This window comes from Oncorhynchus nerka, linkage group LG14 (assembly GCF_034236695.1).
Source record: "Oncorhynchus nerka isolate Pitt River linkage group LG14, Oner_Uvic_2.0, whole genome shotgun sequence".
Classification (NCBI taxonomy): domain Eukaryota; kingdom Metazoa; phylum Chordata; class Actinopteri; order Salmoniformes; family Salmonidae; genus Oncorhynchus; species Oncorhynchus nerka.
In genome coordinates, this window is record NC_088409.1 from 24,347,093 (window position 1) to 24,491,271 (window position 144,179).

Sequence of the window (144,179 nt, forward strand, 5' to 3'; positions counted from 1 at the left end):
TGTCCTACAGCAGTGTCTAGTGTTCATCATGTGTACTACACCACTTGTCCTACAGCAGTGTCTAGTGTTCATCATGTGTACTACACCACTTGTCCTACAGCAGTGTCCAGTGTTCATCATGTGTACTACACCACTTGTCCTACAGCAGTGTCTAGTGTTCATCATGTGTACTACACCACTTGTCCTACAGCAGTGTCTAGTGTTCATCATGTGTACTACACCACTGTGTCCTACAGCAGTGTCTAGTGTTCATCATGTGTACTACACCACTCGTCCTACAGCAGCAGTGTCTCATGTGTTCATCATGTCTAGTGTTCACTACACCACTCGTCCTACAGCAGTGTCTAGTGTTCATCATGTGTACTACACCACTTGTCCTACAGCAGTGTCTAGTGTTCATCATGTGTACTAGACCACTCGTCCTACAGCAGTGTCTAGTGTTCATCATGTGTACTACACCACTCGTCCTACAGCAGTGTCTAGTGTTCATCATGTGTACTACACCACCTGTCCTACAGCAGTGTCTAGTGTTCATCATGTGTACTACACCACTCGTCCTACAGCAGTGTCTAGTGTTCATCATGTGTACTACACCACTCGTCCTACAGCAGTGTCTAGTGTTCATCATGTGTACTACACCACTCGTCCTACAGCAGTGTCTAGTGTTCATCATGTGTACTACACCACTCGTCCTAAGCAGTGTCTAGTGTTCATCATCTACACCAGTCTGTTGACCCAAGCAACATTTTCAACTGTTATTTTGATGCTTTACAGCTGAATTCAGACAAGCAACACCCGCCCCCCCCACACACACAAACACACACACACACACACACACACACACACACACACACACACACACACACACACACACACACACACACACACACACACACACACACACACACACACACACACAGGCCTTCCACTGGCAAGGAATGTGCAGGACTGATTTCATAATCACATTGTTCGGACTATACAGTCTTCAATTACAAATTGTGTGACATGTTCATGGAGGTCTCTGATATGTCTCAGACTGGGGGGGGGACAGGATCTTCTTTTTTTCCTGGTTCAGTGGTCGTGTTGAGGGCCACGTCCTGTTTCAGCTCCTTCCCTGGCTCCATAGTCCTACATGTCAGAGGGCACAGGCAGTCCGACTCATCAATGGAAGTACATGGCATAAAAGCTCATTGATCCTGCTGTATGTCATACTCCCCCTGTTTGCACTGTATTTTGTAGAAGTTTACTCAACCATCCAGCAGAGTGATACACTAAATAACTTCATGGATTTGTTCTTGTTGGGAAACATCCCAATGGTAGGTCTATGTGTAAATGAACCAAATGACAGCAATGGACTGACAGAAAGACAGACTGACAAAGACAGACAGACTAACAGACAGACTGACTGACTGACTTACTGAAAGACTGACTGACTGACTTACTGACTGACTGACTTACTGACTGACTGACTGACTTACTAAAATACTGACTGACTGACAGACTGACAGACTAAAAATAAAATGAAGAAAAGCCAACAAATGAAATAAAGCCATAATCTACTATAATAATAATTCATAGGCTTCCAAGTACAGTAAAAGTCCAAGTAAACAACAAGCGAGGAGTAATGCCTGGTGAATGTTTTGGAGGGAATGATGGAGTGAACGGATCAATGACTCAACAGAGGAGTGCGACGTAGAAACCCACTGGGCACAGACGACGTTCCACGTCGACAAGGAAACAACATTGATTCAACCAGTGTCTCCTGACCCCTCCTGTCTCAGTCTCCAGTATTTATGCTGCAGTAGTTTATGTGTCGGGGGGCTAGGGTCAGTCTGTTATATCTGGAGGACTTCTCCTGTCTTATCCGGTGTCCTGTGTGAATTTAAGTATGCTCTCTCTAATTCTCTCTTTCTTTCTCTCGGAGGAGGACCTGAGCCCTAGGACCATGCCTCAGGACTACCTGGCATGATGACTCCTTGCTGTCCCCAGTCCACTTGGCCGTGCTGCTGCTCCAGTTTCAACTATTCTGCCTGCGGCTATGGAACCCTGACCTGTTCACCGGACGTGCTACCTGTCCCAGACCTCCTGTTTTCAACTCTCTAGAGAAAGCAGGAGTGGTAGAGATACTCTTAATGACAGTTGGCTATGAAAAGCCAACTGACATTTACTCCTGAGGTGCTGACTTATTTCACCCTCGACAACTACTGTGATTATTATTATTTGACCATGCTGGTCATTTATGAACATTTGAACATCTTGGCCATGTTCTGTTATAATCTCCACCCGGCACAGCCAGAAGAGGACTGGCCACCCATCATAGCCTGGTTCCTCTCTAGGTTTCTTCCTAGGTTTTGGCCTTTATAGGGAGTTTTTCCTAGCCACCATGCTTCTACACCTGCATTGCTTGCTGTTTAGGGTTTTAGGCTGGGTTTCTGTACAGCACTTTGAGACATCAGCTGATGTAAGAAGGGCTTTATAAATACATTTGATTTGATTTGAACCTGTGTGTGCCCAGTAGGAAGTTACAGCATTAAAAAGCTATTGAGAGGGAGAAAATGTGCTATATTAGTACAGCACTGGATTTAAAGACACAACAATCTACTTTAAACAAATGAGTTGTGAAATTTCCTAGAATAACAGGATTACAGGAATGGATTAGGATTCTTTAGGATAACACGTGATGTTGGAATTTCTAGAGTCCCAGTCCAAAAAACAACTCCTAGACCACCTTGGTGTTTGCAGATCTTAAGGAATTAGATTGGTAAGTAAAATGGCTAAAAGTAAAACGAGCTCAATTGAGCCCGATTTTAACAATACATCTACACGCTTTCTTCAGATCTGGAGGCTACACACCAACGTTTAGGGGTGCTAGGAGTTATCTCTAGCCAGGGACAGAAGGCAGATGATGGGGAGTAGAATCAGGGATTTGGGTTAAAGGGGTGAAGGTCAAAGGTCATAATCTGATTGGTGACCTGGGCACGGGGGCGGGCCGGACACTGGGCAGGACGTCCCAGCTAGAGGTGGAGCTGTTGTGATGAAAACACAGTGTCATGTGACCAGGAAACACAAACGATCACATCACAGACAGACACAATCATGTTAAAAGGGCAACAATCATGCCCCGAACCGACCCTTTATCATTTTCCTCTGCACGTTTTCTAGATGTGAAATAATGAGATAGTTATTGGCAGTATGGTGTGGGCTGGGTGAACCTTTGCCATATTCCTTACACCTAGCCAATCATCTCAGCTCTTTAGTCTCATTCCTAACCATGTGTCTTTAGCATTAAGCCTGGCAAGCGAGGCTGTTGGTTCTACATCTAAAGTGCATAATGTAGGGACAAAGGGTCGATTAAGAAGTGGGCAATTATCACACAGTCAGAGCAACAATCAGACGGTAGAGGATGATGTTGCCACTGATCTAAGGTCAGTTTTTTTTATTTTACCTCCTGATGGTTACGGTTAGGATTGGAGTAACAAACCTAGACCTGAGCAAATAGGCCAAGTAATCTACCAATCACTGGTGGTTAACATAGTAATGTTATTTTTGATCAGGGTTGGAATTACACATTGACTCTAGGAGGTACACTGATGGGGGTGCCCACGTTGATGTTTTCTTTTTTTACAATTGAAGGGGTGCCAAAACACTTTTGGGGAGAAACTTTTAGTATAGGCGTGGCTAGCATCTCCAGACATCCCTGTAATTAGAACCCTGTCACAGAGAACACTGGCAGTAGTATTCATTTGGTTTATGAACATGTAGTATTGGACATGGACGCAGTAGGTATCAGGTATTATGGAGGATTCCACCTGTCTACCAAGACCCTTTCATTATGCAGGTGTTTGAAAAATCTGCCAAGAGAAATGTGAAGATTGAGACACCAAGAACAAAAAGAAACCCAGGACATTTTGGATCAAAGCACACCAGTTTCATATGATAAACACAGGTAACCAGGTAACCAGCACAACAACAATCTGGTTGACGGTACTGTTTTCTACTTCAGATAACTCTGTAGTTGGTTTAATCAGAAACAGAATAGCGCACAGGCAGACTAGTAAGCTAAGAAACCCCATTTAACAGCTCAGTGCCTTACCGTATAGTCTTCACTATGAAGCGAATGATGACAGCCACACCAACACAGCCACACAGAGCTCCTATTACTATCGCTGTGATCTCTCCTGAGACAGACAGAGAAATATTCCAACTAGTACATCAAACATGAAAAGATAGCCATTGACCAGAGGCCTACTCTAATAATGAATCAGCTATGAAGGTCCACATCTTACCGGCAGTGTACACCTTCACTGATTCTGTGGGAAAAGGAACATGTTATTTAGAGATTGTCTTATTACCTGTACGTCTGTCATAAGGCCTACATAATAACAGGCTTGACATGATCATAACGGTTTGACATGATCGTGATGTCATGACAGAGGGTTCATGTAAAAATACTGCTACTTTGTTTATGCAGTCGATAATTCAGTTGGAATTCATGTTCAATCAACATCTAGTAGAACTACAGGTAAATGATCATACGTCTACAGTGTGTTCTGTAGTCTTTGGAATGAGTGTTGTCTACCAGTAGAACTACAGGTAAATGATCATACGTCTACAGTGTGTTCTGTAGTCTTTGGAATGAGTGTTGTCTACCAGTAGAACTACAGGTAAATGATCATACGTCTACAGTGTGTTCTGTAGTCTTTGGAATGAGTGTTGTCTACCAGTAGAACTACAGGTAAATGATCATACGTCTACAGTGTGTTCTGTAGTCTTTGGAATGAGTGTTGTCTACCAGTAGAACTACAGGGAAATGATCATACGTCTACAGTGTGTTCTGTAGTCTTTGGAATGAGTGTTGTCCACGGGAGGCTGGTGGTACCTAAATTGGGGAGGACGGGCAGAATGGAATTATATCAAACACACAGTTTTCATGAGTTTGATACCATTCCATTCACACCAACCCAGCCATTATTATGAGCCGTCCTCCTCTCACCAGCCTCCTATGGTGTTGTCATAGGCCACCCTATCAGTTTTTCACAAATTCTTTCTCCTTTGTCTGTGTTCCACTCTCTCTCTCTTGCTCTCCCTTTTGCCTTCTCTCGCTCTCCCTTTCTCTCTCTCTGTCTCTCTTCCTCTCTCTCTCACCCCCCTCTCTCTCCATTTCTCCCTTTCGTTCTCTGTCTCTCTCTTCCTCTCTCTCTCACTCCCTCTCTCTCTCTTCCTCTCTTGTCATGTGACAACAACAGTGTCAGTGTTTAGAGACGAGATTTAGCAAAAACGAATCAGCCATCTCGTAAACAGACCGCCCCCTCATTTACAGCTCCTCTTTCTCTTCCCCACTACCCCTCTCTCTCTATCTCTCTCTTTCTCTCTATCACTCCCTCAATCCCCCACTCTCTCTCTTTTCCTCTGTCCCGCCTCCTCTATCCCCCTCTCTATCTCTTTTCCTCTGTCCCGCCCCCTCTATCCCCGTCTCTATCTCTTTTCCTCTGTCCCGCCCCCTCTATCCCCCTCTCTATCTCTTTTCCTCTGCCCCGCCCCCTCTATCCCCCTCTCTCTCTCTTTTCCTCTGACCCGCCCCCTCTATCCCCCTCTCTATCTCTTTCACAGCCAGTAACCCTTGACATTCCCACAGTTCTCACCACATTCCTCTCTTTAGTGTTTAACGCTAGCCTTCCTCCACATGTCCAACTCGAGAGCCCCTCACCGTGTCCACTAATACTGTTTGGTGAAATGTTATTAGTGGTCACGGTACGAGGCTAGCCCGCCCCATGCCCTTCCTGCTGATGCTGCTGTTAGCTACGAGGCTAGCCTGCCTCATGCCCTTCCTGCTGATGCTGAAGTTAGCTACGAGGCTAGCTCGCCCCATGCCCTTCCTGCTGATGCTGCTGTTAGGTACGAGGCTAGCCCGCCCCATGCCCTTCCTGCTGATGCTGCTGTCAGCTACGAGGCTAGCCCGCCCCATGCCCTTCCTGCTGATGCTGCTGTTAGCTACGAGGCTAGCCCGCCCCATGCCCTTCCTGCTGATGCTGCTGTTAGGTACGAGGCTAGCCCGCCCCATGCCCTTCCTGCTGATGCTACTGTTAGGTACGAGGCTTGCCCGCACCATGCCCTTCCTGCTGATGCTGCTGTTAGCTACGAGGCTAGCTCGCCCCATGCCCTTCCTGCTGATGCTGCTGTTAGCTACGAGGCTAGCCCGCCCCATGCCCTTTCTGCTGATGCTACTGTTAGGTACGAGGCTAGCCCGCCCCATGCCCTTCCTGCTGATGCTGCTGTTAGCTACGAGGCTAGCCTGCCTCATGCCCTTCCTGCGATTGCTGAAGTTAGCTACGAGGCTAGCTCGCCCCATGCCCTTCCTGCTGATGCTGCTGTTAGATACGAGGCTAGCCCGCCCCATGCCCTTCCTGCTGATGCTACTGTTAGGTACGAGGCTAGCCCGCCCCATGCCCTTCCTGCTGATGCTGCTGTTAGCTACGAGGCTAGCCTGCCTCATGCCCTTCCTGCTGATGCTGCTGTTAGGTAAGAGGCTAGCCCGACCCATGCCCTTCCTGCTGATGCTGCTGTTAGCTACGAGGCTAGCTCGCCCCATGCCCTTCCTGCTGATGCTGCTGTTAGCTACGAGGCTAGCCCGCCCCATGCCCTTCCTGCTGATGCTGCTGTTAGCTACGAGGCTAGCCCGCCCCATGCCCTTCCTGCTGATGCTGCTGTTAGGTACGAGGCTAGCCCGCCCCATGCCCTTCCTGCTGATGCTACTGTTAGGTACGAGGCTTGCCCGCCCCATGCCCTTCCTGCTGATGCTGCTGTTAGCTACGAGGCTAGCTCGCCCCATGCCCTTCCTGCTGATGCTGCTGTTAGCTACGAGGCTAGCCCGCCCCATGCCCTTCCTGCTGATGCTACTGTTAGGTACGAGGCTAGCCCGCCCCATGCCCTTCCTGCTGATGCTGCTGTTAGGTAAGAGGCTAGCCCGCCCCATGCCCTTCCTGCTGATGCTGCTGTTAGCTACGAGGCTAGCTCGCCCCATGCCCTTCCTGCTGATGCTGCTGTTAGGTACGAGGCTTGCCCGCCCCATGCCCTTCCTGCTGATGCTACTGTTAGGTACGAGGCTAGCTCGCCCCATGCCCTTCCTGCTGATGCTGAAGTTAGCTACGAGGCTAGCCCGCCCCTTGCCCTTCCTGCTGATGCTGCTGTTAGGTACGAGGCTAGCCCTTCATGCCCTTCCTGCTGATGCTACTGTTAGGTACGAGGCTAGCCCGCCCCATGCCCTTCCTGCTGATGCTGCTGTTAGCTACGAGGCTAGCTCGCCCCATGCCCTTCCTGCTGATGCTGCTGTTAGGTGCGAGGCTAGCCCGCCCCATGCCCTTCCTGCTGATGCTGCTGTTAGCTACGAGGCTAGCCCGCCCCATGCCCTTCCTGCTGATGCTACTGTTAGCTACGAGGCTAGCCCGCCCCATGCCCTTCCTGCTGATGCTACTGTTAGGTACAAGGCTAGCCCGCCCCATGCCCTTCCTGCTGATGCTACTGTTAGGTACAAGGCTAGCCCGCCCCATGCCCTTCCTGCTGATGCTACTGTTAGGTACGAGGCTAGCCCGCCCCATGCCCTTCCTGCTGATGCTGCTGTTAGCTACGAGGCTAGCCCGCCCCATGCCCTTCCTGCTGATGCTACTGTTAGGGTACAAGGCTAGCCCGCCCCATGCCCTTCCTGCTGATGCTACTGTTAGGTACAAGGCTAGCCCGCCCCATGCCCTTCCTGCTGATGCTGCTGTTAGGTGCGAGGCTTGCCCGCCCCATGCCCTTCCTGCTGATGCTACTGTTAGGTACGAGGCTAGCTCGCCCCATGCCCTTCCTGCTGATGCTGCTGTTAGGTACGAGGCTAGCCCGCCCCATGCCCTTCCTGCTGATGCTGCTGTTAGGTAAGAGGCTAGCCCGCCCCATGCCCTTCCTGCTGATGCTGAAGTTAGCTACGAGGCTAGCTCGCCCCATGCCCTTCCTGCTGATGCTGAAGTTAGCTACGAGGCTAGCTCGCCCCATGCCCTTCCTGCTGATGCTGCTGTTAGGTACGAGGCTAGCCCTTCATGCCCTTCCTGCTGATGCTACTGTTAGGTACGAGGCTTGCCCGCCCCATGCCCTTCCTGCTGATGCTACTGTTAGGTACGAGGCTAGCCCGCCCCATGCCCTTCCTGCTGATGCTACTGTTAGGTAAGAGGCTTGCCCGCTCCATGCCCTTCCTGCTGATGCTGCTGTTAGCTACGAGGCTAGCCCGCCCTATGCCCTTCCTGCTGATGCTACTGTTAGGTACGAGGCTAGCCCGCCCCATGCCCTTCCTGCTGATGCTGCTGTTAGGTACGAGGCTAGCCCTTCATGCCCTTCCTGCTGATGCTACTGTTAGGTACGAGGCTAGCCCGCCCCATGCCCTTCCTGCTGATGCTGCTGTTAGCTACGAGGCTAGCCCGCCCCATGCCCTTCCTGCTGATGCTGCTGTTAGCTACGAGGCTAGCCCGCCCCATGCCCTTCCTGCTGATGCTGCTGTTAGGTACGAGGCTAGCCCGCCCCATGCCCTTCCTGCTGATGCTACTGTTAGGTACGAGGCTTGCCCGCCCCATGCCCTTCCTGCTGATGCTGCTGTTAGCTACGAGGCTAGCTCGCCCCATGCCCTTCCTGCTGATGCTGCTGTTAGCTACGAGGCTAGCCCGCCCCATGCCCTTCCTGCTGATGCTACTGTTAGGTCGAGGCTAGCCCGCCCCATGCCCTTCCTGCTGATGCTGCTGTTAGGTAAGAGGCTAGCCCGCCCCATGCCCTTCCTGCTGATGCTGCTGTTAGCTACGAGGCTAGCTCGCCCCATGCCCTTCCTGCTGATGCTGCTGTTAGGTACGAGGCTTGCCCGCCCCATGCCCTTCCTGCTGATGCTACTGTTAGGTACGAGGCTAGCTCGCCCCATGCCCTTCCTGCTGATGCTGAAGTTAGCTACGAGGCTAGCCCGCCCCTTGCCCTTCCTGCTGATGCTGCTGTTAGGTACGAGGCTAGCCCTTCATGCCCTTCCTGCTGATGCTACTGTTAGGTACGAGGCTAGCCCGCCCCATGCCCTTCCTGCTGATGCTGCTGTTAGCTACGAGGCTAGCTCGCCCCATGCCCTTCCTGCTGATGCTGCTGTTAGGTACGAGGCTAGCCCGCCCCATGCCCTTCCTGCTGATGCTGCTGTTAGCTACGAGGCTAGCCCGCCCCATGCCCTTCCTGCTGATGCTACTGTTAGCTACGAGGCTAGCCCGCCCCATGCCCTTCCTGCTGATGCTACTGTTAGGTACAAGGCTAGCCCGCCCCATGCCCTTCCTGCTGATGCTACTGTTAGGTACAAGGCTAGCCCGCCCCATGCCCTTCCTGCTGATGCTACTGTTAGGTACGAGGCTAGCCCGCCCCATGCCCTTCCTGCTGATGCTGCTGTTAGCTACGAGGCTAGCCCGCCCCATGCCCTTCCTGCTGATGCTACTGTTAGGTACAAGGCTAGCCCGCCCCATGCCCTTCCTGCTGATGCTACTGTTAGGTACAAGGCTAGCCCGCCCCATGCCCTTCCTGCTGATGCTGCTGTTAGGTACGAGGCTTGCCCGCCCCATGCCCTTCCTGCTGATGCTACTGTTAGGTACGAGGCTAGCTCGCCCCATGCCCTTCCTGCTGATGCTGCTGTTAGGTACGAGGCTAGCCCGCCCCATGCCCTTCCTGCTGATGCTGCTGTTAGGTAAGAGGCTAGCCCGCCCCATGCCCTTCCTGCTGATGCTGAAGTTAGCTACGAGGCTAGCTCGCCCCATGCCCTTCCTGCTGATGCTGAAGTTAGCTACGAGGCTAGCTCGCCCCATGCCCTTCCTGCTGATGCTGCTGTTAGGTACGAGGCTAGCCCTTCATGCCCTTCCTGCTGATGCTACTGTTAGGTACGAGGCTTGCCCGCCCCATGCCCTTCCTGCTGATGCTACTGTTAGGTACGAGGCTTGCCCGCCCCATGCCCTTCCTGCTGATGCTGCTGTTAGCTACGAGGCTAGCTCGCCCCATGCCCTTCCTGCTGATGCTGCTGTTAGCTACGAGGCTAGCCCGCCCCATGCCCTTCCTGCTGATGCTACTGTTAGGTACGAGGCTAGCCCGCCCCATGCCCTTCCTGCTGATGCTGCTGTTAGGTAAGAGGCTAGCCCGCCCCATGCCCTTCCTGCTGATGCTGCTGTTAGCTACGAGGCTAGCTCGCCCCATGCCCTTCCTGCTGATGCTGCTGTTAGGTACGAGGCTTGCCCGCCCCATGCCCTTCCTGCTGATGCTACTGTTAGGTACGAGGCTAGCTCGCCCCATGCCCTTCCTGCTGATGCTGAAGTTAGCTACGAGGCTAGCCCGCCCCTTGCCCTTCCTGCTGATGCTGCTGTTAGGTACGAGGCTAGCCCTTCATGCCCTTCCTGCTGATGCTACTGTTAGGTACGAGGCTAGCCCGCCCCATGCCCTTCCTGCTGATGCTGCTGTTAGCTACGAGGCTAGCTCGCCCCATGCCCTTCCTGCTGATGCTGCTGTTAGGTACGAGGCTAGCCCGCCCCATGCCCTTCCTGCTGATGCTGCTGTTAGCTACGAGGCTAGCCCGCCCCATGCCCTTCCTGCTGATGCTACTGTTAGCTACGAGGCTAGCCCGCCCCATGCCCTTCCTGCTGATGCTACTGTTAGGTACAAGGCTAGCCCGCCCCATGCCCTTCCTGCTGATGCTACTGTTAGGTACAAGGCTAGCCCGCCCCATGCCCTTCCTGCTGATGCTACTGTTAGGTACGAGGCTAGCCCGCCCCATGCCCTTCCTGCTGATGCTGCTGTTAGCTACGAGGCTAGCCCGCCCCATGCCCTTCCTGCTGATGCTACTGTTAGGTACAAGGCTAGCCCGCCCCATGCCCTTCCTGCTGATGCTACTGTTAGGTACAAGGCTAGCCCGCCCCATGCCCTTCCTGCTGATGCTGCTGTTAGGTACGAGGCTTGCCCGCCCCATGCCCTTCCTGCTGATGCTACTGTTAGGTACGAGGCTAGCTCGCCCCATGCCCTTCCTGCTGATGCTGCTGTTAGGTACGAGGCTAGCCCGCCCCATGCCCTTCCTGCTGATGCTGCTGTTAGGTAAGAGGCTAGCCCGCCCCATGCCCTTCCTGCTGATGCTGAAGTTAGCTACGAGGCTAGCTCGCCCCATGCCCTTCCTGCTGATGCTGAAGTTAGCTACGAGGCTAGCTCGCCCCATGCCCTTCCTGCTGATGCTGCTGTTAGGTACGAGGCTAGCCCTTCATGCCCTTCCTGCTGATGCTACTGTTAGGTACGAGGCTTGCCCGCCCCATGCCCTTCCTGCTGATGCTACTGTTAGGTACGAGGCTAGCCCGCCCCATGCCCTTCCTGCTGATGCTACTGTTAGGTACGAGGCTTGCCCGCCCCATGCCCTTCCTGCTGATGCTGCTGTTAGCTACGAGGCTAGCCCGCCCTATGCCCTTCCTGCTGATGCTACTGTTAGGTACGAGGCTAGCCCGCCCCATGCCCTTCCTGCTGATGCTGCTGTTAGGTACGAGGCTAGCCCGCCCCATGCCCTTCCTGCTGATGCTGCTGTTAGCTACGAGGCTAGCCCGCCCCATGCCCTTCCTGCTGATGCTACTGTTAGGTACAAGGCTAGCCCGCCCCATGCCCTTCCTGCTGATGCTACTGTTAGGTACAAGGCTAGCCCGCCCCATGCCCTTCCTGCTGATGCTGCTGTTAGGTACGAGGCTAGCCCGCCCCATGCCCTTCCTGCTGATGCTGCTGTTAGCTACGAGGCTAGCTCGCCCCATGCCCTTCCTGCTGATGCTGCTGTTAGGTACGAGGCTTGCCCGCCCCATGCCCTTCCTGCTGATGCTACTGTTAGGTACGAGGCTAGCTCGCCCCATGCCCTTCCTGCTGATGCTGAAGTTAGCTACGAGGCTAGCCCGCCCCTTGCCCTTCCTGCTGATGCTGCTGTTAGGTACGAGGCTAGCCCTTCATGCCCTTCCTGCTGATGCTACTGTTAGGTACGAGGCTAGCCCGCCCCATGCCCTTCCTGCTGATGCTGCTGTTAGGTACGAGGCTAGCCCTTCATGCCCTTCCTGCTGATGCTACTGTTAGGTACGAGGCTTGCCCGCCCCATGCCCTTCCTGCTGATGCTACTGTTAGGTACGAGGCTAGCCCGCCCCATGCCCTTCCTGCTGATGCTACTGTTAGGTACGAGGCTTGCCCGCCCCATGCCCTTCCTGCTGATGCTGCTGTTAGCTACGAGGCTAGCCCGCCCTATGCCCTTCCTGCTGATGCTACTGTTAGGTACGAGGCTAGCCCGCCCCATGCCCTTCCTGCTGATGCTGCTGTTAGGTACGAGGCTAGCCCTTCATGCCCTTCCTGCTGATGCTACTGTTAGGTACGAGGCTAGCCCGCCCCATGCCCTTCCTGCTGATGCTGCTGTTAGCTACGAGGCTAGCTCGCCCCATGCCCTTCCTGCTGATGCTGCTGTTAGGTACGAGGCTAGCCCGCCCCATGCCCTACCTGCTGATGCTGCTGTTAGCTACGAGGCTAGCCCGCCCCATGCCCTTCCTGCTGATGCTACTGTTAGGTACGAGGCTAGCCCGCCCCATGCCCTTCCTGCTGATGCTGCTGTTAGCTACGAGGCTAGCCCGCCCCATGCCCTTCCTGCTGATGCTACTGTTAGGTACAAGGCTAGCCCGCCCCATGCCCTTCCTGCTGATGCTACTGTTAGCTACGAGGCTAGCCCGCCCCATGCCCTTCCTGCTGATGCTACTGTTAGGTACGAGGCTAGCCCTTCATGCCCTTCCTGCTGGTGCTGCTGTTAGCTACGAGGCTGTTGGTTGTGTTAGAGAACCCCCCGACCTAATGGGAAGGATGAGAGGATGGTCCGGTCGTTAAGTGGTTGGGGTGTACGGTAGTTGTCCTGCATGACGACGCGGTCAGCGTCCTCCTTACTGGCATACAGCACTGTCTTCAGCTTCATCAGCTGAGGAAGAAGGGAGGACAGAGAGGAAGAGAAGAGGAAAGAGAGAAGTAAAGAGGGGAGGAAGAGAGGAAAGATGGTGAAGAGGAGGAAGACAAGAGGGAAGAGGGGGAGAAAAGAAGAGGAGGACATAGTGATGCTTTGAATTCAAGCATAAGTATATCACCATCACACACACACCTTCCCTCACCTGTGTGTGTGAGATTTTGACGGTCTCTGTGAAGAGGGTCCAGAGGACACTCTGGAAGCAGGGAGGAGTGGTGAGAGAGCCATTGTATCGGTAGTACCGCCCCAGGTCAGAGGGCAGGAGGGACTGGACATCAAAGGCTGGGATGGACACACTCTGACCTGACCACGGAGGGAGGAATGGAGGGGTGGATGGACAGATGAAAGTTAAAGGAGATGTACAGTGTTTGACTCCTGGAGTGGTGCTGTTTGGCACTTGCATAAGAAATCAGAGAATCCCCATAAACTACTGTAGTCGTGGTAACATTGCTAGAAGGTAGCTGTAGTAATAATGCTGATTGGTTAAGGTGTACTTTGATTAAGCTACCTGGGGCGGCAGGTAGCCTAGTGGTTAGAGTGTTGGACTAGTAACCAAACGGTTGCAAGATCGAATCCCCGAGCTGACAAGGTAAATATCTGTCATTCTGCCTCTGAACAAGGCAGTTAACCCACTGTTCTTAGGCTGTCATTGAAAATAAGAATTTGTTCTTAACTGACTTGCCTAGTTAAATAAAGGTAAATAATAATTACCAGCTGTCTCACCTGCATGTCTGATGCGACCCAGGTAGTTGAGAATGTTCCAAAAGGCCTGGTTAGCCTCCTCACCTGTCTGACAGATCACACATCTTCCCTTTAGGTCAAGTGTGCAGGCTTTACTATACATTCACAAAGCCTTTCTTACTAATCTGGTGATGTGTACATTTTACAACTGAAGAAATAAAATGTAAATAAAGGGAATTTGTAACCTATTGTAAAAATACAACTCTTTTGAAGTATGTAATGTATCCAGTGGTTGATGTGATTGTCAGTTAGTTAAGATGTAACAGTCCTACCTCTATGAGGACTCCCAGGACTGCCAGTCCATCCTGCTGGGTCATAGCCACTGACATGTTAGGGTACAGATCTGAGTTGTAGTGCACCACATGCAGCTACACAGAGAGGGAACATGGTTAGTGTGTGTGTGTGTGTGTGTGTGTGTGTGTGTGTGTGTGTGTGTGTGTGTGTGTGTGTGTGTGTGTGTGTGTGTGTGTGTGTGTGTGTGTGTGTGTGTGTGTGTGTGTGTGTGTGTGCATGGCAGTGTCTAATTTTTAGAAAATCCCTCTTGAGTTTGAATGAAAAGTGCTGCTATATTCGTTTACATAAGGGTCAGATGGGAGAAAGAGAGTGAGGGAGAGGGAATGAGAGAGTGATAGAGAAAGGGAGGGGGGATATGCTGGCTCATTGAAACTCTTTGAGAGGGAGGGAGTAGGGGAGGGTGGAGAGATAAACACTAATTGTTTGTCTTTATGTAATAGTGTGTAACCAGAGCACGGAGCCTCTCCTTCATGTTTTCAAATTCTCACTCTCACAAACTCTCACTTTCTCTCTCTCTCTCTCACTGTCCCTCCCTCTCTCTTCCTCTCTCTCTCACTGTCCCTCCCGCTCTCTCTCTCTCTCTCTCTCTCTCTCTCTCTCTCTCTCTCTCTGTGTCCCACCCTTTCGTTCTCTCTCTGTTGGCATACCTGTGCAGTAGCAGATGGACAGGATCTGACTTATTAGTCCAAACTCTCTCTCTCTCTCGCCATCCCTCACTCCATTACCTCTCCACCCATTTTTTGCAGATCTACTGCATGTTCTACATTCCCTTCCCACAGAGAATTGGACAGTGTTTCAAATTCCAAAAGTGTGTGTGTGTGTGTGTGTGTGTGTGTGTGTGTGTGTGTGTGTGTGTGTGTGTGTGTGTGTGTGTGTGTGTGTGTGTGTGTGTGTGTGTGTGTGTGTGTGTGTGTTTTTGGGGTACAGTAAATACACTGCCAACCTGAGAAAGTTGGTTCCCCTTCCTATGTATACTGTAGGTGTTTGAGAGGCTTTTATTTGACATGCTTTCTAATCCTGAAGTCTTTACAACAATTTCAATCAGATTTAATTCCACTCCCCAATTAATTAACATCATTCAAACACTTGTTCTCCAATAACCTTTCTTTTCAAGTTTGTTTTCTCCTACTATGACTAGTGTTAACCATATGAGCTAAGAGTCCAGATTGCTGTTTAGTGTTTCTGTATAATATTTAATGGGATTATAGTATGATTTCTCAACTGAAGTGCTTAATACTGCAATCTACCTGGATATACAGCATGGCACGTACGCATGTCCTTACACATGCAGGCTTCCAGACTCTCACCCACCAACACACCCCACTCCCCACCAACACACCCCACTCCCCTCCAAACACACCCCACTCCCCTCCAAACACACCCCACTCCCCTCCAAACACACCCCACTCCCCTCCAAACACACCCCACTCCCCTCCAAACACACACACACTCCCCTCCAAACACACACACAGTCCCCTCAACAAACACACACACAGTCCCCTCCAAACACACACCCCACTCCCCTCCAAACACACACACACTCCCCTCCAAACACACACACAGTCCCCTCAACAAACACACACACAGTCCCCTCCAAACACACACCCCACTCCCCTCCAAACACACACACACTCCCCTCCAAACACACACACAGTCCCCTCAATAAACACACACACAGTCCCCTCCAAACACACACCCCACTCCCCTCCAAACACACACCCCACTCCCCTCCAAACACACACCCCACTCCCCTCCAAACACACACCCCACTCCCCTCCAAACATACACACAGTCCCTCACTTCTGCAGCGGAGCTCTGACCGTTGATGGTGTGTTCGCTGCCCCCGGCCTCCGGGGCTCCATTGCCCCAGTGCAGGTGCATCTGGACGGCCGTGAACTGCCAGGGCAGCCCCCCTAAACCCATCCAGCCTGGGAGAGGAACCACCACTGTGATGGAGAGAAAGCATGGTTGCTGTAGTTACCTGTATGTATGTTGTTAGTGATGGAGAGAAAGCATGGTTGCTGTAGTTACCTGTATGTATGTTGTTAGTGATGGAGTCAGCATGGTTGCTGTAGTTACCTGTATGTATGTTGTTAGTTATGGAGTCAGCATGGCTGCTGTAGTTACCTGTATGTATGTTGTTAGTGATGGAGTCAGCATGGTTGCTGTAGTTACCTGTATGTATGTTGTTAGTGATGGAGTCAGCATGGTTGCTATAGTTACCTGTATGTATGTTGTTAGTTATGGAGTCAGCATGGTTGCTGTAGTTACCTGTATGTATGTTGTTAGTGATGGAGTCAGCATGGTTGCTGTAGTTACCTGTATGGCTGTTGTTAGTGATGGAGTCAGCATGGTTGTTGTAGTTACCTGTCTGTTGTTAGTGATGGAGTCAGCATGGTTGCTGTAGTTACCTGTATGTATGTTGTTAGTGATGGAGTCAGCATGGTTGCTGTAGTTACCTGTATGTTGTTAGTGATGGAGTCAGCATGGTTGCTGTAGTTACCTGTATGTTGTTAGTGATGGAGTCAGCGTGGTTGCTGTAGTTACCTATATGTTGTTAGTGATGGAGTCAGCATGGTTGCTGTAGTTACCTGTATGTTGTTAGTGATGGAGTCAGCATGGTTGCTGTAGTTACCTGTATGTATGTTGTTAGTGATGGAGTCAGCGTGGTTGCTGTAGTTACCTATATGTTGTTAGTGATTGAGTCAGCATGGTTGCTGTAATTACCTGTATGGCTGTTGTTAGTGATGGATTCAGCATGGTTGCTGTAGTTACCTGTATGTTGTAAGTGATGGAGTCAGCATGGTTTCTGTAGTTACCTGTCTGGTCTGTTGTTAGTGATGGAGTCAGCATGGTTGCTGTAGTTACCTGTATGGCTGTTGTTAGTGATGGAGTCAGCATGGTTGCTGTAGTTACCTGTATGTTGTTAGTGATGGAGTCAGCATGGTTGCTGGAGTTACCTGTATGTTGTTAGTGATGGAGTCAGCATGGTTGCTGTAGTTACCTGTATGTATGTTGTTAGTTATGGAGTCAGCATGGCTGCTGTAGTTACCTGTATGTATGTTGTTAGTGATGGAGTCAGCATGGTTGCTGTAGTTACCTGTATGTATGTTGTTAGTGATGGAGTCAGCATGGTTGCTATAGTTACCTGTATGTATGTTGTTAGTTATGGAGTCAGCATGGTTTCTGTAGTTACCTGTATGTATGTTGTTAGTGATGGAGTCAGCATGGTTGCTGTAGTTACCTGTATGTTGTTAGTGATGGAGTCAGCATGGTTGCTGTAGTTACCTGTATGTATGTTGTTAGTGATGGAGTCAGCATGGTTGCTGTAGTTACCTGTATGGCTGTTGTTAGTGATGGAGTCAGCATGGTTGCTGTAGTTACCTGTATGTATGTTGTTAGTGATGGAGTCAGCATGGTTGCTGTAGTTACCTGTATGGCTGTTGTTAGTGATGGAGTCAGCATGGTTGTTGTAGTTACCTGTCTGTTGTTAGTGATGGAGTCAGCATGGTTGCTGTAGTTACCTGTATGTATGTTGTTAGTGATGGAGTCAGCATGGTTGCTGTAGTTACCTGTATGTTGTTAGTGATGGAGTCAGCATGGTTGCTGTAGTTACCTGTATGTTGTTAGTGATGGAGTCAGCGTGGTTGCTGTAGTTACCTATATGTTGTTAGTGATGGAGTCAGCATGGTTGCTGTAGTTACCTGTATGTTGTTAGTGATGGAGTCAGCATGGTTGCTGTAGTTACCTGTATGTATGTTGTTAGTGATGGAGTCAGCGTGGTTGCTGTAGTTACCTATATGTTGTTAGTGATTGAGTCAGCATGGTTGCTGTAATTACCTGTATGGCTGTTGTTAGTGATGGATTCAGCATGGTTGCTGTAGTTACCTGTATGTTGTAAGTGATGGAGTCAGCATGGTTTCTGTAGTTACCTGTCTGGTCTGTTGTTAGTGATGGAGTCAGCATGGTTGCTGTAGTTACCTGTATGGCTGTTGTTAGTGATGGAGTCAGCATGGTTGCTGTAGTTACCTGTATGTTGTTAGTGATGGAGTCAGCATGGTTGCTGGAGTTACCTGTATGTTGTTAGTGATGGAGTCAGCATGGTTGCTGTAGTTACCTGTATGTATGTTGTTAGTGATGGAGTCAGCATGGTTGCTGTAGTTACCTGTATGTTGTTAGTGATGGAGTCAGCATGGTTGCTGGAGTTACCTGTATGTATGTTGTTAGTGATGGAGTCAGCATGGTTGCTGTAGTTACCTGTATGTTGTTAGTGATGGAGTCAACATGGTTGCTGTAGTTACCTGTATGTATGTTGTTAGTGATGAAGTCAGCATGGTTGCTGTAGTTACCTGTATGTTGTTAGTGATGGAGTCAGCATGGTTGCTGTAGTTACCTGTATGTATGTTGTTAGTGATGGAGTCAGCGTGGTTGCTGTAGTTATCTATATGTTGTTAGTGATGGAGTCAGCATGGTTGCTATAGTTACCTGTATGTATGTTGTTAGTGATGGAGTCAGCATGGTTGCTGTAATTACCTGTATGGCTGTTGTTAGTGATGGAGTCATCATGGTTGCTGTAGTTACCTGTATGTTGTTAGTGATGGAGTCAGCATGGTTTCTGTAGTTACCTGTATGTATGTTGTTAGTGATGGAGTCAGCATGGTTGCTGTAGTTACCTGTATGTATGTTGTTAGTGATGGAGTCAGCATGGTTGCTGTAGTTACCTGTATGTATGTTGTTAGTGATGAAGTCAGCATGGTTGCTGTAGTTACCTGTATGTTGTTAGTGATGGAGTCAGCATGGTTGCTGTACTTACCTGTATGTATGTTGTTAGTGATGGAGTCAGCATGGTTGCTGTAGTTACCTGTATGTATGTTGTTAGTGATGGAGTCAGCGTGGTTGCTGTAGTTACCTATATGTTGTTAGTGATGGAGTCAGCATGGTTGCTATAGTTACCTGTATGTATGTTGTTAGTGATGGAGTCAGCATGGTTGCTGTAATTACCTGTATGGCTGTTGTTAGTGATGGAGTCATCATGGTTGCTGTAGTTACCTGTATGTTGTTAGTGATGGAGTCAGCATGGTTGCTGTAATTACCTGTATGGCTGTTGTTAGTGATGGAGTCATCATGGTTGCTGTAGTTACCTATATGTTGTTAGTGATGGAGTCAGCATGGTTACTGTAGTTACCTGTATGGCTGTTGTTAGTGATGGAGTCAGCGTGGTTGCTGTAGTTACCTGTATGTTGTTAGTGATGGAGTCAGCATGGTTGCTGTAGTTACCTGTATGTATGTTGTTAGTGATGGAGTCAGCATGGTTGCTGTAGTTACCTATATGGCTGTTGTTAGTGATGGAGTCAGCATGGTTGCTGTAGTTACCTGTATGTTGTTAGTGATGGAGTCAGCATGGTTGCTGTAGTTACCTGTATGGCTGTTGTTAGTGATGGAGTCAACATGGTTGCTGTAGTTACCTGTATGGCTGTTGTTAGTGATGGAGTCAGCAAGGTTGCTGTAGTTACCTGTATGTTGTTAGTGATGGAGTCAGCATGGTTGCTGTAGTTACCTGTATGTCCGTTGTTGTAGAGGCTGAAGGGTTTGTTGCCGTGCTGGCTATAACCGAGGGGGGTAAGAGGGCTCAGGCTGGGGTCATACTGGGTCTGGACCGTTGCCATGTCAACCGGAGACTGGGCCTTACCACCACAGTCTGGGAAGTAATCCGCCCACTTGGACTGGCCTACTGAACCTGAGGGGGAGGAGGAGGGAAGAGAGTGACCAAAACATGACACATCTTGTGACACTCTATCAGTGATGTACGACACACATTAAGGATGGCCAGTCAGTCAGCAGGCCTTTTCTTTTGTAATATTTCATATTGACCTCTTGATTTATTCCATGACCATTTTCTGTGGAAAACAGAAGATAAGTTGGGGGTCCATCCTGCTCATCCTCTCTTCACACTCCCCCCCTATACTTGACCTGCTCTAACTAACGACTAATGAGCATCATCACCCTGACTAACACACACCCAGACACACAACACACACACATATACGGTACACACACAAACACACTTACACACACACGCACACACGCACAGACTCACATCATTATCCCAGAAACCCTAGACCCACTCCAATTTGCATACCGCACCAACAGATCCACAGATGATGCAATCTCTATTGCACTCCACACTGCCCTTTCCCACCTGGACAAAAGGAACACCTATGTGAGAATGCTGTTCAACACCATAGTGCCCTCAAAGCTTATCACTAAGCTTAGGACCCTGGGACTAGACACCTACCTCTGTAACTGTATCCCCCTAGACTTACTGACTGGCCGCCCCCAGATGGTAAGGGTAGGTAACAACACATCCGCCACGCTGATACTCAACACTGGGGCCCTTCAGGGTTGCGTGCTCAGTCCCCTCCTGTATTCCCTGTTCACTCATGACTGCACGGCCAGGCACATCTCCAACACCATCATTCAGTTTGCTGATTACACAACAGTGGTAGGCCTGATCACCGACAACGATGAGACAGCCTATCGGGAGGAGGTCACAGATCTGGCATTGTGGTGCCAAGACAACAACCTCTCCTTCAACGTGATCAAGACAAAGGAGATGATTGTGGACTACAGGAAAAAGAGGAACGAGCACGCCCCCATTCTCATCGACGGGGCTGTAGTGGAGCAGGTTGAGAGCTTCAAGTTCCTTGGCGTCCACATCATCAACAAACTAACATGGTCCAAGCACACCAAGACAGTCGTGAAGAGGGAACGACAAAAACTATTCCCCCTCAGGAGACTGAAAAGATTTGCATGGGTCCTCAGATCCTCGAAAGGTTCTACAGCTGCGCCATCGAGAGCATCCTGATGGGTTGCATCACTGCCTGTTATGGCAACTGCTCGGCCTCCAACCAAGGCACTGCAGAGGGTAGTGCGTATGGCCCAGTACATCACAAGGGGCCAAGCTTCCTGCCATCCAGGACCTCTATACTAGGCGGTGTCAGAGGAAGACCCTAGAAATTGTCAAAGACTCCAGCCACCCTAGTCATAGACTGTTCTCTCTGCTACCGCATGGCAGGTGGTACCGGAGTGCCAAGTCTAGGCCCAAGAGGCTTCTAAACAGCTTTTACCCCCAAGCCATAAGACTCCTGAACAGCTAATCAAATGGCTACCCAGACTATTTGCACAGGCAAAATTCTAGAGGAAAATGTATTTTAGTCTGCTTTCCACCAGACACTTGGAGACAATAACCTAGAACACAAGGTCAAATCTACAGAATCCTAGAGGGAAATGTATTTTAGTCTGCTTTCCACCAGACACTGGGAGACAATAACCTAGAACACAAGGTCAAATCTACAGAATCCTAGAGGGAAATGTATTTTAGTCTGCTTTCCACCAGACACTGGGAGACAATAACCTAGAACACAAGGTCAAATCTACAGAATCCTAGAGGGAAATGTATTTTAGTCTGCTTTCCACCAGACACTGGGAGACAATAACCTAGAACACAAGGTCAAATCTACAGAATCCTAGAGGGAAATGTATTTTAGTCTGGTTTCCACCAGACACTGGGAGACAATAACCTAGAACACAAGGTCAAATCTACAGAATCCTAGAGGGAAATGTATTTTAGTCTGCTTTCCACCAGACACTGGGAGACAATAACCTAGAACACAAGGTCAAATCTACAGAATCCTAGAGGGAAATGTATTTTAGTCTGCTTTCCACCAGACACTGGGAGACAATAACCTAGAACACAAGGTCAAATCTACAGAATCCTAGAGGGAAATGTATTTTAGTCTGCTTTCCACCAGACACTGGGAGACAATAACCTAGAACACAAGGTCAAATCTACAGAATCCTAGAGGGAAATGTATTTTAGTCTGGTTTCCACCAGACACTGGGAGACAATAACCTAGAACAAAAGGTCAAATCTACAGAATCCTAGAGGGAAATGTATTTTAGTCTGCTTTCCACCAGACACTGGGAGACAATAACCTAGAACACAAGGTCAAATCTACAGAATCTTAGAGTTGCTTACCAAGAAGACAGTAAATGTTCCTGAGTGGCCTAGATACCATTTTGACTTAAATCTACTTGAAAATCTAAGGCAAGACCTGAGAATGGTTGTCAAGTAATGATCAACAACCAATTTGACAGCTTTAAGAATTTGAAAAGAATAATGGGCAAATGTTGCACAATCCAGGTGTGGAAAGCTCTTAGAGACTTACCCAGAAACACTCACAGCTGTAATGGTTGACAAAGGTGCTTCTACAAAGTATTGCCTCAATACTTATATAAATGAGATATTTCTGTATTTCATTTTCAATAAATGTTCAACAATTTCTAAAAACATGTTTTCACTTTGTCATTATGGGGTATTATTATGTGTAGATGGGTGAGAAAAAAGTGTATTTAATCCATTTTGAATTCAGGCTGTTACACAACAAAATGTGAAATATTTCAAGAGGTATGAATACTTTCTGAAGGTAGCATTGTACTTTTCATGTACTGTAACATACTTTTGTCCAGCTAATAGCCTAACCACCGGTCAAGCAATATTATGGACTGAAAGTTCAAATCTTGTTGCTGCAGGATTACTTTGCTACAACAATACTGGTCAAATTAAGATCCTACATCTGTATGGAGTATCAGAATGTTAGAATACTGGCTGGTGTGTGTGTGTGTGTGTGTGTGTGGGGGGGGGGGGGGGTGAGAGAGAGAGAGAGAGAGAGAGAGAGAGAGAGAGAGAGAGTGTGTGTGTGTGTGTATACAGGAGTGTAAAGTCAGTGGTCAGTCATGCGTGCATGATGAGGTGGTGTATTATATTCACAGTGGTGAGCGCGCACACACACACACACACACACACACATCCTTTCTCATTACTGATTGGAGGGGAGAGAGAAAGTGGAGCAGAGAGAGGGAGACTGATGGGTGCACAGAGAGACATTCTTGGAACAGAGAGAAAGAGAGAGACAGGGGTAGAGGGGATTCAGACTAGAGAGACTGAGGGAAAACAGGAGAATGGGTCGGAGAGGTGGAATAATAAAAGGACATGTAGAGAATGGAACATCTGAAAAAGAGAGTGACAAGCAAGAGGAAGATTTTGAATGTGAGAGTAGTCAGAACAGAGGAGAGGGGTGATGGTAGTAAAGGACAGGGGCATGAGCACAACTTAGACTCAAACCAGCACAATTACAAGCCTTTCAAGACAATCAAAAACAAGTATTCAACAATGCCATGGTATAATTAAGCAATAAGGCCAGAGGGGGCGTGGTATATGACCAATATACCACGGCTAACGGCTGTTCTTAGGCACGGCGCAACTATACCACAAAATCCCGAGGTGCCTTATTGCTATTATAAACTGATTACAAACATAATTAGAACAGTAAAAAAAAATATCATACCCATGGTATAAGGTCTCATATACCACGGATTTACACCAATCAGCATTCTGAGCACGAACCACCCAGTTTATAACAGTTAATAATACCGAATACACAGAGGGTTAATTCAGATCTCAATGTGAGGTCTCCTCCCCAACCCTCAGGGTGCTCTAGCCTGCTACAGAGGTCAGAGCTCTACTCTCCATGCTACTGTTAATCAATGTGAGGTCTCCTCTCCAACCCTCAGGGTGCTCTAGCCTGCTACAGAGGTCAGTGCTCTACTCTCCATGCTACTGTTAATCAATGTGAGGTCTCCTCTCCAACCCTCAGGGTGCTCTAGCCTGCTACAGAGGTCAGTGCTCTACTCTCCATGCTACTGTTAATCAATGTGAGGTCTCCTCTCCAACCCTCAGGGTGCTCTAGCCTGCTACAGAGGTCAGTGCTCTACTCTCCATGCTACTGTTAATCAATGTGAGGTCTCCTCCCCAACCCTCAGGGTGCTCTAGCCTGCTACAGAGGTCAGTGCTCTACTCTCCATGCTACTGTTAATCAATGTGAGGTCTCCTCTCCAACCCTCAGGGTGCTCTAGCCTGCTACAGAGGTCAGAGCTCTACTCTCCATGCTACTGTTAATCAATGTGAGGTCTCCTCCCCAACCCTCAGGGTGCTCTAGCCTGCTATAGAGGTCAGAGCTCTACTCTCCATGCTACTGTTAATCAATGTGAGGTCTCCTCTCCAACCCTCAGGGTGCTCTAGCCTGCTACAGAGGTCAGTGCTCTACTCTCCATGCTACTGTTAATCAATGTGAGGTCTCCTCCCCAACCCTCAGGGTGCTCTAGCCTGCTACAGAGGTCAGTGCTCTACTCTCCATGCTACTGTTAATCAATGTGAGGTCTCCTCCCCAACCCTCAGGGTGCTCTAGCCTGCTACAGAGGTCAGAGCTCTACTCTCCATGCTACTGTTAATCAATGTGAGATCTCCTCTCCAACCCTCAGGGTGCTCTAGCCTGCTATAGAGGTCAGAGCTCTGCTCTCCATGCTACTGTTAATCAATGTGAGGTCTCCTCTCCAGCCCTCAGGGTGCTCTAGCCTGCTACAGAGGTCAGTGCTCTACTCTCCATGCTACTGTTAATCAATGTGAGGTCTCCTCTCCAACCCTCAGGGTGCTCTAGCCTGCTACAGAGGTCAGTGCTCTACTCTCCATGCTACTGTTAATCAATGTGAGGTCTCCTCTCCAACCCTCAGGGTGCTCTAGCCTGCTACAGAGGTCAGTGCTCTACTCTCCATGCTACTGTTAATCAATGTGAGGTCTCCTCTCCAACCCTCAGGGTGCTCTAGCCTGCTACAGAGGTCAGTGCTCTACTCTCCATGCTACTGTTAATCAATGTGAGGTCTCCTCCCCAACCCTCAGGGTGCTCTAGCCTGCTACAGAGGTCAGTGCTCTACTCTCCATGCTACTGTTAATCAATGTGAGGTCTCCTCTCCAACCCTCAGGGTGCTCTAGCCTGCTACAGAGGTCAGAGCTCTACTCTCCATGCTACTGTTAATCAATGTGAGGGGATCCTTTCTACATTAGTTCTATACCTACACACACACTCTGTCTCTCCACTCCACCCTAGTGTTTATCTGCAGTGGGCTCAGGGGGATTTTACTTTCCTAGGGGGATTAGAGAGAGACTTTTTACACCATCACTATCTCCCCAGCTACCACAAAAGAAGTTCTGCAAACCATATTTTTGTTAGAGCTTGGTGAGAGCGTGGTTGTCTTATGGTTATTTTGCGTACAATCTACCCACAACTTTCTGGGAATGGTGCAGGATAGTTGCTTAGCTTTGGATCGTTCTCAGCGTATTTTAGGAACTTCACAAAAAACATTATTTTCTTGGTATTTCATTACTTTAAAGGCACAATCAGCAGTTGCAACATCCCTTTTTGGATGTCTAGTTTTGATTTACATTTGGTTGAGTTGCCAACTAATGTGAATTAAACATGAAATCAACTAAACATTTTCATTGGATTTAGGTTAAAAGTTGGGTAAAAAAAATACAAAATGGCCTTATGTTGATGACTCAACCAGTTTTTGCCCAGTGGGAAGGAACCAGAGTAAAACTTTATCAGAACCTCCCTGCAACATAAAATAAACTTTCCCAGAACAGGCCATTTTTTAACTTACGTTTAAAAAACGTTCAATTTTTCTTGTCAGAAAACATATGGCATCGTTCCCATAACCAATGTCAAACCAAAAACATACGTTCCCACAACTTCCAAGGAACCAAATGTGCTAGCTGGGCCTACACACACACACACACACACACACACACACACACACACACACACACACACACACACACACACTCCCCTCCCCCGGCCTGTACCTCTAAGCCGTCCTCTATCCCCCTCCTTGCCCACCGCCCCCAAAAAAGGAGAAAAACTTGTCCTGCAGCTCCACAGTTGGTTGTCATGGAAGTACCCATGGTTACAACGGAGAGAATATTCCGTCATTCTGACCTGCTCTACCTCTCATAGCGCTGCCACTGTCCCCAATGTGGATGGGAACAATGCCACACACACACACACAGACACACAAAATGCCATACAAAGAGCCGCAGTGCCTGTGAGCGAGCCAGCCACAGAATGCTACAGATCCCCTCACACACACCAACACAACACAACTCCCACATCACCATTTACTTGAACAGTATATCGCGTCCTATAGAACACAGAGAAAAACATCACCATGTGGTGATGCCATCTAGCCCTGGACACAGGCTCTGGTTTGAGGACATACTGTACACTTCTGTACTTTATGTGAATGGAAAAGCTCTGTGTGAACTTAGTGTACACACTACCACTCTGTATGCATTCACTAAGGGCCCTTCAGGTCTACAGAGTCATTGTCCACATGATAGGCAGGCAGTGTATCTCAGCCTGGACAGTACAATTAACACACAGGGTTATTGTGTGGTGTAACAATGCTGCTGAAACACGTCTTTCAAACTCTTCATCCTCCTCGTGCACCTGCCACTTCTCTCGTTTTCCTCCCCCTCTCTAGCTCTCTTTCCCTCTTCTGCACCCCCATTTCCCTCCCTCTCTCCATCCCCCACTCATCGTTTCTGTTTCTCCCATGCAGAGAGAGAGAGAGAGAGAGAGAACGTACAGTAGGGGAGCTGATGTATAAATGACAGACAGACAGAGAGTATACTGTGGTATTTGTGTAGTGTTTAGTGGCAGGGATAATATTCCTACTGTGATGTACACTTACTTTATGAGTTATAATAACATAGTTAGAAATCAACTTGAAGGCCTTTTGGTTTATTGAGAGAGATGTTCTTACCCGTGTACGTCCAGTACGTCACTGAAAGAGGGGAAATAAAATCACGTTTCTTCATTGTCATTCTCACAACAACACATTACAGCAGTTATCAACAATTATATTCAGTATTACAACATTCACCAAAGTATTCAACATATTGTCAGCAAGTGACATTTTCAATATGAACAGGTGTCATTGAAAAGTGAAATGATATCTCTGTAAAAATATATATGCTATATACAGTATATCTGAACTACTATATACAGTATATCTGAACTGCTATATAAAGTATATCTGAACTACTATATACAGTATATCTGAACTACTATATAGAGTATATCTGAACTACTATATACAGTATATCTGAACTGCTATATACAGTATATCTGAACTACTATATACAGTATATCTGAACTACTATATACAGTATATCTGAACTACTATATACAGTATATCTGAACTGCTATATAAAGTATATCTGAACTACTATATACAGTATATCTGAACTACTATATAGAGTATATCTGAACTACTATATACAGTATATCTGAACTGCTATATACAGTATATCTGAACTACTATATACAGTATATCTGAACTACTATATACAGTATATCTGAACTGCTATATAAAGTATATCTGAACTACTATATACAGTATATCTGAACTACTATATAGAGTATATCTGAACTACTATATACAGTATATCTGAACTGCTATATACAGTATATCTGAACTACTATATACAGTATATCTGAACTACTATATACAGTATATCTGAACTACTATATAAAGTATATCTGAACTACTATATACAGTATATCTGAACTACTATATAGAGTATATCTGAACTACTATATACAGTATATCTGAACTGCTATATACAGTATATCTGAACAACTACATCCAGTATATCTGGACTACTATATACAGTATATCTGAACTACTATATATAGTATATCTGAACTGCTGTATACAGTATATCTGAACTACTATATACAGTATATCTGAAATACTATATACAGTATATCTCAACTACTATATACAGTATATCTGAACTACTATATACCATATATCTGAACTACCACTATACTGTTCCTTGTTCAACTACTGATTCTACTGCCACTATTCTACTGTTATTACTACTGCTACTAGTTTCTTCAACCACCACCTGCACCACCGGCACCACCACCGGCACCACCACCATAACCCCCACCACCATCACTACCGCCAACACCACTACCCCCACCGCTGCACTCTAAGAAAAAAAGGTGCTATCTAGAACCCAAAAGGGTTCTTCGGCTGTCCCCATAGGAGAACCCTTTGAATAACACTTTTTGGTTCCACAGAGGAACCCAAAGGGGTTCTATCTGGAACCAAAATGGGTTTTACCTGAATCCAAAAAGGGGACAGCTGAAGAACCCTTTTGGAACCCTTTTTTCCAAGAGTGTACTACTACAACAACAAACAATAACCAAAACAAACCATCTTAAGGCTGATGTAGGTCTTACCGGCGGCGCCTGTGGTAGTTGTCCATTGCCAAAACACAAGTAATAGAGGCAGAGAGAGACCCACCAAGTCCATGTTAGCCCTCCTCTCCCATACACAACCACAGATGAGCGGACAGACAGAGAGATAGAGAGAGAGAGACAGGGGCTCCTGATCCAACCTGCTACAGCTCTCTAAATTAGCTCAGAGTGTGTGCGTTACACACTGGGTCCCCTCTATCATTCAAAGTAGCAGTTTAGGTCTCAGTAAAGTAGAGATGGAGAGGGAAAGAGTGATTGAGTGAGAGAGAGAGCCAAGAGAGAAAGAAAGGAAGAATGCAACGGGTGGACAAGTGAGTGGGCATGAGTCCAGTGTTGGGCACTGAAAAGCTTAGTGACAAAACAGAGAGAGAGAGAGTGAGAAAGAGAGAGAGAGAGAGAGAGAGAGAGAGAGACAGACAGACAGACAGACAGACAGACAGACAGACAGACAGACAGACAGACAGACAGACAGACAGACAGACAGACAGACAGACAGACAGAGAAAGAAAGAGCGAGAGGAGGAGAAAGAGGGAGGGAAAAATGAAAGAGTGAGTGAAGAGGGAGAATTAAAATAATAGTGGAGTATAGAGAATGGGGAGAGTGGAGGGGGTTGGAGAATTTGTGTGAGTGAAAGAGTGCTAGAGAAAGAGAGATAGAAAGAGAGGGAGCATGAGTGAGTGAAAGAGTGAGAGGGGGTAGCCGGACGTGTTGCTAAACTCTGTCTGGGTTTGTTGATGTATGAGCTTGGAACAAAAGTAGACTAATCCATCCATTGGTAATCTAGATAACTCCTGTACATCGGTGAGAAAGTGGGCATGTTGGCGCGTGTGTGTATGTCTTATTTGTTTGTTTTCAGTTTAATGCAACACTAATTTCTCAGAACAAGCTGTCATTAGCGTTTGCATGAAGCACTGGGCAGCAGGACAGATTATGACAGAGTGAGACAGAAGTAGGCAGAGGGAGGGATGGGGAGGAACAGACCTGCTTTAGGACCCAGAAGGATGGGGAGGAACAGACCTGCTTTAGGACCCAGAAGGATGGGGAGGAACAGACCTGCTTTAGGACCCAGAAGGATGGGGAGGAACAGACCTGCTTTAGGACCCAGAAGGATGGGGAGGAACAGACCTGCTTTAGGACCCAGAAGGATGGGGAGGAACAGACCTGCTTTAGGACCCAGAAGGATGGGGAGGAACAGACCTGCTTTAGGACCCAGAAGGATGGGGAGGAACAGACCTGCTTTAGGACCCAGAAGGATGGGGAGGAACAGACCTGTTTTAGATCCCAGAGGAATGGCTACTCTGCTCCGCTGTCTTCAAGTTAAAAAAAAAAAGGTCCTTTAAAGAGTAGAATGAAGTTGCCCATAGGCACTAATCTAAAGTCAGTTCTGAGTTTCCCCCCTAACACTTAGGCTACTTAGGTTAGCATTTGGTGAAGATACACTGATCCTAGATCTGTGCTTAAGGCAACCCCTATCTGGTGCCAGATTGTCTTCTCCATGACCAATATACTAGTGTTTGATAAGAGAGGAATAACCCACATCCAAAGCAACGACTACAGGCCTGAACTGTTACCTTGGGAGCGGTGACACACACACATATAGATTCATGCTACACACACACACTGCTGCTACCAGACTCTTATTTACTGTTACTAATACTGACCCATTTAAACACTTGGCCCCAAATCCCCCTTTCCCTGATGTGTAAATATTGTACTATAAATTGTGCCTTCCTGTATACTTGTGCTAAAAATGTATTATGTTCTACTGAGCCATTTCCTTTGTGTTCGTATTATTATGTTTTATTATTTATTTTTCGTGTTGGATTGTCGAGACGGAACCTGCAAGTAAGCATTTCGATGGACGGTGTATATCGATGTATCGTTAAATAAAGGCTAAATAACAACAAAAAATACATACAACTAATAAAACGTGAAACTTGAAAGTGAGAACAGACCCCTCAAGCGCTGGTAAGTGGCAAGAACAACAGTGTTTCGTCGTGCGCAGCATCAACAGGACATTTGTACAATGTATGCAAATCCTTGACGCATGAAAACAATTGTAGACGCCAGGGGGAGCCCTATTCACACAATATTGTGGATGGAGTTCTATCAACAATAGAATGGTCACTTCGGGTCCTCTCTGTTTTGCCAAGAAATGTACATATTTTAAAACATATCTGCTATTTGCATATTATATTTGGCGGGAGATATTATTTCCACAAAACCACTGAATATGGCTAGCATATTGCTATATATAATGCTGACCACAAGTCTGTTGTTGTGAGATATGCACAATTGGTTTGGGACAAAATATTTGGACGTTTTCTATTATGTCTATGTGTTGTCTTGATAGGCGTAAATTCAACAACTAGGCCTAGAGCTAAAGCCTATAACTTTTCATCTCTCGTATCAACGGTATTTTACTTTTTACAACGCTTATTAAAAATAACCTACATCCTTTCCTCTTCCAATTTGCGCTCAGCACTGTGTAGTTGGCCGTTCAAACGTGCAACCATTGAAAAATGTTATGCAATTGCCATGACCGCTAACAGCTTTCTATTGGCTCGGCAACATCGTAGGGGGCGTGACAAATACCTTTCTCCCTATTCCATTGGTTACACATTATAAAGGGGGCGTGGCCTATTGGCTTCATTCACAAATTTCCGCTTGAGCGCCTCTTGTTCATGAGCGCGAGGAACTTAAAGGACCCGGTACATCTTCAAGGCGACACGTTTCCCGATCAGCAGTGTGTGTTTGCCCTCCATTAGTTTATTCATGCCGTCGTTATCATATCATCAGAACACAGACATGAAATAGATAACATTCCTGTGTGTTCTCTTTTTGCCAAACTGTTGTTATGGAATGTGGTCTCCCACAGCCAAACAATGTGCAGGTGCCAGGTGCAGACCACGTGAGAACACAGCCTGGAGAGAGAGAAGGCTAGTTAGTGTCTGATGTCCCCCTCTAGTCCTCTGGCTTGGCTGTCTAATAGGAGCCTGATACAGCACTGTTAAACTGGGATAGAGAGGGAAGGGGAGGAGATGTGCAGTTTACATAATCCTTCTGTATAGCGTTCCTCCATGAGGTATACTACAAAGCAAATCAACTTGTCTAAATATTCTGAAATAACTTTTACATTTAAAAAGAAAAGATAAACTTGAAATGGGCATGGTCGAATTGACTTAACAACAAATAACACATATCTAAGTTTAGCTTCCTTAAAGAACCATAAAATCAACAGTACTTTCTGGCTATTTATCAAAGTTAGCTGGCTAACTGCTTTGTAGTATCCTTCAGGTTTATCAGTTTACTGGTGTCTGATCTGTCACTACCCTCACTGACCTGGCCTCTAGTCCTACCTACAGACACCCACCACACCTTTACCACACATATCCTTCAGGTTTATCAGTTTACTGGTGTCTGATCTGTCACTACCCTCACTGACCTGGCCTCTAGTCCTACCTACAGACACCCACCACACCTTTACCACACATATCCTTCAGGTTTATCAGTTTACTGGTGTCTGATCTGTCACTACCCTCACTGACCTGGCCTCTAGTCCTACCTACAGACACCCACCACACCTTTACCACACATATCCTTCAGACAGACCTTTTACAACAACAACGGACGTAAACTCATCGCACCCAAAATGTGACACGTACGTGCATCAACGTTCTACAGTCATGGCGTCTCAGCCTTTTCTAACCAAGGAAGTTTTCTAGGTTCCAGTCTTTCTAGTTTACTTCTCAAGCTCTGACCCTCTGGCGTATGTTAGTTCCCATGAGTCACAGTCAGCTTGTATTCCACCCATACCTGTGCTCTTCTCCATTACTTACACCATTAATACACATTGTATAGGGCTACAGAACCCAGAACAGAACAGCTTTACTACACTGGAACTCTCATGTCACAGGGAGAACACCTGTCACTCAACCAGTTGTCCTGTCATCTTTCACCCTGGCCTTTCCCCTCCTGTCAGCCACCCAGTCATCTAGAGTAGAAATAGAAAAAGATGAGATTATATCAAAGATTTTCATATTGACTGATCTGATATCACTGATCACTTTCTGGCATAGCACCCAGCTAAAGAACATTTATCCAGGAAACACTTCTGTAACTCGTCTCTCTACTATGTTATTGAACTTTAACACAATCAGTCATCAGCACCTAGCGAGGCTCCAACTCAAGGTCTGTAGAGCCTATTGGAACTCACTGCCCCCGGTTGAGAATGCCTGAAAACACACAGACCATAGATATGGGGGAACGGTGGAGAGGGGGTGGGTAGAGAGGGGGAAGGGTAGAGAGGGGATGGGTAGAGAGGGGAAGGGTAGAGAGGGGATGGGTAGAGAGGGGGAAGGGTAGAGAGGGGAAGGGTAGAGAGGGGATGGGTAGAGAGGGGATGGTAGAGGGGGAAGGGTAGAGAGGGGGAAGGGTAGAGGGGAAGGGTAGAGAGGGGGAAGGGTAGAGAGGGGGAAGGGTGGAGAGGGGGAAGGGTAGAGAGGGGAAGGGTAGAGAGGGGATGGGTAGAGGGGGAAGGGTAGAGAGGGGGATGGGTAGAGGGGAAGGGTAGAGGGGGAAGGGTAGAGAGGGGGATGGGTAGAGGGGGGAGGGTAGAGAGGGGATGGGTAGAGAGGGGGATGGGTAGAGAGGGGGAAGGGTAGAGAGGGGGATGGGTAGAGGGGGAAGGGTAGAGAGGGGGAAGGGTAGAGGGGGAAGGGTAGAGAGGGGGATGGGTAGAGGGGGAAGGGTAGAGAGGGGGATGGGTAGAGGGGGGGGCATTGTTGGGAATGAGAGAGATATTTTCCTTTTAGTACTTTATTTGCACATCGTTACAACACTGTACATATATTTGAAATGTCTCTATTCCTTTTGAACTTTTGTCAGTGTAAAGTTTACTGTTAATTTTATATTGTTTATTTCACTTTTGTTTATTATCTATTTCACTTGCTTTGGCAATGTAAACATATGTTTCCCATGCCAATAAAGCCCTTTTAATTTAATTGAATTAAGAGAGAAAGAGAGAGATCAGGAGAGGTAGTGGGTGGTCATACTCGTCAGCACCAGTGAACCCTGTGAAGGGGAGGATCACTGAGTTCATTCTGCTTTGGAATGTATGGAGGAGGAAAGCCCTTGTATTGACTTAGGACCTCACGTTAGCCTATATATACACACTCAATAACCCACCATCATAAAGGACCTCACGTTAGCCTATATATACACACCCAATAACTCACCATCATAAAGGACCTCACGTTAGCCTATATATACACACCCAATAACTCACCATCATAAAGGACCTCACGTTAGCCTATATATACACACCCAATAACTCACCATCATAAAGGACCTCACGTTAGCCTATATATACACACTCAATAACTCACCATCATAAAGGACCTCACGTTAGCCTATATATACACACTCAATAACTCACCATCATAAAGGACCTCACGTTAGCCTATATATACACACCCAATAACTCACCATCATAAAGGACCTCACGTTAGCCTATATATACACACTCAATAACTCACCATCATAAAGGACCTCACGTTAGCCTATATATACACACCCAATAACCCACCATCATAAAGGACCTCACGTTAGCCTATATATACACACCCAATAACTCACCATCATAAAGGACCTCACGTTAGCCTATATATACACACCCAATAACTCACCATCATAAAGGACCTCACGTTAGCCTATATATACACACTCAATAACCCACCATCATAAAGGACCTCACGTTAGCCTATATATACACACTCAATAACCCACCATCATAAAGGACCTCACGTTAGCCTATATATACACACCCAATAACTCACCATCATAAAGGACCTCACGTTAGCCTATATATACACACCCAATAACTCACCATCATAAAGGACCTCACGTTAGCCTATATATACACACCCAATAACTCACCATCATAAAGGACCTCACGTTAGCCTATATATACACACTCAATAACTCACCATCATAAAGGACCTCACGTTAGCCTATATATACACACTCAATAACTCACCATCATAAAGGACCTCACGTTAGCCTATATATACACACCCAATAACTCACCATCATAAAGGACCTCACGTTAGCCTATATATACACACTCAATAACTCACCATCATAAAGGACCTCACGTTAGCCTATATATACACACCCAATAACCCACCATCATAAAGGACCTCACGTTAGCCTATATATACACACCCAATAACTCACCATCATAAAGGACCTCACGTTAGCCTATATATACACACCCAATAACTCACCATCATAAAGGACCTCACGTTAGCCTATATATACACACCCAATAACTCACCATCATAAAGGACCTCACGTTAGCCTATATATACACACCCAATAACTCACCATCATAAAGGACCTCACGTTAGCCTATATATACACACCCAATAACTCACCATCATAAAGGACCTCACGTTAGCCTATATATACACACCCAATAACTCACCATCATAAAGGACCTCACGTTAGCCTAAATATACACACCCAATAACTCACCATCATAAAGGACCTCACGTTAGCCTATATATACACACCCAATAACTCACCATCATAAAGGACCTCACGTTAGCCTATATATACACACCCAATAACTCACCATCATAAAGGACCTCACGTTAGCCTATATATACACACCCAATAACTCACCATCATAAAGGACCTCACGTTAGCCTATATATACACACCCAATAACTCACCATCATAAAGGACCTCACGTTAGCCTATATATACACACCCAATAACCCACCATAATAAAGGACCTCACGTTAGCCTATATATACACACCCAATAACCCACCATCATAAAGGACCTCACGTTAGCCTATATATACACACCCAATAACTCACCATCATAAAGGACCTCACGTTAGCCTATATATACACACCCAATAACTCACCATCATAAAGGACCTCACGTTAGCCTATATATACACACCCAATAACCCACCATCATAAAGGACCTCACGTTAGCCTATATATACACACCCAATAACCCACCATCATAAATGACCTCACGTTAGCCTATATATACACACCCAATAACTCACCATCATAAAGGACCTCACGTTAGCCTATATATACACACCCAATAACCCACCATAATAAAGGACCTCACGTTAGCCTATATATACACACCCAATAACCCACCATCATAAAGGACCTCACGTTAGCCTATATATACACACCCAATAACTCACCATCATAAAGGACCTCACGTTAGCCTATATATACACACCCAATAACTCACCATCATAAAGGACCTCACGTTAGCCTATATACACACCCAATAACTCACCATCATAAAGGACCTCACGTTAGCCTATATATACACACTCAATAACTCACCATCATAAAGGACCTCACGTTAGCCTATATATACACACCCAATAACTCACCATCATAAAGGACCTCACGTTAGCCTATATATACACCCAATAACCCACCATCATAAAGGACCTCACGTTAGCCTATATATACACACTCAATAACTCACCATCATAAAGGACCTCACGTTAGCCTATATATACACACCCAATAACTCACCATCATAAAGGACCTTACGTTAGCCTATATATACACACCCAATAACTCACCATCATAAAGGACCTCACGTTAGCCTATATATACACACCCAATAACTCACCATCATAAAGGACCTCACGTTAGCCTATATATACACACCCAATAACTCACCATCATAAAGGACCTCACGTTAGCCTATATATACACACTCAATAACTCACCATCATAAAGGACCTCACGTTAGCCTATATATACACACTCAATAACTCACCATCATAAAGGACCTCACGTTAGCCTATATATACACACCCAATAACTCACCATCATAAAGGACCTCACGTTAGCCTATATATACACACCCAATAACCCACCATCATAAAGGACCTCACGTTAGCCTATATATACACACTCAATAACTCACCATCATAAAGGACCTCACGTTAGCCTATATATACACACCCAATAACTCACCATCATAAAGGACCTCACGTTAGCCTATATATACACACCCAATAACTCACCATCATAAAGGACCTCACGTTAGCCTATATATACACACCCAATAACTCACCATCATAAAGGACCTCACGTTAGCCTATATATACACACCCAATAACTCACCATCATAAAGGACCTCACGTTAGCCTATATATACACACCCAATAACTCACCATCATAAAGGACCTCACGTTAGCCTATATATACACACCCAATAACTCACCATCATAAAGGACCTCACGTTAGCCTATATATACACACCCAATAACTCACCATCATAAAGGACCTCACGTTAGCCTATATATACACACCCAATAACCCACCATCATAAAGGACCTCACGTTAGCCTATATATACACACCCAATAACTCACCATCATAAAGGACCTCACGTTAGCCTATATATACACACCCAATAACCCACCATCATAAAGGACCTCACGTTAGCCTATATATACACACCCAATAACCCACCATCATAAAGGACCTCACGTTAGCCTATATATACACACCCAATAACTCACCATCATAAAGGACCTCACGTTAGCCTATATATACACACCCAATAACCCACCATCATAAAGGACCTCACGTTAGCCTATATATACACACCCAATAACCCACCATCATAAAGGACCTCACGTTAGCCTATATATACACACCCAATAACCCACCATCATAAAGGACCTCACGTTAGCCTATATATACACACCCAATAACTCACCATCATAAAGGACCTCACGTTAGCCTATATATACACACCCAATAACTCACCATCATAAAGGACCTCACGTTAGCCTATTTATACACACCCAATAACTCACCATCATAAAGGACCTCACGTTAGCCTATATATACACACCCAATAACTCACCATCATAAAGGACCTCACGTTAGCCTATATATACACACCCAATAACCCACCATCATAAAGGACCTCACGTTAGCCTATATATACACACCCAATAACTCACCATCATAAAGGACCTCACGTTAGCCTATATATACACACCCAATAACCCACCATCATAAAGGACCTCACGTTAGCCTATATATACACACCCAATAACCCACCATCATAAAGGACCTCACGTTAGCCTATATATACACACCCAATAACTCACCATCATAAAGGACCTCACGTTAGCCTATATATACACACCCAATAACTCACCATCATAAAGAACCTCACGTTAGCCTATATATACACACCCAATAACCCACCATCATAAAGGACCTCACGTTAGCCTATATATACACACCCAATAACCCACCATCATAAAGGACCTCACGTTAGCCTATATATACACACCCAATAACCCACCATAATAAATGCCAAGAGTGTGCAAAGCTGTCATCAAGGCAAAGGTTGTCTACTTTGAAGAATTTCAAATATAAAATATATTTAGATTTGTTTAACACTTTTTTGGTTACTACATGATTCCATATGTGTTATTTCATAGTTGTGATGTCTTCACTATTATTCTACAATGTAGAACATAGTACAAATAAAGAAAAACCCTTGAATGAGTAGGTGTGTCCAAACCTAAGACTGGTACTGTAATGCCCAGAAAAACACCAGCAAATCTGAAAGTGATCCCTGTTTCACATCAAACCAATTAAAGATATTATTAAATAAAAAGTAGCTCATACATTGCTGTACTATTTAAATAGTTAATGTTAAAAACACATTTTTAGAGCGATATGATGACAGTGTAACGATGGCCAGGTTTTCGCCAACAGGGACAGCGAATGGGAAATGGCCAGGTTATGCATGTCACATGTTGAAGAGGAGTGTTGCTGAGTTCATAGTGAGCTGGATGTATGGGGAGAGGAAGTAACCTAACACTACATATACTGTATGCTATACACTGTATACACACCCAGAAAACAGCAAATCTGAAATTAGTTCCTGTTTCACATCAAAGCAATTAACACCTTTATTAAATCAAGAGTATCCTATACATTATTGTTGTGTGTGGGTGTGGGTGTGGGTGTGGGTGTGTGCTATTGTGTGGTCTCTGTGTGTGTTTGTCAAATCAATCAAATCCAAACAAATTGCATTTTACACATGTTCCCGAATATGAGTTAATAAATGCTTGCTTACACGTCTTTCCCAACATTGCAGAGTAAAAAAAAATCTAATAAAAAATCAGGAGGAACAAAATACACAAATACACAAGTGTGTGTGTGCGTGCGAGCGTATGTGTGTTGCATGGTGAAGAGGAGGGTCATTGGGTTAATGTTTAGCTGTATGTATAAGGGGATGGAAAGCTTTAGGTCCCTAAGCACCGTATGCTATATGCCTCTGTGACTGTATTGGCTTTCCAAGCCTAGAAGACCATATCAAATCCTAAAGTGTTTACTATTTGACCATAAAACACACAGTGAGTGAGGAGAATATTTGCATTGTTGGGAAGTTTGTGTTACCTGTCCACACATCTCTGTATTGAAAACACATTTACACATTTCTGACTTATTGAAAACCATTATTGCCTAACATTGACATTATACAGTACAAAACAACACAAACAGCCACAAAAACATACTGGCATGGATTCTACAGGCTGCAGCAGCCCATAATAACTATATCAATGAGATCTTCGTTCTCCTATCTGTTCCTGAGGTAGCCTATTTCACACGTTGATAATGACTTGTGGTTTGTGTGTTTCTCTAGATCAGAACGATGAGAACAGAACTCTTGTTCCAGACCCGGTGTGAGGTGTGACCTTGAATGGTGGCGCGTAATCACGTGCGCACTTCTCATGTCCATGAGAGAACCCTTAGCCCACCAGAGTTATAGGTCTGCCTAAAATAGCATTTAGGACTAGACCATCAGGTACAAATTAGTCAGCATATTGGCCTACGCCTCTATCCTAAATATTTTATACAATATAACTCATTTTTATTCTAGGCATTCATTATAATAACTATACAGGCCTATAAAGACGTGCTCGTGTGCGTGTGTTTACACCGCTCAGCCGTAGTAGACTGAGGCACGAGTAGACTACCCACTCAGCCCTAACCACGAGCCCCACATGCATAGGCGGGGCTTTGAGTGCCCCGCTGACCCACCAATCAGCAGGCAGTAAATAATTCACTGGCTGCATGGATCCACCAATGGAGTTTGTAACTTCAGACGAACAACCAATAGGGCACGAACAAATGTGGGCACGTGTATCCGTGCACATGTTGAAGATCGTAAACCGTGGAGATAGAAAGAACTAGCAAAGAGGCACACCAATGAAGGTCCGGTGATCGCGAGAGGAAGGAGACTGCCGACCTGATGTTCCAACGAGTGTGAGACAAATATCGCCAAGTGGGTTACAGAGATTGACGTTATCAAGGCCGTTTCTGGCAACCGTGGCCGGTTCTACTGCTGTTATTTTGTTGCAATATTTCAGGTGAGAGTTCTCTTTAAAATGTACATTGCTACATTCCTGCGCGGTTTACGGAATTGACTGTGATAGACTATACCAGAGACATGATACAATATTTCCTTAATTACGTTCGTTGTGTTTAGTGTAGGCTACTCCTGATTTGTTACATCGTTGATAGTTGATAATACAGTGTTATAGAGCTGTAGGCTAGCGTTCATTCTAAAAGCATGGAACAATTGCTAGACCTTTGTCAACGTCAGACTTTAACATAATATATTACATTTGTCAGTGTCCGTTATAAGTATAATTATTGTGCTGAGTGTCATTTGTGTCAGTTGTAATGTTTGTGTTTGTCATGATCATGGGCCTCAAACACACACACACACACACACACACACACACACACCACAGTCAAATTCCCCTGCAGCCTACATACCTACACGGGGCCGGGCCAACACACACACACCGAGAGAAAAAAAGCTGAGGAGTGTATAGGTTTTGGCTCATATGATGCAGTGGGTTGATCCATTGGTCCATGTTACGTCTTTGTATTACATAATATTGGCATGCATCCAGACATTCATCTTTACATTCCCACAAAGTCTATCCAAATGATAGGCGTAATTGGGAAAGCACAAGTCCCAGGAAAGAGCCACCATAGTTATAATCAATCTGTTATAATCGATTTTAGGATTGTTACAATTATGTTACCCAAGTGTACTGTGGTCCTTTTCTTGTAAAAATCCCAACTTCTGTGACAGACTATTAAACAGTGAAGTGAATGAATAAGTCTGTCTGTGTGTGTGTCTGTCTGTGTGTGTGTGTGTGGAATCAAAACAAATACAATTTGTAACGTGCCGAATATGATGTGTGTAGACTTTACCGTGAAATGCTTACGAGTCTTTCCCAACAATGCAGAGTTAAAAATATATCATTCAAAATCAAGAGGACTAAAATACACAATTACACAAGTGTGTGTGTGTGTGTGTAGTTATAAAACTCACAACTTCTGTGACAGACTATTAAACAGTGAAGTGAGTTAATAAGACTGTCTGTGTGTGTGTCTGTGTGTGTGTGTGTGTTTGTTTGTGTGTGTACATTGCAGACAGACTATTATCACAGAGGGTTTTCTCTCTAGCAGAATGTGTGTGGCGAGACTTTATCAGTGAGTGTGTGGGGTGTGTTAAATGGTATGTTGTGTGTGTGTACATTTGTGTGCGTGGAGGGTGTATATACGAAAGTGTGTATTTTTGGGTGGTGGGCGTTAGACCCTGTGTGTGTGTGTGTGTGTGTGGAGATACTAGAGTGCTCTTGTTACCCCTCTTAATGTAGTCTGAGGTCACAAACCAACAGGGACTCCCAGATTAGAGAGGGGGAGAGAGGGGGGGGTACTGTCTACAGAGGGGGGGAAAGAGAGGAAGAGGTGGGAGGCAGACAGAAAAACAGAGGAGGGGGGTGGTATAGTGAGTGAATCAGAGTGAGGGGGGATGGAGAGAAAGAGCGAGTAAGAGGAGAGGAGCGAGAGAGAGAGAACCCCGGAGGCCGAGGAGGAGAGAGAGAGACCCAGCCTGCCTTATTGGATTCTACTACTGCTTATTCTACTCACACCCTTCCCCCTCGCGTTTCACTCTCTCTTACCCCATCTCCTCTGCCCTCAATGGGAGCCAGACATGCACTGCCATTGTGTGCCTACTGCATACCCCCAGTCACGCTCCACATCATGTTTAACTAGGCCACTGGTAGACCCACCATTTTGAATTGCTGTTATTATTTTGGGGTTGTAGGATTTAAAAACAATGTCTCCCCTATAGCAATTTCCACAGCAATGTCGCTCCTCCTCTTTCATTCAATTTCAATTTAAGGGATTTATTGGCATGGGAAATATATATTTACATTGCCAAAACAAGTGAAATAGGTAATAAACAAAAGTGAAATGAACAATGAAAAAAAATTAACAGTAAACATTAGTTTACATTACACATTTCAAATGTCATTATGTCATATTAATTGCAAAGGGGAAAATAAATAAACATAAATATGGGTTGGATTTTTCTTTCTCTCCGTTGAATATACAATGTCATTTGGCTGTTGTCATAGAGGACACATTTTGTTACTTGGCAGTTATTCTAAATCTTTTCTCTGTTTACCCCACTCCCCCCTGCTCTCTCGCCTCTCCCCCTTCCCCCCTCTCTCTCCAATCACACAGTGATGCAATCACAGGGCAGCACTTCCTCCCAGCCCTCTGTTGATTCGCTGAGCTCCAGTGACAGCTACCTGTTCAACCACTCTGAGCAGGCGGAGGATGACACTGACGTCTTCCTGTCTGAACGCTCCCCCGCCGTCATCCTCGGCACTGGGGGCATGGTCAGGGGCAACGGGAGTGCCGGGGCAGAGAGTCCCGAGTCCCAGTGGGCGTGTGACGGCTTCACTGACCGCGAGGAGGAGGAGTCACTGGGTTCAGAGGTCACTGGAGGTCACCCCAGGGTCACAGCTGAGAGACAGAGAACAAGAGAGACGGAGAGAGAGAAGACAGAGGGAGACCTGCTCTTTGCCCAGAAGGTGAATGTCAGAGAGAGATGAAGGGATTGGGATGGAAGACAGGGATATATAACTCATCTTCCTACAGATGTTTGAGACTGAACCAACTTCAGAGACCACAGTACTGTACCCCATTAATAATCATCCCTCCTCTCTCTCTCTCTCTCTCTCTCTCTCTCTCTCTCCCCCTCCCTCCCTCCCAGTGTGCTGAGCTGCAGGGATTTGTAAGGCCCCTACTGGAGCTGCTGAATGGACTGAAGGGGGGACGATTTGACCGTGGTAAGCACCATTCTCCTACACTGGTGTGTGATGCTGCAGCCGTATTGATCTAGTCTGCAGCTACTGTGTCTGTAGTTTTCATCTGTAGGCGTATTGGTGTGTGTGTGTCTCGTGTCTGTGTGTGGATGTCTGGTGTGTGTGTGTGTGTGTTGACTGTAGCGTGTCAGACAGTGTTACAGTGAATGCTGACTGGAGGATTGTGTATTTGATTGACAGGTCTGAGTAGTTTCCAGCAGAGTGCAGCCATGGACCGCATCCAGAGGATCGTAGGGGTCTTACGGAGACCCAGCATCGGGTAAGGCCACACACACACACACACATGCACACACACACACACACACACACCTGTTTATGTGCATACTGGACTCAACCCTGCACTACTCAGTTTCAGCATTCTGTCACAACAGCAGAAAAAGAGAGCTTTCATAATAAGTAGTCCAGTTTGAATGTTTAGAGAGAGAAGTGGATTTAGTCTGGATCTGTATTTAGTAGATGAGAACAGGTAAGTTAATGTCCATGCTATTCTTAGAAGGGTTGTTTTCTAAGCCTTATAATCCTCCTCTCTCTATCTCTCCATTCTCTCCCTCTATCTCTCCATTCTCTATCTCTCCATTCTCTCCTCTCTCTCTATCTCTCCATTCTCTTCTCCCTCTTATCTCTCCATTCTCTCCTCTCTATCTCTCCATTCTCTCCTCCCTTTATCTCTCCATTCTCTCCTCCCTTTATCTCTCCATTCTCTCTCCATTCTCTCCATCTCTCCTCTCTCTCTCTCCATTCTCTCCTCCCTCTCTATCTCTCCATTCTCTCCTCCCTCTATCTCTCCTTTCTCTCCTCCCTCTCTCTCAATTCTCTCCTCCCTCTATCTCTCCATTCTCTCATCCCTCTATCTCTTCATTCTCCCTCTATCTCTTCATTCTCTCCTCCCTCTATCTCTCCATTCTATCCTCCCTCTATCTCTCCACTCTCTCCATTCTCTCCTCTCTCTCTATCTCTCCATTCTCTCCTCCCTCTATCTCTCCATTCTCTCCTCCCTCTATCGCTCCATTTTCTCCTCCCTCTATCTCTCCATTCTCTCCTCTCTCCCTCTCTCTCCATTCTCTCCTCCCTCTATCTCTCCATTCTCTCCTCCCTCTATCTCTCCATTCTCTCCTCCCTCCATCTCTCCATTCTCTCCTCCCTCTCTCTCCATTCTCTTCTCTCTATCTCTCCATTCTCTCCTCCCTCTATCTCTCCATTCTCTCCTCCCTCTCTCTCCATTCTCTCCTCCCTCTCTCTCCATCTCTCCATTCTCTCCTCCCTCTATCTCTCCATTCTCTCCTCCCTCTATCGCTCAATTTTCTCCTCCCTCTATCTCTCCATTTTCTCCTCCCTCTATCTCTCCATTCTCTCCTCCCTCTATCTCTCCATTTTATCCTCCCTCTATCTCTCCATTCTCTCCTCCCTCTATCTCTCCAATCTTTCCATCTCTCAATTTTCTCCTCCCTCTATCTCTCCATTTTCTCCTCCCTCTATCTCTCCATTTTCTCCTCCCTCTATCTCTCCATTTTCTCCTCCCTCTATCTGTCCATTCTCTCTATCTCTCCATTCTCTCCTCCCTCTATCTGTCCATTCTCTCCATCTCTCCATTCTCTCCTCCCTCTATCTCCACCTCCATAGGGAAAAGTATATGAACACTCTTCTCCAGGTGGAGACGATGCTGAAGATGTGGTTTCCACAGGTGTCCCCCTTTGCCCCACCTACCGCCCCTACCCTCTTCCCCCCTCACCTCTCCCCCCGGGACAGCCCCAGCAGCACCCCCCCACACAGGCACAGAGACCAGTCGCACATCCCTGTGAAGGTGAGAACAAACACACACACACACACACACACACACACACACACACGATAATATGTTGATAAGTTGTGGCTGACAACATTCTCTCTGTCTCTCTCCAGAAGCGCAGACTGAGTTGGTCAGACACAGACTCTGACACCCCTCCTCCTGTACTCTTTAAGAGGCTCAACGCCGGTGGAGGAGAGGAGAGGAGGAAGGAGGGGGGAGACGTCCCCTCGGCAACTTCAGGGGTACCCCCACACCCCCAGGACCCCACCAGCGACCAAGAGAATGAGAGAAAGGAAGATGAGGACAGCAAAGAGAGAGAGGGAGAATCATCAAGCAACAAAGCGGGGCTCTGTTCTGAGCCCGGTCCCACCTCGGTCCTTGTAGTGCCCATCCTTTCTCCCTGGAAACCAATGGAGGGGAAACAGCTGCTGCCTGTCATGCCACCTCCCACCACCAGGGGCGGTCCAGCCATGCAGGACAGCGTAATCTCTTCCACCACGCCCTTCAACAACCTCCAAAGCCAGCAGCAGCCAATCCGGTGCCAAAGCCAGCCTGTTGCCGGGAAGACTGGGAAAAAGACAGTAAAGACCTGTCAGGGGCGGGTCCAGGCTCATTCAATCACGGCAAAGCCTTTGAAAAGGGGGGAGTGTAAGAGCAGGGTTAACTCCGCCCCTTTATAGACCTGATGCACTGAGCACACTCCTCCGCCCAGCAGGCTAGTGTGACTACGTCAACATGCTAAAGCTGCTGTGATAGGGAGAGTCAGGGGTAGAAATAGGCTGCAGTCCAAACACTTTATGTTTAGCCCCTCAGCCCTCGCACTAGCCACTCTCCCTTGGGGGAATCCCCTTTGAAACCGGATGCAGTTTGATTGCCATCTTAAGTGGAGGTCCAATTCACTAACGTTGCCCCCTCGGCCCTCGATTTAGCTCGAGGGAGCGAGTGAAGAACTTTGATCACTTGCGGGGTTTATATGACCCACAATTCAATGCAAATTGTAGTCATGTATCATACTCCGGTGGCCGCGAATGTCACATTCACTCATCACGGCTGCATTTTCGGCCTGTCAGACAAAATTATGATTCTAGCTTGCTAGCAAGCTATATATATGACATTGATTTTAGCGTTGCCAAATTGGCTTAGTCTCGTAGTGAGGAGCCTATAAAACCTAGCTAGCTTCATAAACATCTTTTTGGAAATTCTGAAATGTATTGCAATAAATGACCAAACTATAAAACTAGCTAGCCAGCTATGGATAACTGTAGCTAGCCAGCTATGGATAACTGTAGCTAGCCAGCTATGGAGAACTGTAGCTAGCCAGCTATGGAGAACTGTAGCTAGCCAGCTATGGATAACTGTTGCTAGCTAGCTACGTTAGCTTGCTAGATACATGAATAGCTGTGGGTTGGTTGTTTTTAAGCTCAACTTCAATATTTCCACTAAGGACGTTGCCTCCGATCATCACACTCTAATTAGAATTTGGACTGCAGCCATGGTTTTAGGTGCTGATGAGTTTCCTTCATGATGGATCTTTTGCAACTCCCTAAACGCAATTAGGACCATTAATGAAAATGATATCTGAGAGACTACAGTTATTACTACATGAGGACAGAATGTGTCCTTGTGAATCATAATCACAGTTCAACAACAATCAGATGTTTTTGCACAAATAGTGGTTGTAGATTGGAAGGTTGGTAAGCACCTCTTAAAGCCCATCGCTTGTTTATAGAATATTGGATCTCTGATTGACCGAATGATATACTCTCTTACTCCACTTAAGAAAAGGTAAATGCCACTATGCAAACTTAATCGAAACACTGTTGGCTTAGGAATATTTGGGTTTCAGGTGGTTGGAGGCAAGGAGGTGACGAGGAGAGGATGGTTAGAAGGACAGGTGGAATAAGATTTGGGGATTAAGGATAGTTATATTCCTGGAATGATATTCCTGGAATCTCCTCAGAGATGATGCTTCCAGTGAATAACAGCAGACAGACAGTTCAATAGACCGAGGCATTACGGATAGAAGTGAGGAATAATCATTAGACTACTGAATGACCTCTAGAACTGAATAACTGCAGACAGACAGTTCAATAGACCGAGGCATTACGGATAGAAGTGAGGAATAATCATTAGACTACTGAATGACCTCTAGAACTGAATAACTGCAGACAGACAGTTCAATAGACCGAGGCATTACGGATAGAAGTGAGGAATAATCATTAGACTACTGAATGACCTCTAGAGCTGAATAACAGCAGACAGACAGTTCAATAGACCGAGGCATTACGGATAGAAGTGAGGAATAATGATTAGACTACTGAATGACCTCTAGAACTGAATAACTGCAGACAGACAGTTCAATAGACCGAGGCATTACGGATAGAAGTGAGGAATAATCATTAGACTACTGAATGACCTCTAGAACTGAATAACTGCAGACAGACAGTTCAATAGACCGAGGCATTACGGATAGAAGTGAGGAATAATCATTAGACTACTGAATGACCTTTAGAGCTGAATAACTGCAGACAGACAGTTCAATAGACCGAGGCATTACGGATAGAAGTGAGGAATAATCATTAGACTACTGAATGACCTCTAGAACTGAATAACTGCAGACAGACAGTTCAATAGACCGAGGCAATACGGATAGAAGTGAGGAATAATCATTAGACTACTGAATGACCTCTAGAACTGAATAACTGCAGACAGACAGTTCAATAGACCGAGGCATTACGGATAGAAGTGAGGAATAATCATTAGACTACTGAATGACCTCTAGAACTGAATAACTGCAGACAGACAGTTCAATAGACTGAGGCATTACGGATAGAAGTGAGGAATTATCATTAGACTACTGAATGACCTCTAGAGCTGAATAACATCTAAGAGGACGTGGCAGGGACCTCTACTGAAGTCTAAAGAGGTTTAGAATCTATTCAATGTCAATCCATCAACATGACACAATCTGTTTGTGAAGACGGATGCAAGGTGTTTTGGGTGAAGATCGATTATGACTGAAACGAATGAACCACAACTGGGTTTTATTCTGTGTGGAGAAATGTGAAGCGGGTTATCCGGTAAACAGTAAATCACATTTCAATGGCCTAGCCGGTAGGGGATAGAATACCAAACAGACCTTAGATCAGCTTCTAGGGACAACTTAATCCTTTAAATGGCTCAGTGGGAGACTCTAAAGACCACCCTGAGAGAAGAGTCCACTCACAGACAGACACAGACAGACAGAAATCCTGTTTATTTATTCACATGTTGACTTGACAATGCTGCATTTATTTATTACCTTTATTTATTAATTGGCAGCTGTGTTTCTCGCTCTTTGAACTTACAATTGGTTGACCGATTGGTTGACTGATGCTCTTGGGAAAGTTGCTGTACAGCGGTTTGTTTGTGGTTTTTACTGTTATGATGGGACAAATTTTGGGGGGATGATTGGACTTTTGTGCCTTTACCAAATAGTATGTGTACAAAAAACAAAGCATTTTATTCTTTCAAAGCATTTTCTACTGCATTTTGATAGTTTGCTTGTCTTTCTTAATAGCACAGTGCACAATCAGTCGAATAGCACAGTACACAACGCCTAATTCCTGCCTTCAATCTCTTATCTGGCTTCCAGGGGTCTGTTGGGCAAAACTAGCTACCTACAGATCCCACAACAGCAAGGCAACCTCTACTCCAACCTGTACAGTGGTCATGTGTACAACACAATAGTATTCTATACATATACATCATAGTCTTCTATGAACTAACGACAGTGGCTAATTTATTTCCGTTTTTAGATTGACAGTTGCCTCTTCTCCGGGGTGTATTTTATAGTTGATTATGTAGGTCTGACTGGAGGATATGATCAGCGCTTGCTATCTCCTGTGTGCTTCTTGGCGCTCGTCAAACTTGAAAAACGTGAGGATCAGAGCTAAAAGGGAGACCGTATGAATATTTATTTTGCACCATCATCGTAAGCTGCTATACATAATAGGACTAAAACATGATTGAAATATTCCTCATAACAAATCATTAATACACATGTATTTACTAATGAAACATATGCCATTCAGCAGACGCTTTTTATCCAAAGCGACTTACTGTCGTTCGTGCATACATTTTTACATATGGGTGGTCCCTGGAATCAAACCCACTGTCCTGACATTGCAAGCACCATGCTCTACCAACTGAGCTCCAGAGGAAATACATGATACAGGGTTTACAAAGAGTTTACTTATACTTAATCAACTGTTTATATGCAGAGCTTCCAGTAAAGCACTGCTAAAACAAGTTCATATGGTTGCATCCATACTCCCTATAGCTTTCTCCAAGGAGAGCCACAACTGAACACACAATCACTGGTAGCCTCCATGTTACCTACCTACTGTCTTTACTTGGGGCTGGGGGATGTTTTTATGCTTGAGGTATAAGTTGCTCTTAACCACAGGTCTATGATCAGATTTTTCCTACCCCCAATCCTAACTTTTACCATTAGGTGTTGAAAACACACCTGACCCCGGGCCTGTGGTTAAGGGCCACTTCTTCCTACTTGTGTTTTTTATACAGCTGTTTTATGACAGAGAAACTGATTGCACAGATTTTTGTGATCTCTTTTCCATGTATGTTTTCTACTGCAGAGACCACCGCTGATTGGTCAGAAATAATATGTCTTGTTTATTTCAACTGCCTTTTTATATCTTAGTAGATGCTGTACTCACCCCCTCTACTCCTCCCTCCCTTCTGCTCCTCTCTATCCTCCTCCCCCTCTCTCTACTCCTCCCTCCAACCCTCTACTCCTCCCTCCCTCCTCCTCTCTATCCTCAGCCCTCCCTCCTCCCCCTCTCTCAACTCCTCCCTCCTTCTCTGCCACATTCTACTACTTTTGCCCTCCTCCCTTTCTCTCATATCTGTTCATCCCTTTCTCTCCCTCTCTTACCTTCTCTCTCACTATTTCTCTGTTTCTCACTCTTACTCTGCTGTCACTCTGTGTTACTCTTCGGAGTACTTTTTACATTGATGATACAAAAATAAAATCTTTTAATAAATGAAACTTTTGAAGATGAATTTTTTGTGTTCTCTGTTATGTGTGTATGCATGGGTGTTGGTATGTTGGGTTAGAGTGTGTTGGGTTAGTGTGTTGGAATGCTGGGTTAGAGTGTGTTGGTATGTTGGGTTAGACTGTGTTGTATGTTGGGTTAGAGTGTTGGAGTGAGTTGGTATGTTGGGTTAGAGTGTGTTGGTTTAGAGTATGTTGGTATATTGGGTTAGAGTGTGCTGGGTTAGAGTGTGTTGGTATGCTGGGTTAGAGTGTGTTGGTATGTTGGGTTAGTGTGTGTTGGTATGTTGGATTAGAGTGTGTTGGTATGCTGGGTTAGAGTGTGTTGGTATGTTGGGTTAGAGTGTGTTGGTATGTTGGGTTAGAGTGTGTTGGGTTGGAGTGTGTTGGTATGTTGGGGTAGAATGTGTTGGTGTGTTGGGTTAGTGTGTGTTGTATGTTGGGTTGTAGTGTGTTGGTATGTTGGGGTAGAGTGTGTTGGTATGTTTGGTTAGTGTGTGTTGGTATGTTGGGATAGAGTGTGTAAGTATGTTGGGTTAGAGTGTGTTGTATGTTGGGTTAGTGTGTGTTGTATGTTGGGTTAGTGTGTGTTATGTTGGGTTAGAGTGTGTTGGTATGTTGGGTTAGTGTGTGTTGTATGTTGGGTTAGTGTGTGTTGTATGTTGGGTTAGTGTGTGTTATGTTGGGTTAGAGTGTGTTGGTATGTTGGTTTAGAGTGTGTTGGGTTAGTGGGTTGTATGTTGGGTTAGAGTGTGTTGGTATGTTGGGTTAGAGTGTTGGTATGTTGGGTTAGAGTGTGTTGGTATGTTGGGATAGAGTGTGTTGGTATGTTGGGTTAGTGTGTGTTGGTATGTTGGGTTAGAGTGTGTTGGTATGTTGGGTTAGAGTGTGTTGGTATGTTGGGTTAGAGTGTGTTGGTATGTTGGATTAGAGTGTGTTGGTATGTTGGGTTAGAGTGTGTTGGTATGTTGGGTTAGAGTGTGTTGGTATGTTGGGTTAGAGTGTGTTGGTATGTTGGGTTAGAGTGTGTTGGTATGTTGGGTTAGTGTGTGTTGGTATGTTGGGTTAGAGTGTGTTGGTATGTTGGGTTAGAGTGTGTTGGTATGTTGGGTTAGAGTGTGTTGGTATGTTGGGTTAGTGTGTGTTGGTATGTTGGGTTAGAGTGTGTTGGTATGTTGGATTAGAGTGTGTTGTTATGTTGGGTTAGAGTGTGTTGGTATGTTGGGTTAGAGTGTGTTGGTATGTTGGGTTAGAGTGTGTTGGTATGTTGGGTTAGAGTGTGTTGGTATGTTGGGTTAGAGTGTGTTGGTATGTTGGGTTAGAGTGTGTTGGTATGTTGGGTTAGAGTGTGTTGGTATGTTGGGTTAGAGTGTGTTGGTATGTTGGGTTAGAGTGTGATGGTATGTTGGGTTAGAGTGTGATGGTATGTTGGGTTAGAGTGTGTTGGTATGTTGGGTTAGAGTGTGTTGGTATGTTGGGATAGAGTGTGTTGGTGTGTTGGGTTAGAGTGTGTTGGTATGTTGGGTTAGAGTGTGTTGGTATGTTGGGTTAGAGTGTGTTGGTGTGTTGGGTTAGAGTGTGTTGGTGTGTTGGGTTATAGTGTGTTGGTATGTTGGGTTAGAGTGTGTTGGTATGTTGGGTTAGAGTGTGTTGGTGTGTTGGGTTATAGTGTGTTGGTATGTTGGGTTAGAGTGTGTTGGCATGTTGGGTTAGAGTGTGTTGGTATGTTGGGTTAGAGTGTGTTGGTATGTTGGGTTAGAGTGTGTTGGTATGTTGGGTTAGAGTGTGTTGGTGTGTTGGGTTATAGTGTGTTGGTATGTTGGGTTAGAGTGTGTTGGTATGTTGGGTTAGAGTGTGTTGGTATGTTGGGTTATAGTGTGTTGGTATGTTGGGTTAGAGTGTGTTGGTATGTTGGGTTAGAGTGTGTTGGTATGTTGGGATAGAGTGTGTTGGTATGTTGGGTTAGAGTGTGTTGGTATGTTGGGGTAGAGTGTGTTGGTATGTTGGGGTAGAGTGTGTTGGTATGTTGGATTAGAGTGTGTTGGTATGTTGGATTAGAGTGTGTTGGTATGTTGGGTTAGAGTGTGTTGGTATGTTGGATAGTCCTAAAGAGTAGTTTACAGCACTGAGGGAGCAGAAGTGACTCGATGGGGTGTGGATTTAGAGTTTGCACATTTCGGAAAGGGGAAGGGAGGAAATAGAGAGAAAGGGGGGTAACAGGGAGTGAGAAATGGGTATGTTATTAGACTGAGCCTCGGTAATCTTAAGGGGGGGTTATCCTCCTCCCAGCTGCTGCCTGGCCTGTTTCCTCTACTACATAATCTATGTACTTGTTTACTACATGACATTAACATGAAATCTACTATGTTCATTGTACAGTTACATAACACTACACTGATGGATCTGCTGGATGCATACATATTTCTACCTAATCTGATTGAGGTGTGTGTGTGTGGGGGGGTCGAAAGAGGCAAGTCAAAAGTGTTAATACTGTACATATACTGTACAAGTTACATCCTAGCAGTCTGGAGGAGGATACTGGATACACACACACACCTAAATCAGATGAGGTACCCCTCCAAATTAAAATATGTCTGCCTAAAGACACAGATATACTATCCCAGATGCTATGAAGAACTGAAAATACACAAACACTCACTGTGGACACATGATCAGAGATAGTCAACTGTGAAACTGATGGAACATGACATGACTTTGGCCATGGCTGCATTACAAACACTTAAAAGACACACCCTCTCCCCTCAGGCTTCAAATTAAGTGGACACTTCTGATGATGAATCATGACGTCTGATGAGTTGACACTTGCAGGGCAAGGGGTGAGGGAGGAATGAATACATTTTAAATGGACCGCCCTTGCCCGGAAATTCATCAGTCCCACGGTTGTGTTGTCAGTCATCATGGAACCACCGGTCGCTGTTGTGTTGTCAGTCATCATGGAACCACCGGTCACTGTTGTGTTGTCAGTCATCATGGAACCACCGGTAGCTGTTGTGTTGTCAGTCATCATGGAACCACCGGTAGCTGTTGTGTTGTCAGTCATCATGGAACCACCGGTAGCTGTTGTGTTGTCAGTCATAATGGAACCACCGTAGCTGTTGTGTTGTCAGTCATCATGAAACCACCGGTAGCTGTTGTGTTGTCAGTCATAATGGAACCACCGGTAGCTGTTGTGTTGTCAGTCATCATGGAACCACCGGTAGCTGTTGTGTTGTCAGTTATCATGGAACCGCCGGTAGCTGTTGTGTTGTCAGTCATAATGGAACCACCGGTAGCTGTTGTGTTGTCAGTCATCATGGAACCACCGGTAGCTGTTGTGTTGTCAGTTATCATGGAACCGCCGGTAGCTGTTGTGTTGTCAGTCATCATGGAACCACCGGTTGTCAGTCATCATGGAACCACCGGTCGCTGTTGTGTTGTCAGTCATCATGGAACCACCGGTAGCTGTTGTGTTGTCAGTCATCATGGAACCACCGGTTGTCAGTCATCATGAAACCACCGGTAGCTGTTGTGTTGTCAGTCATCATGGAACCACCGGTAGCTGTTGTGTTGTCAGTCATCATGGAACCACCGGTAGCTGTTGTGTTGTCAGTCATCATGAAACCACCGTAGCTGTTGTGTTGTCAGTCATAATGGAACCACCGTAGCTGTTGTGTTGTCAGTCATCATGGAACCACCGGTAGCTGTTGTGTTGTCAGTCATCATGGAACCACCGGTCGCTGTTGTGTTGTCAGTCATCATGGAACCACCGGTAGCTGTTGTGTTGTCAGTCATCATGGAACCACCGGTAGCTGTTGTGTTGTCAGTCATAATGGAACCACCGTAGCTGTTGTGTTGTCAGTCATCATGGAACCACCGGTAGCTGTTGTGTTGTCAGTCATCATGGAACCACCGGTCGCTGTTGTGTTGTCAGTCATCATGGAACCACCGGTAGCTGTTGTGTTGTCAGTCATCATGGAACTACCGGTAGCTGTTGTGTTGTCAGTCATCATGGAACCACCGGTTGTCAGTCATCATGGAACCACCGGTCGCTGTTGTGTTGTCAGTCATCATGGAACCGCCGGTAGCTGTTGTATTGTCAGTCATCATGGAACCACCGGTAGCTGTTTTGTTGTCAGTCATCATGGAACCACCGGTAGCTGTTGTGTTGTCAGTCAACATGGAACCACCGGTAGCTGTTGTGTTGTCAGTCATCATGAAACCACCGGTCACTGTTGTGTTGTCAGTCATCATGGAACCACCGGCAGCTGTTGTGTTGTCAGTCATCATGGAACCACCGGTAGCTGTTGTGTTGTCAGTCATAATGGAACCACCATAGCTGTTGTGTTGTCAGTCATCATGGAACCGCCGGTAGCTGTTGTGTTGTCAGTCATAATGGAACCACCGTAGCTGTTGTGTTGTCAGTCATAATGGAACCACCGTAGCTGTTGTGTTGTCAGTCATCATGGAACCACCGGTAGCTGTTGTGTTGTCAGTCATCATGGAACCACCGGTCGCTGTTGTGTTGTCAGTCATCATGGAACCACCGGTAGCTGTTGTGTTGTCAGTCATCATGGAACTACCGGTAGCTGTTGTGTTGTCAGTCATCATGGAACCACCGGTTGTCAGTCATCATGGAACCACCGGTCGCTGTTGTGTTGTCAGTCATCATGGAACCGCCGGTAGCTGTTGTATTGTCAGTCATCATGGAACCACCGGTAGCTGTTTTGTTGTCAGTCATCATGGAACCACCGGTAGCTGTTGTGTTGTCAGTCAACATGGAACCACCGGTAGCTGTTGTGTTGTCAGTCATCATGAAACCACCGGTCACTGTTGTGTTGTCAGTCATCATGGAACCACCGGCAGCTGTTGTGTTGTCAGTCATCATGGAACCACCGGTAGCTGTTGTGTTGTCAGTCATAATGGAACCACCATAGCTGTTGTGTTGTCAGTCATCATGGAACCGCCGGTAGCTGTTGTGTTGTCAGTCATAATGGAACCACCGTAGCTGTTGTGTTGTCAGTCATCATGAAACCACCGGTAGCTGTTGTGTTGTCAGTCATAATGGAACCACCGTAGCTGTTGTGTTGTCAGTCATCATGAAACCACCGGTAGCTGTTGTGTTGTCAGTCATCATGGAACCACCGGTAGCTGTTGTGTTGTCAGTCATCATGGAACCACCGGTAGCTGTTGTGTGTGCTTTATATGCGCTACAGTCAATTATGATTGCATTTCATATCTTGGCTAGAAGACAACACCTCCGCAGACATCGAATACCAGCCATCTGAAGATATCAGGTAAATCGAAAATGATTATATTGTGATGTCAGGGAAAGTTGTATGCGCTAGCTAACGTTTCTAAAAGCTAACCAAACAAAAACATCATTACTTTTACCATACGTGTTTTTGCCGTCATGTGCATTAGTAGCAAAATGTCTAACTTATTTACATTCGTTTTTACTTACACTTGTATGTTGACTTCTCCATATTAATGTTGGTTGTACTTTTTGGCTGACTTTTCTTAGCGAATGTACAATCGTCACAAATTGAATTATGGGGCGTTTCAAGCCCCGGAGTGAACAGAATTGTACACTCGCACACTCAATCGCAAACGATAGCTGAGGGTCTTACGTTGCCAACTTTGCTTACTTGGCTAATTGTTTGGACCGATGGAAAAGATGGCCGGGGGATTCCCCCAAGGGCATAAGGCGAGGGTAAATGGAGGAGGGTGTGTCTTTTACGTGTTTGGAACACAGCCCCTGTGTTTTGGGTAATCATGTCACATGACCTAGATTTGAACCTTTATTTGAAGCCTTTCCCAGAAATTTGAATTACATCAAAAATGTAAGAAATTGTCTGAGGATGATGCTGGACCATCTGACATAAAAAGAAAAGGGGACAGTTTGATGAAAAATCTTTAACTAAAGATCATTGTCCAAAACACAGGGCCCTAGAGATGACACCTTCTATGCTGACATTGTCACAATGGAGACTGAACATTCTGTTTAATTCAAATACACAAACATCCAATTATAAATTAAACTCTATTTATTTTCTTATAACAAACTGAAAACCTACTAAAGTTAATTTTTTTATTAGGTTTTTATGAAATTAATATTGCTATTGAAGTTGTAATTTGACAAAAACACTAACAACCACCCATTGAGTTACTGTGTGCCATGTCTTTAACTCCGTTTTAAATTCAGTGCTTGACTCGTCCATCCCTGCTCCTCCCCAACAGGCAGCGTATCCATGGAGTTGAACTTTGAGTTAGGGAGCAGAAATCTGAGAGGGTGTGGTTCTCCAAGCTCAGACTGACAGGATAGAGCACTGCCATCCCGTCCTCCACCAACCAACACTCACAAACAAAAAAAACTCACACGCACAGAAACACATACAAGTAACAAAACTCAGGTGTGCACACGCACACATCCCCTGACATAGTGACTTGCTGCTTCAGTACCGGGCCAATCTCTTCTGACACACTGACTGATTCTAAGCTACAACAACAAAGACCGCCTCCCCCCTGCTTCCCTCCACAGCCCCCCTTGTATCCATGCAGTTTTTAGCTAGAGAAGCCCCTTCCTCCTCCCTCCCTCCCTCCCTCTCTAGCAAGGGCAGGAGGAAGGGAGGAAGAGGAGGGGCAGAAAGAGGAGTGGATATGTAGAGGGCACAAAGAGGGAACAGGATGACATGACTGCTGAGTGGGGTTTAGGGAAGAAGTAGAATTTTGTGATTATTTTGTGTGTGTTTAGTTTTATTCCTTATTTAGAACATTTGAATGAAAGAAAGTCCAAAGATAACCTCCTCCCCCACCCACCACACAGCCTAGAATGAATGAACTCCAATGTTATGCCAGACAGAGCCTCCCAACACAGATCAGCTCAGCATTGCCTTAAAAATAAAACAGTCAGCAAAGGGTGAATATACAGAACATAGAAAATGGTTATTTCTAAAATGTTTCAGTGTGTACAACACTTTTCAGCCAAACCACTCCCCCCGTAGTAATACTAGAGCTGTGTAGCCTCTGCCAAGTCTCCAACGACCGACCGGATGTTCCGGTTTTCAGGGGAAATGGAAAGAGAGCCTGTGACATGACTTCTGCTTTTGGACGCTAACAAGGCAACACTCTATGTAAACTCCTCCTCCACAGTTACTGGATTGGTTGAACAGTGCAGAAGAGAACCTCCAGACAGTTTTTTTTCCTTCTCGTCAAGACCGGTATGTAGGGCAGTGTTGACCAAACCCGGTCCTGGGTACTCCAAGGGGTAAATGTTTTGGCTTTTGCCCTAGCTGTTATGTGCCATACATAAGCATCTACTTCTGGTACCAAAAGTTACATGTTCAAATCCAGCAATAGAAAGTTATTTTTGTTTTAAGCCTATCCCAAACCTTAACCCTTACCTTAACCATTCTCAGTTAATGCCTCACCTTAAGATTTTGGAGTTAATTCGTAATTAATGCCTAAGCATCTGCCTTTGGTGCCAAAACCATTCAGAGATAATGCCTAACCTTAAGATTTCAGAGTTAATGCCTAACCTAAAAATGTGGAGTTAATGCCTACACTTAACCCTAAACACTTTGAAATTTGACGTTTGGAACAACTTCAAAATTTAACATTTGAGAAACATGGCTGATTTGGAACCCTCCACCCCCTCCACTACTCAATTCAATTCAAGGGGCTTTATTGTCATGGGAAACGTGTTAAAATTGCCAAAGCAAGTGAGGTAGATAATATACAAAAGTGAAATAAACAATCAAAATTAACAGTAAACAATACACATACAGAAGTTTCAAAACAATAAAGACATTACAAATGTCATATTATATATATATATATATATATATATATATATATATATATATATACATATATCTATATGTATACACTGTATACACTCTCTCTCTCTCTCTGTCTCTCTATCTCTCTCTCTCTGTCTCTCTATCCCTCTCTCTGTCTCTCTCTCTCTCTCTGTCTCTCTATCCCTCTCTCTGTCTCTCTATCTCTCTGTCTCTCTATCCCTCTCTCTGTCTCTCTCTCTGTCTCTTTCTCTTGTCTCTCTATCCCTCTCTCTGTCTCTTTCTCTTGTCTCTCTATCCCTCTCTGTCTCTTTCTCTTGTCTCGCTATCCCTCTCTCTGTCTCTTTCTCTTGTCTCTCTATCCCTCTCTCTGTCTCTTTCTCTTGTCTCTCTATCCCTCTCTCTGTCTCTCTCTCTGTCTCTCTATCCCTCTCTTTGTCTCTTTCTCTTGTCTCTCTATCCCTCTCTCTGTCTCTTTCTCTTGTCTCTCTATCCCTCTCTCTGTCTCTCTCTCTTGTCTCTCTTTCCCTCTCTCTGTCTCTCTGTGTCTCTCTCTGCGCCTGCTGTGTTCATTCACTGTGCTCCATTAGAAGTCACGCGAGGCAAGCCAGGCTGTACTCTACTACTGACCGCACACACACACACCCGCACACATACACGCACCCACACACACACAGACAGACAGACACACACACACTTACTTGCACTTGCACTCACCCAAATCCTCCAGGGCTGAATGCTGACTAGTCTCAAAACAACGTTGATCTGTATTAAACATGCACACTGCCAATAGGGGGAATAGAGTTAACCATCACTACACTAGTCCTGCCTATGAACTGCAATACCAAGAGAGGGAATAGAGTTAACCATCACTACACTAGTCCTGCCTATGAACTGCAATACCAAGAGAGGGAATAGAGTTAACCATCACTACACTAGTCCTGCCTATGAACTGCAATACCAAGAGAGGGAATAGAGTTAACCATCACTACACTAGTCCTGCCTATGAACTGCAATACCAAGGGAGGGAATAGAGTTAACCATCACTACACTAGTCCTGCCTATGAACTGCAATACCAAGAGAGGGAATAGAGTTAACCATCACTACACTAGTCCTGCCTATGAACTGCAATACCAAGGAGGGAATAGAGTTAACCATCACTACACTAGTCCTGCCTATGAACTGCAATACCAAGAGAGGGAATAGAGTTAACCATCACTACACTAGTCCTGCCTATGAACTGCAATACCAAGGGGAGGGAATAGAGTTAACCATCACTACACTAGTCCTGCCTATGAACTGCAATACCAAGAGAGGGAATAGAGTTAACCATCACTACACTAGTCCTGCCTATGAACTGCAATACCAAGGGAGGGAATAGAGTTAACCATCACTACACTAGTCCTGCCTATGAACTGCAATACCAAGAGAGGGAATAGAGTTAACCATCACTACACTAGTCCTGCCTATGAACTGCAATACCAAGAGAGGGAATAGAGTTAACCATCACTACACTAGTCCTGCCTATGAACTGCAATACCAAGGGAGGGAATAGAGTTAACCATCACTACACTAGTCCTGCCTATGAACTGCATTACCAAGGGAGGGAATAGAGTTAACCATCACTACACTAGTCCTGCCTATGAACTGCAATACCAAGAGAGGGAATAGACTTAACCATCACTACACTAGTCCTGCCTATGAACTGCAATACCAAGGGAGGGAATAGAGTTAACCATCACTACACTAGTCCTGCCTATGAACTGCAATACCAAGAGAGGGAATAGAGTTAACCATCACTACACTAGTCCTGCCTATGAACTGCAATACCAAGAGAGGGAATAGAGTTAACCATCACTACACTAGTCCTGCCTATGAACTGCAATACCAAGGGAGGGAATAGAGTTAACCATCACTACACTAGTCCTGCCTATGAACTGCATTACCAAGGAGGGAATAGAGTTAACCATCACTACACTAGTCCTGCCTATGAACTGCAATACCAAGAGAGGGAATAGACTTAACCATCACTACACTAGTCCTGCCTATGAACTGCAATACCAAGGGAGGGAATAGAGTTAACCATCACTACACTAGTCCTGCCTATGAACTGCAATACCAAGGGAGGGAATAGAGTTAACCATCACTACACTAGTCCTGCCTATGAACTGCAATACCAAGGGAGGGAATAGAGTTAACCATCACTACACTAGTCCTGCCTATGAACTGCAATACCAAGGAGGGAATAGAGTTAACCATCACTACACTAGTCCTGCCTATGAACTGCAATACCAAGGGAGGGAATAGAGTTAACCATCACTACACTAGTCCTGCCTATGAACTGCAATACCAAGAGAGGGAATAGACTTAACCATCACTACACTAGTCCTGCCTATGAACTGCAATACCAAGGAGGGAATAGAGTTAACCATCACTACACTAGTCCTGCCTATGAACTGCAATACCAAGAGAGGGAATAGACTTAACCATCACTACACTAGTCCTGCCTATGAACTGCAATACCAAGGGAGGGAATAGAGTTAACCATCACTACACTAGTCCTGCCTATGAACTGCAATACCAAGAGAGGGAATAGACTTAACCATCACTACACTAGTCCTGCCTATGAACTGCAATACCAAGGGAGGGAATAGAGTTAACCATCACTACACTAGTCCTGCCTATGAACTGCAATACCAAGGGAGGGAATAGAGTTAACCATCACTACACTAGTCCTGCCTATGAACTGCAATACCAAGAGAGGGAATAGAGTTAACCATCACTACACTAGTCCTGCCTATGAACTGCAATACCAAGAGAGGGAATAGAGTTAACCATCACTACACTAGTCCTGCCTATGAACTGCAATACCAAGAGAGGGAATAGAGTTAACCATCACTACACTAGTCCTGCCTATGAACTGCAATACCAAGAGAGGGAATAGAGTTAACCATCACTACACTAGTCCTGCCTATGAACTGCAATACCAAGAGAGGGAATAGAGTTAACCATCACTACACTAGTCCTGCCTATGAACTGCAATACCAAGAGAGGGAATAGAGTTAACCATCACTACACTAGTCCTGCCTATGAACTGCAATACCAAGAGAGGGAATAGAGTTAACCATCACTACACTAGTCCTGCCTATGAACTGCAATACCAAGAGAGGGAATAGAGTTAACCATCACTACACTAGTCCTGCCTATGAACTGCAATACCAAGAGAGGGAATAGAGTTAACCATCACTACACTAGTCCTGCCTATGAACTGCAATACCAAGAGAGGGAATAGAGTTAACCATCACTACACTAGTCCTGCCTATGAACTGCAATACCAAGGGAGGGAATAGAGTTAACCATCACTACACTAGTCCTGCCTATGAACTGCAATACCAAGAGAGGGAATAGAGTTAACCATCACTACACTAGTCCTGCCTATGAACTGCAATACCAAGAGAGGGAATAGAGTTAACCATCACTACACTAGTCCTGCCTATGAACTGCAATACCAAGGGAGGGAATAGAGTTAACCATCACTACACTAGTCCTGCCTATGAACTGCAATACCAAGGGAGGGAATAGAGTTAACCATCACTACACTAGTCCTGCCTATGAACTGCAATACCAAGGGAGGGAATAGAGTTAACCATCACTACACTAGTCCTGCCTATGAACTGCAATACCAAGAGAGGGAATAGAGTTAACCATCACTACACTAGTCCTGCCTATGAACTGCAATACCAAGGGAGGGAATAGAGTTAACCATCACTACACTAGTCCTGCCTATGAACTGCAATACCAAGAGAGGGAATAGAGTTAACCATCACTACACTAGTCCTGCCTATGAACTGCAATACCAAGAGAGGGAATAGAGTTAACCATCACTACACTAGTCCTGCCTATGAACTGCAATACCAAGAGAGGGAATAGAGTTAACCATCACTACACTAGTCCTGCCTATGAACTGCAATACCAAGAGAGGGAATAGAGTTAACCATCACTACACTAGTCCTGCCTATGAACTGCAATACCAAGGGAGGGAATAGAGTTAACCATCACTACACTAGTCCTGCCTATGAACTGCAATACCAAGGGAGGGAATAGAGTTAACCATCACTACACTAGTCCTGCCTATGAACTGCAATTACCAAGGGAGGGAATAGAGTTAACCATCACTACACTAGTCCTGCCTATGAACTGCAATACCAAGAGAGGGAATAGAGTTAACCATCACTACACTAGTCCTGCCTATGAACTGCAATACCAAGGGAGGGAATAGAGTTAACCATCACTACACTAGTCCTGCCTATGAACTGCAATACCAAGAGAGGGAATAGAGTTAACCATCACTACACTAGTCCTGCCTATGAACTGCAATACCAAGGGAGGGAATAGAGTTAACCATCACTACACTAGTCCTGCCTATGAACTGCAATACCAAGGGAGGGAATAGAGTTAACCATCACTACACTAGTCCTGCCTATGAACTGCAATACCAAGGGAGGGAATAGAGTTAACCATCACTACACTAGTCCTGCCTATGAACTGCAATACCAAGGGAGGGAATAGAGTTAACCATCACTACACTAGTCCTGCCTATGAACTGCAATACCAAGAGAGGGAATAGAGTTAACCATCACTACACTAGTCCTGCCTATGAACTGCAATACCAAGGGAGGGAATAGAGTTAACCATCACTACACTAGTCCTGCCTATGAACTGCAATACCAAGAGAGGGAATAGAGTTAACCATCACTACACTAGTCCTGCCTATGAACTGCAATACCAAGGGAGGGAATAGAGTTAACCATCACTACACTAGTCCTGCCTATGAACTGCAATACCAAGAGAGGGAATAGAGTTAACCATCACTACACTAGTCCTGCCTATGAACTGCAATACCAAGAGAGGGAATAGAGTTAACCATCACTACACTAGTCCTGCCTATGAACTGCAATACCAAGAGAGGGAATAGAGTTAACCATCACTACACTAGTCCTGCCTATGAACTGCAATACCAAGAGAGGGAATAGAGTTAACCATCACTACACTAGTCCTGCCTATGAACTGCAATACCAAGAGAGGGAATAGAGTTAACCATCACTACACTAGTCCTGCCTATGAACTGCAATACCAAGGGAGGGAATAGAGTTAACCATCACTACACTAGTCCTGCCTATGAACTGCAATACCAAGAGAGGGAATAAAGTTAACCATCACTACACTAGTCCTGCCTATGAACTGCAATACCAAGAGAGGGAATAGAGTTAACCATCACTACACTAGTCCTGCCTAATAGAACTGCAATACCAAGAGAGGGAATAGAGTTAACCATCACTACACTAGTCCTGCCTATGAACTGCAATACCAAGAGAGGGAATAGAGTTAACCATCACTACACTAGTCCTGCCTATGAACTGCAATACCAAGAGAGGGAATAGAGTTAACCATCACTACACTAGTCCTGCCTATGAACTGCAATACCAAGAGAGGGAATAGAGTTAACCATCACTACACTAGTCCTGCCTATGAACTGCAATACCAAGAGAGGGAATAGAGTTAACCATCACTACACTAGTCCTGCCTATGAACTGCAATACCAAGAGAGGGAATAGAGTTAACCATCACTACACTAGTCCTGCCTATGAACTGCAATACCAAGAGAGGGAATAGAGTTAACCATCACTACACTAGTCCTGCCTATGAACTGCAATACCAAGGGAGGGAATAGAGTTAACCATCACTACACTAGTCCTGCCTATGAACTGCAATACCAAGGAGGGAATAGAGTTAACCATCACTACACTAGTCCTGCCTATGAACTGCAATACCAAGAGAGGGAATAGAGTTAACCATCACTACACTAGTCCTGCCTATGAACTGCAATACCAAGAGAGGGAATAGAGTTAACCATCACTACACTAGTCCTGCCTATGAACTGCAATACCAAGAGAGGGAATAGAGTTAACCATCACTACACTAGTCCTGCCTATGAACTGCAATACCAAGAGAGGGAATAGAGTTAACCATCACTACACTAGTCCTGCCTATGAACTGCAATACCAAGAGAGGGAATAGAGTTAACCATCACTACACTAGTCCTGCCTATGAACTGCAATACCAAGAGAGGGAATAGACTTAACCATCACTACACTAGTCCTGCCTATGAACTGCAATACCAAGGGAGGGAATTGAGTTAACCATCACTACACTAGTCCTGCCTATGAACTGCAATACCAAGGGAGGGAATAGAGTTAACCATCACTACACTAGTCCTGCCTATGAACTGCAATACCAAGAGAGGGAATAGAGTTAACCATCACTACACTAGTCCTGCCTATGAACTGCAATACCAAGGGAGGGAATTGAGTTAACCATCACTACACTAGTCCTGCCTATGAACTGCAATACCAAGAGAGGGAATAGAGTTAACCATCACTACACTAGTCCTGCCTATGAACTGCAATACCAAGAGAGGGAATAGAGTTAACCATCACTACACTAGTCCTGCCTATGAACTGCAATACCAAGGGAGGGAATAGAGTTAACCATCACTACACTAGTCCTGCCTATGAACTGCAATACCAAGAGAGGGAATAGAGTTAACCTCCACACTACTGAACCTACTGTTTAAGGAATATATAGATAAACATTTTAAAGGATTCAAATATTTAGATAGCAGACATATCACATTTGTCCTTGCTTGGTGGCCATTATGATGTCATCAGCAGGGGGCAGACTAAAATACATGATGTGGACCATATTTTCAAGGACACAGAAGTCTCTCATAACACAATGTGGGGATATTTGGGGAAGAGTCATGCTACGATCCTCATGGTGACACCATCTTACATGGCTTCTCAATTATTGAAGCAGAGTGACTGAATGAGAGACAAAGAGAAAAAGGTGGGATGAGAGAGAGAGAGAGAGAGCGAGAAATGGTGAAAGGGTGAAAGCAGGATGGTGAAAGAGGTATAAACTACCGTGCTTCTGCCGAGTATGTAAATGAGGGTTATTTTGCATGTACCTTGACAACACACATGAACACACACCCTGATGACTGATACACTCTGCCCATCTGTGTGTGTATTAGGGGCTGTGGCTCAGTGCTGTGGCATGCAGCTCAGTTTGGTGTGAAGTGAACACACATACACACACACACAGGGTTTGGAGAAGTATATACAGCAGCGTGACCCAGAGTCCCCTGGTACCGGAACCTTCTAGAATGATTTAGAGCCACTGTCAGACACACAGGACTACAACTGGGTTAGAATGATGAAAGGCCACCTGATCTGCTGGGCTGGGGAATCACATAGTTTGATGCCATTCCATTGTGTATGTGTGCCATTCAGAGGGTGAACAGGCAAAACAAAAGATTTAAGTGCCTTTGAACGGGGTATGGTAGTAGGTGCCAGGCGCACCGGTATGTTTCAAGAACTGCCAAGTTGCTGGGGTTTTCACGCTCAACAGCTTCCCGTGTGTATCAAAAATGGTCCACCACCCAAAGGACATTTAGCCAACTTGAGACAATTGTGGGAAGCATTGTAGTCAACATGGGCCAGCATCCCTGTGCAACTAAATATTAGGTAAATACTACTAATGTTTGGTATACTCAGTTTATGTGCCCTTCAAATGAAAACATTGTAGAATAAAACACAACACTGACAGTAATGTTATTTGATGAATAAGTGTGAAGCTTTTTCTCAAACCAGACCAGAGGATAGAGGTTGCATTCATACACAGCCCCTCCATTCAACCAGCGACCACAATGCATGCACTGCGGGTGCTACTGAGTACTATGAAGACACCATTGAGAGTCTGTGTGTGTGTTTGTTTAGTGGGGGGTCGAGTGTGTATGGTGTATGCGGTGAGGGTATTTGTGATATTGTGTGCGTGAGTGAGTGTGTGGGGAGATGGGTTGAGGGGTCTGTGTGCGGTACAGTCACATTGTGCCATGATGCTGTTATATAATGGGCTGGCTAGTGGGATGTCAGACAGACTTCTCAGACAGAGTTCAGTGTGTCAAATCGGAGGGCCTGTTGTCCGGACCTCTGGCAGTCTCTATGGGGGTGCCACTGGGTTCAATTCTCGGGCCGACTATTTTCTCTGTATACATCAATGATGTCGCTCTTTCTGCTGATGATTCTCTGATCCACTTCTATGCAGACGACACCACTCTGTATACTTCTGGCCCTTCTTTGGACAATGTGTTAACTAACCTCCAGACGAGCTTCAATGCCATACAACTCTCCTTCCGTGGCCTCCCAACTGCTCTTAAATGCAAGTAAAACTAAATGCCTGCTCTTCAACCGATCGCTGCCCGCACCTGCCCGCCCGTCCAGCATTACTACTCTGGACGGTTCTAACTTTGGCGATGTCATTTACAAAATAGCCTCCAACACTCTATTCAGAAAATTGGATGCAGTCTATCACAGTGCCATCAGTTTTGTCACCAAAGCCCATATACTACCCACCACTGCGACCTGTATGCTCTCGTTGGCTGGCCCTCGCTTCATATTTGTTGACAAACCCACTGGCTCCAGGTCATCTATAAGTCTTTGCTTGGTAAAGCCCTGCCTTATCTCAGCTCACTGGTCACCATAGCAGCACCCACCCATAGCACGCGCTCCAGCAGATATATCTCACTGGTCACCCCCAAAGCCAATCCCTCCTTTGGCCGTCTTTCCTTCCAGTTCTCTGCTGCCAATGACTGGAACGAATTGCAAAAATCACTGAAGCTGGAGACCCATATCTCCCTCACTAACTTTAAGCACCAGCTGTCAGAGCAGCTCACAGATCACTGCACCTGTACATAGCCCACCTGTAAATAGCCCATCCAACTACCTCATCCCCATACTGTTATTTCTTTCTTTGCTCCTTTGCACCCCAGTATCTCTACTTGCACATTCATCTTCTGCACATCTATCACTCCAGTGTTTAATTGCTAAATTGTAATTATTTTGTCACTATGACATATTTATTACCTTACCTCCCTTATTTTACCTCATTTGCACACACTGTATGTAGACTTAAAAAAATATATATTGTGTTATTGACTGTATGTTTGTTTATTCCATGTGTAACTCTGTGTTGTTGTTTGTGTCACACTGCTTTGCTTAATCTTGGCAAGGTCGCAGTTGTAAATGAGAACTTGTTCTCAACTAGCCTACCTGGTTAAATAAAGGTGAAATAATTCTTTTTAAAAGCTGTCATTTTTTACCAAACTAATTTTTGCCAGGGCATTCAGTCAGTCCATCACTGCATGTGATGAGGATGAATTGTAAAGATGTGTATGCTTTGTGTGTGAGAGAGCCCTGTCAACGTGAGAGAAATATGGAGATATAAAAAGAGGTGGAATGAGAATGAAAGAAAGAGAGAGTAAATAATAAAAAACAGAATTCCACAGAAAAAGAGTGGTGTTTGTACTATTTGGCTGTACAGCACAGTACAGTTAAAGTAGTAGGCCTAGATCATTATAGAACAGCAGTGCAAGGGTTCTAAAGCACTACTGCAGTAGTAGTACTAGGAACGGGGAGAGGTGGAGAGGGAAGGGAGGGAGGGAGTAGACTAGAGGGTGGAGAGGGGCGGGAGAGCGTTGCATGTAATCTGGCAGACGGGGGGTAGCCCCCGGCTCGCACTGCAGCTCTCGTGCTCAAACTACTACTACTGGACTCAGATGACCTACATCACGCGCCAGGAGGAAAAGGAGAGAAAGAGTAAAAGAGCGCGCGGAAAGGAAATAACCAAATAAACAAGGCGGCATCTTCAACATTAGCCCGTGTTTTCAACCAATTCTATGAATGCATGTCAGTTTGTTTACGCATCACGTAGTGATTGAGAAAACGCATTAATGCAGTTGTATCTATGTCTGAGTGTATATATTTGATTCGAAATTGAAGTTCAATTGACAAGGCCGACCTAGGCTAGGCTGTAGCCTATAACGTTACTCTACTCCCGACTGGTGGCCGACAATCCAAATTGCAATAAAGTAGCATGGCCTACTATTGGGCTGCGTTCAGTACGAAAACAAAGTACAGTAACGTTCAATTAAACGGAAACGGGGATACTGAACGACCAATTAAAATACGGGGAGGGGTTGTGGATGAAAATGCTTGGCTTCTCTTTAAATACGTCACTCATTGCTTTATTAAGCCAAACCCATAAAAACGGAGCAAACGTACCTCAAAGTCTGTTCAATAAAAACGGCCAAAGACCAAAAGACTGCTAAATAGTTAATCAAATAGCTACCCAGACTATCTGCATTGCCCCTTTTTGCACTAACTTATTGTAACGACCCTGGGTATTATTTTGACTTATCACATAGCCAACGCTGCTGCTACTGTTTACTATCTGTCACTTTATTCCTATTATACATTATGTACATATCTACCTCAATGACCGTATATATCCCTGAATATCGACTCGGTACTAATATAGGGGAAGGGCCCGTAAGAAAGAATGTCACTGTTAGTCCACACCTGTTGTTTACGAAGAACCTGACACATTTGATCTGAACGTTTTGGGGGAACGTGTCGTTCAGTACAAATCTATACGAAACGTAGCAAAGGTTCAATCGAACTGAACACACTCTTGTATTCAAGTGACAAACTGCTACAACAAGACAATCATCTGTGTCAATACACGGTGAGTGGTCAAATTGTAGACTACCTCTGGAAAATCTGTATTTTGATGAAGGTACTCTGCCTGCAGCATAGGCACTTTTTGTTATCTTTGGCCTCACCCCCCTAGCTAAGAAACCTATTGCAGTCCTCATCCTCCACGTACAACACGAGTTCTGCCAGTCACATTCTGTTAAAGGTCCCCAAAGCACACACATCCCTGGGTCGCTCCTCTTTTCAGTTCGCTGCAGCTAGCGACTGGAACAAGCTGCACAAAAACCCTCAAACGGGTCCGTTATATCGCCATCTCTTCATTCAAAAACTACATTTTGGACACGCTTACTGACAGTTGTGGCTGCTTCGCGTGATGTATTGTTGTCTCTACCTTCGTGCTGTTGTCTGTGCCCAAAAATGTTTGTACCATGTATTGTGCTGCTACCATGTTGTGTTTTCATGTGTTGCTGCCATACTATGTTGTTGTTTTATGTATCTCTTTGTTTAGTGTTGTGGTGTCTCTCTTGTCGTGATGTGTTTTGTCATATATTTTATTGTACATTTTTAATCCCAGCCCCGTCCCCGCAGGAGGCATTTTGGTAGGCCGTCATTGTCAATTATAATGTGTTCTTAACTGACTTGCCTAGTTAAATAAAAACTATTATTCACGTGTTGATTTTATGATTGATTCACGATAGGCGGAAACAACGAACAAGTACTAACAGTAGAAAGAGGGTACCTCACGTGTTTCCGCTTCCGGGTTCTGAATTCAGAACGTCGTGGGAACGCCGCGCTAACTGAAAGTTTGTTCACAGCGGCTTGGATTTATTATGTATTTCAATCTTTTAATATTAATGTTTTAGAATATAACTGATATAAGAGGATATATTTACCTGTTAAGGACTAAATCGTCTGGTTGGTAAGTTGATCTCACCGCACGGGGGAATCAGACTGTTGTAGCTTGCTAGCTAGCTACAAGAGTTCAATGCTAGCTAATAGTTGAGACATAGCTAGCAAGTTAGCTAGTAGTGGAGCCCTAACTAGTTAGCTAGCCAACACTGGCAAAAATCTGTGTTGACAGGTGAAATGTGAACAGGCAAGGGAAACAAAAACAGCAAGTGTTTGTTAACTTGGCAAGCAAACTAACCATAACTTTTAGTAGCCAACTTAGCTGGGCAGATACACGTGACGTTGGTCTGTTTGTCAACTTTGCTGATCACCTATCCATGCCACTAAGGTTAACGTTAGCTACTTGGCTAGCTAAGAAGTTTGTCTGTTTCAGTTTGTTTGTTTACCGACTACCATTGTGTTGTAGACGATGTCTCTTCCTAAACGGGAGGTGGAGGAGCTACGGCCCTGGGTGGAACGGACCGTGAAGAAGGTGCTGGGGTTCTCTGAGCCTACTGTCGTTACTGCGGCCCTGCACTGTGTAGGCAAGGGCCTGGACAAGAGGAAGACCACAGGTGTGTGAGAGGGGGATTATGAGGGCAGTTGGTGTGTGACATGTTACACTGAAATTGTGGCAGAAAAGCTGTGTTGTACGCTGTCTATCTGTTTTGTTAGCCTATTTTAAAAGCTGTGTTGTACGCTGTCTATCTGTTTTGTTAGCCTATTTTAAAAGCTGTGTTGTACGCTCTCTATCTGTTTTGTTAGCTTATTTTTCCAAAACGTCTGTTTTTTGTGGGTCTGACTCAAATAAATAACTGTTCAGCAGTCTTTAAATGTTGTATTTGACCCTTGACTCCTAACCTTTGACCCATTAGACCAGCTGCGTCCATTCCTGGATGAGTCTGCCGGTGGGTTCGTGGAGAGACTATTTGAGGCCCTGGAGGAGAGCCGTAATTCCCGTGGGAACAAGGGTGCTGGGGAGAGGAACCGCAAGAGAGACCTGAAGGTAGACCTCACCACACACTGCTGCTGTTGTACCACACGTTCCACGTTAACCTGTAGGTTGTAACTAGTAGCTATCTACATGTCTAGACCATGGAGATGGAACACATTAACCTGTAGCCTGTAACCAGTAGCTACCTACATGTTTAGACCATGGAGATGGAACACATTACCCTGTAACCAGTAGCTACCTACATGTTTAGACCATGGAGATGGAACACATTAACCTGTATCCTGTAACCAGTAGCTACCTACATGTCTAGACCATGGAGATGGAACACATTAACCTGTAGCCTGTAACTAGTAGCTACCTACATGTTTAGACCATGGAGATGGAACACATTAACCTGTAGCCTGTAACCAGTAGCTACCTACATGTTTAGACCATGGAGATGGAACACATTACCCTGTAACCAGTAGCTACCTACATGTTTAGACCATGGAGATGGAACACATTAACCTGTAGCCTGTAACTAGTAGCTACCTACATGTTTAGACCATGGAGATGGAACACATTAACCTGTAACCAGTAGCTACCTACATGTTTAGACCATGGAGATGGAACACATTAACCTGTAACCAGTAGCTACCTACATGTTTAGACCATGGACATGGCACAGATATCAGAAGGGATTGAATAGGTGTAAACCATTATCAGAGATTTCAACTCAGTAACTTGGTTATCTACAGAAAGTCATTGTCTCAAGGCTTGATCTTTATTATGTTAGTGTCATACATATCTCCCCTGGGAGCAGGAAACAGTGAATGGATATTCCCCAGGAGGTTGTTTAAAGTACTCATTGCATTGGTTAGATTGCTTGGCTGTGCCTCTGGCTAAGCCTCAGGCCATTGCCACCTACTGATGTTCCCCCAGGATGTGTTTGGTGATGAGGTGGAGGTGGGTGCGAGGCGGGACGTCCCCGAGGCAGGAGATGGTGTGCCGGTGAAGAGGAAACGTGTCCCCCGCTTCGAGGAGGTGGAGGAACCAGAGGTCCTACCTGCACCCCCTACTGAGAGCCCTGGCATGCTCACTAAGACACAGGTAGCCAGACACACACACACACACACACAGAGAGACTCGCATACACACCGTTTCCCATATGAAACACACATGTACCAAGATCCTGCTTCACACACAGACGTGTCACGATCCGTGTGAAATGAATCAGTGTTCATTCCCCCTCTCTCTGTCCTCAGATCAAACAGATGATGGAGGCTGCCACCAGACAGATAGAGGAGAGGAAGAAACAGCTGAGCTTCGTCCCAGTGTCTTCCCAGCAGGTGAGACTAATCTTCCTCCACTCTCTCCCTCTCTTGAAGGATCGGCTGTCTTTTCTCCTCCTTATAAATGAAAAGTGTAGATGTCTGACAGATATTGTGGACTTGTGTTGTTACTGTCTCATCACAATCTCATGTCCCCCTCCAGAGGCTGCCCCTGCCCACTCCCCAGCCAGACCCCCCCTTCGCCTCTCATCTTCTCCCCGCTCCCTCTGCCCCCTCCTCGGGCTCGGCCCAGTCCATCGCTCCCTCCCAGGCAGCTACTTTCATGAACGATGCCATCGAGAAGGCTAGGAAGGCTGCAGAACTGCAGGCCCGCATCCAGTCACAGTTAGCAATGAAGCCTGGTATACTGGGAGCCATTGGGAACACTGGAGGACCTCATAACCTGGTGGCGCTGGCTAACCTACACGCCATGGGGATAGCACCACCGTGAGTATAGCATACACCACAGACCCAACTTTAGACACTTCCACAAATACATGTCATACTACAGGAGGCTTAACACATGTATGTCATCTGAGTTTGTGTGTGTGTTGGGTGTAGGAAGGTGGCGGAGGCCCGTGAGTCAAACAAGCCGGCCCCTCTGATTCTGGATGATATGGGTCGGACTGTGGATGCCAGCGGCAACGAGGTGGAGCTTACACACCGCATGCCCACCCTCAAAGGTACAACACTCTCCTCTACTGTCACAATCAGCATGCTCTATTCCCCGATCTTCAGTCACCTGTCTGACTGTTCATTCATCTCCTCTCCAGCCACAGCTGATATCTGACTATTCATTCATCTCCTCTCCATCCACAGCTGATATCTGACTGTGTTCATTCATCTCCTCTCCATCCACAGCTAATATCCGTGCGGTGAAGAGGGAGCAGTTCCGTCAGCAGTTGAAGGAGAAGCCTGGCGAGGACCTGGAGTCCACTATCTACTTTGACGGGCGGGTTAACATAGCACCCGCCCAGCGAGCCAAGAAGGGCTTCAAGTTCCATGAGCAGGGACGCTTTGAGAAGATCGCCCAGAGGATCAGAACTAAGGTACCAAATCTGACCCCTGACCCGTTACCTTCCACCTCTCACCATAGCCTTTAATTATTTTGAAAGCGTTTCACAACAATTGATCAATACACAGAGGAAAAAACTATTTGTAGAGTGTAACATTAACCTCTCTAGGGTAGGTGGGACGCTAGCGTCCCACCTGGCCAACATCCAGTGAGATTGCAGGGCTCCAAATTCAAATACAGAAATACTCATTATAAAAATTCAGAAAAGATACAATCACTTACCTTTGATGATCTTCTTATGTTTGCACTCAAAGACATTCATTTATTCAATAAATGTTCCTTTTGTTCGATAAAGTCTCTCTTTATATCCGAAAACCTCAGTATTCTTCAGTAATCCACAGGCTCAAACGCAGTCACAACAGGCAGACAAAAATATCCAAATTGTATCCTTAAAGTTCATAGAAACATGTCAAACAATGTTTATATTCAATCCTCAGGTTGTTTTTAGCCTAAATAATTGATAATATTTAAACCGGACAATAACGTCGTCAATATAAAAGGTAAACAAGAAAGGCATTCTCTCGGTCACGCGCATGAAAAAGCTCTGTCCACTCATTCAGACTGCTCTTACTCCCTCATTTTTCAGAATACAAGCCTGAAACAATTTCTAAAGACGTTTGACATCTAGTGGAAGGCATAGGAACTGCAATTTGACTCCTAAGTCAATGGGTACTGTAATGGCATTGAATAGAAAACTACACACAAAAAATCATATTTTCTGAATTTTTCTCCAGTTTTCGCCTGCCAAATCAGTTCTGTTATACTCACAGACATTATTTTAAGATTTGGAAACTTGAGTGCTTTCTATCCAGATCTACTAATTATATGCATATCCTATCTTCTGGGCTTGAGTAGAAGGCAGTTTAATTTGGGCATGCTTTTCATCCAAAATTTCAAATGCTGCCCCCTACCCTAGAGAAGTTAACTGCAAAATGGAAATTAAACAACCAAAACCACCTCTGTCTCCTGTCCAGGCCCAGTTGGAGAAGCTGCAGACAGAGATCGCCCAGGCAGCCAAGAAGACTGGGATCCAGGCCTCCACCAAGCTGGCCCTCTTTGCCCCCAAGAAGATGCTGGGGGATGGGCAGGTGCCCATCATTGAGTGGTGGGACTCGTACATCCTCCCCTCCAACATTGACCTGTGAGGCTTTACACATTTAATCCCCACTTTACTAGCTCAATATAGTCATCTTAACACCTATATCCAAGTTGTATACCTTTTGAAGAATTGTCATAAGTCTTCTCTCTACCATTTTCCAGACTTCTTGTTGTGCTGATCTCTTCTCTCTCAGATCCACAGAGACCAATTTTGTGGCGATGGAGTTGTTTGGAGTCACAAACCTGGTGGAGCACCCTGCTCAGATCAGCCCCCCAGGTAACCACACACATCCCTGCTTTGATGTTACTATTATGTCAAGCTCCTGGATATTAGTCAGTGGGTTAGTTTCATCTCACCCGGCTGCCTGTGTAGGTGTGTTTAGCATGGGCTGAAAGTTGACTGTGTTCTATTTGGAACGGGTGTGACCCGGGGGACCTGTTCAAGCCCACGGCGAAGTCGGCTCAAAACAAAAGTGACCTAATTAAGCGTGTTGAGTTATGACTAGGATTCTGTTTTCACATGACAAAGGGATTGGTTTTGATAGAAACCCTTTATCTGGCTTCCAGGTGAAAACTAGTTTGAAAATTCAAACATATTTTATGAAAAAGAGTTGTATGTTTCTGAACGATGCGCCATGCCGCCTTGTTGCCAACCTGACCGAGAGGCGTAGATTACTGTTGGGTTTGAGAAGGCAGCTCTAAGTGTTGGTCTCCTCTCCAGTGGACACAGACAAGCCAGGAGTGACTCTGGGAGTGTACCTGACTAAGAAGGAACAGAAGAAGCTGAGGAGACAGACTCGCAGGGAGGGACAGAAAGAGCTTCAGGAGAAGGTCCGACTGGGGCTCATGCCCCCCCCAGAACCTAAAGGTAGGATAGAGACCTGGGCTGTTGAAGTAATGCTGCTTTTATTTTCAATTTGAAGTTTTACTGAGTGGTAGTCCTGTTTGAGGCCTGTGTTCCTCCCCGTTTCAGTGCATCTCTGACCTTGAGTGTGTTTGTCTCGTCAGTGCGCATCTCTAACCTGATGAGAGTGCTGGGTACGGAGGCAGTACAGGATCCCACTAAGGTAGAGGCCCACGTCAGAGCACAGATGGCCAAGAGACAGAAGTAAGTCAAACCACTACACATTTCTCTCTGTATTGTCCCCTCTTTCTCTTACCCCTCCCTCATCTATTAACCTTTTTCTCTTACCCCTCCCTCATCTATTAACCTTTTTCTCTTACCCCTCCCTCATCTATTAACCCTTTTCTCTTACCCCTCCCTCATCTATTAACCTTTTTCTCTTACCCCTCCCTCATCTATTAACCCTTTTCTCTTACCCCTCCCTCATCTATTAACCTTTTTCTCTTACCCCTCCCTCATCTATTAACCCTTTTCTCTTACCCCTCCCTCATCTATTAACCTTTTTCTCTTACCCTCCCTCATCTATTAACCCTTTTCTCTTACCCTCCCTCATCTATTAACCTTTTTCTCTTACCCCTCCCTCATCTATTAACCCTTTTCTCTTACCCCTCCCTCATCTATTAACCCTTTTCTCTTACCCCTCCCTCATCTATTAACCTTTTTCTCTTACCCCTCCCTCATCTATTAACCTTTTTCTCTTACCCCTCCCTCATCTATTAACCCTTTTCTCTTACCCCTCCCTCATCTATTAACCTTTTTCTCTTACCCCTCCCTCATCTATTAACCCTTTTCTCTTACCCCTCCCTCATCTATTAACCCTTTTCTCTTACCCCTCCCTCATCTATTAACCCTTTTCTCTTACCCCTCCCTCATCTATTAACCCTTTCTCTTACCCCTCCCTCATCTATTAACCCCTTTCTCTTACCCCTCATCTATTAACCCTTTTCTCTTACCCCTCCCTCATCTATTAACCCTTTTCTCTTACCCCTCCCTCATCTATTAACCCTTTTCTCTTACCCCTCCCTCATCTATTAACCCTTTTCTCTTACCCCTCCCTCATCTATTAACCCTTTTCTCTTACCCCTCCCTCATCTATTAACCCTTTTCTCTTACCCCTCCCTCATCTATTAACCCTTTTCTCTTACCCCTCCCTCATCTATTAACCCTTTTCTCTTACCCCTCCCTCATCTATTAACCCTTTTCTCTTACCCCTCCCTCATCTATTAACCCTTTTCTCTTACCCCTCCCTCATCTATTAACCCTTTTCTCTTACCCCTCCCTCATCTATTAACCCTTTTCTCTTACCCCTCCCTCATCTATTAACCCTTTTCTCTTACCCCTCCCTCATCTATTAACCCTTTTCTCTTACCCTCCCTCATCTATTAACCCTTTCTCTTACCCCTCCCTCATCTATTAACCCTTTTCTCTTACCCCTCCCTCATCTATTAACCCTTTTCTCTTACCCTCCCTCATCTATTAACCCTTTTCTCTTACCCCTCCCTCATCTATTAACCCTTTTCTCTTACCCCTCCCTCATCTATTAACCCTTTTCTCTTACCCCTCCCTCATCTATTAACCCTTTTCTCTTACCCCTCCCTCATCTATTAACCCTTTTCTCTTACCCCTCCATCTATTAACCCTTTTCTCTTACCCCTCCATCTATTAACCCTTTTCTCTTACCCCTCCCTCATCTATTAACCCTCTTCTCTTACCCCTCCCTCATCTATTAACCCTCTTCTCTTACCCCTCCCTCATCTATTAACCCTCTTCTCTTACCCCTCCCTCATCTATTAACCCTCTTCTCTTACCCCTCCCTCATCTATTAACCCTCTTCTCTTACCCCTCCCTCATCTATTAACCCTCTTCTCTTACCCCTCCCTCATCTATTAACCCTCTTCTCTTACCCCTCCCTCATCTATTAACCCTCTTCTCTTACCCCTCCCTCATCTATTAACCCTCTTCTCTTACCCCTCCCTCATCTATTAACCCTCTTCTCTTACCCCTCCCTCATCTATTAACCCTCTTCTCTTACCCCTCCCTCATCTATTAACCCTCTTCTCTTACCCCTCCCTCATCTATTAACCCTCTTCTCTTACCCCTCCCTCATCTATTAACCCTCTTCTCTTACCCCTCCCTCATCTATTAACCCTATTTCACCCACTTCCTGACTCACCATTTCTGTCCTCTCCCACCATATGACATCTCTCACTACATAACCAGCTGTCTGTGTGTTTGTCCTCAGGGCCCATGAGGAGGCCAATGCAGCCCGGAAGCTCACAACCGAGCAGAGAAAAGAGAAGAAGGTGAAGAAGCTGAAAGAGGACCTGAGTCTTGGAGTTCACATCTCGGTCTATAGGTGAGTTAGGGTTTGTCTCTGGATAGCGTAAGGTTTTGTGTGCAGGTAAGTCTCTGTGCACAGGTAACTATTTACGGCTTAGTGTGTCCGTGTGCCTTTCCTACTCATTCGTACTTGCTCGCTCACCCCCTCGCTTTCCCTCAGGATCCGTAACCTCCACAACCCGGCTAAGAAGTTTAAGGTGGAAGCTAACGCCAACCAGCTGTACCTGACGGGCACCGTGGTGCTACACCGAGACGTCAACATGGTGGTGGTGGAGGGAGGTGAGAGAGGGGTGGCTGGAGGGGAGGGGGTGAGAGGAGAGGGACCATATTAGTCTCTTTAAATGGGGTCTACTTTCACTGAGTGAACCATTCAAGTTGCCTTTAATTACCATGAATTACTCATGAAAATCTAACATTTCTTATGACTTGTTGCTGTAAATGGGTTCTTCTTTACCCCAGAGTTAACTACATGAATGAGCATGCATGTACTGTTCTCTCAGGTCCCAAAGCCCAGAAGAAGTTCAAGAGGCTCATGTTGAGCAGAATCAAATGGGAAGAACACAACTCCAAGAGAGATGGTGAGAATGTAATTTATATATACAGTACCAGTCAAAATGTTGGGAACCTCCTCATTCAAGGGTTTTTCTTTTAATTGTATTTTCTACATTGCAATATAATAGTGAAGACGTCACAACTATGAAATAACACATATGGAATAATGTAGTAACCAAAAAAGTGTTAAACAAATCAAAATATATTTTAAGTCTTAGATTCTTCAAAGTAGCCACCCTTTGCCTTGATGACAGCTTTGCACACTATTGGTATTATCTCAACCAGCTTCATGAGGTATGCTTTTCCAACAGTCTTGAAGGAGTTTCCACTGAGCACTTGTTGCCTGCTTTTCCTTCACTCTGCTGTCCAACTCATCCCAAACCATCTCAATTGTGTTGGGGTCGGGTGATTGTGGAGGCCAGGTCATTTGATGCACTCCATCACTCTCGTTGGTCAAGTAGCCCTTACACAGCCTGGAGGTGTGTTTTGGGTCATTGTCCTGTTGAAAAACAAATGATAGTCCTACTAAGCCCAAACCAGATGGGATGACGTATGCCTGTAGAATGCGGTGGTAGCCATGCTGTGCCTTGAATTCTAAATTAATCACCAGCAAAGCACCATCATACCACAATCGCCATGCTTCAAGGTGGGAACCACACATACAGAGATCATCCGTTCACCTACTCTGCGTCTCAAAGACACAGCGGTTGGAACCAAAACACTCAAATTTGGACTCCAGACCAAAAGACATAATGGTTTAATGTCCTTTGCTCATCTTTCACGACCCAAGCAAGTCTCTTCTTATAGGTGTCCTTTAGTAGTGGTTTCTTTGCAGAAATTCGACCATTCGACCAGTCTCCTCTGAACAGCTGATGGTGAGATGTGTCTGTTACTTGAACTCTTTGAAGCATTTATTTGGGCTGTAATTTCTCTAATGAACTTACCCTCTGCAGCAGAGGTAACTCTGTGTCTTCCTTTCCTGTGGCGGTCCTCATGAGAGCCAGTTTCATCATAGAGCTTGATGGTTTTTGGGACTGCACTTGAATTTTTTTTCAAAGTTCTTAATTTCCGTATTGACTGACATTCATGTCTTCAAGTAATGATGGACTGTCGTTTCTCTTTGCTTATTTGAGCTGTTCTTGTCATGACATGGACTTGGTCTTTTACCAAATATGGCTATCTTCTGTATACCCCCATCAACCTTGTCACAACACAACTGATTGGCTCATAAAATACTAAAAACCGCAACAAATCAATGCCAAGTGATTGTAATTTTTGCAAATCTGTTCCAAAGTATTCCGAACATACAAGATGTATACAGTGGCAAAGTATTCCGAACATACAAGATGTATACAGTGGCAAAGTATTCCGAACATACAAGATGTATACAGTGGCAAAGTATTCCGAACATACAAGATGTATACAGTGGCAAAGTATTCCGAACATACAAGATGTATAAAGTGGCAAGAAAGTATTTGAACCCTTTGGAAATACCTGGATTTCTGCATAAATTGGTCATAAAATTGGATCTGATCTTCATCTAGGTCACAACAATAGACAAACACAGCTTAAACGAATAACTCAAACAATGATACGTTTTCATGTCTTTATTGAACACACCGTGTAAACATTCACAGTGCAGGGTGGGAGAAGTATGTGAACCCTTGGATTTAATAACTGTTGACCCTCCTTTGGCAGCAATAACCTCAACCACGTGTTTTCTGTAGTTGCGGATCAGACCTGCACAACGGTCAGGAGGAATTTTGGACCATTCCTCTTTACAAAACTGTTTCAGTTCAGCAATATTCTTGGGATGCTCTCTTGAGGTCATGCCACAGCATCTCAATCGGGTTGAGGTCAGGACTCTGACTGGGCCACTCCAGAAGGCCTATTTTCTTCTGTTGAAGCCATTCTGTTGATTTACTTCTGTGTTTTGGGTCATTGTCCTGTTGCATCAACCAACGTCTGAGCTTCAATTGGCGGACAGATAGCCTAACATTGTCATGCAAATGTATTGATAAACTTGAATTCATTTTTCTGTTGATAATAGCAAGCTGTCCAGGCCCTGAAGCAGCAAAGCAGCCACAAACCATGATGCTCCCTCCACCATACTACAGTTGTGGCTAGGTTTTGATGTTGGTGTACTGTGCCTTTTGTGTTCCTTCCAAACAACTCAACTGTAGTTTCATCTGTCCACAAAATATTTTGCCAGTAGCGCTGTGAAACATCCAGGTGCACTTTTGCAAACTTCAGATGTGCAGCAATGTTTTCTTTGGACAGCAGTCCTCCCATGAACACCATTCGTGTTTAGTGTTTTACATATCGTCAACAGAGATGTTCCAGAGATTTCTGTAAGTCTTTAGCTGAGACTCTAGGATTCTTCTTAGCCTCATTGAGCATGCTGCGCTGTGCTCTTTGCAGAACAGCTACTCGACAAATTTCAAGGCTTTTAGAGATACTTTTGTAATCCTTCAGCTTTGTGCAAGTCAGATCTCTTTTGTTTGAGGCATGGTTCTTGTGAATAGCAAACTCAAATTGTGAGTCTTTTTAAAAAAAATATAGGGCAAGGCAGCTCTAACCAACATCTCTCATCTCATTGATTGGACTCCAGGTTTTTTATTTTACCTTTATTTAACTAGGCAAGTCAGTTAAGAACAAATTCTTATTTTCAATGACGGCCTAGGAACAACTGCCTTGTTCAGGGGCAGATTTGTACCTTGTCCGCTCGGGGATTTGAACTTGCAACCTTTTTTCAATTTATGCAGAAATACAAGTAATTCCAAAGGGTTCACAAACTTTTTCTTGTCACTGTATGTGATCGTATACAAATGTTGTAGTCAAATGTTATATCTGTATGGGCTTCTTGTGGTCAATTTGCAAATGATTTGTAATTATGTTCTGACCATCTGCTCAAGAAAAAATGGGCCCATAGCTGAATCTAGTTGATGATCCACGCTGTATGTCTTACTGTTTATATTACATAATACTTCACTGTGCTTGTTGTGGTTCTGAATCCATTTCCTTTCTCCTCTGTCTGTCAGATCCAGATGCAGACGATGAGACCAAGAAGAACAACAGATGCAGCCTGGTCTGGGAGGTGAGTGGTTAACCATTACATCTTATTTCACTAATGCTCCAGGAGTGTAATGCATGCTTCATATAATAATCATGTTCATCTTGGACAACTGGCTTCTTTAAAATGGATTGATTGTAAACACAGTATAGACTGATCTAACCTTGTCTTTCTTCCCCTGCTGTTTTCTCTCCTGCCTCCATCTGTCCCCTCTCCTCCTCCTCCCAGGGCACGGCTAAGGAGCGTAATTACGGGGAGATGAAGTTTAAGCAGTGTCCTACAGAGAACATGGCTAGAGAACACTTTAAGAAGCACGGAACAGAACACTACTGGGACCTGGCTCTGAGCCAGAGTGTGCTGGAGAGCACTGATGACTGAAGGGAGAGCATCACTAGAAAGCTGAGGAAGCAGAAAGATTCCTTTACCACTGACCCAGGGTCCGATAGTTGTTCATCCTCATAATGGTTGGGAGTTATCTGATCCTGGATCAGTGGTGAAGCACATTGTTACCTTGTGCACCAGAGACATGCAAAGGTCAGGGGTGATTCTACCCCTTTACAGATACATTCACAACCCTAACCCAGCCTTGTATGGCTGACTGCCTGCCTGTTATTATGTGTTGACTTGACTTAAGACTGAGGGAGATGGATTGGGAGTGAATGAATGAAAGGAAGTGCTGGTTAGAGAACGGTTGAGGGCGTAGATTAGGAGGGATATAAGGTGTGTATAGATATCATTGAGAGAGGTGTACACTGTTCTGCAATCACATTTTGTGGAAGAGTTGATAACTGTGAGACCATCTTTCTAGCAGTTAGTGTGTCATTCAGGCTGTCAGTTGCTGTGTGTCAGTGTTTAATACTTTGTCTGACATCTCCACTGTGTGAGTGTTCCATAGCTTGCTATTGGCTACAGTTCCTGAGTAAGCCCAGTTGTGGTCCAAATACAGTTCTGAAATATTACCGCAATGTACTATTCCCAAGCAAATGCCCTGTTTCGAATAAACAAAAACCAACCTATCAGCATAGAAGTAACTAAAGACTTTGAAACGTAATGAGATTGTACATTAGACTACGGTTTTTGTGTCATGTTTTTGGCCTTTTATTTTTAAAGAAAATTGACAATTGTTTTTTGTGGAATGACTACATTTAGTCATTTAGACTACATTGACTGACCCAAAATGTTTTTAATTTCTTTAGAGATGTTTGTTTTGGATAAAATGTCTTCCCCTTATGTTTTGATCCTGTATATGTTGCCAATAAACACATGCAGGACAATACAATACACTTTGTAATGAAAAATGAAAGCTTTTTACCGTTGTGCACTTTAAATTATTTTCAGCTGCTGCATTGGATTTGTAACAGTGAGGTGACATTTTATAATGTTTGCGATTGGATACACCCTTTAGGGTTGTAAATATTGGTCAAACTGTTGAAGTTGCCTGCCCCTCCAACAGTTTTCAGAATCTGACCCTAGATCTGTAGGGGGCGTGTCTCCTCTCGCCTGTCTGTCACACTTTTGCTACCTTCATGACTCATTGCGGTGTCCGTGTCTGCAGTACCAGAGAGGACTGGAAAAATGGCGGCGGGTTCTGGAGCTGTTAGCGGCCATGGTGGCCGCGGCGCTTTGGAAGCCACCCTGGACCGCAGATTCCAAGGAGTATCCAACACTATGGAGTCTATACAGGGACTGTCGACCTGGTGCATTGAAAATAAAAAGTATCACAGCCTTATCGTTCGGTACTGGATGAAGTGGCTCAAGAAATGTGAGTAGCTAACGTTAGCTTGTCATTCGTTAGCTAGCTTTCCCTGCTACTATACACACGTTAGCTAATCAATTATGTTCCTAATGTGTTACCGACTTAATGTTGACTCCATAAAGTTCATGCATAGCTAAAATAAGATGGGTAATAAAACGTGTGCTTTGTATTTATAGTTAGCTGCCTTGCAAGCTAATGTAACTAACTAGTTATAGTAAGGTAGTTGCAGTTCAGCATATCGTTATGTATATTAACGTTAGTTAGCGACGTGTGATCAACTTCGTTTGCTCAAACCCGACCTGTCTCCACATATGGTTCGACATTGCACCTGTTTTGTGCGCATCGCACGCGCTTTGTTTTTGCAGATGAGATAGGAGCCAGGTAATTAGCTAGCTAGCCAAACTATCAAATGTGTTTGAATTTGAGTTAAAATGGGGGTAGTGTTGACAGAGCACAGGTGATACATGTTGCTGGGTAAGCAAGTGGGCTGAAAAAACGGTCTTTAGGAAGAAATCTGGGTTAGGCCTAGGGTCGATTGTAGGGTTGTTTTAACGGGGTGGCAAAGAGGGGGCCAACATCAGTCGTGTGGCCATGGGAAATTAGCACATTTTATAACAAAAAGCTTTAAATTGTCTTAAAATATGACACATTGTATTGCATAACTGTTTCAGCCCCGTCGGCAAACGGGTGGCTAGCTGGTTTAGTTTAATACAAAATATCGACAAAGGCATTCAAAAGAGGGTTTTTTTTTTGTGTGTGTGTGTGGGGGGGGGTATTTTCCTCATGATTCGTCAACTCGCACACAGTTGCTGTCCTGCACATCGGATCACTGCACTTTCCTGCATAGGTCTATTTATTTAGTAAATGTGATCGCACATCATCTGTATGTTTTTATTTTATTAATTTTTTATTTCACCTTCATTTCACCAGGTAGGCAAGTTGAGAACAAGTTCTCATTTACAATTGCGACCTGGCCAAGATAAAGCAAAGCAGTTCGACACATACAACGACACAGAGTTACACATGGAGTAAAACAAACATACAGTAAATAATACAGTATAAACAAGTCTATATACGATGTGAGCAAATGAGGTGAGATAAGGGAGGTAAAGGCAAAAAAAAGGCCATGGTGGCAAAGTAAATATAGCAAGTAAAACACGGTAGATTTGCAATGGAAGAATGTGCAAAGTAGAAATAAAAATAATGGGGTGCAAAGGAGCAAAATAAATAAATGAAATGCAGTAGGGAAAGAGGTAGTTGTTTGGGCTAAATTATAGGTGGGCTATGTACAGGTGCAGTAATCTGTGAGATGCTCTGACAGTTGGTGCTTAAAGCTAGTGAGGGAGATAAGTCTTTCCCGTTTCAGAGATTTTTGTAGTTCGTTCCAGTCATTGGCAGCAGAGAGCTGGAAGGAGAGGCGGCCAAAGAAATAATTGGTTTTGGGGGTGACTAGAGAGATATACCTGCTGGAGCATGTGCTACAGGTGGGAGATGCGATGGTGACCAGCAAGCTGAGATAATGTGAAGAAAAGGAGACGATTTCTCAGTCTGATAATCTGTGGGCTACTAACAACACAGCCTACTATGAGCCCTATCCCCCTGGCCAGGGTAAACTAAGCTGTAACGTTATGTATTTATGGCCCATTTGTTTGCATTAGGAGAAAATGTGATCAAGTTGGATTTGTATTCATACTTGGGCTGGCTAGGCTACCTAGACTTTTTCAATCCAAAGTGATTAACTGGAAGTAATTGGTCAACACAATAGTGATTACATAAGAGTTCGTTTTTATTACCATCTACAGTTGCATAGGTCTACATGATACAAACCTGTATAAAGCAACCTCAGCCCGGAGTTCTATTGTCCATTCATAGTGGTCTCCGGCTGTGGTTTAAAACATCATTCATATGAACAAGTACAAGGTTGCTGCAGTCTGACAGGGTTTTCATCCTCCCCAGGGCCAGGAGTTTTCTGACCTGATTAGAAAACTGGTCCCAGTATAGTCCATATAAAACCTTTTTACAACTGATTATTCACTGTCAAAACGTCTGGTGTTTTACCTGGTTAGGTTATCAGACCAGGAAGAACTCCAGGCCCAGTGGAAAATATGTGCCCTCCCACTCTGAGACTTGTTGCCACCTCTGCTGTTTCAACTGTTAATTTGTATCTGCCCAAATGTATTAAAATAAATACATTTGAAGTGATCCATATTGATCCGTATTCAAGTTAGATACTACCACCATGTCCAGTGGTAACTTCCCCCATCCAATACATTTTTTTAAAGTTTAAGATGTATGTTTCTATACAATTTAAAAGCTCTAAAATGCTATTTGGGGAATGGCAAAAATAACTCCAGCCATTATCACTTTGGCTGCTGTAGCTTCATTCACCTCAGTCAATAAGGGACATGCATAACATTCTAGAACAAACACATGCCATAGTCTACAGCAATAAACAGCTACACTGGGAAACTAGTTTAGTTTGCTGTCAAACAGCAGTTACCTAGCAATTTTCCACCTCTGCACTGCTTTCATCAACTCTGTCGTCCCAAAAAAGCCAGCTAGCCAGCCAATCAAACAGCCTTCCCGCCAGAACAAACCCACTGTCCTTTCTCTCCAATCTGAGCCAGATTGACAGCGCTCTGACCCAATGAGAATGGCGGGACACTAAGGGTGGCCAATCATATTTCAGGGGTGGCACCTCGCAATGCCCCTGGGTAGGCCTAGCTAAGATCTTAACTCCAGTGTTTGGCATAGCTGTCTATATTTGTCAAACACTGGGGTTAAATTCTTAGCTAGCTAGAGTAGGCCTAGACCTAAACTTTGACTGTCATTCATTGTGTTTTTGAGGGGTTATTTAATGAAGTGCGTGGTGTGATATGTCATGGAAATAGATATGCCAGTGTTTTGTTGTTTATGGAAACGGATGTTGTCCACTTTCCTTGCCTCCAGCTATAAAGGTTTAGCTGGTTTTCAATGCTTTCATTTCCCTGAGCAGTTTTTGTTAATTAAAAATGAATTGCACTGCAGTAGACTAAACATTTGCACGGTTGTATGTGTTCCCATCTCTCTCTGTCCCTGTCATTGGCTCAACCACATGTATATCTGTTGTCTATGGTGCTGTGCTTTATGTATGATGTCCTCAAACATTCAAACTAGCTTTTGAACTCAGTCAACCAAAGATAAAGTTGGTGAGTTGTAGGCTTCGTTGTCCAGGTTAAACGTTCAACTGAAATGTTTTCATTTTCCCGGTATGTTGGATGTCTGTGTTAACGGTTCCGTTCCTAGGGTTGTGTTGTAATGCAGTGTTTCCGTTGCACTCATTTAACTGTGGCGCTGCGCCACGGCAAGATCATTGCCGTCACGCCCCAAAAATATGAAACATAAATATTTCTGTCGAGGCACACTTTGGTGCCAGAACAGTCCAGTTCCACATTTACTTTTCCCCTGCAAATAAAATGTAATGACTAGACAAATCAGATAACCGCATAGTAGAATAGTTAATCTATTTCCCTCTTGAGATTCATTCATGTTATGAGTACAGGTTTCCCTCCCTATAGCAATCTGACAAACGGATGCACAACAATTCTTGCGATCGCAGGGAAAAGCAGTTTTAATGGCCTTTGTTAAAAAGAGGGTGTTGTCAGCTTTCCATTTCTACTTGATTTCTTAACTCCTGAATATGTGCGAACTGCACCAGAGGTTTTTAGAAGCATCATGGTTCAGCACATTATCACCGTCATTTGCTGTGAGTGTATAGGGGAGAGTGGGGCTAAATGTAACAGTCCATTGTAAGGTACCTTGGGGTGAAACACCACCCTTCCTCGCTTGTTTTTGGGGGGTGACAAAACAAAATGTGCTGAAACAGATGCTATTTTTAGTTGAGGAAGAGCAGTGGCAACAAGGGAAAGTGTTTGGGGGGGGTGAAGTGGTTTCGGTGAGAAGTAGAGGCAGGGGGGTTGCGTTATACCCCAAGTGGCGGAATAACTAACCGGTAGACAGGGCTACATTATATTCACTATTTATGCAAGTTTTTGGGGACATTTCACTAATAGGATGCTTACTAGTTAAAGATCACATTTGGGATCTAGCTAATGAACAGCCCAATAGGGTCAATGCAGATAAGCAACCCTATGCTTCAGCCTATTTATTTCTAGCCTCTATGCTGCATCCGTTGGGCTACAGGTGATAATGCTAATAGCATACCTGATAATATGGACCATGCATATGCTATATGCATGGTCAAATAGTTAAAATAATTTTTAACATATGTTATTGGGTCTCCCCCCAATGCAAAGAAATATTCCAGAGAAAATACTGTTGTGTGTTGCATGACCAACTGGAAATAACTAACTGTTGGTTAATCTCGGTCACGTGTTTCTGCTATGAGATTGAGAACATATAAGTGTTTATTGTTTACAGTATTAGGGGCCTATGTGATGTTCTGTTTCTGAACACATACCTTTTTTCCACTTGCAAAATGAATCCTACTGTACCTGAGCTGGTGCAGGTAGTGGTACATATTTTACCACTACAACTTGAGTTCATCGCGGTTTGGTTTGGAAGGCTTAAAGCGTGCTAATTAGGTACCCAAAATATCTGGTCCTAGCTGGCTTGTACTAGGTCAGGGAGTTCTGTGTTGGGTCAGGAGGAACCTCTGGTCCCCCTGGTGGTGATACTGAAAATCTTTTATGTGTGTCACGGAACAGAAAAGGTTTCGGAACCAATTTCTGCAAATGGGTTGTCCCTCTCAGAGGTACGCTAAGCCTAATGCTGTTGTAATGCCAGTTGACATGCATCATTTGCCCATGATTGCTATCTGATGGTTCACGTGGCATCGCCGTCTGCCTGGCCAAATTGCCAGGTACCTCACAATACCATATTATCGCCATACTTTGGTGCTGATACTATGTGTATTGTGATTTTGATACTAAGATTTTATTGCGATTTGAAGTTCCAAAGATATTGCTCACCATATGTCCGCTGCAGAGGCACTAGAGGACCATGAGAACGTTTTGATCAGTCATGGAAATAAGTGCTGAAAACAAACACCATCATTTGCAAATAAATTCATAAAAAATCCTACAATGTGATTTTCTGGATGTTTTTTCCTCATTTTGTCTGTCATAGTTGAAGTGTACCTATGATGAAAATTACAGGCCTCTCATCTTTTTAAGTGGGAGAACTTGCACAATTGGTGGCTGACTAAATACTTTTTTGCCCCACTGTATATATCCCCCCCATCACTATGGCTTTGGAGGTTGAAACTTTAAACCCCCAGACGTGGCCCTGAGTGTGTCTGTGTTCGTTGGTCTGTGTCCACCTAAACTACGGTGTCGCCTGTAGTAGAACAGTGATGCTCAGTCACACTCCTGTGTGTGTCTGTGTTCGTTGGTCTGTGTCCACCTAAACTACGGTGTCCGCTGTAGTAGAACAGTGATGCTCAGTCACACTCCTGTGTGTGTCTGTTCGTTGGTCTGTGTCCACCTAAACTACGGTGTCGGCTGTAGTAGAACAGTGATGCTCAGTCACACTCCTGTGTGTGTCTGTGTTCGTTGGTCTGTGTCCACCTAAACTACGGTGTCCGCTGTAGTAGAACAGTGATGCTCAGTCACACTCCTGTGTGTGTCTGTGTTCGTTGGTCTGTGTCCACCTAAACTACGGTGTCGGCTGTAGTAGAACAGTGATGCTCAGTCACACTCCTGTGTGTGTCTGTGTTCGTTGGTCTGTGTCCACCTAAACTACGGTGTCCGCTGTAGTAGAACAGTGATGCTCAGGTACACTCCTGTGTGTGCAACAGGTGTTCCATCCAAGGCCCCACATTTACACCCAATCACATGTCCAAGTCCATAATTATTCTGCAATATTCTCAACTGAAGATTTGGAAGGATCTTTACAATATAGCTTAGCCCAGGGAAGGAAGCTGGGACCCTGTTGCCATTGAAAGCGATTGTTTATTTGATATTTTCCAACTGTTTCCCCTTCCCCACCACTCAGACTTAGTTAGGCCTAGACTTAGTAGGCCTAGACTTAGTAGGCCTAGACTTCAGCAAGTTCTATTTTTTGACTCCAGGATCTTTTCGAAGAAGAGTTGTTTCATGTAATGAACTTAGGATATGAATTAGAACTCATTGTTACATTCATTGGATATCTTGGGGCTCGATTCAATCCACAGTGCTAGGCAAGTCAGTTAACACGTTCTTATTTACAATGACTGCCTACCCCGGCCAAACCCGGACCACGCTGGGCCAATTGTGTGCTGTCCTATGGGACTCCCAATCACGGCCGAATGTGATACAGCCTGGATTGGAACCAGGGACTGTAGTGACGCCTCTTGCACTGAGATGCAGTGCCTTAAACTGCTGCGCCCCTCAGGAGCCCACGCTGTTTGGTTTGCGTACTGTAGACAGCATAGAGCTGGTTGTTTTCTGTGCCTAGTCTTCATCTCTTCCTCACCTGGTTGAATACTTTCCAACTCGTCCTCCCTGAAGGCATCTTCCCATGGGGAGTCAGGGGGGACGTTTCTCTCTCCTTTGACTTGACAACCTTTCCCCACTTGGACTCAACTGAGATGTATGAAAGGCTTCTGTCTTGTTATTTTATGTTACAAAGTGGTAATGCATCTGTTTATTTTGTTACCATTTACTAAGATATAGCCTACTTAGTTGGTTAACACTAGTCATCACAGCTGTCCTGCACAAGATGCTGAGGCTGTAGGGCGTAGGCTAATATCACTTTCAGTTTATCAATAAGGCTTCAATGACCCTAATTGATATTGTGGGACTCGTACATACCGTTTCTAGTCTTGTCTGCATCAGAACCTGATCTGTGTTTGATTTGTGTCTGTTTTCCCTACTCCATCAGCTGTCACTTTGAAATACCTTAACTCTGGGTGTGCAGGCTTCTGAATGTATGGCGTTCTCCAGCTTTGAGTCATTTACATTTTTTAAATTACATGAATATCATGAACGCTTTCTTGTGTCAGAGTGTGACAACGCTGTCTGCTGAAAACAATGTGTCATGAATGAATCGGTGGCGGTGCTGAACATTATTATTGACATTGTGACTACTGTGTTGCATGCTGCATCTTTGAACATGTTCAACTGGATCTTCATATATTCAGGGAGGGAGACGTTAGTCTTTATATTGCTGTTCAAGCTGCGTTTTTCCCCCAACAACCAGGCTTAATTTATGTTGGACTCCATTTACCTGCATGACAAGCCTATTTGGTTTCCATGTCTTAGCCTTGCCTGTAACACAGGGCTTCAGTTGGAGAAGTTGTCAGTTGAAAAAAGTGTGCGCTGCAGTAATGATGTTTTGTCTGTGCGTTAATTATGCATTAGATAGAAAAGTGAATATCAGCTTGTCATGACATCTGTCTGTCACTTAGTAAAAGCACTGCATTGTTTATCATTTCAGTGAAGTTTCCCATCGACACTGGTTGGTTTTTGCTATATTTCCAGAATTGATTAGCAAATGCATGAGCTAATAGGTCTTCCACTGGGCGGTCTAGGTTTAGGCTGGTCATCCACTGGGCGGTCTAGGTTTAGGCTGGTCATCTACTGGGCGGTCTAGGTTTAGGCTGGTCATCCACTGGGCGGTCTAGGTTTAGGCTGGTCATCCACTGGGCGGTCTAGGTTTAGGCTGGTCATCCACTGGGCGAGGGTAGTTTAGGCTGGGCGGTCTAGGTTTAGGCTGGTCATCCACTGGGCGGTCTAGGTTTAGGCTGGGCGGTCTAGGTTTAGGCTGGTCATCCACTGGGCGGTCTAAGTTTAGGCTGGTCATCCACTGGGCGAGGGCGGTCTAGGTTTAGGCTGGTCATCCACTGGGCGAGGGAGGTCTAGGTTTAGGCTGGTCATCCACTGGGCGAGGGAGGTCTAGGTTTAGGCTGGTCATCCACTGGGCGGTCTAGGTTTAGGCTGGTCATCCACTGGGCGAGGGTGGTTTAGGCTGGGCGGTCTAGGTTTAGGCTGGTCATAGGCTGGGCGGTCTAGGTTTAGGCTGGTCATCCACTGGGCGAGGGCGGTCTAGGTTTAGGCTGGTCATCCACTGGGCGAGGGAGGTCTAGGTTTAGGCTGGTCATCCACTGGGCGGTCTAGGTTTAGGCTGGTCATCCACTGGGCGGTCTAGGTTTAGGCTGGTCATCCACTGGGCGGTCTAGGTTTAGGCTGGTCATCCACTGGGCGAGGGTGGTTTAGGCTGGGCGGTCTAGGTTTAGGCTGGTCATCCACTGGGCGGTCTAGGTTTAGGCTGGGCGGTCTAGGTTTAGGCTGGTCATCCACTGGGCGGTCTAAGTTTAGGCTGGTCATCCACTGGGCGAGGGCGGTCTAGGTTTAGGCTGGTCATCCACTGGGCGAGGGCGGTCTAGGTTTAGGCTGGTCATCCACTGGGCGAGGGAGGTCTAGGTTTAGGCTGGTCATCCACTGGGCGGGTCTAGGTTTAGGCTGGTCATCCACTGGGCGGTCTAGGTTTAGGCTGGTCATCCACTGGGCGAGGGTGGTTTAGGCTGGGCGGTCTAGGTTTAGGCTGGTCATCCACTGGGCGGTTTAGGCTGGGCGGTCTAGGTTTAGGCTGGTCATCCACTGGGCGGTCTAAGTTTAGGCTGGTCATCCACTGGGCGGTCTAGGTTTAGGCTGGTCATCCACTGGGCGAGGGAGGTCTAGGTTTAGGCTGGTCATCCACTGGGCGAGGGAGGTCTAGGTTTAGGCTGGTCATCCACTGGGCGGTCTAGGTTTAGGCTGGTCATCCACTGGGCGAGGGTGGTTTAGGCTGGGCGGTCTAGGTTTAGCCTAGTCATCCACTGGGCGAGGGCGGTCTAGGTTTAGGCTGGTCATCCACTGGGCGAGGGTGGTTTAGGCTGGGCGGTCTAGGTTTAGGCTGGTCATCCACTGGGCGGTCTAGGTTTAGGCTGGTCATCCACTGGGCGAGGGTGGTTTAGGCTGGGCGGTCTAGGTTTAGGCTGGTCATCCACTGGGCGGTCTAGGTTTAGGCTGGGCGGTCTAGGTTTAGGCTGGTCATCCACTGGGCGGTCTAAGTTTAGGCTGGTCATCCACTGGGCGGTCTAGGTTTAGGCTGGTCATCCACTGGGCGAGGGAGGTCTAGGTTTAGGCTGGTCATCCACTGGGCGGGTCTAGGTTTAGGCTGGTCATCCACTGGGCGGTCTAGGTTTAGGCTGGTCATCCACTGGGCGAGGGTGGTTTAGGCTGGGCGGTCTAGGTTTAGGCTGGTCATCCACTGGGCGGTTTAGGCTGGGCGGTCTAGGTTTAGGCTGGTCATCCACTGGGCGGTCTAGGTTTAGGCTGGTCATCCACTGGGCGGTCTAAGTTTAGGCTGGTCATCCACTGGGCGGTCTAGGTTTAGGCTGGTCATCCACTGGGCGAGGGAGGTCTAGGTTTAGGCTGGTCATCCACTGGGCGAGGGAGGTCTAGGTTTAGGCTGGTCATCCACTGGGCGGTCTAGGTTTAGGCTGGTCATCCACTGGGCGAGGGTGGTTTAGGCTGGGCGGTCTAGGTTTAGCCTAGTCATCCACTGGGCGGTCTAGGTTTAGGCTGGTCATCCACTGGGCGAGGGTGGTTTAGGCTGGGCGGTCTAGGTTTAGGCTGGTCATCCACTGGGCGGTCTAGGTTTAGGCTGGTCATCCACTGGGCGAGGGTGGTTTAGGCTGGGCGGTCTAGGTTTAGGCTGGTCATCCACTGGGCGGTCTAGGTTTAGGCTGGGCGGTCTAGGTTTAGGCTGGTCATCCACTGGGCGGTCTAAGTTTAGGCTGGTCATCCACTGGGCGAGGGCGGTCTAGGTTTAGGCTGGTCATCCACTGGGCGAGGGTGGTTTAGGCTGGGCGGTCTAGGTTTAGGCTGGTCATCCACTGGGCGGTCTAGGTTTAGGCTGGGCGGTCTAGGTTTAGGCTGGTCATCCACTGGGCGGTCTAGGTTTAGGCTGGTCATCCACTGGGCGAGGGTGGTTTAGGCTGGGCGGTCTAGGTTTAGGCTGGTCATCCACTGGGCGGTTTAGGCTGGGCGGTCTACGTTTAGGCTGGTCATCCACTGGGCGGTCTAAGTTTAGGCTGGTCATCCACTGGGCGGTCTAAGTTTAGGCTGGTCATCCACTGGGCGAGGGCGGTCTACGTTTAGGCTGGTCATCCACTGGGCGAGGGAGGTCTAGGTTTAGGCTGGTCATCCAGTGGGCGGTCTAGGTTTAGGCTGGTCATCCACTGGGCGAGGGTGGTTTAGGCTGGGCGGTCTAGGTTTAGCCTAGTCATCCACTGGGCGAGGGCGGTCTAGGTTTAGGCTGGTCATCCACTGGGCGAGGGAGGTCTAGGTTTAGGCTGGTCATCCACTGGGCGGTCTAGGTTTAGGCTGGTCATCCACTGGGCGGTCTAGGTTTAGGCTGGTCATCCACTGGGCGAGGGTGGTTTAGGCTGGGCGGTCTAGGTTTAGGCTGGTCATCCACTGGGCGGTCTAGGTTTAGGCTGGGCGGTCTAGGTTTAGGCTGGTCATCCACTGGGCGGTCTAAGTTTAGGCTGGTCATCCACTGGGCGGTCTAAGTTTAGGCTGGTCATCCACTGGGCGAGGGCGGTCTAGGTTTAGGCTGGTCATCCACTGGGCGGTCTAGGTTTAGGCTGGTCATCCACTGGGCGGTCTAGGTTTAGGCTGGTCATCCACTGGGCGGTCTAGGTTTAGGCTGGTCATCCACTGGGCGAGGGTGGTTTAGGCTGGGCGGTCTAGGTTTAGGCTGGTCATCCACTGGGCGGTCTAGGTTTAGGCTTGTCATCCACTGGGTGAGGGTGGTCTAGGTTTAGGCAAGTCAAATCAAATCGAATTTTATTTGTCACATACACATGGTTAGCAGATGTTAATGCGAGTGTAGCGAAATGCTTGTGCTTCTAGTTCCGACAATGCAGTAATAACCAACAAGTAATCTAACTAACAATTCCAAAACTACTGTCTTATACACAGTGTAAGGGGATAAAGAATATGTACATAAGGATGTATGAATGAGTGATCGTACAGAGCAGCATAGGCAAGATACAGTAGATGGTATCGAGTACAGTATATACATATGAGATGAGTAGCCTAAGTCTTGCACTGGGCGAGGGTGTTCTAGGTTTAGGCAAGTCTTGCACTGGGCGAGGGTGGTCTAGGTTTAGGCTGTTCATCCACTGGGCGAGGGTGGTCTAGGTTTAGGCAGATCATCCACTGGGGGGTGTAGGTTTAGGCAGGTCATCCACAGGACTAGGGTGGTCTACGCTTAGGCTGGTCAAGGTTTTTGATGTGGTTTAACATCAGGCTTCTGAGGACCCACTAACCCTCTTCCTCCTCCACCTATTCTTCTTCTTCCCTGTCTTCCTCTCCTTCTCTCCATCAGCGGACACCAACCACCGCCTGAATCTGTTCTATCTAGCCAATGATGTAATACAGAACTGCAAGAGAAAGAACGCCATCGTCTACCGCTCAGCCTTCGCTGAGGTGCTCCCCAACGCTGCACTAATGGTCAAGTGAGTGAACTGAGCTGGATTATATGAATATTGTGAGGCACATCCTAACTTCCATTTGAGGCACATTTTAATTGTCAATGGGGAGACTAAGTAAACATCTGATTTAGGTGGAAGTTAGGATGAGCCCTTGTATGATGACATTGACCACCAATCTCTTGCTGACTGAATCTGTGCCATTCTAACCTCTTGCCCTTTGACCTGTTGTCTTGCCAGAGACCCGAAGGTGCGTAAGTCAGTGGAGCGGATCTTCACTATATGGGAGGAGAGAAATGTCTATCCTGAGGAACTCATCACCCAGCTCAAAGCCAACCTGGCCAAGAAGGAGAGAGAGAGGGAGAAAGAGAAGGCTAAAGAGACTCCTCCTCCGCCAGGTCAGTCTCCTATGCTCCTATTTCTTTCTCTCCTCACCATCTTTTCCTTTTTCCGTCTCTCTATTTCTGTAACCTCTGGGTCTGTATGAGTCAACAGGTCAGTGTGTTGTGTTGTGGTTTTGTCCTGTAGCCCCAGTCAACCCCAAAGCTGCCCTGAAGTCCAAGATTGTGGCTGATTTCCTAGTAAGTGTATTTCTTTCTGTCCTCTGCTAAACTGCTTTTACCCTTTTAAAGAGGTAATCTGCAGTTGCTACACCCATTTTTGGTTTTGATAAATTAATGATTTGTACCCATTGATTCTTGAAGAATATAACTTTTATAAATTCCTCATGAGCTTAGTTTAACTGTCACACCCCATCAGAACCCCAAATATAAGCTTGTTTTGCTCCAATATTTGTAAACAACAAATGTAAACGAACACTATATAGCCTCCAAACATGGTTAAAACGATAATGTTGATATCATGGATGGTCAGTCCTTGTATCAATAGCTCTGTCTATGAATTTGAGTGGTTACTTTTCTTCAGCCCTATCCCTCAGCTTTTTACCCAAACAGTGGCGGGGATGATGCTTTATTGTTTCAACTGATGATTGGCCCTGGATGGAGTTGCACACAATAATACTCTTTCCCTCCTTCCCCACGCCCTCCCTCTTTCCTTCCCCCTCGATCTACAGCCCCAGTCATTCATCGAGCAGCTGGCAGGCTTCAAACGGGTGGTGGAGGAGGAGGAGCTGAGGGAGACCCAGCTGACAGCTCTCAGAGTGGACGTCTGCAGCACGGAGGCCCTCAAGAGACTCAAAGGTCAGTGGTCAAAACAGGGTTAAGGCCAGGGTTCATGCCTAGGGCTTTTAAGGTGACCGTATTACCGCCACACCGGCAGTCACGAGTCGTCATGACTGCAGTCAAATTCCACGTGACCGTTGAATCACAGTAACTAGGCGTCTCCAAAACTGCGCTCTGATGTCCCCTATAGTCAGTAGTAGCCTACCAAACTTGCTAATGGCCTGGTACTCAGCGCTCTATTGACCCTCTAGTCACTCTGACATCAATGCAATGGAAAATCAAATGGAACACTTCATGAGAGCCCTGGCGTTAAGAGTTTGAGGGGAATAGGATCACCTGTTGTGTAGCGAGAGTCAGCTCATAGCTGGTTGATGCATATAATAAAGTTCCTATAAGCCCATGTTGCACAACATTTCTATAGGCTACGCTATTCAATTGCGTGAGAAAACAGAGTTTTGATGGCCTCTAATAAAAAGAGGAGAATCCCATCAGCTTTCTATAGTCTAGGCCTCCTATATTTATTTCTCAACTTTCCTAATATTAAGCACTTTGCTTTGCTTTACAATCAGAGTAGCCCTCCTGAGTGGTGCGGCGGTCTAAGACACTGATCAGTGATAGAGGCGTCACTACAGATCCGGGTTCGATCCCAGGTTGTGTCGCAGCTGGCCGCGACCGTGAGACCCATGAGGCGGTGCACAATTGGCCCAGCGTCGTCTGGGTTAGGGGAGGGTTTGGCCGACTGGGATATCCTTGTTCCATCGCGCTCTAGCGACTCCTTGTGGCGGCCGGGCACATGGACGCTGACTTCTGTCGCCTACTTTGCGGTGTTATCTCCGACATATTGGTGCGGCTGGCTTCTGTGTACTCTTGTTTAAATGACTTATTTTACGCTTGTCCTCCGTCCATCTCTACCCCAGACAAGGCCGGAGGGAACAAGTTTGCCAAGGACTTTGAAGAGGGCAGTCAGAAGCTGCAGGAGTTTGTCAGTTTCCTGGAGAACCAGATGCCTGTAGGGCCCCCTCTGCTGGAGGCTCTAGGAAATGCAGACGTCTTCTATGAGATGCAATACAAGGAAGTTAAGATCGTAGCCAGCGTGAGTATCAACCAATCATTCAGGCAACCAATCTGATCATCATCTATCAAATAAATAATCTAATCAATATCTAATACATCTAATTCTATGGTTCTAATTTTCAAGGCCTACAAAACCTTTGCCAACCGCGTGGTCAACCTCAAACGTAAACTGGATGCCCTCAAGTCCTCCCTTCCCGGTCCCGAGGACTCTCCCATCCCCTCCCCCTCTGAGGACGCTCCCTCACCCACCGGCTCTGACTCCCCTTCCTGGGGCTGGAAGGAGGCCGAGGGGGTAGGCTGGGCTTTGACCCGGACCTGGATGGGAGTGCCATGGACGAGAGGGACATGGGGGTTGTGAGAGAGGGGGACAACAGAGATGTGGAGGACATGGATCTGTCTGAGGAGGACATGGAGACAGCCAACACAGGTGAGATGGCAGTAGGGAATTCTCAATGAGACTAAACCTTGTCAAAATAAACACGTTAACCCCTTGTTTCCATCAGCTGAGAAGCAGTCGTCATCAGTCACCGTTTCCAAGGTGACCAGCTCCAAGACCGCAGCGAAACCCGCCCCTGTCACACTCATTCGAACCTCCACCGAATCCCCTCTCAAAAAGGCAGCCTCGTCTACCCCCACGCCAGTGACCCTCAGCGCCCCTACGAGCGCGGGTGTGAGTGGTCCTAGCGGTCCGACCGCTCCTCTGGGAATGAACCTGGCCAATGTAGACCTGGGCAAGATCAGCTCCATACTGAGCAGTATCACATCAGCCATGAAGAACACAGGTGTGTGTGTGGATTTAAGTTATATAGATTCTGTGACACGCTGGTACAGAAATGTTATAACATGTTTGCATAATAAGATTGTTCTCTCTCTTTCTCTCTGTGTGTCTCTGTCTCTCTCAGCAGCCAGCCCTGTGTCTCGCCCCTCCCCTGGAACTCCCACCACCCCCTCTGGCCAATCATCTTCCTCCAAAACCCCAGTTGGCCCCACCCCTCCTAGCCCAGCCCTGGCCAGCATCCTGTCCAGAGTGAACGTCACCCCTGAAGGCATCCTCAACGTCCTGTCAAAGACCCAAACACAGAGTGAGACACACGAGTTTAAGATAGTAAACCAGACAGGCAGATTTATAGACAGACTTTGAGATGGGAAATTCTGTTGAAATTGTTTTGGGGGGCACTTTTTATGTTGAGTAACTTGTGTATCTGCTGGTGTAATTATCTCCACCCACCCCACTTTCTCTCTCTCTCCCCATATCTTTGTTTCTCTCCATCTTCTCTTCTCTCTCCTCAGGTCTGTCCTCTCTGCTGAGGTCTGGTAGCTCCTCCTCTGCCCCCTCCTCCCATGCCTCCCCAGACTCCTCAGCAGCCAAGGGCCCCCCCACACCCACCACTCCTAGCAACACCAAACCCCCCCTGACCAACAGTCTCAAACGAGACACACCTGAGAGGAGCAGAGGAGCCAGGGATTGGGAGAAAAACCGAGAGGCCTCCCCTCCTCCTCCTCCCTCTCTATCTAGCCGCTCTGTCTCTCCTCCCAGCCTAGAGTCTAAGATCAACCGTTTCCTCCAGGGGAACCCAGGGTTCAGTCTGGGCCTGGGGGATGGGAGCCCTCTGCTGGGGGGAGACGGGGTAGACGGGACCCCTGTCAGGGATGAGAGCGGGGGCACCCCCACCCAGGACGAAATCATGGACACACCAGGGGGTGTCTCCTCCGACCCCCTTGGCCTCAACAGTGACCCCAAGAGCTTAGGCTCATCCATAGGTCATGATCTTTCACCCACGGCCTACCGCAGTGACCCTTGGGACGCCGTCATAACCCCAACAGGAAGCAGCAGCGACGTGGACTTCCTCTCTTCCTCTTCTCGTTTCCAAGGCTACGGAGCGGGGAAGAAGGCCGCCAAGCTGAAGGAGGAAGATTCGAAGAGGAAGATTAGCTCTTCATCACTGGGAAGCAGCAAGGTGAAGAAGGATGGACAGAACAGTCACGGGAAGAGTCACGGGAACAACAGATCAGTCGAAGGAGAGAGGAGAGCATCCATAGGTTCTCGCAAGACCAGCAGCGGGTCAGAGGAGGGAGGAATGAGTGGAACGAGGGATGAAAAGGGACAGAGGGGAGGAGAGGATGGTGGGGGCTCATCTGACGGGGAGGGGGGGCAGTACCACCGTATCGAGACCCTGGTGTCGCCTTGCACAGAGGGAGCACCTTTCCAATCACTGGGGGGCTTCTCAAACCGCCAGCCAACCGGAGAGCGCATCCAGACGGTGGAAAGTATCCGCGTGATTGGACAAGGGCTGCGTCGCGGGGATGGAGAAGGGGGGAGGCCAGGCGGAGGGATGTGGTACGATGAGGAAGGGTACCTGGATACCCAGCCCCCCCCACCTTCCCCTCAGGGCGGCTCTGACGACATGACTTCACCCCCCATGCCTCCCCCGACCTCACACCACCACCCTCATCCTCATTCTAATCACCCTCCCCACCCTCATCCGCACGGCCCCCCACCCCAGTTTCAGATGCCCCCTACCATGGGGAGAACCCCAGGGTCCCCTCCCCTCACACCTCCACCATCACCCCCTCCTCCCTTCTTCAACTCCCCTCCTCCACCCATCCCACGCCCTCCACCCCTCCCATGCCCCAGCTCCCTCCACCCCGCGCAACTTCCTCCCCCTCGGCAGTCATGGTAGGTGGGGTTCTAGTCCCCATTGACCGCCAACTTCCCCTCCCTCCCCAGGTCCGCCCAGACGGAGGAGACCGAGGGGGGATGGGAGGGGACCCAGGGGGGTAAAGGTGGTCCCTCTCCCCTCATGTCCTCTCTGTTAGGGGAGCCCCTAAGATGCCTCGTCCCGGCACAGTCAAAGAGCATTTCACTCCCCGCCACGCACCCCCTCCACCGCCCGGCACCCCTGGTGCCCCGCCTCCTCCTGTTGGGCCGTGTCAAGGATGGCATCAATCTCCCTCCTCCACCCCCTCCTCCTCCACCTCTCCCTCTCCCTCAGGCGACCCCTGCTTCCTCGCCCCCAAGCTCCTCCGCTCCAGCACCCTCCCGCTAGCCCGCCTGCCCAGCCCCGACACCCCAATCCCAACCATCCCCACCGTCCCTCGCCGTCCCTCCTGCGCCTACCCTCCCCCAACCCCTGCCCCCCCATCAACTCCACCCCCAGAGACCTCTACTCCACCCTCGCGGCCCCCCTGTCCACCCGCACCTAAACCGAGAGCCACCCATGTTCCGCGGGGGCAAGCGTCCTGGCCCTCCATTCGGCGGGGGCCGAGGAGGTCCCTTCTACCCCCCCAAGAGACCTTTCTTACCCCCACGCTATTGAAATGTTAACCCATGCTGAATGAAAAGCAACCCACACACCTAGCTACCCAACACGGGGAGAAGATGTGTAGAACCCTTATGGTATGAGCCCAGTCTGTCCTCACTATGTTAATCCTAGTGGAGTCATTTGTTTTATTACATTTAGCTGATCGCACCTTGACACAAACTAGCACGTCACCTCACCACAATACAGTACCAGCTTCGAAATTATGCACAGTGTTATGGATGAAATAGGTAACCAAACCAAATCTGCCTCCCCCTCCCCTCCTCCAATCCCCAGGAGCAACAATGTTCTCTGCTTCCCCTCACTAAAGCAGTGAGGGAGTAATGGAGGTGTGAACTAGAAGGAAGACGACAAGCACAGATCAAATAGAAACAGAAACAGGTGGTTATTCTATTTCACTAAAATTCTACTTACCTTCCGTATTGTGTGAATAAGCTGATATAAACACTTTCAGAGAGAGAGCGAGAGGGATAGATGGGATGGGCTGGAGGGATAGATGGGATGGGCTGGAGGGATAGATGGGATGGGCTGGAGGGATAGATGGGATGGGCTGGAGGGAGGTTGGGATAGATGGGATGTATGGAGGGAGGGATAGATGGGAGGGGGTTTGATGGAGGAACAAAGTTGCTCCCTGAGAGTGTGTCCTAAATACAACCCTTTTTCTCAATAGGATTTGGTTATCTAAATGAGTGCTGACTTTATGATCAGTGCTGTTGTGGAGTTTCTCCACCATAACCCCAACGTGCTCCCAGTGCATCGTATTCGAAATAATAACCTTGTTTCTCTCCTAGAGGTTTTCATGCTTAAGTCTCTCTTCCCTCTGTATATTTCTCAGCTTTTAAATGTATAGACTGATTGAGTTGGCTGTGTTGCGACTATTAAACCTCGGTTGTTTGTGTAAAGAGCAGAGTCATCGCTATTCGCTAACTTGTGATTGACGCCATTGTGAAGAAGCCTTAGCTGTAGTTACACACCGAGGCAGCGATGTTTGTACTTCTCATTGCTCTAACAAAACACCACTCTGTCCATCTCCATTTCTCCAATCTGAGGGGGGAGGAGAGTGAAGAATCGTCCAGTGTAAAGACTCAGTTAACAGATAATGATGAGTTGCGGAGACTCTGTAGTTGAGGCGGGTGCTTTAGAAGTTTGAACTATGAACCCGCTGTCTCTCTACTAGGCCATCGCTACCTGTATTGTCTTTAATAAAATCCAGTTTCAACCCAACCAAGGGGAGGGTACTACTTTCTTTGATAGTCACTGTCATGGATACCGGTAAGACCAGTCTCAGCAGTTGTCATGGATACCGGTAAGACCAGTTGCAGCAGTTGTCATGGATACCGGTAAGACCAGTCGCAGCTGTATGATAGATGTTATTTTGGTCTAGTTATTCAAAGCTGAATTGAAATGCTGAAACATTACTTATAACAGCACAAACAATGTCATTTTTTCCCCCAACTGCTAATTTGTTCTGAGTTGTTTTGGATTTCTTGCTGTGATTTTTTATTGTGGCTGTAACCTCATGTCAGATGTAAAATATCTATACTTGCCTATGCATGTGCAGTGCACTGTCTCTGTCCAGTCCAGAAGTCCTTTTTGTTTGTTACTTTTGACCTGTTCCCTTCGCTACCTTTCCTAGATTTAGTCTCTTCTCTTTCCTCCTTTCCTTCCTCTGACGCTGTACATTTACAACTGTAGAATACCAAGTAACACCAATGAAGAAGTGACGAGTGAATTGTCTGCAAACATTCATTACTCATTAAGATAATGGACACCTATGTAAATGCTCCTCTAAATTTCCCATCAGTGTTAGTTTATCAGTTTCTAGTGTTCTGCTATACATTTCTGAATGGAAGAGATGCTGTTCTGAATCAATGGTACAGAGCAGCTACTACTCTCACTCTGACTGTATGTATGAAGTGATGCTTCTCTCTGTCACTGCTGATAATGACCAGATTAACGCAGGCCAGTTGGTTTGTGCACGTTTCCCTGCTGTACAGTAGACTAATGACTTCCCTTCTAACTCGTACCTCAGTTAGACAGCGAGCCGCCAGGATGGATTCTAATCATTTTCTTTCAACAGTTTGTTTAAATAATATTGTCATTCAATGTACTCTTGAGTTTGAAATATGTTTGTTTTGAATAACTTTTGAGTGAAAATGCTTAAGATTTGAGGAATCTAATGGTGTGTGTATAGTATGCATTAACTCTGTAATGATTCAGTCATGAAGGGGTGGTTGTGTTATGTTCTCTGTGTATAGTATCCATTAACTCTGTAATGATTCAGTCATGAAGGGGTGGTTGTGTTATGTTCTCTGTGTATAGTATCCATTAACTCTGTAATGATTCAGTCATGAAGGGGTGGTTGTGTTATGTTCTCTGTGTTTAGATGCATTGCTATTCTTTTTATGATCATCAATGATGTTCTATCATGATTCTTTTGAGTGTCCAATCCTTTCCGATGCTACTGCTCTCCTCTCTCTACCACTGAGCCGTCCTGTAGTTCAGGGATTTACTATGTTTACCTATATGACTGTCACAATTTAGACATACAGCCAGGCATTTACTTCATATGAAGACTTTACAGTTTAAACCACACTTCATGGAGTCCTACTGCATGTTTTTTTGTTTTAAAGACAGCCTCTGCATTTATGAATATTCAATTCATAATCAACCCCTTGGCCTTACCTTTTAGGCACTTGTCGATCTGGGAGGATTACATAGGTGTAAGCCAATCAGAGGCAAGGTGCAGCTATTACCGTATTGCACCTATCCAATCCTTTCATATATGTGAAGTGCGTAGTAGAGACTAGGGGTTGATTTGGTGACGGGAACAGGCCACAGAGCACTGACATGAAGACAGTACTGTACCATATCGGTTAAGACCAGTGGTGGCTGGTGGCACTTCAGATGGGGAGGACGGGCTCATAGTAATGGCTGGAACGGAATAAATTGAGTGGTATCAAACACCTGGTTTTCCATGTGTTTTATACTAGTCCATCCATTATTATGAGTTATCCTCCCTTCACCAGCCTCCTCTGGTTGGGTGAGGTAGTCACTGCCATGCTATTACTCCCATTGTGAGTTTAGTTATATTATTGAGTCTGAAGATCCTAACCCAGAAGTGGGTTACCATTTATTGTTTTCTATACACACACACACACACACGTGATTCCATCCAACAGCATCTACCATACCCATCTGCATTTAACCTTTTTGATTAACACTGATTTTCTTGGTTGTGTAGTTCACATCCTTGCACAGAGCTCTAGTCCACATGTCTTTGCTGTCACATCCATAGTTCCTCCCAAACCAGTCCACTGCATGTATGACGCACATTGACGGTCTGGCGTTGAGTCTGTAACCCACCCACCCAATATTCAGTGCAGTCACTGCACAGTACTTTAAATGTATTACCCCTATCCCATTTAATGAAAGGCAGTTGAGATCATATTGTAATATTACCACATCTCAGTGGCTTCCTCTCATCACCTTCATATACTGTTCTGAGAAGACCAGATAGGTGGAAGCAATGTGGGGCAAGTGTGCTAAAAGTATTTATTTCACCGGTTTCCTTCATTCAGATCAGTGTAGATGAAGGAAAGGATGCAATGAGAGCCATTGAGATGCTCTTCATACAAACATAAATAGGTTTCACCTTATGAGAGTACACACGTCTCATATCTGTGTGGTGGTGGGGTTCACAGTATGAGATATTGACAGTGAATAAGTATTTAATTGTGCTTCATAATGGTCCATATTTCAGGTAGTAGCCAATGAGAAGGACATTGCCCCTAGACACTGATCTAATATCAATTTGGACTTTTACCCCTAATGAGATTTTGTAATCAGTATTTGGGGTAACCTGTGACTTTTAGGGCAACCTGATTTCTAGGGCTTTAACTCAATTTGTCTTTCTGTGATTCCTTGTGTCCTATCTCCTCACTCCTCAAATGTATTTGAGGAGAAGGCCCAAGGTCCCTCTAGGGCATTCTACCCGTTTCAGTGTATTTTCAGTGACACTTTACAGGTGGTCCTAAATCCCCAGTTAATTTACTCTGGCGCCCCCAAGCGTTCTTTCAATATTTTTTCTTATACGAGTCAGTCTGCGTCACTTGCAAATCCCCTTTTCTCTAAAACCATATTGACGTTTGTTAGTACATCAACACTGTAACTCTTTGAAGTATATTTTACTTAAGTTATTTACATTTATGTAGAATAAATGAAACCATATTTACGTGTATATCGGTAAAATAAAATGACCAAGTTATGTCTTAACTATTATACACAGACGTCTACAACCACTGAGCTTTGAACCAATATACCTTATGTGGAAAGAAATAACGAAACCCTATTGCTCATATCACCATGCGCTCGTTACTGGTGTCTTGAATGTACGAATTGAGATGCCAGTGGCAAGGCTTCTCAAACTAATCCCAGTTATATGCTACTTTATATTAAAACAATGTAAACGAAATAGGCTATTCATACTATTGCTTCCAGAAGTATGTTGAAAGTAGCCTAATTTCTGCCCCACGTTAGAGGCGAGTACTTTTGAGCTATGCGCGTGTAATAGCCTAATAACGGTGCTCTGAGCTACAATATTCTCTGCTCTTCCTCCATCTTTATGCGGCCAATCAATGAATGGATGTGTGTTACTTGCTGGCTCTCACAGGGACCAACCCGGTTGCCTCACCGTTGATCAATTCTCTTCAGGCGCTGCAAAGATGCAGTGATCTCCTCATATTGGGATGGGTTTCTTGGAACGCTCCACTCTTGATCTTGGGCGTAATTTGACCAAATGTAGGAATTGAGCATACCTATGTTAAATAGATTCAGGTCCTTTTCATGGATTGTCGGTTTTAGATTAATGCTGTGAAGTTAGTCTCGTGTACCTGAAAGTGATCTATCCGAATGTTAAATACAGATTAGTGGGCGCCACTGAGGTGTATAAATTAACGGTGAGCGCGCTTTCATTGTTGACGCTCACCAACGTGCGCGCACTTGCCAACGTCAAGTTTCCGCCCTCTTCCCTTGCTGGCCAATCACTTTTCTTCCCCATCTACTCCATTCTTCCGGTATTATGGCCGCTTGCAGTGTAAGGGACAACGAGTGTGAAATGTTATGATTATGAAAAGTTTTCGGTGAAACAGGTGGATTAAGGATGCTTGTGACCGTGATGTTTCGGTTTCCCGTCTGTCGGCCGTCAGTTCGGGCAGTGCTTCACTGTCAGAGGCGCTTTAGCAAGGTGTGCAACCTTATTAAACCGTTTTCTGTTATGAAATGTAGCTGTACTGGCCTGCTGAGTACAGTATCATTGGGTTGTGTAGCCAGCCTTCTCCAAATCAGTGGTGTAGCATTGTCCTATGACCGCTCAGGTACATAGGTGTGGGTTTGTCCTCTGACAAACCATTGGATGGATCTATGAATAGCCCTGAAAGTGTTCTTACGGCCAAACAAGACTGCGCTGTAAACTGTCATGTCATTTGTGTGACCACAAGGTTATACATTTTTTTTAGGGGTGTTTGGTGGGAGGGGACAGTTCTCAATTAAGCATATTATTGGGTTCTCTCTCTCTCTCTGAAATATGCAACTACTAATGTATGTATGATCATAATGCCATACGTTTTGTTATGAATGCCATATTGTGAAGATTTGATTTAAAACGATTACATGGTAATATGATCCTCTTGTCTGTATTGTTGTTGTTCATATTGACCCCTGTGCTCTTCTTTCCTATTCCCTTGTTTCCTCATTTCTTCCCCTCTGCCTTTAGATACAGGCATCCCCTGCTCTGTCTGAGCGTGTGCGTGTGTTTGAGTCTCTCAGAGAGAGGCAGGGACAGCAGAGGACAAGCGGCATCATGAAACAGTCCTTCAGCGTCCGATTGGCTGATGGCAGGACGATGAATGGCACCACAGGCGTGACCACGCCGTCAATCATCGCTCAAAACGCACGGTTAGCCTCTCAGATGTGTGTGTGTTATTCAGAATCCTAAAACTCAGGGAAGGGTTATACCCAGTGCTTGACTTGGAATTCAATAGGTGCTGGTACTTATTTTGAGTGCTGGTACTGTTTTATATTTAGTTAAAGGAACACTGAAATCCTTTTGAGCTAATATTCTATAAGAGGTGCAGGAACTCAAGGAGCAGAAATGTCGAGGTGCTGGTACTCTGCTCCATTGAGTTACTGTCCAATTCAAGTACTGTTTATCCCTCAGAACACGTGTCGTGTTTAGACAGGTAGCCCAATTCTCTTATTTTTTTTCCGCTATTTGGTCCTTTGATTCATCAGATCTTTTCACATCAGGTTGTTTTCAGAGCTGGTCTGATTGGTCTAAAGACCAATTAGTGGAAAAAAATATCAGAATTGGGCTGCCTGTGTAAATGCAGCCTTAGTAACTCCCTGCAGAATCCTACAGGCCTTTCTCAGTCCCTGGGACACCTATGTGTCCCATCTCTTTGCTTTCAGATTGGAATTAGGTGAAATTGGATAGGTGTAAGCAAACATATTGACATTGTCTCTAACCCTCCAACACTCTGTCTGCAGTGTGAAAGGTGCTCTGGTCTGCAGGGTGAATGGAGAGCTGTGGGAGCTGCTTCGCCCCCTGGAGGCTGACTGTGAACTACAGCTGCTAGGCTTCAACACCACAGAGGGCAAACAGGTACTTACTAAGGACATTCTCATTCATCTAACCCAATAGAAGATGATACATGTAGAGGAGGCAGAGGTTGACCTCTTCTCTATCTTATCCCCTCTCGCTCATCTCTTTCATTTTCTCCCTTTCTCCCCCAGGCGGTGTGGAGGACAGGAGCGTGTGTTGTGGGGTGGGTGTTAGAGAGGGTGTTTGGGGTGGATGTGTGCAGAGAGGGCGTGTCAGAGTCCGGCCTCTACTGTGACCACCTCCCGGAGAACAGGTAAGATATTTCCCTCTCTTTGTAATATAATATATGCCATTTTGCAGATGCTTTTATCCAAAGCAACTTAGTCATGACATTTTACCCCACTAACCATCCCCTCATCTTTTGGCACCCCTTTAAGACAGAAAAGCTGCTTTGAGGGAGGGAGGGAGGGAAGGAAGGATGCATTTGTTCTCTAACAGAGCCCCTGGGAGCAGCTATCATGTAAATGGGATTTTTATTTTTTTATTTTAATACATTTGCTAAAATGTCTTAAACTGTTTTTGCTTCGTCATTATGGGTCTTGTGGATAGATTGAGGGGGGGGAAACGATTGAATCCATTTTAGAATAAGGCTGTAACGTAGCAAAATGTAGAAGAAGTTGAGTGGTTTGAATACTTTCCGAATGCACTGTATACACAGAGAAACAGTACTTACCCCTGGTCTCTCTCCCAGTGCCCTGTCCCTAGCTGAGCTAGAGGAGAGATGTAAGGAGGCCGCTGGCCAGAGGCTTCCTCTCTCCAGACTGGAGCTGAACAGGCAGGAAGTTACAGAGCTCTTCCAGGTCAGAGGTCATTGGCTCTGTCTGTCATTGGCTGCATCTGAAATGGCATCCTATTTCTTATGTAGTTCCCTATATAGGGAATAGGGTGCCATTTAGGACATTACCATTGTGGTTGGAAACAGGCATTTGGATCAATACCAGTACTATTTTGGACCTTACCTGCACTAAATGTATTTGGCTTAGAGTGTTTGGTTAGTCGTGTAATGACGCAGGGATAGTATGAAGTTGGTACAGAATGAGACATTTGATGGCATTGCGGTTATGGCCCACAGTATTCTAGAATGTAGGTGTGTTGCTTTGCTCCCACCTGTAGCAGCTTGTGGAATTGACTGTTTACATGTGTTGTCTCCTCTGTAATGGTCATCTAGGAATGTTTGTAATTCAAGGGGTGTGGCTGTGATACACTAGTGTGTACGTGTACTAACTGACTGTGTTCTGTCATCTAGGACAATGCACTGAGACTCCAGTTGATTGAAGAACAGATGAGTGGTCCTACTGTCACAGTCTACAGGTTTGTTGCTCAACATCTCACAGCCTGATACAACACACCACATGGTAATGCTACAGTCATGGTCTGTTTTTAAGGAGAAATGACTGTATACTAGGATGATATGTCCATCTCTTCCTGTTCCGTGTGTGGGTCAGGTGTGGAGACAGCATAGGAGTCTGCAATGGTCCTCTCCTCCCTAACACTGGTCTCCTCAAGGTCTTCAAGATGCTGCAGGTATGTGTGTGTGTGTGTGTGTGTCAACCTGCCTGCATATCAGTTCAGTAAGGAATATACAGTTATTGTCTTCTTCTCATGACATCTAAACTACACTGGATGTAAAAATTGAATGTACAGGATCAAATGGGTTTCCATCGCATTTTCATCTCTACTGATGGTTTTGTCACAAACCATGTTGAGTAACGTAGCGAATGTTCCCACTCTGGTCCGGGCATGTGTGCTGTAGCCAACAGCTGGCACATAGTGTGGGTATAGCCTACATGATGAGATTATTATGGACAAAAGAGCAAGATTCTTTTTATTTGTCAAAAGGCAGCCAAGCATCAGACCTTTGATACAGTATTTGTATTTGGAAAGGAGCATCAAGCTCACTACCTTGCCTTTTCACCACCCTGAAGTTCATAATAACTTGTTTAATCTATACTCTAATAAACTGCATGCTTTCCTGACGTGTCGTAGTGGGAGGTCCACACAGACTTGTCATCGCGCGACTCCAAGTTTACTTCGTTGTGATGGTTATTATATGAATATTTGTTCATAAAAGCATTTCCACTTCCATTTTAATTTTAGACACTAAATGATCCCACCTTGTCTAGCGTATTTTGTCTACATTTGGAAAGTTTACCGACAAATTTGTTGTTTCCATCCATCCTGTCATGACTTTTTTTTATCCAACATGTACTTTACTCAACAAAGGTTGGATGGAAACCTGGTTACTGTTTAACTCATAACATGGGCTGTGACATTACCATGCAATATAGCCATTAACTCTGACCTCTTCCTGATACTAATGTGTACTGGGACTGCACAGGTCACACTGGAAATTCCTTACTGGTAAATGACAATCACTTGGCAGTCAATAGCCAGTTAAACGACGCACTGGAGACTAACAGGAGACTAACAAGTCAGAACAACATGTCACACGGAAGACAAGCGAAACAAAACGCTGCTTGTTTTTTTCCTAGAACCATTAGAACTGTAGCTTGGTAGCCCGTGATGCCAACAATGACCTATTTGCTGGTGCTGAGCAATTAGTGCTTGAGGTCTGTTCAGTTTCGGTTTGATGATCTGGTTTATCTCTACAGAAACTGCGCATCGAGCTCACAGAAAAAATGATGAACTAAATCGAATTCAAATAATTGAACTGACGTTTGGCAATTAGTTGTTTTAAAAACCAACATTTCGGTTAATCGCTCAGCACTACTGTTTTCTTTTCAAAGTGGAATTTCCATAATGGTATTGTACTGGTCAGAATGGAATTTCCACTTTCCACGCTGGAAGAGCAATAGCCACAGGATATTGTGATTGTCAGTGACCAGTTTCCTGTCCCCGCCAAGTCAAATCCTGTCAATCTTTATTGTCCCAAGGGGAAACGCAGCCCCTGCCCATTATCTGTAGAGCAGTGGTTCCAAAATGGTGGCTATGGAACAAAGATGGCTGGTATAGATATATATAATACTCACTACCTACCAGTCAAACATTTGGACACACCTACTCACTCAAGTGTTTTTCTTTATTTGTACTATTTTCTACATTGTAGAATAATAGTGAAGACATCAACTATGAAATAACACATATGGAATCATGTAGTAACCAAAAAAGTGTTTAACAAATCAAAATATATTTTATATTTGAGATCCTTTTGCTTTGATGACAGCTTAGCACATACATTACATGTTGCCTTTTATATTTGGGTTCAGTATATTACTCTTTTCTACTCTCTCTCTTTCTCTGTCACACTCTGTCTTGTCTGTCCCCCCTCTTTCTGTTCAGGTGTCTCCTGTAACGTTAACCAATCCTGTTGGCACGTCAGGCGTGATGCGCGTGATGGGTGTGGTCTTCACAGGAGAGAGGGAGAGGGAGGAGTGGGAGAGGGAACAGGAGGAGACACGGAAGAGAGACCACAGACGCATCGGCAAGGTGAGGTGGACGGGGAGCGGGAAGAAAAAAGATCTAGGCCCAATAAGCATAGATATATAAACAACTGGAGACAGGTTGTCATTGGTACCACAGCGCTACTGTAGCTAGCGGAGTAGTGTAGAAACTATTGCTAACAAACTAACCTATTTTAGCAGGCTAGCTTAGCATCTTGGCTAACTGAGAGGCAAGTGCGACGGTGTCTCAAATGGAGCGTATCTTGATATGGGGGAGGTGTGTTTTGCCTCCAGGACCAGGAGCTGTTCTTCTTTAATGACGTCAGTCCTGGAAGCTGCTTCTTCCTGCCTAAAGGAGCTCACATCTACAACACACTCGCTGACTTTATCAAGGTAACACACGCGCACACACAGACGCATCACAATTTTTATGCTTGAAATTTTTATTTTTATTGATATAAAATAGACTAACTTACACACAAATGTACTATACTTACCAATCCTATCTTACTAGCTACTGCTTCTACAAAATAGATCAGATATTCACAGGAAGCCTATCTCTGCAGCCAACTCCCAACACCCCCGGAATGGCTTGTAGTTTCTCCATCAGAAAAATGCCACTGGTCTCCTGGTCCCAGTTTTTCACAAGTTGTCTATCTGTATTTCGTCTATGGGATAGTGTTAAATGCATAGAAATAGAATGGTCAAACCATTAACTTGAATTAGGAGTCCAGTTCTATTCATTCTATTTCTATGCATTTAACACTATCTGACAGATAAACATGGTCAAATAAACTTAATTTAATTGTTGCAAGCAGCACAGTTAGTCACCTAACACATCTGGATAACATGCAGACAGCCTAACCAGCTCTGCTAGGGTGAGAAATGGTCAGAGTGAGGTGTTCTCTCATTTGTGTCTGGAAGTAGCTAGCAAGTTAGCCAACTTTAGCCAGTTAGCTTAGGTGATTAACTGCCGTTGTGAGGTCAGAACGCTCGATCAACCCTACTCCTCGGTCAGGGCGTCCAGTGTGTGCTCTGAATTTACGAATGGAGAATCTGACAACACTCTGAATTGACGAACGCCCAGAGCGCTCTCTGAGCACACTATGGAACTCCAGAGGGAATTTATTAACACCCCCTTAGTATTTTATATGATTTTTGAATAGAATGGCCACAACAATCAGCGAAGTACCCTTCCGTGTACACACACACACAGCCACTAATTCAAACATCTTTACCCTGACGGTGACTTCAGGACACTCCTGTTGTAGTCAGGAAATCACCCCAATTACTACACTGTGACTGTCCGTTTTCCAAATAACCCTGGATGACACACGCACAGAGAAGAAATGTGTCTGTAATAATTAAGTTGTTACATCTCTGGTCCTCCCTTTCTCTCCACCCCTCCCTTCTCGTCATCCCCCCCCCACCCCCCAGACTGAGTACAGGAGGCGTGGCTTCCATGAGGTTGTGACCCCTACTCTATACAGCACTGCACTGTGGGAGCGTTCGGGTCACTGGGAACACTACAGTGAAAACATGTTTACTGTGACCGGTGACACACACACCTATGCACTCAAACCCATGAACTGTCCTGCACACTGGTGAGAACACACACACCCCTACATTCTGTCTTACTCTGCCCCACACACTGTTCAGGACTTCTCAATAACAGCTCTCTCTGTTCCAGTCTGATGTTTGAGCAGCGCGTAAGGGCATGGAGGGAGCTCCCGTTGCGTTGGGCCGATTTCGGGGCACTGCATCGGAACGAGCTGTCCGGCGCTCTGGGTGGTCTCACCCGGGTCCGCAGGTTCTGCCAGGACGACGCACACATCTTCTGCACTCCCGAACAGGTACACACACACACAATTCCTGTCATTTGAACCTTTTTGGATATTTGCCTCACATTTTCCACCCTGGAATTCCTAGGACAGCAGACATTGGGAGAAAGTGTGATTGTATCCCTGACTCCCCCAATGATTCCCTTATCCCATTAAACCACACACACACTTGCGCTTATACACACACTGATTCACATGATATTGTGAGGTTTGTTTTCCACTTTGGCTAATCCAATCACTGGAACAGTCAATAAATCAACTGTTCCTCCTCACTCATCTCTAAGTTAACCCTTAACCCCGAAAGCCCTGGGCTCTCCAGTTTCACATCTGTTTATTTATACTGTCTTTTACAATGTTGCATTTACATGATCTATTCTGTCTCCCATCACTCTGTCCTCCTTTTCTGGCTGTACTCCTGCCCCCCAATCCCTTCCTGTACCCCCACCCCCCCACACACTCTCTCTCTGTCAGTTGGAGGAGGAGATCATAGCGTGTTTGGACTTTGTGAGGAGTGTGTATCGAGTTTTTGGATTCTCCTTCCACTGTCTCCTCTCCACCCGACCTACACCCTGCCTGGGGAGCCTGCACTGTGGGACCACGCTGAGCAGGTACACACACACACACACAACATACAGACAGATGTACACGCACAGAGCCAGCTGTGTAAATGTGTTTACTGTCCCACAAGTGATGTCTATAAATCCCAGCACATAGCCTCTATTTTAATCATAATGACATCACGTAATGAGGGACACTTATCCAATCAGTGTTGATATATGGCCATGTGGATGTGACAAACTCAAAGCCCTGTCTGTTCTGTGGCTGCTGTTTATGCTCCCTGCCTCTTCCTCTGTGGAGTAAAGCTCAGGAAATTAACACAGAGAGGAGAAGCTCAATGAAGAAATGAGATCCTTTCTTTCCATTTCTCTTTCCCACTTTCTTTCCCTCTTTCACTCCCCTCCCTCTTGTCCCCTCCCCCCTCACTCTCCTCTCTCTCTACCTCTCTCTGTCTCTTTCTCTCTGAGCAGCAGTTGGAGAGGAGTCTGCAGCAGTTTGGAGAGCGCTGGCAGTTCAACCCAGGAGATGGAGCGTTCTACGGGCCAAAAGTCAGTTACACAAGACCCTTCTGTCTGAACGTTGTGTAACGCTGCAACCCGCCCTGAACAGAGCCATGTTATTAACACTCACACACTCCCACATCTTCCTATTGTCCTAGATTGACATCCAGATCAAGGACGCCATTGGTCGACAGCACCAGTGTGCCACCATCCAATTGGACTTCCAGCTACCAATCAGATTTGACCTGGAGTATGTGGGGTGAGTCACTCATCTATGTCAGTTCAACCTGTGTGTTCTGGGATGTTCCCTGATGCAGCTTCTGCTCTTATCTAACTGATGGTACATTTAATTGGGATGCACATGGCTGTCAACATTATTAGACTGAGGGAATTTAAAGCTAGAATCCTAAGTTGTTGCATTTGTTTTTGGACTTATAAATGAATTTTATATTTTATAATCTCAGCAAAAAATAAACATCCCTTTTTCAGGACCCTGTCTTTCAAAGATAATTAGTAAAAAACAGAATAACTTCACAGATCTTTATTGTAAAGGGTTTAAACACGGTTTTCCATGCTTGTTCAATGAACCATAAACAATTAATGACCATGCACCTGTGGAACGGTCCTTAAGACACTAACAGATTACAGGCGGTAGGCAATTAAGGTCACAGTTATGAAAACTTAGGACACTAAAGAGGCCTTTCTACTAACTCTGAAAAACACCAAAAGAAAGATGCTCAGGGTCCCTGCTCATCTGCGTGAACGTGCCTTAGGCATGCTTCAAGGAAGCATGAGGACTGCAGATGTGGCCAGGGCAATAAATTGCAATGTCCGTACTGTGAGACGCCTAAGACAGCGCTACAGGGAGACAGGACAGACAGCTGATCGTCCTCACAGTGGCAGGCCACGTGTAACAACACCTGCACAGGATCGGTACATCCGAACATCACACCTGTGGGACAGGTACAGGATGGCAACAACAACTGCCCGAGTTACACCAGGAGCGCACAATCCCTCCATCAGTGCTCAGACTGTCTGCAATAGGCTGAGAGAGGTTGGACTGAGGGCTTGTAGGCCTGTTGTAAGGCAACAACGTCGCCTATGGGCACAAACCCACCGTCGCTGGACCAGGAAAAAAGTGTTCTTCACTGACGAGTTGCGGTTTTGTCTCACCAGGGGTGATGGTCGGATTCGTGTCTAGGGCCATTCCCCCCAGAAATGTCCGGGAACTTGCAGGTGCCTTGGTGGAGGAGTGGGGTAACATCTCACAGCAAGAACTGGCAAATCTGGTACAGTCCATGAGGAGGAGATGCACTGCAGTACTTAATGCAGCTGGTGGCCACACCAGATACTGACTGTTACTTTTGATTTTGATCCCCCCTTTGTTCAGGGACACATTCCATTTCTGTTAGTCACATGTCTGTGGAACTTGTTCAGTTTGTGTCTCAGTTGTTGAATCATGTTATGTTCATACAAATATTTACACATGTTAAGTTTACTGGAAATAAACGCAGTTGACAGTGAGAGGATGTTTATTTTTTTGCTGAGTGTTTATACGTACATACATACATACAGTTGAAGTTGGAAGTTTACATACACTTAGGTTAGAGTCATTAAAACTTGTTTTTCAACCATTCCACAAATGTCTTGTTAACAAACTATAGTTTTAGCAAGTCAGTTAGGACATCTACGTTGTGCATGACACAAGTAATTTTTCCAACAATTGTTTACAGACAGATTATTTCACTTAAAATTCACTGTATCACAATTCCAGTGGGTCAGAAGTTTACATACACTAAGTTGACTGTACCTTTAAACAGCTTGGAAAATTCCAGAGAATTATGTCATGGCTTTAGAAGCTTCTAAATGAAATCATTTGAGTCAATTGGAGGTGCACCTGTCGATGTATTTCAAGGCCTACCTTCAAACTCAGTGCCTCTTTGCTTGACATCATGGGAAAATCAAATGAAATCAGCTAAGAAATCAGAACTTGTTTTTTTTTTGTTCACCTCCACAAGTTTGATTTATCCTTGGGAGCAATTTCCAAATGCCTGAAGGTACCACATTCATCTGTACAAACGATAGTACGCAAGTATAAACACCATGGGACCACACAGCCGTCATACCGCTCAGAAAGAAGACGAGTTCTGTCTCCTAGAGATGAACGTACTTTGGTGCAAATCAATCCCAGAACAACAGCAAAGATCCTTGTGAAGATGCTGGAGGAAACGGGTATAAAAGTGTCGGATTGTAGGATTTTTAATGAATTTATTTGCAAATTATGTTGGAAAATAAGTATTTGGTCAATAACAAAAGTTTATCTCAATACTTTGTTATATACCCTTTGTTGGCAATGACAGAGATCAAACATTTTCTGTAAGTCTTCACAAGGTTTTCACACACTGTTGCTGGTATTTTGGTCCATTCCTCCATGCAGATCTCCTCTAGAGGAGTGATGTTTTGGGGCTGTTGCTGGGCAACACGGACTTTCAACTCCCTCCAAAGATTTTCTATGGGGTTGAGATCTGGAGACTGGCTAGGCCACTCCAGGACATTGAAATGCTTCTTACGAAGCCACTCCTTCGTTGCCCGGGCGGTGTGTTTGGGATCATTGTCATGCTGAAAGACCCAGCCATGTTTCATCTTCAATGCCCTTGCTGATGGAAGGAGGTTTTCACTCAATCTCACGATACATGGCCCCATTCATTCTTTCCTTTACACGGATCAGTCGTCCTGGTCCCTTTGCAGAAAAACAGCCCCAAAGCATGATGTTTCCACCCCCATGCTTCACAGTAGGTATGGTGTTCTTTGGATGCAACTCAGCATGCTTTGTCCTCCAAACACGACGAGTTGAGTTTTTACCAAAAAGTTATATTTTAGTTTCATCTGACCATATGACATTCTCCCAATCTTCTTCTGGATCATCCAAATGCTCTCTAGCAAACTTCAGACGGGCCTGGACATGTACTGGCTTAAGCAGGGGGACACGTCTGGCACTGCAGGATTTGAGTCCCTGGCGGCGTAGTGTGTTACTGATGGTAGGCTTTGTTACTTTGGTCCCAGCTCTCTGCAGGTCATTCACTAGGTCCCCCCGTGTGGTTCTGGGATTTTTGCTTGCTGTTCTTGTGATCATTTTGACCCCACGGGGTGAGATCTTGCGTGGAGCCACAGATCGAGGGAGATTATCAGTGGTCTTGTATGTCTTCCATTTCCTAATAATTGCTCCCACAGTTGATTTCTTCAAACCAAGCTGCTTACCTATTGCAGATTCTGTCTTCCCAGCCTGGTGCAGGTCTACAATTTTGTTTCTGGTGTCCTTTGACAGTTCTTTGGTCTTGGCCATAGTGGAGTTTGGAGTGTGACTGTTTGAGGTTGTGGACAGGTGTCTTTTATACTGATAACAACTTCAAATGGGTGCCATTAATACAGGTAACGAGTGGAGGACAGAGGAGCCTCTTAAAGAAGAAGTTACAGATCTGTGAGAGCCAGAAATCTTGCTTGTTTGTAGGTGACCAAATACTTATTTTCCACCCTAATTTGCAAATAAATTAATTAAAAATCCTACAATGTGATTTTTCTGGATTTTCTTTCTCATTTTGTCTGTCATAGTTGAAGTGTACCTATGATGAAAATTACAGGCCTCATCTTTTTAAGTGGGAAAACTTGCACAATTGGTGGCTGACTAAATACTTTTTTGCCCCACTGTATATTGAAGCAACGTCTTAAGACATCAGTCAGGAAGTTAAAGCTTGGTCGCAAATGGGTCTTCCAAACGGATAATGACCCCAAGCATACTTCCAAAGTTGTGGCAAATGGCTTAAGGACAACAGAGTCAAGGTATTGGAGTGGCCATCACAAAGCCCTCACCTAAATTCTATAGAAAATGTGTGGGCAGAACTGAAAAAGCGTGTGTGAGCAAGGAGGCCTACAAACCTGACTCAGTTACACCAGCTCTGTCAGGAGGAATGGGACGAAGTTCACCCAACTTATTGTGGGAAGCTTGTGGAAGGCTACCCAAAATGTTTGACCCAAGTTAAACAAGTTAAAGGCAATGCTACCAAATACTAATTGAGTGTATGTGAACTTTTGACCCACTGGGAATGTGATGAAAGAAATAAAAGCTGAAATAAATAATTCTCTCCACTATTTTTCTGACATTTCACATTCTCTTAAAATAAAGTGGTGATCCTAACCGACCTAAGACAGGGAATTTTTACTAGGATTAAATGTCAGGAATTGTGAAAAAATAGTTTAAATGTATTTGGCTAAGGTGTATGTAAACTTCCAACTTCAACTGTGCATATATATACAAACACACACTACCGTTCAAAGGTTTGGGGTCACTTAGAAATGTCCTTGTTTTTGGAAGAAAATAAAAACAATTGTCCATAAAATAACATAAAATTGATCAGAAATAGGGTGTAGAGATTGCTGATGTTGTAAATAACTATTGTAGCTGGAAACAGCTGATTAAAAATAATAAAAAAATAATGGAATGTCTACATAGGTGTACAGAGGCCAATCATCAGCAACCATCACTCCTGTGTTCCAATTGCAAGTTGTGTTAGCTAAGTTTATCATTTGAAAAGGCTAATTGATCATTAGAAAACCCCTTTGCAAGTATGTTAGAACAGCTGAAAACTGTTGTGCTGATTTTAAAGAAGCAATAAAACTGGCCTTCTTTTGACTAGTTGAGTATCTGGAGTATCAGCATTTATGGGTTCGATTACAGCCTCAAAATTGCCAGAAACAAAGAGCTTACTTCTAAAACTCGTCAGTCTATTCTTGTTCTGAGAAATGAAGACTATTCCATGTGAGAAATTGCCAAGAAACTGAAGATCTTGTACAACGCTGTGTACTACTCCCTTCACAGAACAGCACAAACTGGCTATAACCAGAATAGAAAGAGGAGTGGGAGGCCCCGGTGCACAACTGAGCAAAAGGACAAGTACATTACTGTCTAGTTTGAGAAACAGACACCTCACTAGTCTTCAACTGGCAGTTTCATTAAATAGTACCCGCAAAACACCAGTCTGGCCCTCGCTACATATTCGTCGCCAGACCCACTGGCTCCAGGTCATCTACAAGTCCATGCTAGGTAAAGCTCCGCCTTATCTCAGTTCACTGGTCACGATGGCAACACCCATCCGTAGCACACGCTCCAGCAGGTGTATCTCACTGATCATCCCTAAAGCCAACACCTCATTTGGCCGCCTTTCGTTCCAGTACTCTGCTGCCTGTGACTGGAACGAACTGCAAAAATCGCTGAAGTTGGAGACTTTTATCTCCCTCACCAACTTCAAACATCAGCTATCCGAGCAGCTAACCGATCGCTGCAGCTGTACATAGTCTATTGGTAAATAGCCCACCCATTTTCACCTACCTCATTCCCATACTGTTTTTATACTGTTTTTTTTATTTATTTATTTACTTTTCTGCTCTTTTGCACACCAATATCTCTACCTGTACATGACCATCTGATCATTTATCACCCCAGTGTTAATCTGCAAAATTGTATTATTCGCCTACCTCCTCATGCCTTTTGCACACATTGTATATAGACTGCCCATTTTTTTTTTCTACTGTGTTATTGACTTGTTAATTGTTTACTCCATGTGTAACTCTGTGTTGTCTGTTCACACTGCTATGCTTTATCTTGGCCAGGTCGCAGTTGCAAATGAGAACTTGTTCTCAACTAGCCTACCTGGTTAAATAAAGGTGAAATAAAAAAATAAAATAAAAAAGTCTGAATGTCAGCAGTGAAGTGGAGACTCTGCCTAGAAAGCCAGCATCCCAGAGTTGCAAAGAAAAAGCCATATCTCAGACTGGACAAAATAACAGACACTGGACAATATTTGCAAACAACATAAATAAACACTGTATAGCCTCATAACAAGGTTAAACACATGTTGATATCATGGATGGTCAGTCCTTGCATCCATAGCTCTGAATTTCAATGGTTACATTTCTCCAGCTCATCCCTTCAGAGGTGGGGTGTCTGCTTTGTTATTGTAGCTTTAAGACTGAAGTGATCTCCTCTCCCCTACCCCTTTCTCCCAACATCTTTCTCTCTTCCCTCACCCTCTCTCCCTTGCTCTCTTTCACCCTTTCTCTTGCTCTCAGGGGGGATGGAGAGACCCACAGGCCAGTGATGGTCCACAGAGCTGTTCTGGGATCACTGGAACGCATGATCGCTATATTGGCTGAGAATTTTGGGGGGAAATGGTGAGAAGTGTGTCTGTATGTCTGTGATTTGATTAATCTAAAATGATACTGTTTTGGTTACCCACATTTCTCTTACTCACTCAGTTTCTCTTTCCTTTCCGTCTCTTTCAGGCCTCTGTGGTTGTCTCCAGCGCAGGTCATGATTATTCCTGTAGGGGGAGGTAGTGAGTCATATGCGCAACAGGTCAGGACTCATAATATCAGATCTGGGTCCATATGTATCAAGCGTCTCAGATTTGGAGTGCTGATTTAGGGTCAGTTTTGCATTTTGGATCTCAAGATTAAATGAAAAGGAGGAACCTGGTCCTAGATAAGCACTCCTGCTCTGAGACACATTATACACATGGCCCTTGTACTGCAGGCTGAAATCAACCCCCCCCCATACACGTGACCAAACACAACATGACTCAGCACACATCAAAAGCTGTACCCCTCAGTGACTCCAGAGGTCGAAGGCTAATCCAACACTGGACCCATACACGGTTCATGACTCTGAAAAGGACTTGATTTGAGGTTAATTTTGATCAGGTTTTCGTACATGCCACTACTCACATATCAATATATTCTACAAGTTCCATCTGCCACATGATTAATGAGCCAGCAGCAGGTAAGACCAGACACAAGAGATAACATGGAATATAGACATGTAATGTTTCTGAGGCCTTTATCAGGACACGGCTCCTGTTTCTGTCTTGACTTGTCTTGTAAAAAGCCTGCCAGTCACAACATTGCCAATACATCCTCCTGTATGTAATGCGCATGTAGCCCCAGGGGAGGAGAATCTATCAACACTGCTGATCTGGGGTCTGTCATGATGATACATAGCCAGGTAATACAGCCACCAGTGTCTCGGCCCTCAGGGTGGATTTTAAAAGGTGCCGTCCTACTGGTATTCTACCGTAGCCTGGTTCCTGTCTCCTCTACCACCACTGTGAGTGATGTGTGTTTTGCTCTTGTTAAGGTGGTCCGACAGTTCCGCGAGGCTGGCTTCATGGCCGACGCAGATGACGGCCAGGGTGCCACCTTAAATAAGAAGATCCGCTCTGCACAGCTGGCCCAGTACAACTACATATTTGGTAAGAGTGCGTGGGTGAACATGGATTAGATTACTGCCACAGCTTGTAAACATATTGATTCAATAATTGTTTATTTCTGTGTGTGTGTGTGTGTGTGTGTGTGTGTGTGTGTGTGTGTCCAGTGGTAGGTGAGAAGGAGTGTGTGGGTGGCACGGTGAGTGTAAGGACCAGAGGGGGGAAGCAGCTAGGGAGGAGACCGACAGAGAAGGTCCTGGCATCACTCACACACCTACGAGACGCACGGAGCAACCAGGATGACTTCTAACACACACACCTGTTGTGGATTAAGAATTGCTCACTGTACTTTTGTAATAAAATATAATAACTTAAATTATAAAACTCTTCTGGATGTCTTTTGAACACACTTTTTCTGTGTGCGTGTGTAACTGTCATTATGGACATGGTCATGTTAATGGGACTTGTGTGTGTGTAACTGTCATTATGGACATGGTCATGTTAATGGGGCTGGTGTGTGTGTGTGTGTGTGTAACTGTCATTATGGACATGGTCATGTTAATGGGGCTGGTGTGTGTGTGTAAGTGTTTCATTGTGCAGCACTGGTTGGAGAGACATCCATTTTAGGAGTCTTATCAGAGGTTTCAGGCCACAGCTGTGATTGGTTGTTAATACTCAAATCGGCTCAGCCCTGTTACGTAAGACTGTCATCACTACCTTTAAATGACTGGAATAGGAAAGGCAGGATACGCAGGGAGCGTGGGGGGATTTGACTAAAATAGGAGAGGGAGCCCTGTGTTTAGTGGAAACAGGAAAGGCAGAACGAAGGTCGGAAGGTTTGAAGTTTTTCCCTCTTTTTTAATTGAGAAAGGGAGCGACGGAACGGAAAGGACATGAGTCACAACAGTGACAGAACAGCTAGGAGAGACAGGGAGGGGGGGGGGGGGGGGGGTCACAGATCAAACACGGACTAGACTGGACAAAGAACCTCTTCAACAAAACGGCTATTGGCCAAAGGCGGCGGTTTTGTGTGCTTAGTTCTACGCGAGCACTTCACTGCCGAGACAGAGAGGGAGGCCGAAAGGAGTTGAATTGGGTTCAGGCCAGGGCGCTTTTGGTGTGTATCGGTCCCTAGAGCCAGACACTTAGTGGGTGACCAGACTGAGCATTACCAGAGGAGGAGAGGTTGGACTTGGCCCCACGTTCCAATCACACAGATTAACGGTCAGGCGATTTAAAACAGACCAAAGAATGAGGCTTATATCCAATACGCAGGATAAATGCCTTATATTCCTTGTCCCCCTCTTGAATGACTTTCTTTCTCTGAAATGATTAAAGTCGGGGAGTTGTTTGGTGCTGTAAGTGTTCCACAGTAGTTCCAGAGTGGTGACATGGACCATTAGTATCAGTGAACATTCCCAAAACCATTAGTTACTGATAACTACAAGCTCATCAGTGGGTCACTCTACCCCCCTCACAGCATTCCTTCCCCCTATCTCTCTCACTCTAATCTCTTTCTCCCTACTCTTTCTCTCACTGTACTCTCTAGTTGCTTTCCCTGAACACACAAAGCAATCCTTCATTTGACAGTTCGAGTCGCACAGAGTTCATTCTGAAATTATTTTTAGCCAGGGGGTTGAGAGAGAGTTGGGTTGGGGGGCAGAAAGAGGTTGGCCTTTTGACGTTAAAGACAATAACAAAGGGAGGTATAGATCACCATCTCCAGTCCTAGGACTGCCTGTAGGCTATAATGTAACATGTCAATAGGGCTATAAGAGGATGAAATGAAATCATTTGTTTAGGGGGTTGTTTATTTATATATATATATAGTAGGTAGCCTACAAGTTCAGGCAGGTACATAAATGACCCAGGATGCATTCCAAATGGCACCCTATTCCATTTGACATGTCCCAAATGGCACCCTATTCCATTTGACATGTCCCAAATGGCACCCTATTCCATTTGACATGTCCCAAATGGCACCCTATTCCATTTGACATGTCCCAAATGGCATCATGTTCCCCATGACCTGTCCCAAATGGTACCCTGTTCCCTCTGACTTGTCCCAAATGGCACCCTATTCCATTTGACATGTCCCAAATGGCACCCTATTCCATTTGACATGTCCCAAATGGCACCCTATTCCATTTGACATGTCCCAAATGGCATCATGTTCCCCATGACCTGTCCCAAATGGTACCCTGTTCCCTCTGACTTGTCCCAAATGGCACCCTGTTCCAGTTGACCTGTCCCAAATGGTACCCTGTTCCCTCTGACTTGTCCCAAATGGCACCCTGTTCCAGTTGACCTGTCCCAAATGGCACCATATTAACCCTGGCATGTCCCAAATGGCACCATATTCCCCTTTTGACCTGTCCCAAATGGCACAATATTCCCAGTTTGACATGTCCCAAATGGCACCCTATTCCCATTTTGACCTGTCTCAAATGGCACCCGATTCCCATTGACCTGTCCCAAATGAAACCCTATTCCCGCTGACCTGTCCCAAATGACACCATATTAACTCTGGCATGTCCCAAATGGCACCATATTCCCATTTTGACCTATCCCAAATGGCACCCTATTCCCTTTGTTCAGTCCCAAATGGCACCCTATTCCCTATGTAGTTCACAGCCCTGTGGGTTCTGGTCTAAAGTAGTAAACTATAAAGGGAATAGGAGGCCATATGGAACACACTCCAGTTTCAGGTCATCCTTTCTGTGGGAAGGGGGCCGGGAGGCAGGGTGACCGTGACCAGAGGAAGTCAAACAGAACGGTGGTGTGACGTCCTCATGGTGGTACTGTTCTGTTCTGCTGGTATCACTGAGAACCTGTCAGACAATGATTGGTGGGACGTGGACCTGAAATAGACCCCTGTGCCTGGACTCCCTTTCCCCTGCACCTCCTGTAAAAATAACCTTCCTGTATGTGTATGTATGTTTAACTATCCTTGTGAGCACCAGAAGTCCTCGCAAGGATAGTAAAACAAGGAAAATTAATTTTGCCGGTCCCCATTTTACTGGCCTCCTGAGGAAAACTACTATTTTGGGCTTAGGGGTTAGGTTTAGGGATAGAATTAAGGTTCATGTTAGATTTAGGGTTAGGATTTTGGATGGGAATCCATTCTTTGGTCCTCACGGGGATAGCAATGCAATAGTGTGTGTGTGTGAGAGAGAGAGAGTTTGCTGCCAGGTGGCTGAGAGTCCAGCCACTGAAAACAATAACAGGAGGTCTGTTGGCCTTTGCAGCAAACAGTGACAACAACCTAGCAGTGTAGAGCCCTCGCTCTCTCCTCTCTCTCGCTGGGCGTGTGGGTTGGCTGGTAATGTTTGGATAGGGGCAAGCCAATTAGTGAAGGAAATATTATTATTATTATTTCTGATGGGGGTGTGTGGTGGATGGAACACTTAGTTGGAGCGATGTAGCTCACTGTTACACGCTCCAGTTGCCCAGCTTCAGTCCCTTGAAATGAATTCCTTATTGAGAAACAGACTGGGGGAATAAATCAGCCGTAAGGATTCTGCTGGATATACACCAAACCATGGGCCCACCCGCACTGATCACTAGACACACACACACATAGAAGCCCACTCCCCTCTACCCCCCCCCCCCCATATTTCCCAACTTCTGTCCAGATCTGGTCGTTGAGGTTTTCTAAAGTCTTTATTTGATCCAGTCGTCTCTCCCAGTCAGGTGGTCGTCTCTCCCAGTCAGGTGGCCGTCTCTCCCAGTCAGGTGGCCGTCTCTCCCAGTCAGGTGGCCGTCTCTCCCAGTCAGGTGGCCGTCTCTCCCAGTCAGGTGGTCGTCTCTCCCAGTCAGGTGGTCGTCTCTCCCAGTCAGGTGGCCGTCTCTCCCAGTCAGGTGGCCGTCTCTCCCAGTCAGGTGGCCGTCTCTCCCAGTCAGGTGGCCGTCTCTCTCAGTCAGGTGGCCGTCTCTCTCAGTCAGGTGGCCGTCTCTCTCAGTCAGGTGGCCGTCTCTCCCAGTCAGGTGGCCGTCTCTCCCAGTCAGGTGGCCGTCTCTCCCAGTCAGGTGGCCGTCTCTCCCAGTCAGGTGGCCGTCTCTCCCAGTCAGGTGGCCGTCTCTCCCAGTCAGGTGGCCGTCTCTCCCAGTCAGGTGGCCGTCTCTCCCAGTCAGGTGGCCGTCTCTCCCAGTCAGGTGGCTGTCTCTCTCAGTCAGGTGGCCGTCTCTCTCAGTCAGGTGGCCGTCTCTCCCAGTCAGGTGGCCGTCTCTCCCAGTCAGGTGGCCGTCTCTCTCAGTCAGGTGGCCGTCTCTCTCAGTCAGGTGGTCGTCTCTCCCAGTCAGGTGGCCGTCTCTCCAATCCTCCTGTGTATACAGTGCCTTGCAAAAGTATTCACCCCCCTTGGCATTTTTCCTATTTTGTTGCATTACAACCTGTAATTTAAATGTTTTTATTTGGATGTCATGTAATGGACATACACAAAATATTCCAAATTGGTGAAGTGAAATGAAAAAAATAACTTCTTACAAAAAAAAATCTAACATGGAAAAGTGGTGTGCGTGCATATGTATTATGAACATATGTATAAATAAGGTGTGGTGCAACCAATTACCTTCAGAAGACACATAATTAGTTAAATAAAGTCCACCTGTATGCAATCTAAGTGTCACATGATCTGTCACATGATCTCAGTATACATACACCTGTTCTGAAAGGCCCCAGAGTCTGCAACACCACTAAGCAAGGGGCACCACCAAGCAAGCGACACCATTAAGACCAATGAGCTCTCCAAACAGATCAGGGACAAAGTTGTGGAGAAGTACAGATCAGGGTTGGGTTATAAAAAAATATCAGAAACTTTGAACATCCCACAGAGCACCATTCAATCTATTGTTAAAAAATGGTAAGAACATGGCACCACAACAAACCTGCCAAGAGAGGGCAGCCCACCAAAACTCACAGATCAGGCAAGGAGGGCATTAATCAGAGAGGCAACAAAGAGACCAAAGATAACCCTGAAAGGAGCTGCAACGCTCCACAGCAGAGACTGGAGTAGCTGTCCATAGGACCACTTTAAGCTGTACGCTCCACAGAGCTGGGCTTTACGGAAGAATGTCCAGAAAAAAAGCCATTGCTTAAAGAAAATTATATTGGTGTTCACTATTGGTGTTCATTATTGGTGTTCACCAAAAGGCAGGTGGGAGACTCCCCAAACATATGGAAGAAGGCATTCTGGCCAGATGAGACTAAAATTGAGCTTTTTGGCCATCAACGAAAACGAGCAAACCCAACACCTCTCATCGCCCCGAGAACGCCATCCCCACAGTGAATCATGGTGGTGGCAGCATCATGCTGTAAGGATGTTTTTCATCGGCAGGAACTGGGAAACTGGTCAGAATTGAAGGAATGATGGATGGCGCTGATGGATGGCGCTGAATACAGGGAAATTCTTGAGGGAAACCTGTTTCAATCTTCCAGAGATTTGAGACTGGGACGGAGGTTCACCTTCCAGCAGGACAATGACCCTAAGCATATTGCTAAAGCAACACTCGAGTGGTTTAAGGGGAAACATTTAAATGTCTTGGAATGGCCTAGTCAAAGCCCAGACCTCAATCCAATTGAGAATGACTTAAAGATTCAATAAAATAAAAAATATTTTGCATCTTCAAAGTGGTAGGCATGTTGTTTAAATCAAATGATGCAAACCCCCCAGAAATGTGTTTTAATTCCAGGTTGTAAGGCAATAAAATAGGATACAGTAATGGATATACCCTCACACACTCTCACAAACACACATGATCTGTGAAGGTTTCATGCCCGTGGAGGCATACACACACACACACACACACACACACACACACACACACACACACACACACATTTACGCTTGCACACACACAAACCCAATGAAAGTGACAGGTCTGGAGAGGCCCTGCATATAGCCAGTAATGGATGCACCCTCACACACACCTCGGTACAGTAAGGTACAGTTCTAGCTCTGGCTTCACTTTGCTCTCAAATATGTCTGCTATGTTCAACAACGCACAGCTGACCTGATTTCCTATCCTCTTCTCAGCAGAGAGAGAGAGAGGAGGAGGAGAGATGGAAAGAAAGAATGATTTGACAGGAGCAAGGATCGAAGTTGAAAAGAGTGTGTGTGTGTGTCGGCCCGTCTGTCTCTTCTTTCCAACCACCCTGTGAGAGAGGCGTTTGGTTTATTTTCTCTCCCCAGCGTGGTGAGATGATGCCAAGAGGGAGAGCGAGTTCTCTTCTCAGTTCAGAGGAAGGTGAGGAGGCGAGGAGGCTTGGACTAGTTTAGGAGACGGCGAGAATAAACCTGCTTTCTGCCTCTTTATAAATATTTACTGTATGATTCCTCTCGAAGCAGCTAGCTGGAGGTAAATTATGGCTTTATGAAAGAGACAGAAAGAGGCAAGTGGAGGGTTAAAGAGCGAGAGAGAGAATGAGAGAAAGAACTGGAGAATGAGAGAAAAGAGAGGCCATCGGTTTTGAATTCTGCTGTGTGACCTGGTGCCAACCTGTGTGGAAAGCCCTCGTGTTCTGATATCCGATATTTCTCATGTCGCTATCCAAATCACTCGTGGCTGGAGACACTGGAGATTTATGTGGCGATTAGAGGGACAGAATAGTGAGAGAAGACAAAATAACACAGACCTGCACAAATAACACACTTACGCCTGCATATTTAACCTTTGACATAACATAACTACATTTGTTGGGGGTAAAAACAGGAGCAAGTTATCCGTGTGCGTACAAGTGCTTGTATGAATGCTACAGAATATATTAGATGGAAATGTGTGACATTGACCTAAAAAGGAGGGACATTTTTGAGAAAGGGAGGGAGGGGGACAGAAGAGAGAAAGTGGGGAACAGTTTTGGAGACCGATCTGACTGGTGGTCTGTCAACGCTTCACAGTGAACTTCTCACTATGTCCTTCTAGCCAACCAAACCACATCAGAATGTCCTAGCCCAACCAAACCACATCAGAATGTCCTAGCCCAACCAAACCACATCAGAATGTCCTAGCCCAACCAAACCACAACAGAATGTCCTAGCCCAACCAAACCACAACAGAATGTCCTAGCCCAACCAAACCACATCAGAATGTCTTAGCCCAACCAAACCACATCAGAATGTCCTAGCCCAACCAAACCACATCAGAATGTCCTAGCCCAACCAAACCACATCAGAATGTCTTAGCCCAACCAAACCACATCAGAATGTCCTAGCCCAACCAAACCACATCAGAATGTCCTAGCCCAACCAAACCACATCAGAATGTCCTAGCCCAACCAAACCACATCAGAATGTCCTAGCCCAACCAAACCACATCAGAATGTCCTAGCCCAACCAAACCACATCAGAATGTCCTAGCCCAACCAAACCACAACAGAATGTCCTAGCCCAACCAAACCACATCAGAATGTCCTAGCCCAACCAAACCACAACAGAATGTCCTAGCCCAACCAAACCACATCAGAATGTCCTAGCCCAACCAAACCACAACAGAATGTCCTAGCCCAACCAAACCACATCAGAATGTCCTAGCCCAACCAAACCACATCAGAATGTCCTAGCCCAACCAAACCACATCAGAATGTCCTAGCCCAACCAAACCACATCAGAATGTCCTAGCCCAACCAAACCACAACAGAATGTCCTAGCCCAACCAAACCACATCAGAATGTCCTAGCCCAACCAAACCACAACAGAATGTCCTAGCCCAACCAAACCACATCAGAATGTCCTAGCCCAACCAAACCACATCAGAATGTCCTAGCCCAACCAAACCACATCAGAATGTCCTAGCCCAACCAAACCACAACAGAATGTCCTAGCCCAACCAAACCACATCAGAATGTCCTAGCCCAACCAAACCACATCAGAATGTCCTAGCCCAACCAAACCACATCAGAATGTCCTAGCCCAACCAAACCACATCAGAATGTCCTAGCCCAACCAAACCACATCAGAATGTCCTAGCCCAACCAAACCACATCAGAATGTCCTAGCCCGACCAAACCACATCAGAATGTCCTAGCCCAACCAAACCACAACAGAATGTCCTAGCCCAACCAAACCACAACAGAATGTCCTAGCCCAACCAAACCACATCAGAATGTCCTAGCCCAACCAAACCACAACAGAATGTCCTAGCCCAACCAAACCACATCAGAATGTCCTAGTCCAACCAAACCACATCAGAATGTCCTAGCCCAACCAAACCACATCAGAATGTCCTAGCCCAACCAAACCACATCAGAATGTCCTAGCCCAACCAAACCACATCAGAATGTCCTAGCCCAACCAAACCACATCAGAATGTCCTAGCCCAACCAAACCACATCAGAATGTCCTAGTCCGACCAAACCACATCAGAATGTCCTTCTATGCTTCATATGCTATTGTATGACTGATTAAAACGTATGATATTATACGTCCTCAAGGTATTATGATATGGAACGACCGCAATTCCATTCATGATGTAACCTAACGTAACATATCATACTAAATTAAGTGTCACAGAATAATATGAATTGTTTGAGACCACATTGCATTTTCACATGCCTTGTCTAGACAAACATTCTGATGTATTGAAGATCTTTGTTGTTGAGGTTGTTGACTCGGTACAGTATGTTTATCACTTGACCATTAAGCCAAGATGATACAGCAATATATTACAATCCTTAACATGAAGTTCTCCTAATCCATCTCAGAACCATTCTTGTGAGCACAGTTGTAGAAGCTTAATTTGACCACTCTTTTGTTGCTGAGAATATTTTTTTTTACCTGTATTTATTAACTAGGCAAGTCAGTTAAGAACACATTCTTATTTTCAATGACTGCCTAGGAACAGTGGGTTAACTACCTTGTTCAGGAGCAGAACAACAGATTTGTACCTTGTCAGCTCGGGGATTTGATCTTGCAACCTTTCGGTTACTAGTCCAACGCGCTAACCACTAGGCTATGCAGCCGCCACAAATGTAGATCAGCTTTGTGATTTACATAAATTCCCTGAGAGCCCACACTAACACACAGTATTGTATATATCAGTATTGAACTTTTCATGTAGTCTACTTTTGGCCAGCCAATAGCCTAACCACTGATCAAGCAACATTATGCACTAAACTGTGACAATATAGGTCAAATTAAGATCCTACACATGTAGCTGTGTTTTGAGTCTTCCCATGCAAACTCCCCTTGGTGGGTGTGAGAGTTAATGTGGAGTTAATGGGGAGACAGACAGAGAGAGTGGAACCACAGGGGGCTGCTGAGTAGAGGACAGCTCATAATGATGTCTGGAACGGAGCCAATTAAATGGTATCAAACACATGTATTTTATACCACTCCACCGATTCCGCTCCAGCCATTTAACACGAGCCCGTCCTCCCCAATTAAGATGCCACCAACTTCCTGTGATAGACACTACCTCCCCTCCTAGCCTTCTCTCACCTGCCAAAAGACCACCCATTCTATTGGCCACCTCACTAATTGTCCAACTACCCTCCCTCCCTCCCTCTCCTTCTGTTCAGACTCAGCTATTCTTTCCTTTACCTCTTTTCCCACTCTGTTAAGAATACACAGTCCTCCTCTTTGATCCATCTATAAGATGCCTCTGGAATGGAACAAATATTGACTCCATCTGACCCAGACAAATCCCTCCCTCCTCCCTCCTTCCCTTTCCAGCTCTTTCAATTCAATTCAAGGGGCTTGGCATGGGAAACATATGTTAACATTGCCAAAACAAGTGAAGTAGATAATATACAAAAGTGAAATAAACTAACATTAAACTCACAGAAGTCACTCTCTCTCTCTCTCTCTCTCTCTCTCTCTCTCTTTCTCTCTCAATTCAATTCAAGGGGCTTTATTGGCATGGGAAACATATGTTTCAAGGGAATATCAAGTGAACTGGATAAATAAAAGTGAAATAAACAATCAAAAGTGAACAGTAAATATTCCAAGAGAATGAAGACATTTCAAATATCATATTATGTAGCAATGTGCAAATAGTTAAAGTACAAAATGGAAAATAAATAAATATGGGTTGTATTTACAATGGTGTTTGTTCTTCACTGGTTGCTCTTTTCTTGTTTCAACAGGTCACAAATCTTGCTGCTGTAATGGCACACGATGGTATTTCACCCAGTAGATATGGGAATTTATCAAAATTGGATGTGTAATCTGAGGGAAATATACATCTCTAATATGGTCATACATTTGGCAGGAGGTTAGGAAATGCAGCTCAGTTTCCACCTCATTTTGTGGGCAGTGTGCACATTGGCAAACCTGGCTCTCAAGAGAAGACAGGCTATGGCAACCATTCTCAATAGCAAGGCTATGTTCACTGAGTCTGTACATAGTCTAAGCTTTCCTTAAGGTTGGGTCAGGTATTCTGCCACTGTGTACTCTCTGTTTAGGACCAAATAGCATTCTAGTTTGCTCAGTTTTTTGTTAATTCTTTCCAATGTGTCAAGTGATTATCTTTTTGATTTCTCATGATTTGGTTGGGTCTAATTGTGTTGCTGTCCTGGGGCACTGTGGGGTCTGTTTGTGTTTCTGAACAGAGCCCCAGGACCATCTTGCTTAGGGGACTCTTCACCAGGTTCATCTCTCTGTAGGTGATGACTTTGTTAAAGAAGGTTTGGTAATGGCTTCCTTTTAGGTTGTTGTAGAATTTAACAGCTCTTTTCTGGATTTTGATAATTAGCAGGTATTGGCCTAATTCTGCTCTGCATGCATTATTTGGTGTTTTACGTTGTACACTGAGGATATTTTTGCAGAATTCTACATGCAATGTCTCAAATTGGTGTTTTTCCCATTTTGTGAAATCTTGGTTGGTGAGCGGACCCCAGACCTCACAACCATAAAGGGCAATGGGTTCTCTAAATGATTGAAGTATTTTTTGCCAGATCCTAGTGGTATGTCAAATTTGATTTTCCTTTTGATGGCATAGAAGGCTCTCTCTCGCTCTGTCATTCATTCTTTCTCTACCCCCTCTTTGTCACTGTCTCCCCTCTTTTTTTTACCCCTTTCTGCCTCCACCCTCTCGCCCTCTAACGTTGGGCCCCTTTCTCTCTCTAATTCATTACCCTTTCTCTGTGTGTGTAGTGTAGTATTAGGTCAGCCTTCCCCTGGGTAAAGGTTTATATAAGACTCTCCATGCCTGTTGATATGGCTGCCAGTCTAGACCCCAAGCCCCCCCTCTCAATTCAACTCAAAGGGCTTTATTGACTTGGGAAACATGTTTACATTGCCAAAGAAGGTGAAATAGATAATTAACAAAAGTGAAATAAACAGTAAAAAATGTACAGTAAACATTATACTCACAAAAGTTCCAAAGGAATAGAGACATTTCAAATGTCAAATGTCTCTCTCTCTCTCCCTCTCCCTCTCTCTCTCTCTCTCTCCCTCTCTCTCTCTCTCTCTCTCTCCTGTTCCCAGAAAGCCTCATTAAACTTAGCACTCTGGCAATGAAAGGGTCAAGGGTATGTGGCCAGAGTAAGAATGCCCGAGGTGTGTAGTGTCTATGTGTGTGGGTTGGTGTGTGAGGTTGCAAAGGGGTGCAGAGGTAGTTAGGGTGGGGGGGATTATTGTTCCCCTGGGGTGGAACTGCCCCGGACCACAGTGCTATTACTCACTACAGCCACCCGAGACAAATAACAGATCTACAGTTATATACCACACACACACACCCTCTTGTGTGATATGGTGATTGCTTGCTAATCAGGGCTGTGTGGTTGGCCGTGCGTGTCCAACAGGTCCCACACTCTGGTGATATGGTGATTGCTTGCTAATCAGGGCTGTGTGGTTGGCCGTGCGTGTCCAACAGGTCCCACACTCTGGTGATATGGTGATTGCTTGCTAATCAGGGCTGTGTGGTTGGCCGTGCGTGTCCAACAGGTCCCACACTCTGGTGATACAGGAAGAGGGATGGAGAGAAATAGAGAAGAGAGAATAATCAAGAGGAATATAGAAAAGGGTGTGGAGAGAAATGGTCAGGAGGGTCAAGAGAGAGAGCGAGAACAAGACAGAAAGGGAGAGCGATGGAGAAGGGCACACAGCACTGGAGAGATTACCATGGTGACCACACAAACACAACCTGTTGTTACGCTTTGATAATGGATCAGTTCTGTTGAGTATCAATACGACAGCAGGTCTTTCACACACTCTCTAATACAGTGTAGTTAGTTACAGTATAGGCTACATCCTGTGATACTGTGTGTGTGTGTGTGTGTGTGTGTTTATCCTCATCATTTCATACAACAGAATGTTAGTGTGACAGATGTAATCATAAACCAGTTGTATAATGTGGTTCAGGCTTTAGATTGGCTTAGACCAGTGTTTGATGTAGCTAATCTCCATCACCATCTCTGTACTGTAGTCATGTTGTGTTTCTGCTGGCCAAGAAAAGCACACTGTCCTCTGAGACCAGTAGCTCTGTGTTAGATCATACATACCCATACACACATCTCCATCTCCCTCTCTCTCTCGCTCTCTCTTTCTCTCTCCCTCTCTCTCTTTCTCTCTCTCTCCCCTCCCTCTCCCTCTCTCTCTTTCTCTCTCTCTCCCTCTCTCTCTCTCTCTCCCCTCCCTCTCCCTCTCTCGCTCTCTCACTCTCTCGCTCTCTCACTCTCTCGCTCTCTCCCTCTCTCTCTTTCTCTCTCTCTCCCTCGCTCTCTCGCTCTCTCCCTCTCCCTCTCTCTCTTTCTCTCTCTCTCTCCCCTCCCTCTCTCTCTCTCTCCTCTCCCTCTCTCCCTCGCTCTCTCTAGTGTTTAACTCATAAACCTGTGGCAAACGCAGCCGGAGGCAGTGACTATTCACTCAGGCCAGTCTTATCGGTGTTTGCAGACAACAAATAATGTCACTAAATTTAGTGCCGCGCCAGTTCCAGTTATGCTTTTGACCCGAAAATCATCGCCACCCCTCTGCTCCTCAACCACTCCCCAACCACTCTCTCTCTGATGTGGTACCGCGCGCGCTGCGCTTTGGGTCCACTTGTATTATCGCCCCTCCAGATTTGGAACGCAAAGCGGTCAATGGTTTCCCTCAGGAACGCTCGCGCGCTGTACCATGTCGCTTCTATTCCTGATTGAACCGGTTATAAAAAAGGGGTTGGGACCGATGCATGCCAATAACAAACACATCAGAACTAAAACATCCACAAAGACGGACATTTCAGAAGTTAATAACAATAAACTATGTGGGTGTGTCTGTTTGGTCTGTCGACTATTCTCATAAGATATTTGCATGATTGATACAGTTCTGTGGAAGGATTTTTTATATTCGATGTTGTAAAACAATAGTCTTGTAATTGTTTTAATTTAATTTATTGGCTCTAAAACAATAAGGGGGTTGCGTGCGCGCCACGGGGTGCTACTGTCAGCGCTGCCAACTCTGAGCTCCACGAGCAGTTGTCAACAAAGAGTTGATGATTATTAGTGATCAGAACAAGTCTGTACAATAGAACATTCTTATAGAGGGTTGTTGTGCAACTCAGAAAGCGGCTCTCAGTTACTCAATTATAGATTAGTCAGAGTGGTGCCCGCAGTTTGGTGTGTGCGTGTGTGATATGGAAGGGAGAGAGAGAGTTGTGTAATCTGTCCATTTTGTATCGCTCCTTTTCTCCCCTTCAGGCCCCCCGGCTGCCAGACGTCACACCAGTTTAAAACAAGGACAAAAAAAGTTGTCGGGTGAACGAGAAAAAAAACTGAAACCCTTCCCTGATCCGAATCCAGGGAGGAGTGAGTGTGACAGAACGAGGGGGACCGAGAGAGAGAGAGCACGCGAAGGAACCTTCTCTCACAGCCACACAGAAGACACAGCGGTTGTTCTGACTATCACCGAAAGGAACGGATAATAACTCACTCCGGGAATCAACAAAAACACATATACGGTGGTTAGAAAGTCGTTACCGGGGGGAAATACTTCAGAGCGAGGCCACCGAGAGAATGCGTCTCAGGTTTCTGTACAGGTAAATTGGGGGGACTCTACTGACCGATAACCTGCTCCACGCTTTCATGTGTGCGAAAGCTTTCTAACCAAATGTTATTTCAGTGGCGATGTAGCCTACAGTAAGTGTAGTAGTGTACAGTAAGTATATGTTATCTATACGCATTTAAAACTGTTGAAAAGTCAACTGTTGTGAATAAAGATCCTGTGTGCTATAGCATATAGGTGAAGAGTACACGCGCATGTGTTGCGTTGCATCCGCACGATATGTAGAAGGAATTTTCCCTCGGGCTGGGGTTGAGGTTAAAACTCACTGTGTCTGGGCAGATTTTGTAACAGTTCCCACTCTCCCTCCCTGTCCACCTTCTCTCGCTCTCCGTTTTTATTCTACAATGTGCCACTGTAAAGAGAAACGTGGACGCGGGTAGGGGGTCGTTAGTTCAGGCTGAGCGGATCTGTTGTGTGCGGGACCTTTGTCTGTGGTTTTGGGATAATTGTTTAGTCTAGTGTGGGCCTGGGGACTGTGGGGAGGGTTTCAGTCGGAGGGGAGACGGCGGCGGTACACACATTGGAGAAACTGCACTAGTCACAGCGGTCACATGTGGCCTGCGGATTTGTGATTGCGGTGATGTTATGGGATTGTGGTGTGTCTTCACAGTTCACACTAATTGTGTTGGTGCATCTCAAATGATCTACTTTAGCCCAGTGCTCATGCGTCCGCGTTCTGAGTTTGTAGCTATATAAAAGCACTTTAAAGGAACCTATAATCATGTGGCCAATATAAACCAAAGCCAGAGGCCCCACTCTCCAAGTCTCAAACTATTAAAACAAGTGTACATGATGATTTGGGATTGCGAGTGATTGCGTTTGGATGTGGGCTTGTGTGTTTAAAAGCCACAGGGTGTGGACAGGTGGGAGGAAAAACACGGCTGATGTTTGGAGGCATTAGTTTGTTTGCACCTTCTCGCACGGTCAGATTGATTGAGATGTATGCCGCTGAACCGCTGCTGAACCGCCAGGTCAAAGAAACAGTTATTCTTGAATTCACACGCGGCGCCGGGAAAAAACGACGCATGGTGTGCACCTCTAACATAGCTAGATCTGGAACATTCGAAAGAATGTCAACTGAACTGCTGAGAGTTAGTTTTACAGTATGTCCTATAATGAAAGAAAACACATTATGCACGGTTCTTTTACTCATGATAGAACAGCTACTAGACAGGCTCTGGACTGTTAGGGAAAGAGAAGTATGTGTTGACTATTAAATTATATAGTTTATGAAGCTACTGAGGCATTTTGATAGTCTTAGGATATGAGGATACACAGTGTATCCCCATAATACATCCTCTGTAAGGAAACTCATCATATCTGGTTCTGTTTACTAAACCCCTCTTCACTCTTCCTCTCTCTATCCCCCTCATCGTTTTATATCCTCTCTCTTTCATTCTCTCTCTCTCTCTCTCTCCTTCTCTCTCTCTCCTCTCTCTCCCTCTCCCTCTCTCTCCCTCTCCCTCTCTCTCTCTCTATCATCTCTCCTTCTCTCTCTCTCTCTCCTTCTCTCTCTCTCTCTCTCTCTCTCTCCCCTCTCTCTCCTTCTCTCTCTCTCTCTCTCTCTCTCCTTCTCTCTCTCTCTCTCTCTCCCTCTCCCTCTCTCTCCCTCCCCTCTCTCTATCTCTATCATCTCTCCTTCTCTCTCTCTCTCCTCTCTCTCTCTCCTTCTCTCTCTCTCTCTCTCTCTCTCTCCCTCTCTCTCCTTCTCTCTCTCTCTCTCCTCTCTCTCTCCTTCTCTCTCTCTCCTCTCTCTCCCTCTCCCTCTCTCTCCCTCTCCCTCTCTCTATCTCTATCATCTCTCCTTCTCTCTCTCTCTCTCCTCTCTCTCTCTCTCTCTCTCTCTATCCCCCTCATTGTTTTATATCCTCTCTCTCTCTCTCTCTCTCTCTCTGTCTCTCTCTCTCTCTCTCTCTCTCTCTCTCTCTCTCTCTCTCTCTCTCTCTCTCTATCCCCTCATCGTTTTATATCCTCTCTCTCTCTCTTCCCCCTCTCTCTCTCTCCCTCTCTCTCTCTATCATCTCTCCTTCTCTCTCTCTCTATCATCTCTCCTTCTCTCTCTCTCTCTCCTCTCTCTCTCTCTCTCTCTCTCTCTCTCTCTCTCTCTCTCTCTCCTCTCTCTCTCTCTCTCTCTCTCTTTCTCTCTCTCTCTCTCTCTCTCTCTATCCCCCTCATCGTTTTATATCCTCTCCCTCTCTCTTCCCCCTCTCTCTTCCCCCTCTCTCTCTCTCTCTCTCTCTCCTGTCTCTCTCTCTCTCTCTCTCTCTTTCTCTCTCTCTCTCTCTCTCTCTCTCTCTCTCTCTCTCTCTATCCCCCTCATCGTTTTATATCCTCTCCCTCTCTCTTCCCCCTCTCTCTCTCTCTCTCTCTCTCTCTCTCTCTCTCTCTCTCTCTATCCCCCTCATCGTTTTATATCCTCTCTCTCTCTCTCTCTCTCTCTCTCTCTCTCTCTCTCTCTCTCTCAGGGTTTATGTGCTGTGGGGTTTTGTGGCAGTCACATCCTCTCTGACCAAGGCTGAGAAGAAAAAGGTGAGCAGTGGTTTTACCATAGTGATGGTGATTTGAGGCGATTAGTGTCTGTAATCGTAGTTTAGGGTTCATGTTAATTTATGAACATTTGAACATCTTGGCCATGTTCTGTTATAATCTCCACCCGGTACACCCCTCATAGCCTGGTTCCTCTCTAGGTTTCTTCCTAGGTTTTGGCCTTTCTAGGGAGTTTTTCCTAGCCAACGTGCTTCAACACCTGCATTGCTTGCTGTTTGGGGTTTTAGGCTGGGTTTCTGTACAGCACTTTGAGATATCAGCGGATGTACGAAGGGCTATATAAATTGATTTGATTTGATTTGATTTGGTGGATCAACCCATGAAAGCCTGCAGTGAGTGGTGCACCATCTCACTGTGTGAGCACCAGTGGTCAGATCGGGCCCGCGTCAGTGGTCGTGAGTCAGTAATGGTCTCGGCTCTGTGGCAGCTGTGTTTTTGTGATGTCACTCATTACCGAAGTCCCCTGGTGGCGGAGTGGTCCCCTGACACAGAGACAGAGACAGGTGTGGCCGTTATTTGACCTATTGTAGCCCTGGACATGCTCAGAAATAGAACACACACACAATGTCCATACACCTACTATTACATACACATACAGGCATGTACGCTCTTTCTCTCAGAGTGGTCGTGCACAGACTCATGTTTTGGTTTTTGCTGAATGGAAACTTTTGTTCAGGTCTCTCTCTAGCTGTTCTGCCAACAAGAGGCACAAACACACACACACACAGCTCTGAGTTATGAAATGAAAAACATTTCAACAGATCCACAGAGGAACACATCAAAGCCTTGCCTGTTACACAGCGCACTGGGTTCAGCAGAGCTGGATGTGCCACAGCACTTCCACAAGGCCATCCATCCATATTCCACAAGGTTGATGATTTTATTCCTCAGTTCATAAAACTGCTTTAAAGCTACTGCCAGCATAAGTGAACTTAGCTCAGACGTCTTCTATTTCCTAGCCCGCTGAACAACATCCAGGGATTCTGGCACTGAAACTTTGACACCAATTGAAGGCAGATTTGCTCAGGCAGTGGCCAACAGAACTAGAGAGGCCTGTCTAGGAAACACTTGCTACATGTTTACTACATGTTTATCCAACCAGCTCTCACAGTCCCACGTCAGAATTAGACGTTCATCCATGTTTCTCAAACGTCAAACTTCAAAGATGTTCCAAACATCAAACTTCAAAGATGTTCCAAACATCAAACTTCAAAGATGTTCCAAACATCAAACTTCAAAGTGTTTAAGGGTAAGTTTAGGCATTTATCTGTATTTTAAAAATGTTTTGTTAACCCATCATCCTTCTTTTATAGTTTTCTGCTATGTATACATACATTTTACATATACATTTTAAATACACATTTTTCATACATGGTACTTTTATATAAAGCAATCATATAACAATAATACATTACCAAACAAAAAGCTCTTTAATCCCACCCCTCAGCCACACTCAGCCCATCCCACCTATCACCATAGACCTCAACTCTTTAATCCCGCCCCTCAGCCACACTCAGCCCATCCCACCTATCACCATAGACCTCAACTCTTTAATCCCACCCCTCAGCCACACTCAGCCCATCCCACCTATCACCATAGACCTCAACTCTTTAATCCCACCCCTCAGCCACACTCAGCCCATCCCACCTATCACCATAGACCTCAACTCTTTAATCCCACCCCTCAGCCACACTCAGCCCATCCCACCTATCACCATAGACCTCAACTCTTTAATCCCACCCCTCAGCCACTCTCAGCCCATCCCACCTATCAACGTAGACCTCAACTCTTTAATCCCACCCCTCAGCCACACTCAGCCCATCCCACCTATCACCATAGACCTCAACTCTTTAATCCCACCCCTCAGCCACTCTCAGCCCATCCCACCTATCAACGTAGACCTCAGCTCTTTAATCCCACCCCTCAGCCATTCTCAGCCCATCCCACCTATCAACGTAGACCTCAGCTCTTTAATCCCACCCCTCAGCCACACTCAGCCCATCCCACCTATCACCATAGACCTCAACTCTTTAATCCCACCCTCAGCCACTCTCAGCCCATCCCACCTATCAACGTAGACCTCAACTCTTTAATCCCACCCCTCAGCCACACTCAGCCCATCCCACCTATCACCATAGACCTCAACTCTTTAATCCCACCCCTCAGCCACACTCAGCCCATCCCACCTATCACCATAGACCTCAACTCTTTAATCCCACCCCTCAGCCACTCTCAGCCCATCCCACCTATCAACGTAGACCTCAGCTCTTTAATCCCACCCCTCAGCCATTCTCAGCCCATCCCACCTATCACCATAGACCTCAGCTCTTTAATCCCACCCCTCAGCCACTCTCAGCCCATCCCACATTTACATTTACATTTAAGTCATTTAGCAGACGCTCTTATCCAGAGCGACTTACAAATTGGTGCATTCACCTTATGACATCCAGTGGAACAGTAGTGCATCTAAATCTTTTAAGGGGGGGGTGAGGGATTACTTTATCCTATCCTAGGTATTCCTTAAAGAGGTGGGGTTTCAGGTGTCTCCGGAAGGTGGTGATTGACTCCGCTGTCCTGGCGTCGTGAGGGAGTTTGTTCCACCATTGGGGGGCCAGAGCAGCGAACAGTTTTGACTGGGCTGAGCGGGAACTGTACTTCCTCAGTGGTAGGGAGGCGAGCAGGCCAGAGGTGGATGAACGCAGTGCCCTTGTTTGGGTGTAGGGCCTGATCAGAGCCTGGAGGTACTGAGGTGCCGTTCCCCTCACAGCTCCGTAGGCAGTGGAGAGAGCCAGTGGAGAGAGCGGAGGAGCGGGGTGACGTGAGAGAACTTGGGAAGGTTGAACACCAGACGGGCTGCGGCGTTCTGGATGAGTTGTAGGGGTTTAATGGCACAGGCAGGGAGCCCAGCCAACAGCGAGTTGCAGTAATCCAGACGAGAGATGACGAGTGCCTGGATTAGGACCTGCGCCGCTTCCTGTGTGAGGCAGGGTCGTACTCTGCGGATGTTGTAGAGCATGAACCTACAGGAACGGGCCACCGCCTTGATGTTAGTTGAGAATGACAGGGTGTTGTCCAGGATCACGCCAAGGTTCTTAGCGCTCTGGGAGGAGGACACAATGGAGTTGTCAACCGTGATGGCGAGATCATGGAACGGGCAGTCCTTCCCCGGGAGGAAGAGCAGCTCCGTCTTGCCGAGGTTCAGCTTGAGGTGGAGATCCGTCATCCACACTGATATGTCTGCCAGACATGCAGAGATGCGATTCGCCACCTGGTCATCAGAAGGGGAAAGGAGAAGATTAATTGTGTGTCGTCTGCATAGCAATGATAGGAGAGACCATGTGAGGTTATGACAGAGCCAAGTGACTTGGTGTATAGCGAGAATAGGAGAGGGCCTAGAACAGAGCCCTGGGGGACACCAGTGGTGAGAGCACGTGGTGTGGAGACGGATTCTCGCCACGCCACCTGGTAGGAGCGACCTGTCAGGTAGGACGCAATCCAAGCGTGGGCCGCGCCGGAGATGCCCAACTCGGAGAGGGTGGAGAGGAGGATCTGATGGTTCACAGTATCGAAGGCAGCCGATAGGTCTAGAAGGATGAGAGCAGAGGAGAGAGAGTTAGCTTTAGCAGTGCGGAGCGCCTCCGTGATACAGAGAAGAGCAGTCTCAGTTGAATGACTAGTCTTGAAACCTGACTGATTAGGATCAAGAAGGTCATTCTGAGAGAGATAGCGGGAGAGCTGGCCAAGGACGGCACGTTCAAGAGTTTTGGAGAGAAAAGAAAGAAGGGATACTGGTCTGTAGTTGTTGACATCGGAGGGATCGAGTGTAGGTTTTTTCAGAAGGGGTGCAACTCTCGCTCTCTTGAAGACGGAAGGGACGTAGCCAGCGGTCAGGGATGAGTTGATGAGCGAGGTGAGGTAAGGGAGAAGGTCTCCGGAAATGGTCTGGAGAAGAGAGGAGGGGATAGGGTCAAGCGGGCAGGTTGTTGGGCGGCCGGCCGTCACAAGACGCGAGATTTCATCTGGAGAGAGAGGGGAGAAAGAGGTCAGAGCACAGGGTAGGGCAGTGTGAGCAGAACCAGCGGTGTCGTTTGAATTAGCAAACGAGGATCGGATGTCGTCGACCTTCTTTTCAAAATGGTTGACGAAGTCATCTGCAGAGAGGGAGGGGGAGGAGGAGGATTCAGGAGGGAGGAGAAGGTTGCAAAGAGCTTCCTAGGGTTAGAGGCAGATGCTTGGAATTTAGAGTGGTAGAAAGTGGCTTTAGCAGCAGAGAGAGAAGAGGAAAATGTAGAGAGGAGGGAGTGAAAGGATGTCAGGTCCGCAGGGAGGCGAGTTTTCCTCCATTTCCGCTCGGCTGCCCGGAGCCCTGTTCTGTGAGCTCGCAATGAGTCGTCGAGCCACGGAGCGGGAGGGGGAGGACCGAGCCGGCCTGGAGGATAGGAGACATAGAGAGTCAAAGGATGCAGAAAGGGAGGAGAGGAGGGTTGAGGAGGCAGAATCAGGAGATAGGTTGGAGAAGGTTTGAGCAGAGGGAAGAGATGATAGGATGGAAGAGGAGAGAGTAGCGGGGGAGAGAGAGCGAAGGTTGGGACGGCGCGATACCATCCGAGTAGGGGCAGTGTGGGAAGTGTTGGATGAGAGCGAGAGGGAAAAGGATACAAGGTAGTGGTCGGAGACTTGGAGGGAGTTGCAATGAGGTTAGTGGAAGAACAGCATCTAGTAAAGATGAGGTCGAGCGTATTTCCTGCCTTGTGAGTAGGGGGGAAGGTGAGAGGGTGAGGTCAAAAGAGGAGAGGAGTGGAAAGAAGGAGGCAGAGAGGAATGAGTCAAAGGTAGACGTGGGGAGGTTAAAGTCGCCCAGAACTGTGAGAGGTGAGCCGTCCTCAGGAAAGGAGCTTATCAAGGCATCAAGCTCATTGATGAACTCTCCGAGGGAACCTGGAGGGCGATAAATGATAAGGATGTTAAGCTTGAAAGGGCTGGTAACTGTGACAGCATGGAATTCAAAGGAGGCGAAAGACAGATGGGTAAGGGGAGAAAGAGAGAATGACCACTTGGGAGAGATGAGGATCCCGGTGCCACCACCCCGCTGACCAGAAGCTCTCGGGGTGTGCGAGAACACGTGGGCAGACGAAGAGAGAGCAGTAGGAGTAGCAGTGTTGTCTGTGGTGATCCATGTTTCCGTCAGTGCCAAGAAGTCGAGGGACTGGAGGGAGGCATAGGCTGAGATGAACTCTGCCTTGTTGGCCGCAGATCGGCAGTTCCAGAGGCTACCGGAGACCTGGAACTCCACGTGGGTCGTGCGCGCTGGGACCACCAGATTAGGGTGGCCGCGGCCACGCGGTGTGGAGCGTTTGTATGGTCTGTGCAGAGAGGAGAGAACAGGGATAGACAGACACATAGTTGACAGGCTACACAAGAGGCTACACTAATGCAAAGGAGATTGGAATGACAAGTGCACTACACGTCTCGAGTGTTCAGAAAGTTAAGCTTACGTAGCAAGAATCTTATTGACTAAAATGATTAAAATGATACAGTACTGCTGAAGTAGGCTAGCTGGCAGAGGCTGCGTTGTTGACTATGTAGGCTAGCTGGCAGTGTCTGCGTTGTTGACACTACACTAATCAAGTCGTTCCGTTGAGTGTAATAGTTTCTACTGTGCTACTGTGCTGCTATTCGGGGCTAGCTGGCTAGCTAGCAGTGTTGATTACGTTACGTTGCGTTAAAAGAACGACAATAGCTGGCTAGCTAACCTAGGAAATCGCTCAAGACTACACAATTATCTTTGATACAAAGACGGCTATGTAGCTAGCTATGTAGCTAGCTACGATCAAACAAATCAAGCCGTTGTACTGTAATGATATGAAATGAAAAATGTGATACTACCTGTGGAGCGAAGCGAAATGCGACCGGATTGTTGAGTACGGAAGTTCTGTTCGGAAGACGTTGGCTAGCTGTTGGCTAGCTAGCAGTGTCTCCTACGTTAAGGACGACAAATAGCTGGCTAGCTAACCTCGGTAAATTAAGATAATCACTCTAAAACTACACACTCTAAACTACACAATTATCTTGGATACGAAGACAGCAAAGACAACTATGTAGCTAGCTAACACTACACTAATCAAGTCGTTCAGTTGAGTGTAATAGTTGTGCTGCTAATCGGTAGACGGTGGACTAGCTAACGGTGGACGTTAGCTAGCTGGCTAGCTGCAGGGCAGTGTAGACTGCGTTAGGACGACGAAATACGATAATTACGCAATTATCTATGATACAAAGACGGCTATGTAGCTAGCTAAGAAGAAATTGCTAAGATTAGACAAATCAAACCGTTGCTAATCGGTAGACGGTGGACTAGCTAACGGTGGACGTTAGCTAGCTGGCTAGCTGCAGGGCAGTGTAGACTGCGTTAGGACGACGAAATACAATAATTACGCAATTATCTATAATACAAAGACGGCTATGTAGCTAGCTAAGAAGAAATTGCTAAGATTAGACAAATCAAACCGTTGTACTATAATGAAATGTAGTAGAAATGTAATACTACCTGCGGACCGAGTGCAGATGCGACCGCTCGCTCCAACCCGGAAGTTCAGTAAGTCCACCTATCAACGTAGACCTCAGCTCTTTAATCCCACCCCTCAGCCATTCTCAGCCCATCCCACCTATCACCATAGACCTCAGCTCTTTAATCCCACCCCTCAGCCACTCTCAGCCCATCCCACCTATCACTATAGACCTCAGCTCTGTAATCCCGCCCCTCAGCCCCTCTCAGCCCATCCCACCTATCGCTATAGACCTCAGATCTTTAATCCCGCCACTCTCAGCCCATCCCACCTATCACCATAGACCTCAGCTCTTTAATCCCGCCCCTCAGCCATTCTCAGCCCATCCCACCTATCGCTATAGACCTCAGCTCTTTAATCCCGCCCCTCAGCCACTCTCACCCCATCCCACCTATCACCATAGACCTCAGCTCTTTAATCCCGCCACTCTCAGCCCATCCCACCTATCACCATAGACCTCAGCTCTTTAATCCCACCCCTCAGCCACTCTCAGCCCATCCCACCTATCACTATAGACCTCAGCTCTTTAATCCCGCCCCTCAGCCACTCTCAGCCCATCCCACCTATCACTATAGACCTCAGCTCTTTAATCCCGCCCCTCAGCCAATCTCAGCCCATCCCACCTATCACTATAGACCTCAGCTCTTTAATCCCGCCCCTCAGCCACTCTCAGCCCATTCCACCTATCACTATAGACCTCAGCTCTTTAATCCCGCCCCTCAGCCACTCTCAGCCCATTCCACCTATCACTATAGACCTCAGCTCTTTAATCCCGCCCCTCAGCCACTCTCAGCCCATTCCACCTATCACTATAGACCTCAGCTCTTTAATCCCGCCCCTCAGCCACTCTCAGCCCATTCCACCTATCACTATAGACCTCAGCTCTTTAATCCCGCCCCTCAGCCACTCTCAGCCCATTCCACCTATCACCCTCAGTTTGATTTCCATGTGCCATATATTTTTCAATTGTGCTGTGATGTTTTACATACATTTGGAATCTTTCTAATTCTATAGTATCCACAGATTGTGAGCTAAAGATGAAAGCCTTTCCTACGAGTATTATTATGTTATTTATTTATTCAAAATCACCCAAAACTGCTATTTGTAAGGTTAATTTTAAATGAATGTTGTGATTTTCTTCACCATTCCTGAACCTGTGACCAGAAACAAGCTACATAGGGGCAATACCAGAATAAATTATGTACTGATTCTGTCTCATCGCAGCAAAATCTACAGAGCTGAGATTGTTGTATGCCCCGTATATATAGCATTCTGTTGGTGGCAAGAATTTTGTATAATAATTTAAATTGAAAAACGTGAAGTGTTGTTTTTTGTACCAGTTCATAAACAATGTGCCATGGAATCGGTTCATCTAAATCTCTGCCCATTTATTTACATCCTGTATGGGGCTGCTGTCAACATTTTGGGCCTCAAATGCAACTGGTATATTTTCTATTTATGCCAATTCCTTTCACCCAATTTGTATTTTTAATTTATGGCAAGCAAACAAGTTTCCTACCTTGTCCCCTTTCCACTTGCCTCCTCCATATTTGTGGTAATGCTGCAATCAGTTGGTTGTAAGTTTGGATTGAGCAGACATTCTCATATATTTTCAATAGCAGCTAATGAAAATATATGGGAATGCCTGCTCATAACTCCACCGTTTCTATTCATAATATCATTAATAAATATAATACCAATTAAATCCATAAAGAATGTGTTTTTATTAATCAGTATATTTCAGTTTAACCATAACATTTGTTGTAATATTTGTTCAATCTTTTCTGGAGGATCAAACTGAAATTGTAACCAGCTTTGTATGTGGCTTGTTTAAGAAAGGGCAATACTTTAAACAAAATGTCATTTTCAATTACAGAAAATTACAACTTCTTGGAAATTAGAAGTTGTAATCTGTATAAAGGCAAAAAGGCCATTTTTGAAAAAAGGATGAACCTTTCTTAATAATCTACTGGATAACTATTTTGGGTCTTAATATAACTTATGTATGAGTAAAGCTTTTAGTGAGAGGTTTAAAGCTTTTAATAT

The 144,179-nt window shown here is 45.8% G+C and overlaps 4 protein-coding genes and 2 pseudogenes across 9 annotated transcripts in view; 5 read left to right on the top strand and 1 right to left on the bottom strand.

Moving 5' to 3' along the window:
• Positions 1-781: 781 nt before the first annotated feature.
• Positions 782-28,830, bottom strand: LOC115119648 (carbonic anhydrase 14-like). Of its 3 annotated transcripts, none has more exons than XM_065027805.1 (12): positions 28,279-28,830; positions 26,789-26,809; positions 19,629-19,808; positions 15,872-16,017; positions 14,050-14,145; positions 13,748-13,826; positions 13,182-13,339; positions 12,871-12,994; positions 4,287-4,310; positions 4,094-4,178; positions 2,973-3,026; positions 782-1,128 (listed from the first exon to the last, which is right to left on the bottom strand). In XM_065027805.1, the coding sequence occupies exons 1-12, from the start codon at positions 28,349-28,351 to the stop codon at positions 1,032-1,034; spliced, it is 1,137 nt and encodes a 378-aa protein (XP_064883877.1). In that variant the 5' UTR covers positions 28,352-28,830; the 3' UTR covers positions 782-1,031. The 3 variants fall into 3 exon arrangements, with proteins under 3 accessions (XP_064883877.1, XP_064883879.1, XP_064883878.1); XM_065027806.1 differs by having other exon boundaries at positions 783-1,128; positions 13,760-13,826; positions 28,279-28,829; XM_065027807.1 differs by lacking the exon at positions 2,973-3,026.
• A 10,739-nt stretch (positions 28,831-39,569) lies between these two features.
• On the top strand, positions 39,570-49,424 carry LOC115119642 (uncharacterized). The gene is made up of 6 exons (XM_029648500.2): positions 39,570-39,759; positions 41,942-42,294; positions 42,477-42,552; positions 42,769-42,847; positions 44,209-44,389; positions 44,488-49,424. Exons 2-6 carry the CDS (start codon positions 41,944-41,946, stop codon positions 45,052-45,054), a joined length of 1,254 nt encoding a protein of 417 aa, XP_029504360.2. The 5' UTR covers positions 39,570-39,759; positions 41,942-41,943; the 3' UTR covers positions 45,055-49,424.
• A 19,163-nt stretch (positions 49,425-68,587) lies between these two features.
• Positions 68,588-81,316, top strand: LOC115125825 (U4/U6 small nuclear ribonucleoprotein Prp3-like). Of its 2 annotated transcripts, none has more exons than XM_065027809.1 (17): positions 68,588-68,759; positions 69,156-69,303; positions 69,604-69,734; positions 70,605-70,772; positions 70,928-71,011; positions 71,157-71,440; positions 71,555-71,676; positions 71,855-72,042; positions 73,043-73,209; positions 73,361-73,443; positions 73,888-74,034; positions 74,175-74,274; positions 76,313-76,426; positions 76,571-76,689; positions 76,911-76,988; positions 80,004-80,059; positions 80,264-81,316. In XM_065027809.1, the coding sequence occupies exons 2-17, from the start codon at positions 69,159-69,161 to the stop codon at positions 80,411-80,413; spliced, it is 2,136 nt and encodes a 711-aa protein (XP_064883881.1). In that variant the 5' UTR covers positions 68,588-68,759; positions 69,156-69,158; the 3' UTR covers positions 80,414-81,316. The 2 variants fall into 2 exon arrangements, with proteins under 2 accessions (XP_064883881.1, XP_064883882.1); XM_065027810.1 differs by having other exon boundaries at positions 68,625-68,643.
• Positions 81,317-81,558: 242 nt separating this feature from the next.
• Positions 81,559-101,259, top strand: LOC135575185 (regulation of nuclear pre-mRNA domain-containing protein 2-like; annotated as a pseudogene).
• A 2,620-nt stretch (positions 101,260-103,879) lies between these two features.
• Positions 103,880-119,420, top strand: LOC115119645 (threonine--tRNA ligase 1, cytoplasmic-like; annotated as a pseudogene).
• A 13,142-nt stretch (positions 119,421-132,562) lies between these two features.
• LOC115119644 (ADAMTS-like protein 4) overlaps positions 132,563-144,179 on the top strand; it is a 115,345-nt gene continuing 103,728 nt past the window's right edge. For 2 of the 3 annotated variants that reach the window (XM_065027811.1, XM_065027812.1), the window contains exons 1-2: positions 132,564-132,997; positions 135,489-135,552. In XM_065027811.1, coding sequence (XP_064883883.1) covers positions 132,975-132,997; positions 135,489-135,552 — 87 coding nt within the window. In that variant the 5' untranslated portion in view covers positions 132,564-132,974. Of the gene's footprint in view, positions 132,998-135,488; positions 135,553-144,179 lie in introns of all 3 variants that reach the window. The other variant, XM_065027813.1, reaches the window with a different exon arrangement.

What these genes read in the sequence shown, in the direction of transcription:
- LOC115119642 (XM_029648500.2), top strand. Translation starts at nt 41,944, where the DNA reads ATGCAATCACAGGGCAGCACTTCCTCCCAGCCCTCTGTTGATTCGCTG. An exon ending in ACCTGCTCTTTGCCCAGAAG is followed by an intron (nt 42,295 to 42,476) that starts GTGAATGTCAGA and finishes CCTCCCTCCCAG; the next exon opens with TGTGCTGAGCTGCAGGGATT. An exon ending in GGGGGGACGATTTGACCGTG is followed by an intron (nt 42,553 to 42,768) that starts GTAAGCACCATT and finishes TTTGATTGACAG; the next exon opens with GTCTGAGTAGTTTCCAGCAG.
- LOC115119648 (XM_065027805.1), bottom strand. Translation starts at nt 28,351, where the DNA reads ATGGACTTGGTGGGTCTCTCTCTGCCTCTATTACTTGTGTTTTGGCAA. An exon ending in GACGTACTGGACGTACACGG is followed by an intron (nt 19,809 to 26,788) that starts GTAAGAACATCT and finishes CCTCCCCCTCAG; the next exon opens with GTTCAGTAGGCCAGTCCAAG. An exon ending in TTCATAGTGAAGACTATACG is followed by an intron (nt 3,027 to 4,093) that starts GTAAGGCACTGA and finishes TCATCACAACAG; the next exon opens with CTCCACCTCTAGCTGGGACG.
- LOC115125825 (XM_065027809.1), top strand. Translation starts at nt 69,159, where the DNA reads ATGTCTCTTCCTAAACGGGAGGTGGAGGAGCTACGGCCCTGGGTGGAA. An exon ending in TGCTCAGATCAGCCCCCCAG is followed by an intron (nt 73,444 to 73,887) that starts GTAACCACACAC and finishes TCTCCTCTCCAG; the next exon opens with TGGACACAGACAAGCCAGGA. An exon ending in GCCCCCCCCAGAACCTAAAG is followed by an intron (nt 74,035 to 74,174) that starts GTAGGATAGAGA and finishes TTGTCTCGTCAG; the next exon opens with TGCGCATCTCTAACCTGATG.